Source organism: Anguilla rostrata, chromosome 6 (assembly GCF_018555375.3).
Source record: "Anguilla rostrata isolate EN2019 chromosome 6, ASM1855537v3, whole genome shotgun sequence".
NCBI lineage: Eukaryota > Metazoa > Chordata > Actinopteri > Anguilliformes > Anguillidae > Anguilla > Anguilla rostrata.
Window position 1 is genome coordinate 37,076,873 of NC_057938.1, and position 121,896 is coordinate 37,198,768.

A 121,896-nucleotide genomic window follows, 5' to 3' on the forward strand; every position below is an offset into this window, starting at 1 on the left:
AAAATATTCAGCAAAGAGTTGATTAAAGAGGAGTTACTGATATCAGTTAGCTTGTATGATCATTGTCCAGCTTCTGAGCAAATGTGTGCAGTGGAACAGTATAGCTGATGGATCTGTAACCTTTAATATATAATAACTTTTAATGTATTATTGCTATTTAATACAACAAGACCATTTACTCTAACTATACCTCACTTGAGGCAGTCCAGTTTGGTAGTTTTAATTTGTCTTAAACAGGGGCTTTTTTAGCGAGTGGTGAACAGAACCATGGCCTTGCAGGAGGCTGCAGTGAGCAGGTGAACCTCACTCTCCGGTTGCTCCCATGCCAGATCCACACTGATCCTGCTCTGTTGTTCCAAGGTTAATCGTCACGTTTGACCATTTCAGTGTTGTTTTGACTGCCCTTTCGAGAGCACACAAGTCACATGCAATGGCCCCCCAGATGTGAGGTACCTGACAGGATGCACATTCATCAGAGGGTGGCTCTCCAAGTGACCTGTATGTTTGGCCCCAGCTACAGGCCATGTCTTGGTGCACGGAAGAGCCCAAACAATTGTCAGATGTGGTGGGATTTTTCCACATTTTTTGCATGTCTCTTCTCTTGGGAAGGTGTCATGGGGGCTTGAATGTGACAGTATATTGCTCCTTAGTCAGAGCTGCAGGTTCAAATCCCAGTTAGGGTACAGTGGTACCCTTGAGCACACTATTGAATCTGGGTCGATTCAGCAATTATCCAGCAGTACAAACATGTTAAAGTTCTGATGAGAAAGAGGGCACCAGCTGCACAATGAAATAACATACCTTATGACCTGGTAAGCTAGCACGATCCTTTGATTTTCTCAGATAGATATGGTGACACAAGTCATTCTTTGAGTTCGTGAGCTCAGAGCATTGGGAGAATAAGGTCTGGATATATAATGCCTTGTGGTAAATAGCCATTCAATGTAGTTTTCCAGCATTCTGAAGATGTATACGCTGCATCTTTTTGTTACTGACTGGCAGTAAACAAAACATTGAAGCAATACCACCTGCTCTATGATGCTTTTTTGTTAGTTGTACAGTATGTATCAGTTATGTATTTTTCAGTTTTGCAGTCATGGAACGTTTCATAAGATGTGTACATTTACGTAAGCCCATCTTGAGTTAATGTTATCAAAATGATTGCTTTTTAAGCAGTTGTTATACTGGGAAAAATTTGATAACGTTTGAGCCTTCAACATTTTTCTAATGCATTAATAATGCTGAGCTGTAATCAACTAATTGATTGGGAGACATCCATACACATAATGTGGGTTCCACTGGAACAAGGGAGGGCCTTCGAGTAGAGAAAATGACAGTGTGAGATATTTGAAGGATAAGAGAAAAGATGTGGGTGAATTGTTTTGCATTCCCACAAACAGGGATTACAGTGACTGCTTTCCTCACCTCTTGTTTCAGTTCATGTCAGTCCTTCTGCTCACTTCTCATTGTCAAAAGATTGTTGACTTATAATTGCTGCCTTCAGCATTAATAAATTCAAGTTTAAATTCAAGTTTTAAACAGAATATAATATGTTCTGGCAAAGCAATAAAAGTTAAAGTATTTTTAATAGTATTTTGAATGCCATTTGTATTTAGAATGGGGGAAAATTTAAACAAAAGTGCTGTTGTTTGGTCAGAGTCTGAGGGGAGTGCACCATCAATGTCCATAACATACAAAAGTGCAATGAACTGCAGTTAAGTGGAACATGTTTGTTTACCAATCAGTTAGGTCACCCAAAAGCCCATGTTTTTGTTCCTATCTTATCAAAATATTTATTATTATTATTATTATTATTGATAATAATAATAATAATAATAATAATTAAATTTTATGGCACCTTTCAAGCAATATAAACACTAAGTGCTTCACAGAAAAAGTTAAAAGCATCATACTGGTAGTAAACAAAAATAAGCAGTGGCAAAGTTATAATTAATGTGAGCATAGGGAGCCCATGACAGATGTAAAGGCATAGTTAATACATAATGTAATGTCTGTAGTCTCAGAAAATAAATTATACGTATGTATGTATATATATATACACAGTACACACATGAATAGCTACCTACAGTACGTATCCATCTTCCCCCATATACACAAATAGTCCGAAATTTTCAAATTTTTTTATAGAAGAGTACAAACTACAAAAATAACGGGAGCCAAAAATCTTAAATTATAGTACAGATTATGTTTTTCTAAAGCCATCCTTTCTAATAGTAAAAATTCAGCTATTTGGTTCAAGTTGGGGGGATTCTTCTTTCCAAAATATAAGAATACTTTTTTTGCAAAATATATTATGGTGATTAATTTTCTACATTTGTTAACGTGACAACTTTTAATTCCAACTTTCTTTAGAAACTCCTGGGCCTGATCTGTGCAGTAGATTCCCCTGTTTGAAACATGTGAATGGAGAAGATCAAATAAAGATATAAATTCTTTTGTGGTCCCACCTTCATTATTTAGACGGGAAGTATATCGTAAGCTCACTGTCACAAATTGCAAGGCTTTGAACTGATGACAGAGCATAAAAATTTTGCCATGCTGTGGCCTAGGTAACGGCTGGCTGCAGCAATATTGGCCCATTTTGTCAAGTCTGAAAACTTTGAAAGACTCTCATATGCATTCCAAAAATGCGTACTCTTTTTACTGATGAGGCATTTGTGGTGGTTTGATAACCTCTTGACTGCTTGAAGGAGATCAGATCATGAAAAAAAAATTGTTAATGGAATTCTCTTGTACAGTACACTGGTCTCTCATATCATATAATACAACATGACGTGCAGAGATACTCAGATTATGCTCCCTAATGCTGTCGTCTGATTATTTATTTATCTATTTTACTGCCTGTCTTCCTCTTATAAACCGAGTAGATAATCCTCTTTTATCCAAGGGTGGGTATACCCTGCATGAAATAATATGTATAGCTCTGATTATTTAGCTAAACACCATCTGGGCAAATGATGATGTTCAATATTAATGTGCAGTTTGTTTCTCAGTAACCTTTAAACGCTTGAATATTACGTGGGTGGCAGTGGCAGGAGTGAGTGAATTCACCTCTTTGTTTTACAAACATGATTTCTCCGGACATGGCTCTGTTGAGAATTAACGGGCTACGTCAGGGCATAGAAGACAGGACATGGTAGACAGGAAGTAGTGCTGATTCCACACACACACTCACACACACACATATATATATATATATATATACAGTGCCTTTGGAAAGTATTCAGACCCCTTCACTTTTTCCACATTTTTTTGCGTTACAGCCTTATTATATAATTTATTAAATTCATTTTAATTCTCATCAATCTACACACAATAACCCATAAGGACAAAGTGAAAACAGGATTTTGGAAATTTTTCAAATTAATTAAAAATAAAAAGCTGAAATATCACATTTACGTAAGTATTCAGACCTTTTATTCAGTACTTTGTTGAGACACTTGGCAGTGATTACAGCATTGAGTCTTCTTGGGTACGACACTACAAGCTTGGCGCACCTGTATTTGCGGTATTTCTCCATTCTTCTCTGTTCGATGTTCGACCAGGTTCAAGTCCGGGCTCTGGCTGGGCCACTCAAGGACATTCACAGACTTGTCCCAAAATCACTCCTGCGTAGTCTGGGTTTGTGCTTAGGGTCGTTGTCCTGTTGGAAGGTGAACCTTCACCCCAGTTTGAGGTCCGGAGCGCTCTGGCGCAGGTGTTCATCAAGGATCTCTCCGTACTTTACTCCGTTAATCTTTCCCTTGAACCTAACTTGTCTCCTAGTTCCTGCCGCTGAAAAACATCCTCACAGCATGATGCTGCCACCATCATGCTTCACTGTAGGGATGGTATTGGCCAGGTGATGAGCGGTTCCTGGTTTCCTCCAGATGTGATGTTTGGCATTGTGGCCAAAGAGTTCAATCTTGTTGTCATCAGACCAGAGAATCTTGTTTCTCATAGTCTGAGAGTTCTTTAGGTGCCCTTTGGCAAACTCCAAGCGGGCTGTCATGTGCCTTTTACTGAGGAGTGGCTTCCGTCTGGCCACTCTACCATGAAGGCCTTGTTGGAGTGCTGCAGAGATGGTTGTCCTTCTGGAAGGTTCTCCCATCTCCACAGAGGAACTCTCAAGCTCTGTCAGAGTGGCTATCGTGTTCTTGGTCACCTCCCTGACCAAGGCCCTTCTCCCCCGATTGCTCAGTTTGGTTCCAAAGTTCTTCCATTTAAGAAAGATGGAGGCCACTGTGCTCTTTCAACGCTGCAGAAATTTTTTGTACCCTTCCCCAAACCTGTACCTCGACACAATCCTGTCTAGAGGTCTACGGACAATTCATTTGATTTCATGGCTTCGTTTTTGGTCTGACATGCACTGTCAACTCTGGGACCTTATATAGACAGGTGTATGCCTTTCCAAATCATGTCAAATCAATTGAATTTACCGTAGGTGGACTCCAATCAAGTTGTAGAAACGTCTCAAGTATGATCAATGGAAACATGCAGCTGAGCTCAACTTTGAGTATAATAGCAAAGGGTCTGAATACTCTTTCAGTTTTTAATTTTCAATATTGCAAAAATTTCTAAAAACCTGTTTTCCTTTTGTCATTATGGGGCATTGTGTGTAGAATGATGAGAATAAAAATGAATTTAATCAATTTTAGAATAAGGCTGTAACGTAACAAAATGTAAAAAAAGTGAAGGGGTCTGAATACTTTCTGAAGACACTATATATATATATATATATATATATATATATGTATGTATGTGGTGCTGTACTCCACAACTGGAGTGTGAAATGCCCAAGATCCAAAGCACCTGGTGGTGTCTATGGGTCACAGACATCAAGCAGTCTTTGGCATGCAAAGAATATTGGACAAAGTACTAAACATGACTACTCTCATTTACATAACATTAATGTATTCCAAACATTATGGTGCCCTAAAATAGGGGGCTATATATAAACAGTGTAATTTATACTTGGTGAAACTGAAGTATATAAAAAGACCCAGAAAATGTGTACTTTAATTAATTTGTAATTGCTTGACTATAGATTTAAAATTGTGGAGTACAGAGCCAAAAAAAAAAAAAATTGTTTGTCCAAAACAATTATGGAGCTCAAGGTATTTATATACAGTACAGGCCACCTGTGTCTTTTTTTAACCTTTAGGTAGAGAAGAATTCAGTTAATTTATGAATATCATGTTATTCCAATAACAAACCAAAGTGACAAATGTTTTTAAAATTTCTACCTACAATAACACAAATACAGTTTTACTTAAAAACAATCTTAAATGTGTCTTTTCTCAAAATAGCCACCTTTGGCCTTAATTACAATTTAAAAAAATATTGGAAGTCTATCTAATCACTTTCCAAATTGGGAGGTGGATGGGTGGAAGTTTAGTTACATTGACTGAAATCTTATCTACCCTTAGTTTTTGGCTGTACCGCAACAGCGGGGCCAGCCCTACAAACGCGAATGTCTGTGACTGACTGAGTGACTGAGTGAGTGAGTGATGAAGTTACACCATTGGTCGGCCGAGTTATGACATCACATCATTGGTCGGCCGGTCCAGCCATATACTAGGTTTTGACCTGGTCTTGTTTTTTAAACCACAAGTTCTTCCTAGCGAAAAATTGCAAACAAAGCTTAAGATTTCCAGGTGCAGTGTTCAGTACGCACTCAGAAGGGTCTAGCTGGTGGGCAGTAATGTTAAAAGGAGACCCGGAAGAAGAAGAATAACGTCAGAGACAGAAGACAAATATCTTGTGGTGTCTAGCAAAAGAAACTATATAGTTATAAAACTGTACCACAACTACAGGCACAACATGCAGCTGAATACAGTGAAAGGACAACTACGATCTGCTAGTCTAAAAGGATGTGTGTGGGGCGACATAGCTCAGGAGGTAAGACCGATTGTCTGGCAGTCGGAGGTTGCGGTCAACCGCCTGGGCGTGTCAGTGTCCTTGAGCAAGACACAACCCTAACCCTAACCCCTAACTGCTCTGGCGAATGAGAGGCATCAATTGTAAAGCGCTTTGGATAAAAGCGCTATATAAATGCAGTCCATTTACCATGTGTAGCTGACTTTTCCCAATCCTTCTTGGTCCATATATACAGTATATGGCACAAGCACATCCAGGCCAACTTCCCATACATATTTCAAAATTTGATTTTTTCATATTTTCATTTTACATTAAAGAACACAGTCATATTATGAAATTGAGGAAATATTTCTGGAGATGTGACAGTTTGAAAATTGCATTTTTGTAAAACAGTTTTGAGAAAACTATCTTTAAAAATTTTGTTGGGAATTTTGCCCATATAGTATAATGGCACTACCGTTATTTAGTACATTACTTATTTATGTAATGACACTTACTTCTCTGCCACACTGATGACTTGGCATAATTTCTGCAAATTTCATAAAACCTTTGCAACCTCTGCAATTTCATTATCTTTGCACTTTTGTCAGTTTGTCTGGATACAAGTATCTGCTAAATGCCTGAATGTTGATCCACTGGATTCCCTACACACCTTAATTCCGCAGGTTTTATATGTAAATCATGTATTACAGTAGGTCTCACTCGACCTACCTTGTTATAAAAATGATTATTTTTGTATTAGTAGTCCCACATCACTACAACTAATATTATAGCAACAGTATTTTTATCTACATAATTCCAATTTATGGAAAACAAGCTTTGAAATAGAGCTTAGATGTGAAGAAAGAAATGTTGCTGTGTGGACTGAAATCAGCATGTTGTATTTGCATAATGTTAGTGGGATTAAATCAGGACCAGTTGCATACCATATAATAGGTCCGAACATGCAGTTTATGATGCAACCTTATTGTTAGTCAGTGGTACACAGACTGAACAATGAATAATGAACTGTTTCTGCTGTCATGATACACACCTACATCATATATCAATTCAAGGAATAATTTTATTTTTACAAATCATCATGAGTCTAGACTTGCTTTTTAAGAGATTGTCCATGAAAAGGGGTGATGGATAAAGAGATATGCAAAGATTCTGCTGGTATGAATTTTAATGACACGCTGTCCATCCTCTTTCTCTTCTGGAATTTCCTGAATATTCAGCACTGGCAGGCAGAAATTCCGCTTGGGATTATTATGCCTTATTTAAACAGCATTTTGATAGGAACATCCAGACCACAAATATAAAAAACTATATATGATGTACTATCTTTCAATTGTTAGTAATTCTATAAGTGGGCGTTGTACACAGGCAAAATTACAGCTCACCATTACTCATCCTATACATTCATTGAATTTTTACCAGCTGAACTGGCTTTAACAGGAATCATACAGCACCCAGGATTCTAGACACTCAGCATGTGTTAGTTGCATCATCTGTTTCTGCTCAGGTCACTGACAGACAATGTGATGAATCTGAGAAGATTCAGATTAGCAATGTTCTGAGAAGGGATTTTCTCGGTAATCATGTTAACAGCACACCAAGTTACTAGAAAGAGTTTTCATTTCTCTGAAAAAAGAAATGATAAAACATTCTTTCGATGCCCGAACCATCAAATCCTATAAATCATTTTTTTTCGCACAATAAACCTTATACATAAGGAATGGACTAAAATATCTTTTAAATTGGAAACATATTTTTTATTTGTTTGTGCAGTGCCTTGTGCGAATTTCACAGAAAAAAGTTGCCTTTTCTACGATTTCTGTTACTTCCCTTCATGTGCTGCACCCCTCTGGCGACCTGCCGAATTTCCTGTAATAATCTTCACCAGGCGCCACAGACAATGACCCTGCCCCCCCCAAGATTCCATTAATCTTGTGGCTTGCAGAAACACTGAACATTTAACCAATTTTATTTTATTTTTAGGATCCCTTGTTAATTAGTTCCATGGCCAAAATGGCGCCGCAATAAGAGGAAGGAAAATATTGAGCCATTTTTTTCTCCACCTGATTTACTGGAATGTTCCAATATTGGAAATGACACCAATTCATTTAGTACTATTGTCTTTGTAACACCCGAAATTATGAACTACAGTAAAGGCGCAGTTCACTCAAAAATAAAATGAAGCTATATTTCCACTTTTTTGGTGTGCTATCTGTCCATCCAGATACACTATATGGCCAAAAGTGTTTGGACACCTGACATCCAAAATCTCATTTAAAATTATGGATATTAATATGGAGTTGGTCCACCCTTTTCTGCTGTAACAACCTCCAGTCATCTGGGAAGGCTTTATAATAGATGTTGGGGCATTGCAGGGATTCGCTTCCATTCAGCCAGAAGAGCATTAGTGGGGTCGGTCACTAATTGGACCATTAGGCCTGGCTTGGAGTTGGCTTTCCAACTGATCCCAAAAGTGTTGGTTGGGGTTGAGATCAGGGCTCTGTGCAGGCCAGTCAAGTTCTTCTGGTCTCGACAAAACCATTTATATATGGATCTCGCTGTGTGCCCGGGGCATTGTGTGTTGAAACAGGAAAGGGTCTTCCCGAAACTGTTGAGGAAACACTGAATGTGAACTAGAATGTGAAGGCATGCTGTAGCATTGAGATTAGCCTTTACTGGAACTAAGGGGCCTAGGCAAAACCATGAAAAACAGCCCCCGACCAAGGGGTGTCCAGATACTTTTGATCATGTAGGGTAGTTTTGCTGAGATTTTCTAGACATTAGCTGCAGCTCACCATGATTTGATTTAATTTAATTGATTTATTTGTGCAGGAAAAAGGATTAATAGCAGCATGTGCAGAGGTGTACACAATGTACTAAACCTAAGTTTTCTGTCCTACTGCTTAACCAAAGACAGAAAACATATAGAGAAAGAAAGCAAAGAAAGGGAAAAAAGGTATGAATGAGGGGTGTGTAGGTGGCACTATGTAAGGGTGTGTCATCTATGGAAAGACAACATTTAGCGAGAACAGAAAAGGAAGAATAACATCACAAAAAATGGCAGTAGAATGTTTGATTTTGGGGGGCTGGAGTCAGTGGAGACATGTCTGGTTTGTAATTCGTTGCTGTTTGGATGTGTGCTTGAAAGATGAGGTTGCTGTCATAGTTCTGAGAGATAAGATAAGATAAATAAGATATGCGTTCCAATTTTTTGTGTAGTGATGGTGGGAAGTAGTAGAAGTAGTCATTTTTAAAGTGTGACAGTGTTCTCGGGGTCAGTGGTATGATGTCTGGTACAGTAGTGTTGTAGTGAGGAGCGTTTGGATACGAGGTAACAGATGATTTTTGGTAGTTCATTGTTTTTGAATTACAATAATGCAGTTTTACAGAGGTAAAGATGCAGTAGTTTTCTAAAGTAAGGGCTGTTGCAATTTGAACTGCTGTACAGTGGTGGTTCCAAGAAGGAAGTTGTGAGTGTATTTTATATGCTCTGTTGTACAATCTGGTTCAACAACATTTTTTGGTGTCAGTGAAAGGCAGTAGGATAGAGTAGACAGTATTATGGAATTTAGGTAAGCATAAGATACAGATGTGGACAGATACCGTATGACTGGATTTTGTAGAGAACAAACATCTTTTGATTGAGAAGTTTGTTGAGATTGTGGATGTGTGGCCTTCAGTGTATGTGAGGTGAGAGTCTGGAGTCATGCCCAGGTATTTGTATGTGTCTGTGATGTTGACTGGGCGCTGTGCCAGCGTGATGGGGTTATTTATGGAGAGTTGTTCTTGCGGTGACCAGAACTCTATGCGTTCCGTTTTCTTTGTATTTACGGACAGATGGTTTGAATGTCATCAGTTGCAAAGGGAATGTAAGTCAGCTGTTAGTTTGGAATTCATTTTAGTCATCATTTTATAGAAGACTATTTGCATACAGTGGGTAAATTGTTTATATATAGCAGGAATAACAGGAATGATTGCTATACGGATAATGTATGTTCGGTGAGATGCAGCTGCCAAAGTTTACCTTTGAGGACAGAAACCAATCGGGAAATCATTGAGATAGCTCTTTCTTTCAAAACGTTCCATTAATTAATTTGTTAACTTTATCAAGTGGTTTTGACATTAGAGGTAGAATTGAGCTTGGTTTGTAATTGGCCATAAAGGTGACATCATAAACTTTGTAAATTGGAGTAATTTTAGGTTCCAACATGAAGTAGTTTCCAAACTTTGACCATTCACTTTGATTAATCAATTATTTTGCTCCACCACTAGGCTAAAATTAGCTGCCTTGCTAACTTAGCTAGTTAAAAACAATGTTATTATATATTTTATGTTAGTAAGAAATGATCTCTAATGACCTACTATCTTTTCAACTCACCCCTCACACTCATTATTGACATGGAAATCTGTAAGAAAATAATTTCTTGTTTCGTTGCATTTTTCTTTGGATGATCTGTGTAAGAATTACAGCTCATTTAATACATAGCGCCCCCCCACCTTTAACAAAACATCAGCTAACAAAACATCTGGAGTTAGTTCTAGGTATGCCATTTGCATTTGTGGTCTTTTGCTGCTGTCTTTCAGCATGAGGACCAAGGAAGTGTCAATGACAGAAATTCATTATGTGAAAAATATGAGTAAATCGGACAAACCTAAAAGTGTGATAAAATCAACAGTGCAAAAATACATTGTTAAGAAGCAATAATGCATTGGTGAGCTTAACAAAGTAATACCAAACAATCTGGTAGACCACTACAGATCACTGTAGGGAATGACAGAAGAATACTTTCAGTTGTTAAGAAAAAAACCTTTCAACAGTCAAACAGATTAAGAACATTCTCTAGGATGTAGGTATAGATATGTTGGACTACCATAAGGAGAAGACTACACCAACATAACGTCAGAGGTTTCACTGACTGCTGGTAAGCCTCAAGAAGAGAATGGCCAGATTAGCGTTTACTAAAAAGTACATTTAAAAACTGTAGCCCTGAAAAAAAAAAGTCTTATTGACAGATGAAGTAGTGTTATGGCTTGACATGTATAGCTGCTACTGAAACTGGCTCACTTCTCTTTATTATGATGTGACTGCTGACAGCAGCAGCAGAATTAATTCTGAAGTGTAAACAAACACCTTATCGGCTCAGATCCAACCAAATGGGGGGGGGGCGACATAGCTCAGGAGGTAAGACCGATTGTCTGGCAGTCGGAGGGTTGTCGGTTCAAACCCCGCCCTGGGCGTGTCAAAGTGTCCTTGAGCAAGACACCTAACCCCTAACTGCTCTGGCGAATGAGAGGCATCAATTGTAAAGCGCTTTGGATAAAAGCGCTATATAAATGCAGTTCATTTACCATTTACCAAATGCCTCAAAACTCACAGAAGGATGTAAATATGGATGTAAATACCCTCAAATCACAGGCAACAGTCTGCACTTTAACCACATATTCATTGTTTCATTTCAAATCCAATGTGTTGGAATGCAGAGCCACAACAAAAATGTTGTCCCTGTCCAAATACCTATGGACCACATTTGTACATATAACACATTGTAGCATACGAAAGATGAAAAAAGCCTTTAAACTGTACGGCACACACTGTGACTGGAATAAAAAGCCCCCCCACCCGCCAAAAAAAATAAAATAAAAATTAATAAAAAAATCTGTGACTGCTCCTCAATCAGAGTAGTCTAGAGCTGGGCAGTCCCTTGAGATGTTTAATCTTTTTCCTTATTGCATAAGTGAGAAAATAGTATGATATTTTCATTTGAATTACTCTATAAGTTGGGTATTTGGAGTACATACTCTTATAGGATTATTTGTGTATTCCATGGTTTGTCATGAGGCCTTTATGGGACTTTGATGCAGGTTCATTCAAGTGTAAATTCAAATCACCGAGGTCTATGAAGTTTTGAAGAGTTTTGAAGTGTTTGGAGGTTTGTGATACAACAATTGTTATAGAATTTTCTGGTGCGTTACGTCCATAGACTGTTGATAACGCTGCTACTCCCAATGATTCAAAAGCGGTATTATATGGTTACAATGCATAGATTGCAACTCCACCACCTTGTTTGTTCTGCCTGTTTTTGTGGAATAATTTGTACAAAAAAACCAAGTTACCAACCCATGCGCTCAAAGAAGTTTTTAACAAACTAGCCTATATAACATAGATAATCATAGAAAGGAAAGACGGGAGCCCGCACTCTTAATGAATAGATATAGATTATGAATGTCTACGCAACAAAATCATTTTCATTTTTATTCCTATTTGGACAAAGAGACAGACATGTTTCGGCCTAAGCCGTCCTCAGTGTCTTGAATTCTTCTGACAAACAGGAAATATAAAACCAGAATAAACATGACATCATAATAGCCAATAATTTATGTAAATTATCTTCTAAATGATTGAATAATTATATAATCATATAATCAATAATGACCAAAACCTGTCTTAGGCCAATGTGTATGACAAGAAGGCTAGGCAGGCTAATAAGAAAAAAATAAAATAATAAATAAATAAATAAACAAAAAAAAAAAAACAGGTTGCAGCAACAACCATATTGTTTTGAAAGGGATACACGCATACACTCATATACAAATACATACACATATATATGTATACACATATACTAAGTTAGAGGCATCCACCTCCTAATTCAAAAACAGATACATGGAATAAAGTGTAGGATCCACGAAAACAGTGTTTAATTAATGATGGTTCAGAAGTTGGTTCATGCAAACCCCTGCAGGCCAACGACGACGAGGGGATCTATAAAAAATATCGCATATCCTGCGTATTCTGTACAGTTGGCTGAGGGGCAATCCCTTTTTCAGGTGCATAGGATGAAAACTATTTGCCAGCAACATAGTATTTTTATCTGTCGGTTTTCGATGTAAGGTAGTGCTTAGTTTGTCACCATTCCTATAGAAAGTGACATCCAAAAAGTTGATTCTCTCTTTACTTTTTGTACATGTAAAATCAATGGAAGGAACCCTTGTATTTAAAAAAACTGACAAACTCATTAAGTTGCTCTTCTGACCCCGACCAGATTAACAAAATATCATCAATGTACCTTGCCCAATGTTTAATGTCATGTAAAAATGGGTTGTTGTTATACACAAAGTCTCTCTCGAATTTCCCCATGAATAAATTAGCATAATTTGGCACCATGGTGGAGCCCATTGCAGTACCCTGTGTTTGCAAGAAATAATCAGATTCAAAAAGGAAATAATTTTTCTCCAATATTAATTTAGCCAAATCTTGTAGAATTTCTGTAGAGGGATGATCTTCCTCTCTTTCTCCCAAAAACATTTCAAGAGACCTAGCTGGTCAGGTATATTTGTATAAAGGCTAGATACAGAGTGTTACCAGCCAGTCATTTGGAGCAATGGAAGGTATCACAGCAACCCTTTGCAGTGCATCGGACGTATCCCTCAGGTAGGATGGCAATGTTTTCACTAATGGAGCTATGTGATGATCAACATATTTCGACAAAATTTCAGTAAGAGAACCGATCCCTGCTACGATAGGACGTCCTGGTGGAGATTCTAATGATTTGTGTATTTTTGGGAGAGTATACAACACAGCTCTTATCGGGTTGGGTCTATGAGCAATGTGAAAAGAAGGCAAGTGAACATGGATGGGATGCGAAGACATCACACAAAGAAAGGGTAAGTCATCTATCATCAGGGGAAAAGACGGCCTTGAGCAATATGGCTGGATGTCAGTCAATGTTTCTGCATTCTGAAGTGCAAATATTTTACTGGAATAACTGGATAGTCCCAAATTTAAGAGTATTTTTAAACAAGCATTTAGTACAGTAACAGTAGGGCAATTTCATGAACGAGACAGCTTCAACAGAAGTATGTGCCGAAGACCATTGCTTTGCATAAAATCTAAATGAATAGGACTAATCAAAACAAAACAACTAACAGCAAATCAGACAAATCAACAGATGGGACAAACAATTAAGTTTTACATATTTGATCTGGTCTTCAAGGAAAATCTATCATAAGTAATACAGTATAAAAGTTTTCCACAGTGATACACTGTATCTTGCTGCCATTAATTAAGTCAGTTACAGATGGCAAATGAATGATGTACACAGACTCAGCAGATGCACAGCACAGACAAAATAATGAACACAAATTTATCAAAAAACAATTCAATGAAGTTGCAGAGAAACTCAAAGAATACTGTAATCCTATCAACTCAGAAATAATGCCATGCTTCTGTCAACTACATTACATTACATTACATTATAGGTTCTTAGCAGACGCTCTTATCCAGAGCGACTTACAACAAGTGCATTACAAAACTCAGAGACAAGCGCTTTACAACATTCCTGCAAGAGAGCTACAATAGGTATAACTTTGCTTAGGTATAAGTGTGAATTGTACACCCTATTTTTTTTTTTTTTTTTTTTTTTTAGAAAAAAAAAATGTTAGAGGGTAGTGGGGGGTGATGAGGTGAGATGTAGCTTGAAGAGGTGAGTCTTCAGTCTACGTTTGAAGACGGCCAGGGTCTCTGCTGTTCTGACTTGCACAGGAAGGTCATTCCACCACCGTGGGGCTAGAACAGAACTCAATAATTTATTTGAATTTTTATTCCAAGCAATTGTTCGGACTCAAAGTGGAAACCATTCCGCAAGACTCAATTCCAGGTTTCAATAAAAAGTGCAGATCTAAGCTGGGAAATTACAAATTACTTCCAAAAGAAAACAGCAAAGCAGTATTACTTGATGATTTCTGGGACAGTTGAATAGAAGGCACAATGATACCTACTCGTTGTATCTGACTGTCAAATGCAGGAAGATGTGTCTCTTCATATGGACATTCTTCCACTAAGAATAGTCAATCAATGACATACGAGACTGTTATACAACTGAGCATGATAAAATCTAATCATATAGTGGGGAATCCACAAAAAGATTACAATGCTTTTACACTATAAACCAGAACAATTGATGCATGATTCACAAAGTGCACCAACTGCAATGCCAAAAAAAGAATGACACACTGTCCTGGGTCATTTATATTTAAATTGTGTCATCTACATAAATTTCAGCACCAAAATGACTCATTTTATGCAAATGGTGCTTTACACGGTGCGTCTACTATTCACAGGTGATCACGAATTACCACTTGAAATAAGCATTGATTTGTTCAAGAGGACCGGAAACCTGGCAATAATATGGATCTTCTGTACAAGTGTACCTTTGGTTTTATGGACAGGCATTATTTATCATTACCTGACCAAGACATAGAATACTAGAATTGCTTGAAGCCAAAGATGACATTAAACCTCCTGTAATTTTTCTGTTAAGTAGGCTATTTAATTGTATGGAGACAAACACCTCCAAGTCAAAGTACTTCAGTAAAAATGACTACATTCAAAAGGTCAGTTCAATGAATTCAGATGGTAAGTTGTTCCAAGAAATATTGAACCAAAGTCATTACTCCCTCACCATTATTTGTGAACCAAATAAAAATCTAATCCCTTGTGAAATGACAGGCATTACATTACATTTATTTGGCAGACACTTTCATCCAAAGCAACGTACAAAAAGTACATTTCATGGTCATGGACAATTACTAAACACAGGTTCGATAAGGTACAATACTTATTTTGTACAGCTATTTCTAGTCAAGAACACAGTTTAGTTCACACAGTGAACACTATTCAGGCCTAACCTCTGCAAATCCAACTAGGCAGAAGAATAAGCTACAGTATTAGGACAAATACAAATTACCAAAAAGTGCTAAGATGGGGCAACATGTAACAAGTGTCATGAAAAGGGGGGGGGGGGGATTTAGAGTGAAATATACAGCATGGTGGTAGTTAGTCCAGGTATAGTCTGAAGAGATGAGTCTTCAGGCAATGGCAGAAGATGGGTAGTGAGGGGGAGGTTCGAAGAGGGACGGGGAGTTCGTTCCACCATTGGGGAGCTAAGGTGGAGAAGCTCTGTGATCCCTTTGGTCGGGTGGGAGGGGGTACAAGGCGCCCTGCAGCTGCAGAGCGGAGTGGTCGAACAGGCACATAGGATCGAATCATGTCCTGCAAGTAGATGGGGACTGTCCTGCTGGCTGCAGTGTAGGCAAGGGTCAGGGCTTTGAACCGGATCCTGGCAGCGACTGGTAGCCAGTGGAGCGATCGCAGCAGAGGTGTGATGTGGGAGAATTTTGGTAGGTTGTAGATGAGTCGGGCAGCAGAATTCTGAATCATCTGTAGTGGCTGAATCGCACAAGCTGGCAGGCTTGCAAGGAGAGAGTTGCAGTAATCAAGGCGAGAGGTCACCGTAGCCTGGACGAGCAGCTGGGTAGAGTGTGTCGTCAGGTATGGTTGAATCCTTCTGATGTTGTACAGAAGGAATCTGCAGGACCCTGATGTTGCCTTGATGTGCTCCTTGAGGTCCAGTTGGTCATCCAGGACCACCCCCAAGCTCTTGGCAGAGTGAGAGGCAAGTTACAGGCACGTTTTCACAGGAAGTTGTTGAAAAATCTTTCTCAGTTGTCAGGTTTGGTGTCAGCAAACCCGGCCTTTTACATAATTTTTGCATTTGCAGATAACTTGACACTAAAATATGTTTTGCACTCTAAATAAACTGCTCAGACAACTATAAACTAATGCCGCAGAGAAAATGAGACTTGCCATGACCTTACCCAACCCCCAATTCCTCCGCCCTCCCGGCCCCGCCCCCGACAAAACTTTGAACATTGACTTTGAATAAATTACTTTGATCCACCCCTCAAAAAAATACTACATTTTTTCAAGTTAGTATTTTTCACCTTATTTACTACTCGATCTCTGCTCAGAAAGCTTAGCTAATTATAAAAAGGCTCTTTTAAAAATAAAAAATAAAAATAATTTAACTAGGTGATCTAATTTCTGATTTGTTGGTTGGGCAACACAAAACTTGGAGACAGCCTGGGATCTACTGTTACTCTATATAACCTGTCTCACTTGGTAGAGGCTAATGCTGCTCACAGCAAACACTTTTTATTGGGAGAGCCGAATGGTGTGACTCCTGCATTTGTGCTAGCTGCTTCACTGTTGGTTCTTGCTGTGAGGTTTCCATCTTGGAGTTCTTTTCTTTCCTGGATTTTGGCAGCAATTATGTCATTTACGCTGTGATACAACTGTGGTATGGACAGAAGAGATATGGGAATTGTAGGTTTACACTGGAGCTTTATTTGGAGTGAGGGAGAGAGAGACAGAGAGACATTTTTTTTTTTTACTTCTGGCATCCTTTAATAAGCCAAGTTACCTACAGATAAGAAAATTTGCCAAAGACACATAAAAATGAACTGCACCATACCTACACCCAACCACAATGCAACACATAACCACAACCCTTTTTGACTACCCACAGGTATCATGGGAATATCCCAGGAGACCCAAACCCCACCCACAATACATCCATTACACATGCTCTGCCAAAAATACATGACACTGTTGAAAACCGTTCATACTGATCCCCGAAGCAACCCAGGTTACTCCAATCAAATACAAATTAACAGTTCCCCATTCCTGATCATGCAAACAATCCCATCTATACATCAAACATTCTGAAATTCTACATGTCAAGGTAATTCACAGGACTATAAATTCTTTCTTCACCCTAAGGCATGCAGAGACCAATCCCCTAAACATTAAAACTGGATCCACAGGCCCACAACTCTGTATTTTACTTTGTCTTGTGTGCCATGTGCCCAACTTTGCCTGACTGAAAAGAAAATTGAGCAACACACTTTTTGCCTTTGTACTTACTGAATACATTGCCCCCAGTATGTACAGACCCATTGAAAAACCAACTCCCATCATCACACAGAGCACATTTAGCAAAGCAAGAACAGAAGATAAAAGGCTACATTCCACAAACACATGCACATCCATTTCAGACAGACCACAAAATGGGCACCCCTCCTGCACATTTGAATCCAACTTAGACAGAAAGTTATTTTTGCCTCTTGTATTATCCTCCTCTAAAGATCCCCTGACCTCTTGGGGAGAGGCAGTTTGTAAAGCACCCTCCACCTAAACCTGCCATACTCTGCCCCCTCAGGTAACCATGACTCTGATGCTCTCCAACATCCTGTAGGAACCTGATGTTTCTGATTTTTTACTTTAGGCTTGGAGTGCCAAAAGACAGCAACTTCCCTTCCTTCAACCTGGTGGCTCCTCCCCTCATGGCTTTTCAAAAATATCCTGTACGGGGCTTGGCAGTGAGCCCAGCACCTCACCCCCCAGTCTCTCCAGGAGTCTTAATAATCACTCCAGCCTCCTCCGATAACTACTGAGGTAGCTTCCATCCTGTACTCTGGCTGCCTCAGGTGGCCTAATGTCACAATTCCTGCCCTCACAAAGCATATCCTCATGTTTTCTGAACGGATGCAGTCCAGCTATATCAGTAGGCTATGGAAGATGGGCTCCTACCACACCCATTCCCCGGCTCTACAACCCCCTCATGAATTGGCCGGAGCAGACACCAGACTTTACCATAAAAACGAGGCACCCTTGCGGCGTTACGACCCTCCTTGCTCATCAGGAACAGCTGGCAGTCCAGCACCAGACCACTTCCAAAGCTCTCCATAACACTGCCCTTACCGTGTCCCCCCAGCAGATGTCTGCACACTACAGCAGCCTCGATGCCACCTGAAGTCTGAAAGCTGCCACCCTGCCGTCCTGGTCCACCAACCCCTAATCTCCCTCAACAGTAGGCGTGTTGAGCAAAACCAGCCTCAGTGCCACAATGATAACGCCACCAAGTTATTCATTATCAGGGTCTGCTCCCTGTATGAAACTTGGAAGAAGAGCCACTTCCACATTGCCCCTTTGCACAAAAGGCTTCAAGAACAGAACTACAGAGGCTACACTGCAAGATGCAAACCATTAGTTATCCACAAAAACAGGACGGCAGGTTACAGTTTGCTAAGAAGTACCTAAATAGCCTGAGGAGGATTCTCTGGAAAAGGAAATGGTCTTGTGGGCAGATGAGACCAAGATTCACTTCTATCGTTGATGGCAAGAGCAAAGTGTAGAGGCCAAAGGAAAACCCCCAAAACCCCCCTCATCTGTGAAACGTGGTAGTGGTGTTATGGTTTGGACATGGATGGCTGCCATAGGTTCTGTCTCACTTGTCTTCATTGATGATGTAACTGCTAATGAATTCTGAAGCATCTTATTGGCTGATGGGATGGGATAACCTGTTATCCACAGTAACTGATTTCACACAGTGCATTATCCACTCGTGCAAATAACGTGCCTCCATCTTGCTTGCGTTTTGATTTATGCCTGCTCTTTAGTGGCAGAATAAGTTCAAGCAAAATTCGGGCCTTGTTAATCGCGTGAACGTTAGAAATTTCTAATGGATTTTCCACACTTATAATATCTTTGCCCATTATTTGTGTGATCCTCCCTAAAGTGCATGTGTATTAAGAAGAGAAGCACCTTGTGATGACTCATGTAGATGACAGGCCTACTGTGCTCCCAGCTCCGTGCTCCTGTATGATACATAAGACACATGTTTCTGGGGCAGAATGAGTCATATCTGAAACTAGAAACTAAAACTATTCACAAAAGGCTTAGTAAGTTTGACCCTAAACTGCATAACATTCCATTTTGTGTGTCACATTTTATAACATCAGACTAAACAATGAAATAAATCATTTTAATTTGAAGTGACTGTGAATGTAAGTTTCTGAAAGGCTTCAGACTGCATTGTATGGGGTTACTATGGTATGTATCAAGCATTGGTGACAGTACAAGAAGTCAATTGCATTGCAATATCAAATTATATCAGTCTAAACATTTCCATTAGTTCATTTGCACAGATTGAATGTATTACCCGGCTCTAAGCTATCATATGTCTTGGGCTCACCAATCATGCATATGCTACATTGCCAAAAGTATGTGGACACCTGACATCCAACATCTCATCCAAAATTATGGGCATTAATATGGAGTTGGTCCACCCTTTGCTGCTATAACAATATTTACTCTTCTGAGAAGGCTTTATACTTGATGTTGGAGCATTGCTGCGGGGATTTGCTTCCATTCAGCCAGAAGAGCATTAGTGAGGTCAATCACTGATTGGGCAATTAGGTCTGGCTTGGAGTTGGCTTTCAAATTGATTCCAAAGGTGATGGAGGGGGTTGAGGTCAGGGCTCTGTGCAGGCTAGTAATGTTCTTCCATACTGTTCTCAACAAAACCACTTCTCTGTGGACACCACTGTGTGCCCGGGGGGGGTCTTGAAACAGGAAAGGCCTTCCCCAAACTGTTGGGGAAGCACAGAATCGTCTAGAATGTGATTGTATTCTGTAGCATTAAGATGTCCCATCACTGGAACTAAGGGGCCAAACTCAAACCATTAATAACAGACCCAGACTAAGGGGTGTCCAGATACTTTTGGTCATATGGTGTAGATACTGCAGATTAGATAGATAGACTAGGGTGGTGTTTAACTGGGTGTACCAAACTGTAAAATAAAGTGTTTGATTTGTCACAGAAAAAAAAGGATATTTCTGGAGATTCTACTCCATCTCAATTACTTCCTGTTTCTTCACATATGCTCATGTACTTGGTCCTCCTCACAGTAGACGCATGCTATAGAACAAAGGCACCATCTAGTGGTGAAAGAGGATATAACAAAAGGGCACCACGAACAGGCACAAATCCACTACATTACATTACAGGCATTTAGCAGACGCTCTTATCCAGAGCGACTTACACAACTTTTTTTTTTTTTTTACATAGCACTAATACCATTCCCTTTCGACTGTGGACTGCCTTGATCCTTCAGGGAGCCAAAGGGAACTAAGGCAGCACTAAGACAAAAGGGGATCAATGCGGTTAATGTAAAGCCATCTTTACGACACTGTGTCAGTACTGAACAGCAGATTACAAGAAAACTGTTACTACCACCAGCAGAACCAGTAACCAGAAGTGTGCAAAAAAAATAAAATAAATAATAATAATAATAATTCATCCACCCAACAATCAATTTTCTTAACTGCTTACTCACAGTAAAATGGGGGCTGGAGTCTGTCCCAGCATACATTGGGTGAAAGGCAGGAATACACTCTGGACAGGTAACAAAACCATTGCAGGGCCCACACACCATTCACTCACATTCATAGCACAAGGACAATTTACTTTCCAGTTGACCAAACCTGCATGTCTTTAGAGGCTGAAAAGAAAACAGATGTGCCCACATAGATGCATAATTACTTTCGATCTATTTACTCCCAGATAAATGAATTAGTTTCCAGCATACATTCCCTGTCACTGTTTTTTTTTTTTTGTATTTGTAATTTTATTTACATATTTATTTTTTGTTTTTAAAAATATAAGAGCTTTTCAGCACCATGCTATGACTACAGAATACACATATTCTGCAAACGTGGTCAGATGCAGCACTAACCTCTTATAATAAAAGATTCTGAATTGTGTAAGAAGTTTTTTTGAGACACTTCTTAAGTTTGTTCTGGAAAAAAGAGCTTTTCTGACCACAGAACTCAACAATGATGCACTGCACATTAAGGAGCACAAAAGTGCTTTCAGGAAATACATTTTAAAGTTTAAAGTTCCATGGTCCCAAATTATTCAATACAGGGGGAGCAGATATCAGATATCAAAAGGAAAGAGAGCTTACAGGTCAAAGCTAAGATCCATATAAGCTCTACAGAAACATCAAAATGGAACATTACTGACATTTTCTAAATTAAAATATATGTCTACAACTGAGTAGCACATGGCTTCTTAAGTAGTTTGCAGGGTCCCCCAGCTCTCCTGTTTCCTGCTCACTGTGTAGGAACTTCAAGTAACCAATATCAACCTAGCTAGAGGATTTTTTTAAATGATCACTTGTGCATTCGTTCTTTGGTCTTTGGTATTTTATAAACACATGGATATGTGAAACACCAAATTGTGTAAAAGATTTGGGTAAATGGGTTTAGGTTCCAAGTGTCAGGTGACTGAAAAAGCCATAGATTTCGTCCGAGTGTTGGACCAGGATGTGAAGCAAAATGGTGAAGAGTGTTGTTTATGAAGTCACGTGGAAACACTGAACAGATTTCAGCCAGACACCTTAACCATATGATTCTGCTGTTTGTTAACAGTATGGGTTTAACCCCAGCCCCTATTAAAATTATGCTGCCCGTTCCCATAAACCAAGAAAAGATACGTGCCATGAAGAGACCAATCAAAATAAAAATTAAATGTAGGTGTCATCATTCAGGTGTCATTTAATCATTTCATGAATCAATAATGAAAAGTCCCCTTTTTCTCTCAGATCTGACTAGTTTTAAACTCCAGCATTTTTCTAATCATATTTGCAGTTCAGGGTTTGTAAGTATGATGATGAAAATTCTGGAGTTTAAAACATAATTCTGATAATGCATAAAGGTCCAGAAAAAGAAAAAAAAAAGGTCTGTCACATCCCAACTATTTGCAGTTGCTATTAACCTTTTATTCTGTACATAGGACCATTTTTGTACAAAATATGAAATCTAATGTTTAATAGATACAACACTACATAAAACAAAGTACATTATATGTACAATATCAGATGAAGCCATTTAGTACAGGTTGCAAAGCAAAGGACACTTATGTCGGATTTTGGAAAGCGTGTAAAAATAACAAATCCCTCTAGGGGGCAATGAACTAAAGCAGTTTCATGGAGGAAACATCACTAAAACGCTGCTCTTTATTTTCCCGCCTTTGCATCCAAGCTCAAGTCAACTGTGCCACAGCCGCAATACAAGAAACAGCAGACAGCTTTTCCTGCCACAGAAAACGCACTGGAACCGCATAGTCTTTTTAAATTCATTTCCTGCAGTGAATTTAAGGGGGAAGGGACACGATCGGTGGATATTGCCGATGACACAAAAAACAAAAAAAAAGAACAATAAAATTCCGAAAGTGGTCATATGCAGTTTAATTTACACTGAACACATTCAACCAAACATTGACAACAAGCTCCAAAGAGGAAAAAAAAAAAAAAAAAAAACCTCGCAAGCTTCCAGGAATCACTTAACACAGACACACTGAACACCTGAAGCCGTTCAGCTCTAGAGAAGAAACAAACCAGTTTAACGGAGGTGGAAGTTCAAACAATGGTATCTGCACAGACACATAAATATTAAAAAGAACAGCACCCTTCTCCTCTCTGTGCTGGGACAGCCTCTGGTACATGAAGAAGTACATGGAGCGACCGTGGATGGCAGCAAGACAATTCATTTCAGGCGGGATCCATCACCGAAGGGTGTTATTCAAGTCTGACAGGAAGTGCTCATAGGTAGTTGAATGGACTTTCTCATAATGCCGTCTCTTTAATGCGAGAAATTCATTTGCGTGCACTGACGTGAGATTCAAACCAGGAATGTTCAAAAAGTGCACCCCCAACAGTTCTAGACTGCATGCATGTTCGCTTTCACAACTCGACAATAGGTTATGTGAATAGATTGTTATTGCCTGACACTGAATCTGTTTTTTGACTCATCTCTTAGTAATAGGGCAATTATATTTCATAATATCTTTACAATAAAGGCACTATGAAAAGAAAGGCCGTGCATTTTAACTCATGAAACTGTCCTTCACGACCTGTCAACTTACAGTTGGATGTGAGTGAACTTGCCCCAGCAAACCCCTATGTTAGTTATGAAGTCTTGTTCTGGACAAGGAGTAACGCAAAAGGTAAAAATATTGCGAGAAATCTCCATTTACATTTCCGGGTATTGTCAGTTAGGGTATTCGTTGTTTAAATAGCTAGGGCGTATTCTCCCCACGGGGACAGGAACTCTGCGTAACTTTGCTGACTGTGCCTAAAGCTGGAGGGGTACAGTGAGTCTGGTTGTGAGACCGATCCCCCCCCCCCCCCCACCCTACACTGCATCTCCTCGGGCTGGGTCTTGTAGTCTCTGTCACGGCCAGGATAAGCCCCGCCCTTTCAGTGATGCGGCAGGCGGTGCGTCTACGGACCTGCCTCCAGCAGGAAGGACCGCCTCCTTCCGCAGCCCACAGCGACTACCCACAGTCCTTTTCAGTGGTACAAAAATAAATGAAACTTTTTAACTTACAAAAGAGTCAAGCTTACAAAAGAGAAAACTTAGTTAAATATGTGTTCCAAAACCCATAGAAGAAACATGCCTTTTTTGTATCTTTTATACACTTTGTACAAACCAAAAAAAAAAAAAAAAAAAAAAAACCTTGCCCGAACAAACTCTCAACATGTTGCTCTTAAAAAGAAATCTACCATTGTTTGAACCACCAAATACACTCCATTTTGGACAAACTCATGGCCTAAAGAACCTGCTCAAAAAACAAAAGTTAAAAATGCATGTTTTTTTTTTTCTTTTTTACTTAAGTTACAAGCAATTGGTATGGCACAAAATGACATAGTTCCTACTGATGTTCAGTGGAGGGCAGAAGTCATTCTTCTAGGAAATTCTGTTTGGGGGGGAGGGCCTCATCCGATTCTGTCATCTTTAGCGTGACACGTCAAAATGAATACCTTAATTAAAAAGCCTAGAGCCAAGGAAACGCTCTCTGCTCGCCCCGCCCCCCCCCCCCCCACCACCTCCCATCCTTCCAGTTGGGGAAAAAAAAATCAGAAAACGCTATGGGTGTGATCAAAAACAAACAGTCAGCTATTGGCACTGGCAGCTGTTCCCGGCGTAAAAAAAAAAAAAGGTGAGTGAAAAGTCTGTCCTCCAAAGTGCCCCCCTTTTTTGGGTACTTGGGTGACCACCTCCCACCAGTCTCTGTCCCGTCTGTGGATGCCCCGGCACGGTTTTGATCGCGCTCGGAACCAGAGCCTAGCCGGGAAAACAAAATGCTTCTCTTTTATATTATTAGTTATTGTTATTTTGTATTTTTTTTTTTTACGAAATGACAAGAAAACGTCCAATCCAGGCAACGTAACATTCAGGGTACATGAAATGGAAAAACAAAAGGAGAAATCAAATCAAATGGAACACCTGAGAATGCAGAAATCCTAATGACCAGAGTGAGGGGACGGCGTAGGCATGCGTCCAGTCCACATGAGGAGGAGGGGGGGGTGGGGGAGGTTACGGGAGAGGGGGCCCCGCCCCTTTCCTGCGCCGCCGCTACTTTCAACGCGGTGGATTCTGCGGGATGAGGGGGCGGGGCCTAGCGGCCGAGGAGACGGAGGGGCAGGCCGAGGCGAGCGCGGCGGTCGGTCGAGACTGGGGACGGGGAGAGGACCTGCGGAGAGGGCGGGGCCTAGTGACCGTCGTTGGTGGTGATCATGTCTTCGGCACGGCGATGAGTCTCCAAGGCTTTGACGGTGTAGATATCCTGAGGCAGCTCGGACTTGCGCCGCACCAGGGGCCGCTCCTTCCGCTGGTCCCTGCTCAGCTGCGAGGGGGGGCGGGGGAGGGGGGGGTGGCACATTAGAGGGGGCAATATAACCTACAGCACATTTCATCAACAACAAATAACAGACATTAATATACAACACAGATTTTCTTTCAAAAAGTTCAGAACGCTACGTTAGGTTGGAGACGGAGGTAAACCGAACGGCAAAGAGACGAGTCGCCAGCCCCCGTCTGGCGCACGGGGAGGCGAAGCGGCCCGGGCCAGGCCTTCGTACGACACGCACAGGTTTAAAAAAAAAAAAAAACGAAAAAACGCTGTTTTTTTTTTTACCTGGGTAGCTTCTTCTTCTACGGTCTTCTTTAGCATGGCGACGTCTTCTATCAAAGGCCCGTCCGTCTCCATTTCCACTGGACTGCTGAGGCTGGAGGAATCGACGTACACCAGGAACTGAGGTAAAACGCAGAGATGAAAGAAAAAGAGCACGTAAGCCATTCCAGTGCGGCACAGGCAAAAACAACAACACGTGAGAGGTCTTTAATAATAATAATAATAATAATATAATAATAAATTAAATAATTATGGGAGAGAATAGCTACAATAAATTCTAAATGTACACAGCCAATATATAAAAATTAGGAAAAAAAAGTAAAAATTGGGTAAAATAAAACTGAAAGAATATAAAATCTAAATGACCAGCATTAAAAATTGGAAGGTAAGAGGCGTAGGGCACGTTCACAGGTTTTACACGTTCGCCCAAATTGCAAGGTGGTGTCGATGTTCAGTCCCTGTGTAAGGATCAGGTTTAGACGGGGAAGGACCGGAACTGGATGATTACCAGCGTCGTGCGCACTCTCAAACACTCAGACAAGCGCAAACTAATGAAGTCATGCTATTTTACTCAATCGCTGTAAATTCCCTAGCACAGCGGTGGCCTGGGTGGGTGCCGGTTTTTCTTCTAGCCCACCACTAAAACACCTGATTCTACTTATAAGGGTCTGGACTGAAGACCATGGTTATTCAGTTGGGTGAATTAGTTGTTGTAGTGCTGAACTAAAACAAAAAGCTGCACCTGCAGCGGTCATTTTCGGCTGTGACCAGACATCCTTGTTCTAGCACAGAGATATTCATTCTTGATCCTGGCTGGCTGCAGGATCTCTAGTTTTCTGTTTTTGCCAGCAACCAATTCAGACCCAAGAAACCAGGTGAGGTCAGTTAACTGATCAATTAAAGCAGTCGGGTACACAATTAAGTAACAAAAAAAACTAGCAGACCCTGTGTCCCTCCAGGAACAGGAAAAAACGTCACTGCTCTAGCGTAGAAATCAAAATGGTAGAAAGATCGGAATCCCGTAAAATATGGAGGTCTGTCAAATCGATCCCGGCTGCAGCACACAGACGGTACTCACCTGTGGGTTGGATTTGGCAAGGTTCTCGATTTTCACCCAAGCCTCTTCCCGCTCTTTCCATTTAGCTTTTTCTCTGGAAGGAGAACATGGAAAAGGACCGTCATTCCTTTGCCTCCTCGTTTCAGATGAAATGGGGGCAAGGGCTCGACAACAGAGCCCACAGTTCAATGCTCTGGGCTGAAGTGTTAATCCACGGTTCCTCAAGCACTGTGATTCCAATGGGTTCCTCAAAGAGGAAAATGGGGAGGTAATGAAACTCCCACAGGCCTTCGCAAAAGGTGTCACAGGGAACGATTCTGACCACCTCAAATGCCTGTGGATGCTGGAAAATTCAACTTACGGAATTCTGAAGCCAAAATCTCCTTGGGAATGTGGAAAAAAAAATTTTTTCTCATTTGCTTCGGGTAGCTGAAAAGCTTTTCTTTAAGAGAAGCAATATAATCACACAACAAATTAACGCATGAATCTACTGTAGCATCAAATTTGAACTAATTTGACGTTTACTCGAGAAATCCAATAAAGATGCGAAAGGAGACCTCTGGGAAAGTCCTACTTCAGACAAGCCAATCGTACATGGACACTACAACATTACACAACAGTGCATCTCATCCTTTTCAGGGCTGTGAAGTGCGGCAATACTGTTGCATTGGCCATTAAAAAATGCACTGTGCGTACATAAATACTCTATCTCACCCAAGTTGTTTTGTTCAATAGTTTTATCATTATTGATGTTAAATCTGTAGGACTTTGACGCAATTTCTCTTCTGAGATGGATAATTGCCTGCATTATGGCTGATGTATTTCAAGTTATCAGTATCATTCTGTAGCACGCCCCGAGAATAGCGATACTTCAGAACTATAATTTCTGACGTACAGTACGAGAGAGCAACTGCACCTTTCAACTGCAGGATAACCTCTGTTTTATAATAAAGCATACCATGTAATTTCTCACAACTGTTTAAAGTTTTTGTTTTTTTTAATACAGAAGTCATTCTGCAGGTTTGTGCTACTATTTTTTTTCTCTGTGTTGCAAAGTTTCAGACCTTACTAGCACCAGTGCAAAAAGAAAAGAAAATTACAGCCCTTCTTCTTAATTGGTATGGTACTACTACTCACAACACAATGTTTTTAGCACAGATGCACATTGTCACTGCACCTCAGCCTGAATTTTGAGGGGTTTTTTAATGGTAAACTGTGTAGGTGTTCTTACTTGTTCTTCTCTGCTCTGAACTGCTGGGTGCAGTCATCAAACAGCTTTTGGTTCATCTCCATGAAGAGCTTCAGGGCATTGTAGATCAGACCGTGGATGGTCCTGAAATAATACGTTTTAAAAGTGAGTATGGGTAAGGTCAAGATGTTCATGCTTGTGACACAATCAGGAATTTGGAAATTTGAACAGAATGTGCACAATATAACTCTGGTTTCCTAGGAATTAGGGTTTAATGGTGTTAATATAGCATAGCTTTTTAAAAAATTTTACGCCCCAAACAGGTTGTCACATTTACTCTCAAATGATCAAGATGAAGACATAGACTGGACTGGACTCTTGAGACTCAGCCACACCAGTGAGAACACTATGAATCACAATAATATCTATTCACGGTTTTCTGTCTGTTTGTCGATTCCTTTTATGTACAGTTCTGACCACAGCAGGTATTGGTTTGTAAATAGCACTGGTGGATCAGAAATGTTGTCGTTGGAATACTGTATTATTTGAATTACGAAAAAAGCATCTTTAAAGTGGCTCTCTCAAAGATGGCTACCATCCTTATTTTTATTATGCTAACTACCACGGTGCGTTCCAGCCTGTGGCTGTTCCGTTGCAGTCGCAGTGTGACTGAGGCTTTGCTCTAGGCCCAGAGCGAGATGCTCTTACTTGTTCCAGTGGGTCTTGGAGTTGCGGTAGAGGGCGGGGAACATGATGGGCAGGATCTTGGCCGCGTTGTCGCTGATGAGGCTCATGATGTACTCGTTGTTCCAGTAGTACAGCGCTCTCTCTGCCACCTGCGAGGGAGGGAGCCGTTAGCACGCTAATGAGGACCTCATACAAAACACAAGCGATGCCGATACTCATCTTAAAATAAGAATATTATTTACGTTTTCATTTTCTATTCAATTCAAGCTTCAATTAAGCTTTCTGCGACAGGCATTTCTTGATTTGTTTTTACTTTTACAGTTACAGTTTCAGTTTTTGCTGATGGAAAATAAGTTTGTTTCAATACTACGTGTCCATTACACAGTGTACCATAAACCAATGAAAATCCAAGTTAAAACAGTAATACTTACTTGTTCTCATGTACCTATTCCTCTTAGTTTTTAATTTTTAGGTTATTTATTTATTGTTTTTTTTTTGTAAAGCACCCTGGGATGTACGCATGAAGAGCGCTATATAAAAGCTTATTGTATTGTATTGTATTGTATAGTAATATGATTAAAGCAGTGCAGAGTCCAGGGAGGGGGGGGGTTAGGAGGGGTGGATGAAAATGGCTGACCTGGAAGTGCGGGCTGGAGACGCACTTGGCCAGCTGTCGGAACAGCGGCTCCATGACCTTCACAAACTCCGTGGGCTCGATCACGTCCAGGATCTCCTCCAGCTCGTTCAGGAACATCACCTCCTTCGGGCTGTGTGTCTTTGGCCAGTATTTGAGAAGAGCCATAACCACCTGTGGAACAGATAATCCAACATAGAGGTCAGAGGCATGTGTGCTTCCATATGTGCATGTGAACACGTGCGTGTGCGAAAGACAGAGAGAAATTGTGGTTTTGCTTACAGCTTGGACAGACTCCTTTTTTGAATGCATTTCAAAAAAATTTAATTCCAACCAATTTTAATTAAATACATAGGGACCAACAATGGAAGCTATGTATTTATAAACTTCTACAAGAAGTTAAAGATAACTCCTCTATTTTCCAGATGCCTTGGAAATATTTATGTTCCTGAATCCTGACAGTAGTTTTAGGAGCAAGAAGCAAGAAATCCAGAAAAACTAGCAGGGAATACGTTCCTTCAAAGGATTTCTGCAGCAAACCATAAACTACATTCATACTGCCACTTAACGAAGGTTAAATTTGGCTTACACGGCTGACATGATTTAGCTACATCATGCTTAATATTGCTGTGTATTTCCTGAAGCACTTCAGGTAAAGTACTTTCTTCAAGCGCACAACAGCAGTAGCTGGCAATCAAACCTACATCCTAGGAGTTTGGCTCCTAAACCATTACACTACAGATCCACATATAGACATTAACTCCACTTAACCAAAGGAATCTCATGAATCAATAACACATTCTATATCAATAACACATTGCAACTCAGCATGCAACAATTACTCCACCTGGTTTCCCACAGAATTTCAGAATTCCGGACAGTATCTAAGGCATTTCAAATTTTTCAAAAATGTAAAATGGTGGAAGATGAAAGTGACTTACTGGTTCTGTGAGAGTGCTGTCCTTTTCTAGGAACTGGACCACACAGTACGCCAACTGTAGGAAAGGTGTGTTTATTAGGCAAGACTGAATCTTTACTGAAAATTACTCTAAAAATATATGCATCATATGAGGGAACCTCATACTGAAAGGGGAGCAGCGGTCTGCTGACTGGGCAGTAGGGTCTGACTGCCAAGCTCAACTTAAACAGCTTGTAGCCATAGTAATAAACAAATGCATCCTTCACTACGTCAAACAACTTGTGGCATTCGGTCTGGTGGTGACCCAGATTGGTCTCGGCTGCGCCGGCTGGTGGGGAGAGTGAACAAACCTGGGTTGCGTTAACTAATTGGCCCAGGTGCCACAGTCCTCCCCATAGTTTGGGCCAGTGGATCCCAGCGGCGAGCTGAAAAGCTGTCGCTAGATTTTACTTTCTTTTGTCTTTATTATTTTACATTACATTACATTACAGGCATTTAGCAGACGCTCTTATCCAGAGCGACTTACACAGCTTTTACATAGCATTTTACATTGTATCCATTTATACAGCTGGATATATACTGAAGCAATTTTGGTTAAGTACCTTGCTTAAGGGTACAGCGGCAGTGTCCTACCCAGGAATCGAACCAGCGACCTTTCGGTTACAAGCCCAGTTCCTTACCCACTGTGCTACACTCCGTACCATTTTAGTTCGTTGTTTTAGTTTATCGTAACCCGTGAGGGGGGCGGGCGAAGGTGTTTGATTCATTTCATTTTGTGTACGCTCCCCCTCTCTCTCTCCATGAGGCAAACAACGGTCCACTGCTGGACCTGCCGCCTATCTCCCACCCCGGTGTGTCACCCCGGAGTGTGACTCACTGACTGTGTGCTCCATTCTACATAGTTCAGTATCGTTTTTTGTGTTTAATTTATTCAGAAACTTGTTCCCCTCAGAAACTTGGAGGGGGAAGTGTATTTTCGGTTTCTTAGCAATAGAAAGAGTGACTCATTTTTAATGTGCAAAATTTTGCAGTAGTGATAATAAACAGAATCTAATGAAAAGCCATCATTTCTTATCCTGCTTCGTGGTTCATACCCTGTTCGGCTGACCAGTCTGGACATCTGAGAGGTTTGGACCTCTCAGGCTGTACTGTAGCATATTTGCAGAGCTACTTCACACCACCCCGGGCCATGGGGCCTGTCACTACACTGAGGGCCGGCGCTTTAGCTGGGCAGTCCTTCAGCACTGCCCTTTCCCATCATGCCTCAGGCTAGAGGCAGCATGACTCCCGGAGCCTTGGCGCCCTCTGACCTTATGACCAGAGAGCCAGAAGGCGCCCCTGCGGTAACCAGGCACCGACGGTGACATTTTACAGGGGGAACTCGAGTCAGAGGCTTCGGTTCGGCTCAGCGAGAGAGCCCACGCTTTCTCCGGTCGATGTGAAAAGCCTTTAAACGCGCACCTGCGGATGGTAGACGCTCAGCGACTTGACCTTGTGTAAAGGCAGCAAAACCTTCAGCAGGAAAATCTTGTGTTCCTCTTTCAGCGGTAAGGCAAACCCATTGATTATGCTGTTGAAAAAAAAAAAAGATAAGACGCAATGAGACACACTCGCAGGGTTGTTTTTTTTGTTGTTGATAGGATAAGAAGAGAGGCTAAGCAGGGGTGAGGCATCAGATTTCCGCCCTGACAGAGGAAAATATGACTGCAGGTTTCATCTACGTCGGGAGAAAAACAATGTCATTTTGATAGGAAAACGGAAACCGCAATCAGATAGACAAAACAAAAAAATGGTCACCCTGCAGCCACACAAAGTTCTAACAACTGCCAACAATGAACAGTGGGGCCTTGAACATACTTTACATCACGGCATCAGCTGAGCGAGTTCTTTATCTCACACGGTTTCCGTCATGGGACAAGGGCCCAGCAGTCTCGAGGAGGGTAATGAAACGTTTGTCTGTTCTGCCTTACTTTGAATTCACAATGACCGTAGTCCCAGGCAGGAGCGGTCTAAAACGATTTTTAAGTAAAAGGTTTCCAACCTTATGACACAAACTGATGAAGACAATCAGCTCCCTCTGGCTCAGCCAGGTCAATACATGCAATTATACTCCCATGGACCCAAAACTACCACTGTCCCTTATAGCATTATCAGGTTATAAATTCAGTGTCAATAAAAAATAATGACATACCTTCCTAATATCTCCAGCAATTCTGCTATTCCATTATGGTGCTCTGTTTCATAAATGAACCTAAGAGAGGGTTAAGAAAACAACACATTTGAAGGCAATTCACAACCCCAGAGATGCTACTATCCTAACATCTGCAACGAAATGCCAGACCCATCAACCAACAGCCACATGCATGACTGCAAAAAAACTAACATAATAAATGTCAAACAAAGGTTGAACAGAATGTTCAATTAATGCTGAATATTGCACAAACCTGCTGAACCTGACAGTAAGGACTCTTCTATGGAAGAGAAGGCCACACTAGCTGGGCCTGCCCTTTGTCCACTCACCTATAGAATATGTTATTGATCTGTTTCCTGATGTAGGCCCGCAGGCCCAGAAACTTTCCGTAAATCCGGTGCAGAGTGGTTTTCAGGAAGTCTCTCTCCCGAGGGTCCTCGCTGTCAAACAGTTCTAAAAGCTGGAATCAGAAACAAGGTGGCTTGACTCCATCCGCGTTCAACGTGACGCAGTTGACGAGGAGGTCGTTTACGAGCGCGGTTCGACGGGACCTTTACCTGCATCACAAACTTCTGGTCGATGTACTTCTTCGCTATATTTGGCTGAAAGTCGGGAGACTCTAAAAACCTCAGGAAGAATTCATAGACGAGCTGGAAGGAAGGAAAAAAACAAAGCACAAAAACTGCAATGAGAAGCTGGAAAATCAGAGTAATGGCTTCTGTTCGGTGAAGGAAACGGAATGAAATTTGTGGGGAAAGATTAATGCAGTTCTCAAAGAAAATTTACTACCTCAAAATGTCAAATTACATGCTCAGGGAAGGCAATTTAATAAAGGATTACTAAGAGTGAAGCTCACATTTTTCCCCACAGTAAAGTCTTAAGAGGTTCTTAAAATATCAACGGAAGGTAAAGAGTGTTTTAAACATACAGTGGGGTCCAAAAGTCTGAGACCACATTGAGAATCTGTAATATTTTCACGTAAACCTGGAAATAATCAGAAAGTTTGAGGATTCAGAAACATTTAAAAACACAAGAAGTTATTACATGTAAAATGAAGAAGAAATATTTAAGATTATGCACTATTTCTAGGTCAGCAATCAAATTTAAGCAAATTTATACTTATACTATTATACTACTATTTATACAAATACTTTGTACAAAAGGTCAGATTTCCTTGAGTTGTATCCCTTCCATTGAAGCATGCGTTCAGATGACAGGTGGATTTGATCTACTCATCAGAGGCTCGTTCAAGTAACTCAACTTGCAGCCAGTGTTCACCTGTTATAAATATGGCTGTGCCTCAAGTTTCCAGCAAATCATTGCTTACTGAGTAGCATTGTGATAGTGGGAAACATGAAAGTGTCAGAAGTCAAATTGTTATTCTAAGCAAAGAGGGGCTTTCTCAGCGTCAAATCATGACTAGACTAAATGTTTCTAAGAGGGCAGTGCATGGAACTCTAAAACGCTTTGCAGAAACTGGATCAGTTGTATCCAAAAAACGACCAGGAAGACCAAAAATGACCACACCATCAGAAGATCAATACATCAAGCTTAGTTCCCTGAGAGATAGAAAAGCAACTTCATCACAGATACAAAATTTGCTAAATAAAGAACGCAAGACTCCAATCAGCAAAAGTACTGTCAAAAGAAGGCTGTCTTGTAGTGGTCTCAGAGGACGAGTAGCAGTTTCTAAACCACTTCTCAGGAGGGGAAACAGGGCCAAACGCTTGGGGTGGGCTAATAAATACCAGCATTTCACAGTGGATGACTGGAAAAAAGTCCTATTTACTGATGAATCCAAGTTTGAGATTTATGGAAGTAACAGAAGGGTGTATGTAAGGAGACGAACAGGAGAGAGAATGATACCGCAGTGTATCAAACTCACAGTGAAACATGGTGGTGGGAATATTCAAGTCTGGGGGTGTTTTGCCTACTCTGGGGTTGGACACCTGCACCGAATTGACTACACCCTGACCAAGGAGAAGTACCACTCCATTCTTCAGAGACATGCTATACCCTCTGGTTTGCATCTTTGTGGAGAAGGATTCATACTGCAGCAGGATAATGACCCCAAACACCTCAAAGCTTTGCAAGAACTACTTGAAGACCAAAGAAGTCCAAGGAGTCCTGACTGTCATGGACTTTCCTCCACAGACACCTGACCTCAACCCCATTGAACATTTATGGGGGCACTTGAAGACTGAGAAAGCCACGCATTCTGTGACATCACAAGAAGCTCTTTGGAACATTGTCAAATCATGCTGGGATAACATGGGTCATCAGGTTATGCACAAACATGTGGAGTCCATGCCAGCTCGAGTGCATGCTGTCATTAAAGCAAAAGGGGGACATACCAAATACGAAGATATTCTGAAGTTCATGTACATTTTTCAAAAATTCAACTTTTCACTCAAATTGTTAAGCTGATATTATCATTTGTAATGAAATAATTAGTATTACATTCAAAACAAATGCAAAATAGAAATATCTTGACTAGTGGTCTCAGACTTTTGGACCCCACTGTACATGTTCCCATATTTTCAGTGTTGTGTAAGACACTGGTGCATACACACACGTCCAGTAGTACCTAACAGGTGCTGGGTGTCAAATTTCAACGTAGGAAGAAAAGTATACGTTCACCCTTTGCTGCTCCCAAAAGACTTGTGTTTAAAAACAACATTTTGACAAAGACCAAAACATGTTTTTGCTCACTGAGGTCTCTTGGGTGCACCAAGCGATGCAAAAACGCATGCATTTCTCTTCTGTTTTTTTTTTTTTTTTGTTCCTAGCTCTGGTTCTGCCTTCACTGGAGACCATTTGACTTCATCCCTGTGAAACGAAGCTCTGAGCCAACCGCGTGGCAGACAGCGACTTGAATGACAGACTCTCGTTCATGTGCTGCGGTTGGTATAAATGATCCAGTGTTGGTCGAAGGCATCTTACGCATTTAGGGGTGTGTGTGTGGCAGACAGTCTTCAAGTTACATTCACTGCATTCATTTGCTTTGCGGACACCCACATGCAGGGCGGCTCGCATAGCTCGCGTTTCCGCGCGCTATCGCTTTCCGCAGCTCGGCCCCGCGTGGAATCCAAACCCGCGGGCGGACGGACCGTACGCACCTGGAGATGCGGCCAGGCGGCCTCCAGCGTGGGCTCGTCCTCCTCGGGGTCAAACTCCGCCCCCGTGGGGTTGGAGGACGGCGGCAGCGTCCGGAACATGTTCACTGCGAACTGAATCGGAGAGGGCGATGAGCAAACTGAACAGATTCTAGGCAGGCGTTTCAGTCATCGCCTGGTTTTAACCGTGAGACGATGAACTTTTAAATCTACGTAAGCTGCAATAAACTGCAAACTGGGAAATCTGCAACAGACCCCCACTTGTCACCTGTATTTCTGGTGATAACTGCACCTTAACCTGAGAAACTGCAAACAAAGTCTGTGCATTTAAAAACACTGGGTGATTTCACCTGCTATATAAGGTCACAGTCTGGGTTTCTCTTTAAAATTCAATGTTTGTTTGGGTAATTTAAAGACGTTGATAAAACACAACACTCCTCTGTGAATTTCTAGGCATACTTGGCTATATTTATTTAAGCACATAGTCATCACAGATGCATGTAAGGCTAGTTAACCAAGGCATGCCAAACACAATGTAGGCTATGTGCAACCAGTTTGTGTGTTTCATTTGCAGGAAAGGAGAGATCTTTAAGACAGCGCTACATTTAGACAATCAGAATTATTTTACATTAATTTAAAATAAAACTTAAATACTATTCAAGTGGCAAAAAGTAGACTCTTCTATTTAAAAAAAACAAAAAAAAAACAGACAAGCTGCTTTCAAAAGAGGTCAGTTCAATCCACCCCTTTTCCAATGTATTCACAATATACTGTAAATGTTCCCTTGTCTTCTCCATCTCCTTTAAATCCCTTCCCCCCATCTGACCGCTCAATGTGTTCAAATACAGTAATGCAATAATAATAATAATAATAATAATAAAACTTCTGCAGTGACATGTCTTGTAGTGAGTAACACAAAATTGAACAGCGATTAATTAACTATTAACAATTAAAAAGCAGTTGATTGAAGAGGTGGAGAGGCCATCCTTCCTGAATACTAAGCAGCTGCCTATAAACATTTGTTCACCATGGTCATGCTTTTGGCCATTTGGAAAATGAAAGTCGACTGCATTTTTGCAAGCGTGCTTTCCTGGAAACATCACTGCTGAGGTGGTTATGCACCAACCACAGGCACACACCTCACAAGCTTCCTGGGTAATGCAGCTAAATGTCAACCAATGAGCACACTTATCTGTTATCTTATCTGATATATCACCTGAGCAGTGCTGTCTGTCAAGTTCATGTCCTAAAAGTTGCCGTGCAAGAAAATCATGATGCCACAGGAACCATTTTGCTCCCTCGAGAAATGCTCACTGGAATTTGGAAATTAAAGTTTGGGTAGAAGGGTAGGATTCCATGATATCAGAGAAGCTGGAAACACCATAGTGCCACTTTGCAAATCAGAGTGTGATTTAAGAACGTTCCTCTTTTTGCGCTTTGACTGATCCGACCCTGTGATTCATTTTGGCGTGGATTTTGCTGATACCAAACTCGGAAATCACCTTAAGGCTTTCTGGCCCAGTATTGGGCCAGCGACATTCTGATAAAAATGATTGCAGAACGGTTATTGCAAGATCTGACCCACTTTCCAAAGTCCCTTCCCCCCACCCAAAATCTTCCTGAAACTGTGCACATTCACTTCTGTCGTATTTGCTCTTCTGACCGAATCAGGCAGTCATCTTTAACAATTTTTATGCGACTGAAGTTTCCCTTAGGGCTCAAAAGTTCCATCCATGGGTTTCACACTTCAGCTCTTTTGTGTTTACCACTGTACTGCTTTCAGTGTACAGTGGTATCGTTTAAAGATCTTAAGACAGTCATGCCAAAACTAGCCTCAAAGACCTCAAAGACACTGACCTTTGCAAAGAAACTACTCAAGCGCTGAACCTTGGACTGAACGAACACAGGAAATCATGGATCCTGACAAAGACGCCACCGTATCATCAGTTCAAAACAAAATCATGGTTCCTTTCAACATTTTATCCAGTTGGGTACAAATCTCTCAGTTCACCCAGTGGCTACTTTGTGTAATAATGAGACAAATAAACTTTGACAGAAACTCTAGCTATTTTTGACCAAGAACAGCTGCATCGTCGGTCGCCAGACTGCTCTGGTGATTGCTGGCGCATTTGCGCCTGGCAAAGATTCATGCGCAAGAACACATTTAAACCCAAACGGCTTTGAAGAAATAATAATGCACTTTTCGAGAGGGCCTTTCAACACGGCGGCTGAGCAAAATAAACATGATAATAGACTCATTAGCATTTGCGCCCGGTCGGTGCCTTTGATGATGAAAGCGAAGGACTTCAAAGTCAGACGACGCGCCGAACGGGCTGAAAGGAAGGTGAAGCGACGGGCAGAGTTCTCGCGCGCTTATCTCTTATCTGCTTTCTTATTTAAAAACACGAAAATTAAGCGCGAGCCGTCTGCGAAGAACGCCTGCGTTTGCGCCTCGAATGTTCTCGGTTTCCTGCTTTGCATAAAGGATCGAGCTTTGATTCGTAAAAGCAGCGACCCACCCAACACGCACACACACATACTAATGTAAAAGTAGAAACCTGAGGTTTGCTTTGGCATGGCTGAAAACGGAGGCACCTCAGTTAAACGCCCAGTACCGTTAATGAAACATGAGCCCTCGTGCCGAGGGTCTGGCCACATAATCACAATGAGAGTTGAATCGGGAAAGCGTTGAGAAATTGAACTGCCGAGATGTGACCGGCTGTTATGATGTCTTAAATAATCCCCCATAATGGGCGTGCCCGTACATCTGGCCCCGACCACACATAAACCCAGAACCCTTCCTCAGCTGCAGAATCCCACGGGGGGGGGAGGGCGTTTGGGGTGGGGGGTGGGGGGGGGAGGATTGTACGGAATCCCGTGACCTTTTTGGCGACTCACCATGTGGACCACCTCGGGGTAGATGGGCTCGGTGATGACGCTGCGGTTGTGCGTGATGTACTCCACCATCTCGCTCAGCGCCGCCCTCTTCACCTCCTTCCATTTCAGGTCGCTCAGCGGGTCCGAAACGAAGTCGAAGAGCACGCAGCACTGCCGCAGCTTCTGGACGAAGAGCTTCTCCTGCTCCGCGGGCGGGACATCTGGGAAAGAAGGAAGAGTCACGTCTCAATCCGGAACCTTTCCCGGCACACTCGCAGGCCGCTGCCCCCCGGTATCCACTTTAACTTCCGGCAAGGCAACCCGCCAAACGCGCACGCCGACGCGGCTCGCTGTCGGCAAAGTGGAGATAAGGTTACCTCCGATTGGCTGCTTGCGCTAGTGACATCACAAATAAAGCACCGTTGGCAGCAACATGAAGCCTCTGCAATTGAAACCTCAACATTGACAGTTGGGTAATATCACCAATGTAAATTCGCCTTCTAAAAAAATGGTTGAAAATTGGTCATGTATTATATCACTGTTCAACCAATCCAGAACATTGCGGTTACATGTGTTGCCATGATGTCCGAGATAAATCAGTGAGGTAATCCAACCAGATAAACCTGCCAGTGCAGTGCACAATCAGTGCTGTGGAGACAGGTTCACAAAGACCCTGCTTTGCATATAATATGGAAATATCAGCCTCTCATAAGAGCCTCTCCATTTTACAGAATGCACTGAGCCACGCTGTTTCTGTCAAACGGAAAAAAAGAAAACCTAACAGCGGCAACGGCAGTTATAAATCGGATCAAGGAATCCACCACAAAACAAAGGGGCTGATGGGACCTGTAGTCTGGCGCTAGCACCCGATTGCACTCCACTCTGTTGTCTTATCGAGTAGTGCTTTCCGAACGCACTTTGGAAACCTCACACTCTAGATCCTGTAACATTCCAAATGTTTTGTGGTGGCCTGACCTTTGGAAACCAGAGGAGACCTTTTCAGCTGACAGGGCCCATTGGCACATATGAATCTATTCAGAGCTGAAGCAGTTTAAAAATTAATAAAAATAAACATCTGACCAATTTCAATTTAAAGTGGAACACAGGCATTGTGTGCCGATGTCTTTGTAAGGCTGTCATAACACGGTCACATGTTGGGCTGAATATTTTGTTACCTGGCAACTGGCTTGTATAAAGCCCAAAAAGACTCATGGTCAAAGTAAACAATCACAGATGACTAGTCCTTTACATTATTCTGCCTTACACAGCAAAAACATATACAAGCAAGAACACATAATAAACAAGATCCCACTGCATTTCCCCTTTTCAAACTTTCTACTTTACAAAAGCCATTTGGAGCTGTTGGAGGGAAACAGTTCAACTGAAATAAATACAGGAAAATAAACTCTGGCCCATGAGATTCATCCAGTAATTTGTGAAATTTTACTTGGAACAAAAGAAAGGCAAATGAAGGACAAGGCATGAAAGAAGATCTGTAGAACATTCTCAAACCCAGACCACGTCAGTGCCTGCTGTGTCACCGAGTCTCATTGTCTGACATGTGATTGGCCACGGAGTCACACAGGGAGGGCCTGATTGGGTCATTAGCGAGTCCCCCAGGCTCCTCACCCAATGGCAGCTTCCATCGAGGGCCTGTTATCAGCCTGCCCCAGCTGCGCAGTCCTGGCAGGGTGGACAGAGCGGTCTCTGTGGCTGGCAACGCGCAGGCAAACATGCAGTTTGCTTTGATGAGGCGCTCGTATCATTACCCGTTTTATCCCTTATTCATAATTTGCCAAGTCAATAACCACGGAAGAATCGCACATGGCTGCTAGGAAGCAAGGGAGGGAGAGAGCGCTATAAATACCCAGTCAGGATATAAGCCGAAGGATGTGATGTTGCTGGAATAAGCTACCGCGGAAACATTTTATTGCGAGTAAGCCTCCTACATACGCTACAAATATAATACGCCCAACCAAAACTGCAGGTGGGCCAAGAGATGACGGCTACCCCTGTTAGCGCTCGACATGATTGACATGTGTCCTACTCCATCTGCAGGGCTGAGCTGCTGCTTCTCCAAACTGAGAAATGTTGTTTTTGTCATAAATCGGTCGCACCGACTGACTGAAGCTGGCTTGGCTCATTAGGTGAGGAGATGTAATGTGTATTCCACACTCCCGTGGCAGCGGTGCATTAGCGTGACATGGGTAAAGGACTGGGCTTCTGAACACAAGGTTGCAGACAGGTCGCACCACAGGGCTGTACCACTAAAAGGTACTTATCCATGTCTACTGAGGCTCAAGAATGGATATTCATGCAAAAGGTCAACTGTGGAATTTGCCTCGGAAAAAGGTGTCAAGAGCAGGATGCACTCCAGCTCAAGACATTTTGTAAGCATTCAGATTTTACTGCTGTAACACATTTGTTCCAAAAGCAGCAATTAAAGTTAAACTGTGTGGAGCCGATAGTTTAAACTGATGAAGCCCAATGTAATGTATGTGCATTCACCATGAATGAAGGTCAAAAGGACTTCAGTCTCAGTGGACATGCCATTCTAGAAAAAAAGACTAAAATAGTTTATCCACATAATATCAATGATGGCAACCCTCTTTCAGAGCCAATAGAGTGACATTGCAATACCGTAATAATCATTTAATGAATAACACTAAATTACCCCCCAAAATATATTCAGAAAGGAGAGGAGGATTTGATCTGAAGCGTCCTATCTGTGGCTATCAACTCACAGACAAAACCATGTCAGGGGGTGACAACATTCTGTCCTTTCACTTAGTTCCACCGCCATGTATTTGCATAAATAACAAATCACCTCACAATGACCCTAATGAGAAGTGACACCCACCTGCTCCTGTCGTTGAAGGTGGTGGTGTGTGGGGGGGGATCATACATCTGGCATTAGGTGAACTGAACTCAGTAAATCACTTTTGGGCTGGCTCTCATTACATCCTCTATCGACTTTTCTAAGGTATCCAAAAAAATTACCGAAATAAAATATAGCCTATAAGCCTTATGTCAACTCCTGATATTATCTAGTATATACGCACAACTCATCATCATTATCTTGGTCAGGACTTTTTATCCAGGGAAAGGAAGATCCCATTATAGAAAGTTTGCATTCTAATAATTTTGTTGCATATCTAGTTAACTTTGTTCAATGACCCAGCAGTAGTGCCCAACCTGGGAATGAACAGCAAGTTGTTGGCAGTTGTTAAAATAGATGGGGGAGAAAACTTCCCTTTAAACTGATCATTGGTTTTGACCAAATCGTTTTCCTTGATTAACAATACAGAAATGAATTCACCAAATACTCAACATCATCAGATACAGCAATTTCTCCTCAATGAGGCTATATATGTGAGTAATAAAATGTTTTTCATTTGCATCACAGAACTGTGCACATTATAATGAACATAATTTAAAACTGTCAATGTATGTGCTCTTTATTCTCTGAACCTACACTCAAGAGAAAATTCATGGCAAAGATCAATGCGCAAGTAATTAAACGATCTTGAAGCACAGGTTTTGTCATTGTGGGTTGTGCAGAAAGCTAATGTGGTAGTAAACAGTGATGAATCTTTTTTCATTAAGTGTATACTTAACAATTAACAGATTTTTCTAACGCTAAATTTATCATGTAATGTCCCTAACAAGGTGTGAAGAAATGCCCACCTGCCATTTGGCTAGTGAACATTTCTTCACACCACGTTAGGAAGATAAAAGAATAAATTTTGCACAGAAAAATCTGTTTTAATTGTCAAGTGTACGGATCATTGGCTCACTAGTTAATCAAGGAACATGAAGGAAAACAGGTTGAGACCAATGATTGGTTTAAAGAGGTCTTTTATGCCCTGTCGATTTCCAGCGTAACATCCAAACAACCGCTGCAGGAAATGGAGCCTTGCAGAGCACGTATGTGTGAAAGTGCGCATACATAAAGCGTGTATGTATTTACGTAGTATTTAATGTACATACTATGTGTGTGTGTGTGTGTGTGTGTGTGTGAGTGTGTGTCTGTCTCCAGAGGAGCAGAGTGGTAGCTGTGAACGCGTTTGCAGAACTGATTCATTACCGCACCCTCCTCTCTTGCAGATTTAAGGAACAACCCAACCCCCCACCCCACCCCCCACCCCCACCCCCATTAACCCGCGCAGGAGGGCAAAGGTGGAAAGTACAGGGGTTAGAACGTAAAACTCCTACCATGTGTTTCTTCCACCCATGAACTCAGCCGACTGAGTTGTACCTTTTGGCTGCAGAATTGTGCTCATTAGCAAATTTAGGTGATTGTGCCTAAATACTGGGGAGGGCTTTTAATTTGTGAACCTGGATTTTCCTCCTCTGCTGGAAGGAGGCCGCTCCGTTGCACGATTGTTGGGAGTGTGTACAGGAAGTGCAGTGGGAGTAAGAGGAAGTGCGAGGGCAAAATGTTCCTTTCCCTTTCCCTTACAGCTCTCACCCAGTGTCGTGGAGAGAGCATTCTGATCCTGGATGACTAAATTAATTCATAATTGTACCCTTCCTTATACACTAGCAGCCACAGCGCTGGGACACTTCCTGTGCAGGACAAAGGGGAGCCTTTAAAAATTCATGCCACAGAGAGGAAGAGAGCAACCCTCCTCACCAGGAACCGCATCTGTTTTAGCAATAAGCAGGAGCGGTGCTGGGTGCGGAGGAGCACCGATTCAAAGGCTAACTCACGGAGCGCTAGCGTTGGAACGAGAGCCAACGTGCACGCAGCGTGTCAGCGAGACCGAAGCTGAACCAAACGAGGGTGGGTGGCGGGGGGGGGGGGGGGGGGGGGTGGAGTCAGGCGCAGCCAGGGCAGGTGGGACACGTGCGCAAGGACCGGCCGCGAACGCCGAAGGAGCGTTCCGAGGAAACGTAATCCGCGGCGGGATATTCGCAGCGCCGCGGGCCGGGCTGGAAACGCGAAGCCCTTCAGCTCTAAAATAAACCTGCTCGCCCTCCCGATCTCGCGCCGCGGAACGGAACGCCGTCGAAACGCCCGAGCATCGTCGGGAGGCGCGGGAAACGCCCCGCGGTTCGGGAAGCGCGTTTGAAAGGGGCGTGCCGCGGACCGTGGCGTCCTTGGGGGGCGGGAGAGCCGGCGGCGCTGAAGGCAACGGCGGGGGAACGCGCTCTCTGCGTCACGGATTCGTGCGTCAGCGTCAGAATCGTGAGTCATCGGCTAATGCGTTAGTGATGGCTGACGCCGCGATCGCTCCGGAGCGCTGAAAGGGCTCCACTGCTGGATACAGAAGCTGCGTCGTGCATCAGGCGAGGGCTATAAAGACTCACAGACCCTGAGAGAGAGAGAGAGAGAGAGACAAAGAACAAGAGACAGGGAGAGACACAGAGAGCGAAAGAGAGTGTGATACAGAGTTAGAAAGAATTAGAATGTGATCGAAAGAGAAAGAGAGAGAGAAAGAGCGAGAGAAAGAGATATGCCCTAGGATCCCCTATTAATACCTGACTGAGGACGACCATCCCATCATAAAGATAGTCCAGGTTCAAAGGGTCCACGTGGTACTCAAAAGGGGTGGCAGTGGAGGTAGACCTGTGCACTGCGCTGTGCCTTCAAGCTTCTTTACATACAACAGGAACGGTTGCGTTTGCTTATGCGTATTAAGTGCTATATGCTAGCTGCATCAATAGGGGTATCCGTCCAAAGAATGCATAGTAAGATGTATACTAAATGCCCCCCCCCCCCCAGTACAAGGGGGGATGGGTCACATGTCATCCCGCAATAGTGCTGAAACAACATGCCCGCGTGGGGCTCGGGGTACCGGGGGCCCGTGTCCTTTTCGCGCACGTCCCGCCACCCAACTCGCCGTGCCTCGAAAAGCTATCCGATTACACGACGCCGGTAAGGTTTCGGCTCGGGCCTGAAATATTCAGGGAAGGGTTTCGCGAGCACGCTAAGGCTACGCGTTTCCGTGGCATTTCCCCCCGATGAGCCCTCCGCGCCGCCAGCCACTTCCAGACTACAGTTCCACACGACGGCGGGCACGACGGGCGAAGCGCCAAAGAACTTTCCGTGCTGGGCTGGACTTATCCGACTCTAATCGGCTTCACCGTCCGCGGTACCCGCATAACCGGAGAGATATGGGCAGGTGTGGCCATTTTACTCCGTGAAGAGCACTGCCCAAAAATGCAGAAAACGGCTGGGCACCTCTAGCCCGTCGTAGCTACTACTATTATTCTCAAGCAAAATGCGCTAACGTTCACGGCCGCTCACAGCGCACCGTTTCTCACACGCGCTCACATCTGCTTTCTCACACGCGCTCACATCTGCTTTCTCACACGCGCTCACATCTGCTTTCTCACACGCGCTCACATCTGCTTTCTCACACGCGCTCACATCTGCTTTCTCACACGCGCTCACGTCTGCTTTCTCACACGCGCTCACATCTGCTTTCTCACACACGTGCTCACATCTGCTTTCTCACACGCGCTCACATCTGCTTTCTCACACGCGCTCACATCTGCTTTCTCACACGCGCTCACGTCTGCTTTCTCGCGCGCGCTCACATCTGCTTTCTCACACGCGCTCACATCTGCTTTCTCACACGCGCTCACATCTGCTTTCTCACACGCGCTCACATCTGCTTTCTCACACGCGCTCACATCTGCTTTCTCACGCACGCTCGTACGCATGTTAGCGCACACGCCCTAGCCCTGCCGTGTCTTTATTGTGTGGTGCGCGGTGTGTTAGAAATGCCACAGCAGCTCCCCAACAGAGAGGAGGGCGTTCACAGCTACCACTCTGCTCCTCTGGAGACAGACACACACTCACACACACATAGTATGTACATTAAATACTAGATAAATACATACACACTTTTATGTATGCACACTTTCACACATATGTGCTCGCACAGATATGGGCACACACACATGCACAGACAAACACACATACACACACACACAGTACACTACAGGCTACATATACACTGTACACACACGCTGCAGCGACTCCCCGCTTCCTCTGTGTGATACGCGCTGAGATGCGGGAGGACCACAGTGAGACAAAAATCAGAGATAATGGCAGTGTTCCCCACTACACAACCACACACATACACACGCACATGTGCGCACACACGTATATGCCCGCAAGCACGCGCACTAATAATCATATGCACATGCACACACAAATGCAAACACATACACACACACACACACACGCACGCACGCACAAATGCAGAAATACACATACACACGCACACAATGCAGAAATACACATACACACGCACACACACACACACCCTTTCCCAGGGTCATGACTTCACTTCCTTTGACATCAGCAGGCTTTGTTGGGGGAAGGGATTCTTAGGGGAATACAAGCGATAATTACCCCCCTTCTCACCCCCCCCCCACCCCCCACAAAAAAAAACAAAAACTTCAAACCATGCAATGCTTTTTAGCACAGCGCAGATTCCCTCTCTCCTTCGGAAAAACACGAACATCCCAGCCCTGACCATCTCCCCCAGAAAACAACACATACATAGCCATCGTTCTCCCCCCCCGTCCCCCGTCCCCCATCCCCCGTCCCCCTCCCTCCCTCCCTCCCTCCCTTCTCCAGCAGACAGCCAGACGAACGAGCGCAGCTCACCTCTGAAGTGCATGAGAGCCACGGGCTGAAAGGGACCGTTAGAGCTGGGCGCGTCGACCACCATTTCGCCTCCCGTCGCGTTACATGTCAGCATGGGCGCTCCGGCGGGCGGGCGCGCGCGGGGGGGAGGCGGGGGAGAGAGAGAGAGGAGCGACGGTCCGCTCTAGGGCCAGGCGTCGGCCTCCATTTTAGCGCGAGCGGGGCTCAGAAAATGAAGCTCTCCTTTGCTCGCTGGAGGGAAACTGGCTGCTCGGGGTGATGTCATCGGCCGGGGAAAGGGAGCCAATTGGCCGGCCGCGGCCACATGAGAGAGCTCCGTCAGGCTGCGAGCGCAGGGGGAAGGGGAAGGGCGAGGCAGGCGATTGGACGGGAGAGGGAGGCGGGGGGGAGGGACCTCGGGTCGGGTTACGGCTCCTCCTCCGTAGTGCTGTGCCTCGCAGTGATTGGCTGCTCTGAATGTAGGGACCGGGTGAATCCAGGCATCTTTTTCTCTGGGTAGGAAACACTGAACTGCTCTCACTGAAACCCCATTCTACTCTATAGTAAATTTCTACCGAGAGAAAAGGGCAATACGTAAAAATGTAAGCTCTGTAATTTACATTTGCTAACACCTCCAAAGCAACTATAAACATATAAACATAATCAATAATAATATAAATCTACTATTATCATAAAAGAACTAACCACATTTGTAATTATTTGGGATATCTTACTAGTGATAAAGTGAGTTCATGGAATCATTTCATTTCAGGTAGTCTCATCCAGTGTTAATTACAAACTTTCATTCGATACAATTAAAATACAAAGCCAGAAATGGCAAAAGCAGGAATATAAAACTGACAACGCCACTGAAACATCCAAAGCATGCTGGCCCATTAAATGGCATTCAAGCAGCACTTCAGTGAGGAGGTTTCCTGTTTCTATGACCTCTGAATGCGTTTTTATAAAAGATGGCAGCTGCACCAGGTCATTATGAGCAGTCTCACCACAGTGACCCAACCTACAGCCACAACCCAAACGTTGCTCAACCCCCCACCCCACCACCTTACACTGCGCTGCGGTGGCCACCCGTAGCTGTGGGGGGACAGCCCGCGGCCCAAACTCGGGACGGCGTTAACCTCTGACAGACAGAGGAAACGCGTCACAGCCAACGCCCCCTGTAGCGATGCCAGTGGAGGTGGCAAACTACTAAAGACCTTCCCGAGGTCTTCTAACATATGTGCTGGGGGTCGTTTTCGTCCTAAATGCTATGAGTTGCCACCCCTGCAGGCCTGAATTAATGTCAGAATGCAGAAAGTAAAAACGACATCCAGTGTCACTGCCTGGCACGCAGGATGAACAGATGGATTGTGGGTAATAGCCCTGGCTTACAGCTGTGCATCCAGTCACTTCACATTACATCCGAGGAGCTGATTAGCTCAAAGAGGATACTTGCTGTTGGAGTTTATAGACTGTTCCAAAGACTAAAACAATAACATTACACCTGCGCATGTGCAGCTTATTTGGTAATAAACTTTGGTAATAAACTAATAAACTTCCGGGGAGAAGCCTAGGACCAGTATATAATCATATACATGCTAACCAGTTCACTTTATTTTGTGACAGTAAGTTAGTTCCAGGTCACAGAAGCATGCTAACACTGAACAGCATGGCCCCAATGCTGCTTAAGACATTTTTATAAATAACACTGCCTCCTGAAAATTCTCCACAAGGTACCTGGCATCAGCTAGCTAGCTAGCTAACAGGTAAACAAAACACTCAGCCCGCTGGATGTTTTCTAGGAACCGTGATGTCACTACCGCTATTCATTAAAACCACACTGTAATGGTCTATAAATGTACAGCTATCATGCACACACAAAAAGTATATATAGCTCCATAACATTTGGGATAAAGGCATTTTTTCTGGATTTGGCTCTGTACTCGACAATTTTAGACATGCAGTCAAACAGTTCACATGTGGGTATAGAGTTATACACCATGTAGAGATGGGGGGGTTTGTGTGTTTTTTTTACACAAACCCCCCCATTTCAAGGCACCATAATGTTTGGGAAATAATCATGTTATGTTAATGAAAGCAGTCATGTTTAGTACTTTTGCATGTAATGACTGCTTGAATTCTGTGACCCATGAAAATCACCAGGTGCTGAGCACCTTCTTTGGTCATGTTCTGCCAGGCGTGTATTGCAGCCATCTTCAGCTTCTGCTTGTTTTGGGGGCTGGTTACCGTAGGTTTTCTCTTCAGCATATGAAATGCATGTTCAATTGAATTCACATTGGGTGAATGCCATGCCAAGGCCAGTTAAGAATTTTTCCAGTTTTGGGCTTTGAAAAAACTTCTTTGTTGCTATAGCGATATGTTTGGGATCATTGTCTTGCTGCAGGATGACTCACCATCCAATGAGTTTGGAAGAACTTGCTTGAGCTTGAGCAGAAAAGATGCTTCTGTACACTTCAGAATTCATTCCGCTGCTACTATCAGCAGTTATATCGTCAGAGTAAGCAGTTACATATTAAACAAGTGAGCCAGCATCTGTGGCAGCCATACATGCTGAAATCATAAATCTCCTTGCACATGATTCAATTCCTATGGAGGGAGGATTTACGCAGCAACGATGAGCCTGACGTAGGCAACAGCTGAAAATAAATGCTGAGTTACGACCCTCAAAGTTGTTGATATCTGAGATTGTTTGAACTTTGTTTGCAGCTGACCCTTCATAGCACGTCCAAGCACATCACAGCATTGTATGGAGCAGGCAGATGTAAACAGCTGATTCTATATGTCCTCTAAAGATTTGGGGAAGAGGAGTGTTAGAGGCAGATACGCAGTTGGCTGGGGCTACCAGGTGATGTAGCTACTATAGATTTCTACTCTGTATTATCGTTAGAGCCGTTTCATGTATATGTCTCAGTTAGGCCGATTAGTTTGTTGATATTTTGGGATAAACCGACGATTTTTTCACAAGGCGAGTACACAATTTATCTAATACTGCAGACAACCTACTAATATCACCGCTTGTAACAGCCTGTTAACAGTTTTAAATCTGATAAATATATTTTACATGTTAGATAAGTGAGGTGTTTCAACTGTTGATGCACTTGTGTTCGGTATTCAGAGTGCCGGACATTAAAGAAGGGTGTTATCGGTTAAAACAGCTGGGTTCAGAAAATTAAACATATTTCACATAATCCTCACTTCCCTGACACCTTTAATAAAAGTTGAGAATCTCACATGCAAATTGTTTGATTACAAATCTAAAATTGTGGAATATAGAACCAAATCAAGAAAAACTATGTTGTCCCAAACATTATGGAGCTCACTACGTTACCAAAATTGACTTAGAAGTAGATGTGACATCGAGCTGTTAATAAAGGGTTGATTTCAAATTGGTAATGGTAAATGGTAAATGGACTCATATGATATAGTTTTATCAAAACCCTTAAATTGATGCCTCTATTCGCAAGCATTAGGGTTAGGTTAGGTGCTTGCTCAAGGACACTTCGAATGCCAGGCGTGGTTGAACCAGCAACCCTGAATTTGCAAACAGATCGTCTACCTCTGAGCTATAGTGCCAGTAAAAAGTAGAACAGTAAATATTTGTCAAAAGTATTTCGAAGACTTCTGGAGTACTTATAAAAGGAAAATAAATGCCTAGCTACCAAAAGAAAATAGAGCCAAGTAGCAAAGGGCACTCCGGTCCACTGCGGTGCTCGTGGCTGTGTGCGAGTGGGCCGGCCTCTGGCAGGTCCATGCAGCCATTCGCCGGGACCGATACAGGAAAGCGCTGTTACCGCGAAAGATCGCGGACTCGACGGGGGAACGGGCGCACCATCTGGCGTCAGCAGAAATAGCCGCGTATAGCGACTGGCTCAAGAATGCGTGCAGGAAAACAAATAAAGGGCTATTCAAAGCCTTATTCCCTCCCCCTTCTCGCTTTATTTTGCTGCTTCGTAGATACCTCCCATCTATGGTGAATTGTGTGACTTGTGATTTGCTTACTAGCCACTTGCATTTTTTTTTTTATTGAAGGCGTTCAGCTTCAGCACCTCACTCTTGGGTACAGCGTGATAATTTGAACCTGCAACCTACTGGTTATGACCCTAACCAACCCCTTCCACCCGCTGCTATTCTGCTGGTCTGAAGTCACAAACTATTCATATTATTCATATGTAGGAGATTCCACACAGCAGACAGGTATGTGTATTTTTGTTTACATAAAACCTTCTTTTTTTGGGGCACCTGAGCAGTACCAAAATCGGGTGAAATGGGCCTGCGTTTCACGTCCTGCGCCCACAGGTCATGTGACCTACTTCCCTAAAACTATTATCAGCCATTTCTCCCCAATGACTGGTTTTGCCAATTAGCATACCACTGGAACATTTTGTGCTTACATACTGTACGAGTGCCCTTTCAGACGATGAACGGAGCGTGTACCAAAATTAAAACATTTTAAAATCCGGACTACTACGGCCAAGCATTTACCATTAATACAGGCGTAGTGCACCGCTCCCAATGTGTCTCACCCAGGTCCTTCCCGAGACAGCAATTACATTGCGTATCTATGGATACCATAGAGCCACGTCAGTGGGAGATTGCCAGGGTTGCAGACTGTGCCAATAGCCCTCCTGTGGGGGGGGGGGGGGGGGGGATTAGGGTTCTTCCTCATTTTGGCACAGACGGAAAGCTCCGCTTCGCACCGCCGTCCACAGCTTCCACGTTTCCTGAAGGTCGAAGTCCGCCCTGCGGTAAGCGGCACAGCAAACATTTACACAGGACCGAGATGCAGGCGAAGACACGAGGGTTACCCTAACACGGCGCGATGGCAGAGGACCGTCCTCCAAGCTAACGCTAAATGCCTGATAACATGGGCTTTATCTTCTGACGGTTCACCATAATATCAAGAGCTCTACCAAGCCAGGACACCAAAACACATTTCAGGTTTGGCTTTTCTGCGAACTGTTCATCTGCATCTTCTCATGGGTGGAGCTTCAAGCGCGCATATACACAGACACTCACACACACACGCACACACACACATGCTCACACATACACACTCATACACAAAGGTACACATACACCCTAAGTCACCAAGCAACCATACAGAAGATCACAAAGTTAATTTAGGCCCAAATATATAAGGTTTATGGGATGACTCTAACTGATCTTTCATTAGATCTGAATACAAATAAAAAATATTATGTTTTCACTGAACATACTATTAAATATAAACTCTAAGCTAACCTAGTCTTCTGCTAAGACAAACACTCAATAACCTGTCAGGAAATAGCAACAGAAACATAAATTATTATAAAAGGCTCACCACTCCTCCTGAGAGGATTGTGCGTAATATGGTAAGAGCAACACATTACTTGAGACCACAATTCCGCTCAAAACATTACAGAGAAACAAAGAAGTCTCATTTCCTTTAACATTTCCTTTCATTACACACGTCACTGTTCGGTGAAGTACATTTTCCAGACACAATTCAAGAGAAGAGCGAGAGGAGACACATAAACTAAATAAACGAACAAATTAGATGTATCTTTCTGGATCTCCTGCAGTGGCCTGAGAATGTTGTTTGTGAAAACCAGCCATACCAAAAAAAAAAAAAGAGTTAATTTATCAATGGAGCTGCCTTTTATGGAGGCCAACAGTCAGTGTGTCCTCGGAAGGAGGCAGTTCACATATGCACCAACAGATGGCAGTACAGCTGCAAGGAAAACATGACGGTGCCATTATTTCATCAGTGAGGAAGGTCATAACATAAACGAAAAATAATGATTCACACCTGTCCTGGCTTTTCATGTTTTAATTTCAGTTCATAAAGGCCAATCACAACTGGAAGACATGTCCCAAGGCCATTTGGAATGGTACAGACATGCTGTAACAATCTTCATTATAAATGTTCATTAAATATCAAATTAAATATTTCCTTATGCTTGCATTCTTTTGGCACCCGATGGTTCTATCTGCCTTACTTGTCCATCATCCTGAAATTAATACAGGCAATTATTTTAATTGCAAATGTTTATGAGTATGTGTCATACAAACATCTACTCAGGCTATGGCTCGATATAGGCCTATATTATTACACAATCATGCAAATAAATAATGTACCTCAATGCACTCTTTCTAAATTATTGAAAGTGAGAGCATCTCTTGTTCTTTGAAAACAGCTTTTACTGAATATCTAATCAGATCCATTTACATCCCCTTTGCATATTTAAGACCAAAGCGTATTTCAAAAGCAACCTTCTAAACCCTTCTAAATACTATACTATTATCCAGATTGCCGACAGCCTTACAAACAGACGGTGATCATGCAGTATTATGGAACAATAAACACAGGTGCATTGCAGACCACAGAATTAGCACAAAGGGGGAATTGTTCAACAGTAACATAAAAAGATAAAAAAGTTCCTCTATTTTGTTGAAACCAGATCCACAGTTTCAGTGTTAAGATCTTCATTTAAGACATTTCAGAATTTGTGAAAACGAATAGGCCTAAGTTTTTTTTTTTTTTTTTTTGCTTACAGCAGCACCTCTGATCCTTCCCTAGATTACCATATTACACAGACCCACCAGATATTAAGCTTAGTGTTCTTGACATCGTCAATTCTCCCTCTGGTTTGATTTTTAAAATTTCAGAATTTTGGGGAAATGTATTATGGGATGGCATCACATATAATACTGTGACAATGGACGTTTGGTGGTGTAATACAGAAAAGCAAACTCAGGCAACTGTCGCCAACCAGAACCTCCTGAAGTTAAGCTGAAGGGGGGGGGGGGGGGCACTAGTAGAGAGGACAGAGTATCTGGTGGGAGTATATAATCTGTGCTTCCACCTTGGGTCCACAAAGAGAAGCAACTCCAGGCTGTGTGAACCATCATAACTGTGTGCTCCAGTGACATCACTCAGCCCACATGACAGGACAGCCTCTTCTGTAGGTAGGCTGTTAGATGAAATCGCATTCATAGGAATTCCACTCAAAGGAGGAAAACGATATACGCGCCAGACGGAACGGAGACGACACGTCTGTGGTCACCCGTTTGCGGTCACCAAAGTGGGAAGGTGAGTGGTTTCAGACCGTTTCAGAGCTCAAATAAACAAGTGTCAAGAGCATGTAATCATCACTGTGGGTTGAGCAATATATGAACACATTATGACAAGCATTATGACACGTTGCGCATAAGTCCATGGGTTGCAAACCAGCCACTCAACTCCAGTAAAAGCACTTTGCCTGAATGACCTCTGAAGGATCTATTCTGGGCAAGAAGATTTTAAGCCCTGCGGGTCACTTTACGAGACAATGCAGCGCAAGACACTAAAAGCATGAGGAGGCTTTACTGGAGGATCAAAACTGTAATCAAAAACCATCTAACAATCCTGCCGACATGAAACAGGCATAAAAGCCTTAAAGCCTCACTGCCTGCTGTACCTTTGTTATGGTTTTGAATACGACTCCAAATGATGATGAGAGACGCTGAATATCAAAAGGCCCTTCCACCTTGCCGTTTTAGCTTAATGTGAGGATAATCAGCACAACAAGAATTTGCTGGACATTATTTGTCTGGGATATGAACTGGACATAATTAGCACTAGCATCTGCTAATCAAAGCGCAGCAGCCAAGTCATCTGCATGCTTTTGTTGTCGAGGAGGAGTTCACTGAGGCACAGGGTGAGTCGTGAGCTTATGGGCGAGTCATTCAAGGACAGAGGCGAAGGGGGAGCGCAGGAGAGGAGAGGGAGAGGGTTCGTGCGAGAGACAGAGAGACCACGGCTAGCAAGTAGGGCTAGGTAAAAAATATCAATTTTCCAATTAACTGATTTCTGTTTGGATAAATTAATATCGACCCTTAAAAATCCACAGATCAATCTTTGCGTCTATGCATTTTTTCATAATTATCTAATTTTATTTAGAAGATAGTCCAAGCAGTTAACAACAATTCTCAGAGAATCTCTTTAATATCAAAGTGATACTTGTATTGTAACTGAAGTATCCAGAATTGAAATCAAATCAAAATTTAATTGAGACCTAGTGACCCGAAATGATATTAAATAAAGAGATCATCACCAATACCTAGCCCTACCAGCGAGCTAAATGGACTGACCACTCTGTCATAGTTTCATTCTGATTTATTTAAAAAGCTATAGTTATCAAGATAACAAGATAACTATATTCACTAATATCAGACCAAACATTTGATTTCAATAAATAAGCTAGCAATATGTCATGATTTACAGGCTGATGGTTTATGCAAACAGTTTTAACAAATGTTTGGTCTGATATTATAAAATTACTGCAAGCTAGCCATTTAGCTAGCTATGCGAGTAACGTGATCGACCGGTATTAAAGGTGTGGTATGTAAGTTTGTTTTAGAGCACTTTTGTTCATATTCGGTCAAATTTCCTTCACATATTGACAGATATCAATAAATGAAAAGGTCTAAGGAAAAAAGCTGGTCTCTCTGACTGCCCCAGGCTCGGAAATCAGCCACCCCAAATTTAAATTTCACCTGAATCTTAACAACCAATCAGGACGGCTCTCTGCAAGGAGGCTTCCCTACCTGCCTATCAACCCTGTTGCACATTCACAGCACTTCCAGAGCGGGGAGGGCGGAGCTACACAGATAAGAGCAAAGCAGAGATACTACCTCCAAACAACATGAAACTCCTTTACTAGCTTGTCATCTTACCTTTAAAACCTTTAAAATGATATTTTTATCTGCTTTCATTATTTGTATGTCTTAATGTCAAATTCAAACTTTTTTGAGTTAAAATCGGAATAAATCCAATACATTAGCTCGTAGCCACGAAAGCACCTGATGTGATGTGACTGGTGACAAGCTGGCTGGCCTCAAAATGACACAAAATGACACAGTGCTCTCTTGTCATCTTACATTTAAAACCTTTAAAACTATATTTAAAACTTAATTTGACATGAACACATTGTGATGCAGGGCTGGGGATGTCCACTGGCTGTCAACAGACAGGACAAAATCAACAGAAACGTCTGACTTACCGCCTTTTATTACACCAACACTCTACTGCAACAGAAATCCTGAAGAAAACAAGGAAAACCAAACCAAAGACTCCAATACACAGAGACCAAAGGCAAAGAGGCATCAAATGAAGGACTGTCCAGGAACCAGCCACACAACCCAAAAACTGTCCTTTTAGGCCTGAAACCCAGGCCTCTAATAATGCCAAATAATTAGGAAATTGGGCCGCACCTGATGTGGCCCTACCTGTAAGTAGGGTCGGTGCTGCCCCCTGGTGGACAGCACTCCAATTCCCTTCCTGGCGTCATAACGCACAGATTATGAAAGAAAAAACATTTTTTTGAGTAAAATCAGATGAAACCCATTAGCAAGTAGCCATAAAAGCAGCTGAGGTGATTGTGTGACTGATGACAATAAGCTGGCCAACTTCCAAAGGATGCAAAACTCCAGTGCTGTCATCTTTTCACATAAAAACTCCAAATCTATACTTTTACTTTGAATTTGGCTTCAAGACACACTCATTATGAAAGCCAAGATATTGTTTTACTAAAAAAAGATGAATATATTTGAGATAAATTGGATATTTTGACAGATTATGAAAGAACAGGTCACACTATGTCCCCTCTCTCCAGTACTCAGATGTCATGCAGCGTACGCACATGTGTTTGGAGGGAGGACTTTGGAGGAAGAGCTGAAGGGAGGGGGTGAAACGGTTTTTTCAAAATCTTTCCCTCTTGCTTGTTTCTCCAAACTTACATACTGCACCTTTAAGTAAGTTTAGTCATATACATAGAGCCAAACATACTTCTAATAGGTTTGATTAATGATGATACTGCTAGTCATTGCTATCTGTTTTACTGCACCTTGGTGTATTAATTCTATTTAAATAACTGGCTATTTAACATCGTCAAACGGACTATCTTGGCCGTGAGCTAAGCTTACAACATCACGCTAAATGATCGCTATCAAGCTAACAGTATGTTAACAATAAATGCAAATTTGGACATTGGTTGACATTGTTCCATTGACAATGGCATTCCATGAGGGAGAAAAAAAATCTGCCTCCACAGACCACATAGTGTACTTAGCCAGCTATTGTGCTGCATGGTCTGGTCTGGTGATTAAAGCATGTGAGAGTGTGAAAGACAGACATAAATCTCTGTTCATTGGGTCAACCTTGCAAGTCTGTGAGCCTGTGCCATACAGCCACAACAACATAACCAGAATGCTGCTGCCCAACTGTCTTTCAACCTTACCAAGTTCTCACATGTCACCCCCCCGCTGAGGTCACTCCACTGGCTACCGGTCGCCAGCAGGATCAGGCTCAATGTCCTGACCCTGGCCTACACTGCAACCAACAGTACAGCCCCCGCCTACCAATAGAACACAATTCAACCCTACAAGCCAGCTCTGCTCTGCTGCAGTGGAGTGACTTGCCCTTACAGCAATGTCGGTGAATGGTTCTCGCTCCTACCCAACTACGGAGCTTCTCCACCCTAGCTCCTCCTTCCTTTACAAACAACTCCCCTTCCCTTCCCATTTTCTGCTGTGGTCTGAAGACGCATCTCTTCAAACTGTACCGTGACTAACTATCACTACCCCCCAGGGCACGTCATGTTATTCTTGTATCGCCATCCAGCTCTCATATTGGACTTATATCGTTACCTTGACGTAGCTCGTCGTCATGCCTCCTAGTTTGACTTACCACAACTTTCCGACCGAGCCTATGCTTACAGTGTGAACTGAACTTGACGTTCATGGTTATGGATAATAGTTACATAAAGCGTACTGTACCTGAGTTTTGCAGTTGTTTTCATTTCCACTGCTTGCATAAGAGCATGTGAAATGAGAGCTAAATACTATGTACCTTAAGACTCAAAACAACTAAGTATAGTGTACCCCAATACTAGTTCTACATAGGAGCTGAACATGGGGTACCTAAACATTCTCAATAGCTGCCCAACAGGAGTCTACATCATGATCTTCTATCGTATCTGGGGTTGGACCAAGAAAATGTTACGTCAAAGCATTCAATCATCATTTGATACAAAACTGCTTGAAACACGTTGGGCTTATATTGTAACTGATGAATAAACCATGGGAAAGCGTGGTTGGACACAGCACGCCTACTACCTTCCCAGGCCGACTTAAAGAAGCTCTGTGTGACCGGTCAAAACCGTTTCCCATGGCTCTGTGAAGCTGGCAGGCTGAAAGCGAGAACGTCCATTCTCTAGTTTGTCACATCTAACGGTTATTGCATTCTTTATTTCACATTATAAGAAGCGCTTTCCATCTTAAAAGCACCATCAGGGGCTAATCCCCTGCTTAATCCATCAAGGTGAGTCAGACTGCTGAGGAGACAGGGCCAGAGAAACACCTCAGTTCTTGGGGAGACGAGCACAAGTTGCCTCTTGAGGGCGGTCCCCAGTTCCTCCTTTGCCTGGAGTTTCCTCTTTTCCCGCCGTGAAGCCCTGTCTTCAGAGAGCACGTGTGGCTGCAGAAGGCTGGGAGACCGTTCCCAGGCACAAGCGTTGCTGAGAAGCCGCTCTCCTGTAAATTATGTAGCAGAGGTGCCTACTGAGCTTTAAAGGGCTGGTTGTTAGGATCGACCCGGACCATAAAACTTTAATTACCGACCGCTAAGGGGAGGCGCAAGCACTTAGTGCGCATGGAGAGGAGCTTACGCCAGGCTCTGCTCCCAATTAAGCAAGACCTTTTAGCTTCTTTTTTATCTTTACATTTCTGAATCGGGAAGTATTGATTCTTCCAAATAAGACAACACACAGGACAAAGCCTGCTTTTGACATTGTAGACAATAATGCACAGATTCATATATTAACAACCCACAGAAATGTTAAGGAATACTTTGCTTTACTTTAAAGGTCAATCTACACCAAAAGACTGAAGCCAACTCTAGTAAAATGGAGGGCTAATACTATCATTCCTGTATTTTGAAGGAGAGTGGTGGTGGCGGCGAGGGCGGGTGGGCAGCAATGGGAGGTGTTGGTCATCTTCCAACCTAACACAATAATGACACAAGCCTAACGTTCACTACAGCTCTGGAACATTGCCAGACATCAGTTCTTGCATACTGTTACAGTGAGCCTATTGCCTGCTAATACACACATGGCTGTGCATTTTTGCAACATTGTCAAAATAACCTTGAGGTAAGACTTAGATTGTTTTGTTTTTAACGTGATTATTCACATGTAATACACACATTTGACATCCAAATAAAAATATTGGTGATAATTTACTCATGTCAAGTGGTGGAAAATACAAATGTTATAAGAGACTAAGTGGTTCTGCTTGAGGAGCCTATGTTGTGACACTCTCTGTCCAACAACCATGTTGCTATAAATATGTTCTAAACTGATATTTGGGGAAAAAAAACTGTGCCTTTGGGGTACCTAAAACTAAATGCTGAAAGGGGTCTCACAGGGTTAAATTGCATGGCAATGAGGAAAGGATAATGCTAGAGGCAAAATAATGCAGGCTAAGATTAACACAAGTGGGTTGCATGCAGGGTAAAACTTAACTGACTTCTATTTGGGCCTCCACAGCAGAGAGAGACAACTTAAAATCAGAACCAAGGTAATCTGTCACTTACTAACAGTCACACAGTCACACTGTGAAGGACAAAGTGACTGTGATGTCACCCATTGACTTTACATGGGCTTGTGAAAAGCGTATTGAAGCCACAGAAGTTCAGTTTTGCGCCAAAACGTTGTACAAACTGAAGCCAACAACTGCACAGTAGGGAAAAGGGGGGACCCTTATATGGTCATGAACTCCAGGCCAGTTCTGGATACAGTGTGACTGACAGTTTGGGGTGGAAAAACCCATGACCTTGACATCTACTTATCCCTCATCATTACCACTTACCCCTTTCTTTTTGCAAAACAAACCCACAACTCACTCCGAATTGTTTCATTCTTTACTGTTCATATTTCATTTTTTAAAACTTATTAGTATTTGTTAATTGGCACACAGAATGACTTCATCCATTACAGATAAATTATCTTGGCACTGAGGAATGTGGTTTGAAATGAGAGATCAGGATAATGGCCAGAATTTAAAACAAATTTAAAACAAATGCTGTATAAAATCTCATAATCTGCTATAATTCAAGAGCCATGGGAAAATGTCAGACTGCCTAATAGACTTGCAGTCAAGTGTGGTGGCAGACGGCAAACGTGAGAAAACTGAAAAAGCGAGAAGCGACTGAAACAAACATGACGAACGACAGCTATGACGTGCTTCCATTCCCCAGAGGCTCAACCTGCACAACCTAAAATGCAGACCTCAAATAAAAAAAACACCACAGGCCTGTTTGACTAACGCACATGTCAAAATGCACTCTACATACTATGCACTTAGTAGAACTAATTACAATTTAAATTCCCGCAAGATGTCACAAAGCGGTTATAAATTCAATAATGTATTGTGGCATAAACGTTCAAATGCACGTCAGTTTACAAAAAAGCTCATCAGGAATGTACACAACTGACAAGCCACAAACCACTTATCATAGGTTTTACATTTGCTGTAAAACTAGCATTAGCCAAATGGCTAAATCTATTAGCATATTGAACAAGCTACAGCAAATGAGTGTTAGGCAGCGACGTTAGATCACAGTAGGCAGGCTACATTCGCCTAAGTACATAAAGAAAAGTCAAGAAAATAGTTAGAATGGCTTACTGACAGAACCGGACAGACATATTTTTAAAGTGTCGATTACCACAGTTGTAAGTAGGGTTGGGCGATACAGCCAAAATATCATCACGATTTTTTTGTTGTTGATATATATGATTCACAATATGGATCACAATTCTTCTCATGTTCCTTTTCTAAGACTATTTTGCATGTTTCTGAACAGTACAACTAAACTGGTAACTATATAATATTTTTTTAAGAAAATATAGACCTAAAAGAAAAAAAAAACACTGTGATAGAATAATGCAAGGACCACTCAGACCAAAGTACTCTTTCAAACATATTTTAATAAATACCACACCTGTTTCAAAATGTAAACAGCACTCAAAGTGCATTTCTGCAAAACAATAACAGCCAAAAAATTCTGAAATGGTAAAAAAAAGATGGAGGTTTTATTAAATAAACTAAAAAGTTTCAAAAAGTGCAGCTTCCAGTCAAGAATGAAATGAGCAGTGAGACTCAACTACGACTAGACCATAAATTGCTTGTCGTGGCAAAAAATAATGAATGGTTGATGAATTTTCCATTCTATCTCTTCGCAACATTCCAAGTACAGACGTGGCATATTGTAGCACAGATCAACTAAGTAGTCTTCTGAAACCCTTTTATTGTATGGGTGCCAGTACACTCAAAATGAGACAGAACATTCTGTCCGAAACGACCTGTTTCGAACACGAGACAAACAAAAAGACGAGCCGGATCCACGTATGCTAAAGTCTCTTCGAGCTCTTTGGGGTGCTTCCTTTTCAGGTGGTTAAAAAGGTTTGTTGCATTGCCCTCTGATGTACAAAACTTGTCTCTATGATCTTTGCAAATGACTGTGCTTTGGGCAATGAGCTAGAACTTCATTTTATGGAAACTTAACTCTTCATCAGGGCCAGCCACACAGCGGTATGTTTTCAAGTTAGAGGGTAATTAGAAAAGAATGCCAATCAGGTAAACAGGTATCCAATCCAGTATGACATTTTTGAAGGTACCGCCCAAAATGTACGATGCTATTAGATGGTATGTCCTTCTTAGTGATGGGGAGGGTCAGGCTAGTACAGAGTCTAGAAGCAGTGTTAGCGAGGGCTATCAGTGCAACTGTTATGGTAGAATGTACAGGAGTTCTTAAGCATGATACTTTCAATCTCTCTGTAAAGGCAGATTGTAGAGAAATTTTAATTGGCCACCATTCAAGATAGTCATTTCGCACACCTCTAGCTGTAAGCAGAACTGGCCATAACAAATTCAATGCGAATGACTTGGTGCTGGCGACATGACATGCAATTGTGTGCGATGGTAGTGTGTGTGAATTTGCCAACACCACACAGATGAAAGAAGGAGCATGGACCGAAGAAATGTCAAGGTCATTACTAGCATGTGAGAGGCCAAGGCTAATATTCCAACCTGATACAAAGTCATTTACTTTTGCACAGTTGATCTGACTCCAGCATATCAGTGCAGCTAGGCTAAAAAAAATACCAACTGTGCCAACCAGCTTCAATAATCATTGGATCCACGTGACTGGGACTAAATATACACAATCAACTGCTCTGACATTGTGCTGCGAAAGGGAATGTAACCAATGGCATTTGAATCCCAAGCCTGTGCTATAGACAGTGCTCACTAGTGTCATTCAAATGTCTAACAACTGGCAGATCTTAAGAGACTGAGGGCTCCAACGGCAGAGCAACGGGTCCCGTGTCCACTGTGGCAAGAGCGGCCAGTTTGCAAAAAGGTCAACCGCATCACTCAAAACCCATCCGTCTCACCTGACAAGGCCCAGCCGGACCTCCCATATGCACAACCATCCAAAAAAAGAAGGAGCCGTTAAGGTTTTACACACAAGACAAGACAATGAAGATGACGCATCACCCTAGATGAATGGGCATTCTCAAACCAGCTTAGCAGAATGTAGCATTGGCTCTTATGTCATGTGGTTTCCAGAGATGCATTGTAATGAGATATAAAATCATGGGGTTGGCATGACATGTCATGTGACGTCACGTTCTGTCAATCAATCAACCAATCTTTGTATTAAAAAAAGTAGAGAAACAGGGCGCAACACTTCGTATTAAGAGTTTGTGGATTTTGAGACAGAAAATGGTCCTGTAATCTGATGCCATGAGAGGTCCTGATGTGTACCTTGTAAGGCGGGCAGCTTCTGCAGCTCTCGGTTGTTGCTGAGGCTGAAGCGGGAGGAGCTTTGCCTCTTCTCCTTCTTCGTGGGCGTCTGGGGGCCGAGCTGTTTCCCCTTCAGCAGCTGCGTGGTGGGTGGGGCACTGGTGGTATTGTTCTTCCTGTTGGAGCCCTGCGGGGATGGAAGCAGGGAGAGACCGAGCTCTGGTCAGTGCTCGTCACCGGACAGCCACTGCATTAGGCCCAGCCTCCAGAGAGGAGAGCACATCTCCTCTTCTGAGCCACACTGAACCTGGGGCAGCACTTCCTGTGCTGTCTTGTGTACTAAGGGAACAGCGTTCAAGGCAATTGTTTGTGTAATGGCCAAGAAATTCAGCTACACTGGTCAAAAGAAGTGTTTGAAACAGCCAAACCAATGCAAAAAGAGCCCAGACACTAGCCATACAGTACACCGTGTGTTCATCAAACGGCAGGAATGATCCCCATTCCAAAGGATTAAGGGAAGTCCTCTTTTTTATCATCCTTAATTCTCTTTCATCAACATGCCTATATATAGAAGTGTCAACAAACATCCAGTACTGACCAAATTTCCAGACCATTTGTTGTGTTGGGGGAAAATGACTAATTTTCTAGCGTCCTTCTATTCTGCCAGTTAACTAAATATGGAGTCTCCGATTTGGTAGGGGCCAGCTGATGGAGTTCTCCGACTAATTAGTGTGGTTGCTTCAGTAACCCACTGCCTGTTCTCCTACATACTTATTCTTACTGTCTTTCCGCCTAAATTTCTGCACACTTCTCCTCTTACGGCTAATAAGCTAGATATGTCATTTCAACTTTATAATATTCAGCTTGGCTCAGAGAAGTGTATTTGTACAAAGTTTCTTGAAATTTTTGAAATATTTAAAGGTTTTTTGGGAATTAAAAATAAAATGCAATGAATGAAGACCGCTGAGCCTTGTGAAGACTTGGTGCATGTGATGCTATTTCAGCCAATAGGGACACAGAGAGAAAACCAAAACTATGCCATTCTGTGCGAAGCGAGCTAAAAAGCAGATTAATAACCGAATATTTATAATAGTGGTAATTCAACAATAACATCATAACAGACATGCATCATACATTAATAAACAGATTTTAAATTGCAAATTGGCATATCGGAATGAAGTGGATTTAGCTAGCGGTATCGTGAAGCCGGTCAATGGTGTCATTCATTCTAATCTATATAACTACGCTATGTTAATATTTCTAAACTTAATAAATACTGCACCCCTAACCACACAGATACCTAGCCATATGTGTAGCAACTAAGATATTCGAAAGATAAAAACATTTTTTATCTGCATATTTAACATTTTTTTGCCCTTTTATGCATTTTTTTATGCACTAGACTATTTGTAGGCACCTGGCTCCCTCTTGAGGTTAACTTTAGTATATTTAGAATGTATATTCTATCTACCAAATCGTTATGCAGTGAGTTCTGCTAAGGTTACGAAATGACTTGATAAGAACGTTACATACTTTCATCGTTGCTTAGTTTATTAAAAGATGCTTTGTGATGAGATTGTTAAATAGTTTCATTGTTATTAAGATGTTATTGATGTTAATCTCAGCTTTTCCTTCTTCATTAGCCTTGAAAGATATAAGTAGTAGGCCTTAAGTAGTGATTGCTAAACGTAACAAAATAGTTACCTACTGTTTAATGGGTATTACTGCAAAGTAAGAAATTATAGCTAAGATGTATCATACAGACTCCTGAATGCTGGTAATCTTTATGAATATTAGTGGAGGTCAACAATATGCTAAGTCAGATTTATTTTTGTCAGCCTAAACATTAAAAAAAAAAAACAAACAAACAAGTTTGTAAAAAAAATGTTTGTTATTTATGGGCAGTTTTACAAGAAATGATCCTGCCAGTAAAGTACCTGTAACTTCAATTTATAAGTCTGGAACCTCACTGGAGCTGTTCACTATCGGCTAACTCAACAAATGAACGAGTGGCAAGAGCAGAATTGGACCTGTGGCGTCCGCGTCGACAAGTTTCTCTTTGTTTTGCAGCCTAATTGGCCAAGCAAGTCCCAGCATTCTGCAGAAGTGAAAGTCGTAGTATGTTAGGTGATACTCCGGCAAATGTTGCTGTTTAGCTCGCTCCCGATAATAAATTATATATTTATCTTAGCCTTTAAACTGCTATTAGTTGATGAGAGAGAATGGACACCTCAATAGTCCAAACGGGAGCAAGCCTAATTAATAAAACGGTAATAAAAAGGAGGCGGACTTGTGTTGAGGAAAAGAGAGCAGACAGAAAGCAGTTTATGGTGTAAAAAAACTAAAGGAACCTGGTGCCTGGGCTCGTGTTTCCACATTAGTGGAGCATGACCTTCACGACTGCAGAACCTTTGGCGAATTTAAGAACACTTCTGAGGACAACCATGCACTTGCACAATTGGCTGTGTCCAACGCACAACCATCATGTGTGCACACATGGCATCACCCGACACGTGAAAGCTTTATTTTAAGTGGACTGCCATTTCTGTACACCAATCAATAGCTGAGACATTCAACGTTTAATTTGGGTGCTTTATTCTGGAGGTTTGGAAGTGGTAAAAAGGTACAATTTGGGGACATAGTTCAACTATTTGAGTGGTACATAGTCTTCAAAATCCAATTAGGTTGTAATGGCCATAAAGCTGGACAGATAAAGCTTTAAGATGCTACAGCTCTCTAACATTTGGCAACAGCTAAAAAAAACTGCTGAAGCAACCACACTAAGATTTATTCATAAACTTTACACTCCAGTTTATGCTCGCAAAACATTGCAGGCTTTGCATAAAATTGAAACAAAAGCACTCCTAAAACCCAAACCACTCCCAGGACAATTTGTTCCTTGAGGATTTCAAAAAGGCATGCATGGACACCAGATCACTGGGAGTGAAGCATTTATCCACCACCAGAAAAGATTACAGCCACCTCAAGGGCCGGAGGGGGTAATTACCTTGTTGCTGAACTGAAAACGGGAATTAAGCAGAGCTCGTGAAAACAGGAAGGCCTCCCAGGCCTACTCTTACTCCGTAGGCCTCGACTAATAGATCGCAATGATGGAACTGGCCGGAAGTTGGACAGTCCGAACGCCTCAGATGCACTGAACTGATCCAGCCTCACAGGCCGCCACTATCGATCAGGCCTTTCCAGAGGCAAGCACATGGTCACCGCAGCGGGGAGCTCAGGGCAGCTGGCACGGGAGAGAACGAGAGCGAAAGAAAAAAACTTGCCATAATTGCCCTGTAGGGCGTTCTGACATCGCCTGTGATTAAAGGCGGTGGCGCAAAGTGCTTCTGTTTAGTTAAGCCTCCGCGTAAGCCTCCCTGCGTTTCTGCATTGCGTGTACTGCATGGCGTTTCATGCGGCCGCGGTCACCCCCCACCCCCACCCCACTGGGCTAGAGGCGCTCTCACCTTAAACCACACATGCGGAAGTTGCTCGCTTCTTCATTTTCCTTCCCTGAGAAAGATCTGCTTTGTTCGTGATCGTGGATTTAGTGCAGACGTGCGGAGTTATTTTTTGTAATACTGATGAGGTCATCTGGTCAATTACATTTACAAATGATATTGCAATAATGTGTATCTCGGTTTTTTTTTCTTTCTGACACTACTCACAGATGGCCCACTTGGCTGGAGTGTGGAGCCAGCCACACTGGGGCAGTTGGCGCCGCGGGACAGGGGCAGGCATAAAAAAAGCACTCGGAATCCAGCGCGAAACAAGTGTAGCACTGCACACGTCTCCCTCTGTTCCACAGCTTGAGCTGGATCCTGGGTTTCAGCAGGGGCTCCGCACATACCTGAGTCTTTTCCAAGGGCGGCCAAAGTTTGACCATCCGTTCCCGCAGCAGCGAGGGACAGCAGCTGAGCTCCGTTCAGAGGATTACCTCTTCACCCCAAAGAGGAGAAAAGCTGCTCCTGATCATTCACACCCAAAAGAAACAGCAGTGCCCTTTCCTGACACGTCGGGTTTGGTTTAAATTTGGCCGAGTTGGTTTGAGACAACTCGGCAGAATATCAACTTCCCTCATAGATGGTTTGGGTGTGTCCAGGTCAATTCAACACCACATCATCGCAGATTTTAATGAGATTTGGCGTGCTTATTTTGGTCTTATAAGGAACCACTGGAACCAAAAGGAAACTTTCGTCTAATCGTTATTAAGGAAGATATGGGCTAACCAAATGTGGGGACATTAGCATGATGCATTACTATGACATTACTAATGTCATATCTACATTATAATACCCCCTACCTATCAGTTTAATTATTCACCCACCTCCCTCCCACCCCCTATTTGCAAAATAATTGAATAGACTTCCAATAGTTTGTTTAATTGCAATTAAACTTGAAGGAGGGTATTTTGAGGAAAGCTGTGTCCATTATTTTAAAGTAAGACTCATCTTTTTGTGTTATTACAGGTAGAAAAAAAATGATACTTTGGTGCGTTATTCAATAATGTGCATATATTCACTGAATTCTTCTCTGCCTAAGGTTTATTTTTTTAACCCACAGGTGACCTAATACTCTTGGCCTGTGCAGATGGTCTAGTAATGCAAATTACTATAGTGTGTTGAATAAATTGCATTTTCCCAAGAAGGGGTGGCTGTATTCAAGTACTGTAACTGTTGAGTGAGCTCAAAATAAAAACATAATTATAATAAAGGAAAACTAATTAATTTGAATTGCAATGCTGACCACAAGTTTTCCTTAACTTTTGTTAATCATTCAGGATTACCTGGAATCTTGAGCACTTTGGTGAAAACAGGGAGGCAACCTTTAACTAGTGACCTCTGAAAACAAAACAGTCCTTATTCTCAGAAGGTGGCGTATATGTTCATTTTCCTTCTAATAAAGCCCAAGGTAGCAGACTAAGTAGTCCAGTTAGTTAATAAGCCTGTGATGGGAATGGCCACCCATCCAGGAAGTGACAAAAAGATCAACAGGTGACTGGCAGGCATTATACTCCCCTCTTTAGGATGGGAGAATAGAAGAATACGGAAAATAAGAAAGAAAAGGTTCAAAAACATATTAACTGAATATAATCCCGCAATCCAAGAGCGGGTAACTGCTAACAGCCACATATCGCTTTAAAATCTATCCCAACCTCCTGGGGGTAGCACATCCATTCATATTAATAACAACACTTCATTTCCATTAAGACTCAACTCAGAATTGCACATATGAAATACATATTAAATAGAAACACCACAAGGAAAAACATCCTTAAATACAGAAAGCTTTTGATGTTTAATTTCTTTCGAAAGTAGGAAATGAAAGGCACAGATGAAGCATCACAGAATGAAGGGCTCCTCTGAATGATTTCAGCTTGATGGCCTTATGTGTCTTTTCTGCACAAGTGTGCACAGTAGCAAGTCACTGAGGAGAAGACTAGGGATCCAGTTTTTCACAGCAGAGCTGGAGTCAGGCTGGCCTCTTTTCCTTCTGTCCTACTGCAGAACCAGAACCAGGCTGAACCAGGGTTGCCACGACTCCCTCATAAACGGGTCCGTATAGTCCTCAAGTAGGACTTTGCAGACACTTTCCACAGCTAGCTTGTGATTTCTGATCCCAAGGCCATCCCAAGGCCACACTCCGGTTGGTTTGCCAACAACACCAAATGGCTTCCTTTTTGAGCGATCAGTTATGAGCACCAATGATGTAAAAAGCAACAGCTATTAAATATTGCTAAAAACGCCCCCAAAAAATGCAATTTAACATGATCTCACCCAGGACAGAACGCAGGGAAATGGTTTTGGATAGGGTGGGGCTTGGATGGTGTCGGAGGAAGTCTATGTAATATCGCAACAGTTCGCTGGCCAATGACTGGAATTGTGGCGTTCCAGTCATTGGCCAGGCTTACTGGATGCCCACTCATACAAATCATGACAAAAGTAGGGGAGCTACATAAGTTTGCCCAGATCAGCTGACTCTACCCACCAAAGACCAATCGCATAACAGATGCAGCTGCACAAGGGGCACCATGGTTCCCAGTACTGGTCAGCAGAGGCATCTCTCATGTTGTACTAGCAATGACAACCAGGGTATGGGGGCTTTAGTACCCCAACATCCTGTGATCCCCCTTGTCTTCTTCATACCCCCAATGGCACAACAACAATAACAAAACTTCAGCTATACAAGAAAACAAAGCATACAAGCATGATAGCTCCACATCTTCAAATGCCCAACAATGCAGGGGAGCATAACGCACAACAAGAACAATTCGAGCATCATTGAAAGATACACATGCCACATGCGTGCTAAAATTATTGTTGTTGCCAACCAAAGCCAAGCAGAAGCTCAACATATTCCACATAAATCACACTGGCCACAACAGGATGCATCATTCAGCATGCATCAAACCATTACACCACCAGAAACCCTTACACCACAAGAACACACAATTTCACTTCATTTCCAGTGCGTTTACTCAAGATGGAGACATCAAGTGCAGCGATTAAGAAAATACAGAGTGTTCCTTTAAGCAGTAGCACAGCTATATAGTCAGCATAACATAGAATGGAACAATTAATGTTGAATGAATACACCTACAGCCAACTACAGCCGTAATTTATGGAAACAGCCAAACAAAATATGGGGTAAAGTTGTTATTGTAAATAGAATCCTTGAAGGTACCATTATTTAGAAAATCTAAGTTTACCGAGTTTTGGTATTGATTGTGCAGTGTGGCATGATAGATATGTACTGGTAAGATGCAAACTAAGGTAAAATATAAAATTAACGTTTGGAAAAGAAGGTGACAATATTCTGGTGATGTTCAACATAAAGACAGAAAATCATGTAAACAAATTACCACATAATTTGTGACATTGCAGAAAGAGTTGGCTACTTCTTCCGTGGACACTTTCTCCAGAGTTAAGTGTCACAGTCATCAACAGATGCACAGTAGATACCTGGCTCAACAGAGCAGTGTCACAGCATCTAGTCAGAGAAGTCACTTACTTCATGTTCAGTATAATTTTCTTGTCCATCTTTTCCTCCTGGTTTGTTAGCTTTTACAGGCTTCGGAGATTCCTAAAAATAATTAAGTTTTTTTTAGTGTCAACTTAGTGAAAACACTTGACTCTTATATAACACAGAGACATCCAGATTGACAATCAACATGTAGATATGACATGTAATGATATTATATATATATATATACGCATTTTGACTTATGTCGTCCTCAAAGCATTAGGCTCTGAGAATAACATTCTAATCATCTGAATTATAGATCCTTTTTGTGAGAGTTGCAGACCATGTTTTGTGTGTGTGTATATACTGTATATATATATATATATATATATATATATACACACACATATATATATACACATACATACACACACACATACATACATGTGTGTGTGTGTGATTATATACAATGAGCTCCATAATTGACATAAAGGCATTTTCTTGATATGTCTCCACAATTTGACTCTACCATTTTAGATGTGTAAACAATGCACACGTGGTTAAAGAGCAAATGTACTGCCCTTTTAAAGGAATTTTAAAAAATACATTTTGGTTTTACTATGTCAAAATTACAGCACTATCTATACAAAGTCTCCCCATTTATTTGGGAAGCAGAGAAAGGCTAAATCTAATTGAGATAATTTGATAAAATGGAAGCAATGGTTAATCAAAGCCTTTCAGGTTCTAGGCACTGTGCTGTTTCAGCAAAACAGGATGCCATCAGGAGGCTAGGATGTAAATTTAGGGAAGGTATACGAAGGTATACTTATCTAATACATTAATTAGACTAAACTTAGAGTATTGTGTGCAGTTCTGGGAGCCGTACTACAAGAAAGACATACAGGCTCTGGAAAAGGTTCAAAGAAGGGCAACCAAACTGATTCCTGGTATGAAAAATAAAAGCTATGAGGAAAGACTAACGATACTAAATCTCTTCGAGTTTAGTAAAAAGGAAACTTAGGGGTGATTTGATTGAGGCTTTCAAATACATAAATGAAAATAAAGTGAGCTACAAGATATTCTTCAGGTTGAATACTGTTAGTAGAACGAGGGGACATAAATGGAAATTAGAAAAAGGTAGCCTAAATTCCACACAGACATTAGGGAGAATTTTTTCATAAAAAAGAGTAGTCAGTGTATGGAATAGCCCACCAGGTCACATAGTAGAGGCAAAAACTCTTAATACAGTGTTACATACTGTCTAGTCTGTAGGTAACCAGAGCACTAGGTACAATTTAATTCGAAAAATGGCGAGCATTGTTGGGCTGAATGGCCTGTTCTCTTCATTATGTTATGTCATGTTATGTAATGTACAATATGCATTAAATTATCCTGGACTGTTTAAACGAAACACATGAAACAGGGCCCAATTTGTCTCCACTTGTTTTCCTATGTGGTACAAGTCACAATAGCCTCTTTTTTTGATGCAACTTTTCAAACGATTATGCCATTTGCACCACCACAGTGTGTTGAGTTGCTAAAGTAGGCTAATTGCCACTATTTAAGCACAGTCGATGATTGACAGCAATGATTATAAGCAACAGTCATGTGTTAAATTCAGTTTGATAACTTAACTACTGTGGACATGCGACAATATTTTAAAGGTTTTGTTAGAAGCAGTGGCAAATTAAAAAAGAGAGCAGTCATATAGCATTTTTTTTTAATGTATTCATGATTCAACGGATTGACTAATAATGGTCTTCATTCAAGATGTTAAGTACAATCAGGTGTTATTGTGCTAAAACAAAAACAAGCTTTATATGGATGCATTTTCTTTCTTTTTTTACAGCAGTAATGCTCAACCCTGGTCCTGGAGAGCCACAGAGGTAATGCTGGTTTTGGTTTTTTCCTTAAGATGAGCATGCTTTTCACAGCATTTAGACTACCATCCATGTTCACTTTCTGAACTGTTTGGACCTGAGTCTCCCCATATTAGATCAACTCATTGTTCTTGTAAGTGCCTCAATTAGAAACTCAATTGTATGATTAGTCATTTGACTGTGCTGTTGGAGTGTCAATGGGGACCCCTGGATGATAACTATTAAAATACAAGTTTAAATTCCTGCAGGTCATATGATTGCAACAAATTGGTGGCCCTATGCATGATGTCTTCAATCAAAACCAAATCGCCAACTCCAGATGTTGTTATGCAACCCCAAACTTGCACTGATCCACCACCATGCTTGACTGATAGTTGTAGAAATAGGCTAGTTCCAAAAGTCCTTCATTGCTTTGGCAGTGCAAGTACCGCCTTCTCTTTCCAAAAATCAAAAAATTAGACCCATGGTCCATAAAACCTTACTCCACATCTAAATTGTCCAGTTTCAGTGTACTACTGTACATTTTCTACTGTTGTATTTCCCTTTTCTCAATAGTGGCTTTTTGACAGCTATACACCCTTCAGACCCATAGCATTAAAGAAGTCCAACTGTCTTAAGTTTTTCTGCAACTATTCACAGCTGGGACCTCTTCACCACCAACAGCCTTTCAAGTTTCATACTGTAGGGACCACCAAGGCAGCCCCGCCCACTTTCCAAGATCCCTAGGCCGTGTGGCAAGATGTTGCAGACTAAATGCTGTTAGTTTCTAAAAATGTCCACGTATAATAGCAGTAAAGTATGCTTAGCAGTAGTTTATGTGTAGTCAATGAACTAATGATGAATTCACACCATGTGAGAATTCGCTGTGTGTGGGAAAGACCCCCTTGCACTGTGCTGAATAAAGACGCTCATCTCGCGGCTAAAAGAGCACACATCTTTTGAAACATGCATGGTATAAATGTGAGAAGAGAAACATAGTCCCCCAAATGTTACAATACATTATATCAAGCACATACGTCTTGCTTGAGTTGCGAGTGAGTCGAGCGCGAGCCAGACAGGCAAAAAATAAAAAGTGAATAGTTTCGTCGACAATGAGTGTTTTTAACGGTTAAGTCTGAGAAAATAATTCGTCTAGAACGACTCGATAACTCGATTCAATTTGTTGTACTGACTCGAACGTACATATTCATCTTGAAAAATCTTATTTCCCAATACCAGCTTTAAAACGAAACGCAAGCAAGACGAAAAACACAAAACCCGCCAAACTTTATAACGGTATTAGACTACAGCAAGGAGTATAGATAGTAAGACCTATCAAACATCATTGGTTGCTTAACGTAAATGAAGGAATAGGGAAACTGATCTGACTAGAGATAAGTTTGCTAAACTATTCACTGTCCATAAATTCTACAATAAATGATTGATAGCAGTGCGAGGTGCAATTATGCAGCCGTGAACTAACGTAACTGTCCCAGCGCCCACGTTGTGTCTGACAACATACATACCTAGCAAATGTATCTAATAAACAAGCCTGAGTACACGTTTCACGTACAGAAACATTTACAGAAACATTGTGTGCTGTCTGGCTACATGCAGCCATCAATGAGCAAGAATGCCGGGAACTTTCAGAAAACAACCCCATAGTATAATCAACTTCGTAGGCTAAATACAGTTACTATCTATACTACATGTAACCGCTACGGTGTAATAACCCAAAGCCCCCAATAGCATTACCCAAATTGATTCACCAGCAAGCAAGCTACACAGAACGCTGCTAGCTCTAGCTCATTCAACTAACTACATGAATTGACTACACGTTGCTGTTGAGAAGCATCACAGATAATTGCCGTCTAGGCCTGTGAGTCAAATTAATTTTCTATCGTTAAACCAATACGATATAGATCCCTTAACACTCTTGAGGATCCATCAACCTGTTCTCACAAAAGAAAAACTCACCTTCTCCTTTTTCACTTTATTTGGCATTGCGGAGATACGCCCTCCACGGTCTCCCTACCAACACACTCCAGCTACTGTCACTGCTTGGAATCTGAGTTGACAGGCTGTCGCTGCAGCTGTTTTCCTCGTCTCAGTCGAATTTGATAGGCTGCTGTCGGTCATGTGACGGCAACGTAAGCCAGCCACACACACGAGCTTTCGCGCGCTCACACATTTACTATCAAATCCCAAATCAGATGAATCAATATTGCCGGTAGTTGCTATTTATCGAGTCTACTGTGAAAATGATACTGTACGGCCTAGAAGTTGTGGAACTATGGCTAGCAAAAAAGGTAACAAGTACATTTTGTTCTGTAATTACAAACGGTAATTTTCTATTTACTTCTTAAATGTGTATTATAATTTTAACATTGATCACGCGCTTACTATTCTCTTAACACGGATCCGTTTTTAATTTGAATACAGTGACCACTGATCACCTTTAAACAGTTGAACTGTTGACTGCCTGCGTTCATTAAGTGATCAAACCATATAAACACAGAACACTGAGGTTTTCACAAAGAATGTAACTGAGTTGGCTTGATTTGACAGCTAATTTATTGTGAGAGGTATGCTATGCAGACAGCACGTTTACATTCCCAGTTTTATTAGTAAACAGCCAACAATTAGTCCGCATACATCTTGCAAGCTAATAGCTAATTCAGCGATAAATCAACATAAAGCAAACGTTTACAGACCTCGCCAAGGAACATGCTTTACAAATTATTCTAAAGAAAGCGATAAGCTAATCGGTATTTCTAAAACATATTTAACAGAGTTATTGTCACGGCTTATGAAGCTACAACAATAAACAACTTAAAAGATTACCAATATCCGAAAACTAGCTTCCAGCTGTTTTGCGATGACATCACGATTCCATGTTTTCAAGAGACCAGGGGTTAGCTTCATGGAATCAACTACAACAGGAAGGATGCACAAATATGTTCCTCAATGGCGGTAAAAAATTTAAAACATGTTTAAATAATGTTACTTTGAAGGTAGTCCGTATCAAATCCTGGTTGAGTGCAATGTTCTTACCGACGTACGTTGTACCACATATTAGTGACATTTCAAGGGTTTAAGTAAGGCGAAGTCATAAAAGGTTGCTCATTTTTATAGTACTGAACACTGACAGCCGTTTTAAAATAAGTAATTGCGGTTTACTGAGCAGTAACGCCACCTGTCGACCGTAACACACATTTCTGAAGGATGTTTTGTGGCCAGGCCATTTCAGATCTTTGTCAAGTGTTCTGGAGTGAAGCTTATGCCTAAACCGCATTATCACCCATGTTGTCAAATTGTCCTTCTTCGATCGGAAGTTTCCGTTTTTTTGGGATCTAGGAACCATCGCGTTGACCATTACACATTTGGTCATGTGCTTACATTTATCTGACTTAATCAACACGTAAACATTGATCCTGTTGGACCATGAAGTGTGTACATTAAGATTCAATTACCAGCTAACTATTGATCAAGCCACAGATGGGGTAATCATAACAAATTGATTTTTCTTCTAGTTTCCTTAATTAAAGTTACCATCAGATCTGTTTGGACCCATTGTCAGTATAAGCCTGAAATGACAATTACTGACTGCAATTCAAGAAAAGTATGATATGAATAATTTGAATGAATCATTATAATCACATTTTAACCAAGAAGAAGAAATAACACTTTGTAGGCTGAAAGGGTAAACTTTTATTTTATTACCACATTTTAAATCAATATATACAGTGTTTAAACTATGACATGGAATGACAAATACAAAAGGGAAGAGCAGAACATAAAATATAAATACAAAAATAAAAAAGAATGGAATGCTGTTTGGGCACACTCACACCCACAGCCAAGGAATGGGTGAATTAGTCCACCTTCAGAACCGTTGATAACAGGGATCACAAGGAAAACGTGCATTCCAGGCTCATTAACAATACTCAGAGTCAACCCTGCAAGTATTTACAGAACCAGTCTGAATTCTGCCTTTTATGTTTACACCATACAGCTTTTAGTCTACTTTTTAGTCTACTTCCTCCATCCTGGATGTATCGTCATCCCCCTCCAGTGGGGGCATTTCCTCGATGGGTGCCGTTGTGGTCTCCTCTGTGGATAGATCATCCTCATCAATACCTGGGGGGAGAAAGGAAATAAATAAATAAGTCAGATTCAACATTGAGCTACTTTCACACAGAGGGCCCTTGGGTATCCGTCACCTACAGTGCGACAATGAAATTTAGTGGTTCGTTTAAAATTAAATCGGCTGCTGTCACTTTTTGCTTGACAATTATTGGTTGCTTTATTTTATTTTTTAATTATTTACTTTTTTTATATGAATGCCTTAAATATAAACTCACCGAGGCCAAGCTTGATCATTCTGTAGATGCGATTTGAGTGTGTCTGGGGGTCATCCAGCGTGAAGCCAGAGGAAAGCAGGGCGGTCTCGAAGAGCAGGATGACCAGGTCTTTCACAGACTTGTCATTTTTATCCACCTCAGCTTTTTGCCTGAGCGTCTCCACAATGGGGTGGTCTGGGTTGATCTCCAGGTGCTTCTTGGCAGCCATGTAACCCATGGTGGAGTTGTCTCTGAGTGCCTGGGCCTTCATGATCCTCTCCATGTTTGCAGTCCAGCCATACGTGCTGGTGACAATGCAGCAGGGGGAGGACACCAGGCGGTTGGACACTGTGACCTGGAAACAAAAAGAACACATTATAGGCATACATTCAGTCAACACCCTCAAAACATAACGAATACACTGGCTGGTTTGAAACAATAAGATTTTGTGAAATCTCCGTAAAATGACAAATTTAAAAGGCCAGGTATAACTCCACTCATTTAGATTATTAAGGACTACTTTTTCCCCATAGCTAGTTGTGGGGTCTGCTCGAGGCACGGGTAATACGGAAAGAAAGAACTTACCTTCTCAACCTTCTTCTCCAGGATGTCTTTCATGATCTTGCAGAGGTTCTCAAATTGGGCCTTCTTCTCCTCCTGCTTCTTTTTCTCCTCCTCATCCTCAGGCAGCTCCAGGCCTTCTTTGGTCACTGACACCAGGTTCTTTCCGTCAAACTCCTTCAACTGCTGGACGCAGTACTCATCGATGGGCTCGATCATGTAGATCACCTCCAGGCCAGCCTTACGCAGGCGCTCCACGAAGGCCGAGTTTGCCACTTGGTCCTTTGTCTCACCTGCAAGAAGAGCGGGTGGAAATTTGAACAAAGCAGCTTTCAAAATTAGCTGCGTCAAAACACATCAGTCACAGTGGACAGAGAAGATTCCATCCATTCCAGGAGTTCATGGCAACGTCTCCTTTTTAATTCTATAGATAATTTATGTGAGCTGGAATTTGTCGGATTTCTTCATGAGCTCATGAATGACAGCTGAAGGCTTGTGTCCCTACATTAAAACTTTCACTTGCAATCTAATCTCCCAGAGTACAGCTGTATTATACTGCTAATTAACTAATTGAACCAGTCAGACTGGCAGAAAAATCCTGCATAGACATTGGCCCTCCAGCAACAGAACTGCCCATCCCAGTCTCGGTTTACGAGACCATTTCTCACCTGTGATGTAGTAGATGTGCTTCTGGGTGTCCTTCATACGGGTGACGTAGTCCTTGAGAGAGACCATCTCGTCCCCAGAGGCAGAGGTGTAGTATCTTAGGAGCTCAGACAGCTTCTTGCGATTCTGTGAGTCCTCATGGATCCCAAGCTGTAGAAGGTGTTTAACATAAGAACAATAAACATTTTTCAACTTTTTCCTCACAAATTTAAATGCCTAGTAGTATTTTTGTTGGTGCTCAGTTACAACCTGTGCTATCGAGTTGGGGAAACACAGACAGGCATGTGCTCTCCTCCAAAGAAAATAGTCAGCCCAGACATCATGAGTCAAAGGAAGACTATTTATAGGCAGCTTAGCATAAGGTCTTGCTGACACCCAGTTGCCCAGTGGGGGTTGCTGGAGCATGAGGAGACACCATCATCCCCACTGACGGAAACCCCCATTCTTAGGTAATGCTAGAGCCAACTGTGTATCGACTTAGGGGTTGCCGGCCAGTCAGCACGAGCATGATCTGGATTTCATACCAGAGCCATCAATGCAGCAGAACAATGCCTTATTAGGCCCACCCACCCAGCAACCCCAGACATTGAAATCTTTGCACAAGCAACAGCTTTCAAATGGTAAGCTTCTTTCATGAAACACCCCTTCCTGTAATAGGCAGACCATAGCCATACATTGGAGAATTACCTTTAAGCTGCTTAGCTCAGGTTTTAGAGAGCAAAATGGCGATACCTCGGCGGATTAGACAGGGTAGCAGATGGCCTGCCGTCTGTAGGAATGCTTACCTTGATGTTCTTGGAGAACTGCTCGTAGTACTTCTTGTAGTTGTCCTTGTCCTCTGACAGCTCTGTGAAGAGCTCCAGGCACTTCTTCACCAGGTTTTTACGGATCACCTTCAGGATCTTGCTCTGCTGCAGCATCTCTCGGGAGATATTCAGGGGAAGGTCCTCAGAGTCCACCACACCCTTGATGAAGTCTGTCAGGGGGAAGCAATTGTGGATATTAACAATATTGATTCGGGCTAGTCACCTCAAGTAGACCAATTACTTTTGGATCATTGTCTGAAACAAAGTAAACTTTGCATTAAGATAACTCTTTTCAGAGATTTTCACTCAATGTTCACTTTTATATGCTTTTATATATTATGCTTTGATGTCACTAATGATTTCCGCCTTATACCATTTTAATATCCACCAAATAACAGTACACCACTGATGCCTATTTCTTAGCAGGTACAGACTACCATTTCATACACAGTAACATTGACCTCTAACCCACACATTATCAAAGTCCAAGACACTCACTGAGGTATTCTGGGATGAGCTCATCGCAGTTGTCCATAATGAAGACTCTGCGCACATACAACTTGATGTTGTTCTTTTTCTTCTTATTCTCAAAGAGATCGAAGGGAGCACGCCGTGGTACAAAGAGCAGGGCCCTGAACTCCAGCTGACCTTCCACCGAGAAATGCTATGGAAGAAACCACATTATTAAATATGTAACTTTCTACTAATGTTAGAACAGTCCTGCCACTCCATCACAGCCTGAAATATTAGAGGATGCAATACACAACATAATTTCTCGCTCCCTTGTGATATTTACCCGAACATGTGAAACTTCAAAGTAGAAATACTACAATAGAAGTAGGCCAAATGCCCTCCAAAAGTATCTTCAGAAGTATGGAATGCATATGGAATGGAAGTTAAAACTCACCTTCACAGCCAGGTGGTCCTCCCAGTCATTGGTCAAACTCTTGTAAAACTCTCCATATTCCTCATTGGTGATGTCATCAGGGTTGCGTGTCCAAAGGGGCTTGGTCTTGTTCAGCTCCTCCATGTCAATATACTTCTCCTTGATCTTTTTCTTCTTCTTTTTCTTGTCATCCCCACTCTTTTCTTGGTCTTCGTCATCATCAGAACCCACATCCTCAATCTCTGGCTTGTCATCCTCATTCTTGTCATCCTCTGCTTTCTCCTCTTTTTCCTTGTCCTCCTCTTCAGCCTCATCATCACTCACCTCTTTGTCACGTTCCTTCTCCACCTGCATTGAGAATTTTCCATATGAGGAACCACTGAATTTGTAATAAATTCTCTGTACCTCCCAAAAATGTGATACTAGCAACAGTACTCACATAGAGAGTGATGGGGTAGCCAATAAACTGGGAATGCTTCTTCACAATCTCTTTCACCCTGCGCTCTTCGATGTACTCTGTTTGGTCCTCCTTAAGGTGCAGGATCACCTTAGTTCCACGGCCAATTGGCTCAGCTGTGGGACAACACAATGGGAAAGATGAGTGCGTGTGAACAACTACATCACCATTTGATAAACTATGCACATTACCAGGGAGTACACTGCATCACTGTGATATTCATGTATACTGCCACTCTATCAAATGTGTGAATAATCAAAGCCTCCAGAAAAATTTTAGGTAGGAAAACTGATACCATCGGTAACAGCTGAATGTAGAACCAAATTATACTTGTCATCCGACTAGTTCCAACATGAACTTTGAAAATCTCATCCCTACTTCCTAGGTATACGTAGAAAAAGGGATGTCCTTACATGAGTCCACTTTGACGGTGAAGGAGCCCCCAGCAGATGACTCCCACGCATACTGCTCGTCGTCATTGTGCTTGGTGATGACGGTAACCTTCTCGGCCACCAGGTAGGCAGAGTAGAAGCCCACACCGAACTGACCGATCATGGAGATGTCAGCACCAGCCTGCAGGGCCTCCATGAAGGCCTTGGTGCCTGACTTAGCAATGGTGCCCAGGTTGTTGATCAGGTCAGCCTTGGTCATCCCAATACCAGTATCAGTGAGAGTCAGGGTGCGCTCCTCTTTGTTTGGAATAATCTCAATCTTCAGATCTTTCCCTGAGTCCAACTTGGATGGGTCTGTGAGACTCTCATAGCGAATTTTATCCAGAGCCTAAAAAATAAAAATTATTTTTAAAAAGTAAACAACTGTTGGGAAATGCTTTTAATATATATCTTAGCACTGACCATGCAGTGGGAGAAAACCTTATGGCTACAATTACATCCAGGTGCTAAATTACCATTGGATCAATCGTTACACTAAACTAATGCAACCAAGGTACTTTGCCTCTTAGTCATTCAAAATTCAATATCATTGATTTTGTATGTGAAGACTGTTCTGACCGTGCCAACAACAAAGAGTGTACTCACATCTGAGGAATTCGAGATGAGCTCTCGCAGGAAGATCTCTTTGTTTGAATAGAAGGTGTTGATGATCAGAGACATCAACTGGGCGATCTCTGCCTGGAAGGCAAAGGTCTCCACCTCCTCCTCCATGGGCTGATCATGTGCTTCAGGCATCTGGAAGGAAGGTGCACACAAGACCCCTCAGGACTTCTGAAGAGACTCATTTCAAATGCAGATATATTCAAATTTCTAAAAACAGATTATTTGCACACCATTGCCAGACTTCTGTGACCCTATTTTGAATGACACCTTACTAAGAAGTCAAACCAGAGATCACACATGTCTATGAAGCTCAGAACATGATATTAATTATATTATATATATATATATGTATATGTTATACACATTATATAATATCATAATATATTATATATATATATATATATATATATATATATATAAGAGCTCAAGTAATTCTAATCTGTTGATTTCTACCTGTGGTTAGTATTATTTACATCCACATAAGGTTTATAGCAAGGAAGCACATTTGATGATAATTTTTACTACTCCCTAAAAGAAAAACAAAATATAAGAATATAATATGAAATCCAGTAGTTGTGCATCATTAACATTAAATAAATTACTAGCATTCCTCCAGCATATTACAAAAAGCCAAGCATGATCCTTGGGAAAAGCTTGTTAATTAATCAGTTCTGTGGAACACTATGCGCATAACATTTTTTTGTGTAGGTCAGCAGCCACACAGCTGCATTATTCTGAGGCTAATGTGCTATGCATTTGGGTGCACAAAGTACACAGAAGCAGCATCTAAACAGTTATCCTAGCCTCGGGTTCTCTCTGCATCATGTACAGTCCTTTCATGAAAGTTAACACATCTTGTAAGCATTCATAAAAATGACAGCTATGATATGTTGGAAATATGCTTACATTCTGTCAGTCCAGATGTATATTCACCTGCAATACCTTTCTATATGAGGATATTACTTGGGGGCAACTTGGACAATAACCTTATAGGGACATTGCTTTCGCTCAGGTTTTACAAAGATTATGATCATAGTGCATTATTATTTGTAGTAAGCATATCACTGGGCTATTTTTTAAAAAAAAAAAGATGAACTCAACATATAAAAAACAAAAAGCCACAATGTTTCCATTCATGTAGCTTGAAAGATTGAAAGTCATGGCGATGCTTGTTTGCAGGTGAAACCATTTTAGTTTCCTTCACGTCGATAAATACTTAGGAAGAGGCAAAGAATTTCCACCCAGTGAGATCAAAATTAATTTGGTAATGTACTGACCACAACCTGATAATGCTACCATAAACGGTTTTTTTCTTAGCCACTCATATCATCATAGCGTGTATATTTATTATTATTATTATTATTATTATTATTTAAATCGCTGGTAATCATTCTGGAGATTTCAATAGTACTGAACACGCGACTGAAGCATATAAAAAAGTAGAATACGAAGGGGAAATTGTAATTACGCGCCTTACCTTTATTACAAAAGAAACTACCTAATTATTTTCCGACGTCGCATAGTGTTCTTTTACTTAACTGTGTTAAAGAATTTCATTCTTGGATGCTATGCACGTGCACGGATTTTTCTGGAAATTCGGTTGTGCTAAAAAGAAGAGCAGCCACACGTCTGCAGGCTGATGCCACCTACCGAAGCACATGAATCATAACAAGCTTCTAGAAACTACTAGCTAATGTTTGCTAGCTAGTCTCCCAATATGGGTGTCCTTTTAACAGTTAACACGACAATGTTCCGTGTTTTAGACTTAGGTTTTAGCCAGGTGAGAAAGTGGCTCTATAGTTACTAGCTGACAATCTGACGTTGTTGACGACGTGCAGTCGGCTAATATCACGTATCTCAGAAGAGACAAGCAAGCATGCAAACTGAATCTAAAATCTAATGTCGAATTCAGGCATCTGGGAAATAATTCTGTTCAATAATATTTATTAGTTATGAAATATTAGCTACATACCATTTAGCTATCCACATTTATTATACAGGCGAACGCTAGCAATATGACACTGACAGTTTCTGACTGTAGCAGATCGGAATTACAGGAATTCCAAGAAAAAGATCTACAGTAGCTCTTAACGTTACACAATTCCATAAAAAAAACTGTTACATTTAATGCTGGCTAATTTCGAGAGAATTGACATGTGACTCAGACAAATATATATCATAAAAGTAATTAGGTATACATTTTTTAATTTAATTAATTGTATCTATCGAATCAGCAATCTTAAGGTTTGGTTTAGCTATGTAATGTAAAATGATATTAGTTCGGCCACCGTGTGCATTTGGCACTACTGGCTGATAGTTAAAAATAACTTAAATAATTTAATGGATTTCACTTAAGAAGCTTGCAAACTACTTACCTCGTAGTTACTCTTTGAGGTTTGCTATATAATACACAATGTTCCGAAACGGTGATACTGCCTGTATGATGCTGTCTTCCACAGGGAACGTTACCAGCTTTCTGGTGAATGCAGTGATGACAGTCCGAACGCCTCGTGGCTGCTTTTATAATGCTTCTGATGGTTCGAGAAACATCCCCATTCCCCACAGCTTCTAGAAACGTCTCGAAGCTTCCTAGTTCTACGTTACACACGGAGGTTGGGATGTCAATCATGGTGCGTCCGTAGCTGAACGGATTTTTTCAGTTCACGCCTCTTAGCGTTCAGGACTTATGGGGAAGGCGGGGTCAGGGGAGGGATTACAACTGGATGCAGATAAACGTAAAACGTCGGCCACTCCCATTTAAAGAAAGGAAATTTATGGAAATTACGAGAACTGCTTGTTCATGTAAATCGAAATCAACTATTCAAGATTCTTGAATCTTCTATGTACACGCTGCCTCCTGTAAAAGTTCAATTAGCATTTCAGAACTGCTTCGAAGTATTTTAGCAGACTTTAAGCGCAAGATGCTTTAATCGTTTATACACCTGTGTTTGTGTGTTTCTCAAATGAAATCTGAAGCAATTCAGATCAACACATTTTAAAACACTTACTCATCTTAAATAAATAAAAAGCATACAATTATTACACATACAACATGCAATATTTTAAAACTATTTTATTAGAAATATGTATAACATGTTTATAAAATGCTTTACAATTTATAAAAGTCTTGTAAAACAAGTCAGTTCCCTATCAAAGTTCTAATTTATTGCTTCTAGCATTTGACTTGTGTCGAGTCACATGTTGCAAAGTTGAGGAGGTGTAAAACACAAAGCAACACATTTTAACACAGGTGCAAAGGCAACAAACATGATAATACAATTAATTATCTACACATTATCTGTATTTGTCATTTGGGGTTTATTGATATAAAATAAAAAAAGATGTCCTAAAAAATAAAAAAAAATAAAAATAATTCATGTGTGCTTTCAATCAACTTCTTCCATTCGTGATGTGTCATCATCACCCTCCAGAACAGGCATCTCATCTTCACTGGGTTGGATAATGTCTTCCACAACTGCTTCATCATCATCAATTCCTAAGCAGAAAAAAGTAAAGACAATTTAATTAGAACCAAGTGTTCTCACATTTTTCAAGTCCATGCAGGTTTTCTGTCTTCATTCAGCTGTTACATCAATAATATTCTCTCAAAATAACATTGGCAATAAAATCACTGGAAACTATTGGAAGTTTTTTTTTTTTTTGTTAAAATGTCTTTCATCCCATACCAGTCCCTTCCTGTGTTTCCCTGTTCTAAATGAACCACAGCTTATGAGAATGCAGATAACTGTATTTTTACACAGAATATAATGTTGATTGTGAATAAATCTTGAATAAAATGATTTTTTTTATTTTAAAATGTTTTATTCATATGATGGATATGAGGAGACTTACCCAGGCCAAGTTTGATCATCCTGTATATGCGGTTAGCATGTGTCTGAGGGTCTTCCAGCGTGAAACCAGAGGAAAGCAGGGCAGTTTCGAAGAGGAGGATGACCAGGTCCTTAACTGCTTTATCATTCTTGTCAGCTTCTGCCTTTACCCTGAGCGTCTCCACGATGGGGTGTTGGGGGTTGATCTCCAAGTGCTTCTTGGCAGTCATATAGCCCATGGTGGAATTATCTCTGAGAGCTTGAGACTTCATAATCCTCTCCATGTTGGCAGTCCAGCCATACGTGCTGGTCACAATACAGCAGGGGGAGGACACCAGGCGGTTGGAGACCGTGACCTGGCATCAGTAAAAGAAAACAAGAGAAAAACAAATGTGATCAAATATGATGATTGTCACCTTCTACACTGACAGGGTGGTTTTCACTGGGTTTGAGAAAAAACACAATGCCATTCTGTTGGGTGTCCTTCTCATATCAAATTTCCTATATAAAATTCCACATATCCACCCACAGCGATTTTTGGAGTAGAAAGGTTAGCACTTGTACCTTCTCAATCTTCTTGTCCAGAATATCCTTCATGATCTTGCAGAGGTTCTCAAACTTAGTCTTGAGCTCCTCTTGCCTTTTCTTCTCTTCATCATCCTCAGGAAGTTCCAAGCCTTCCTTAGTCACGGAGACCAGGTTCTTCCCATCAAACTCCTTCAGTTGTTGGACGCAGTATTCATCGATAGGCTCAATCATGTATATCACCTCCAAGCCTGCCTTCCTCAGACGCTCCACAAAGGCTGAGTTGGCCACCTGCTCCTTTGTCTCTCCTGTGGGTGGAAAAAGAATCCACAGGGTTAGATTATACGAGTTGCAAGCCTTTCTCAATTTATAATTGAAAATACAAATTGATAATATTACAGAAAGGATGACCGTTCCCCAAAAGCGCTCACCAGTTATGTAGTAGATGTGTTTCTGGTTGTCCTTCATGCGAGAAACATAGTCCTTCAGGGACACCATTTCATCTGAAGAAGTGGAAGTGTAGTAGCGGAGAAGTTCTGATAGCTTTTTACGGTTCTGAGAGTCCTCGTGAATGCCCAGCTGAAGGAAACCATGAAATCATTATCAGATATATTGAAACATTCAGATTATTATTGGGGAAAAGAAAGTACTGGCAGTAAATTGATACGGAAGTATGTGACTGAATGGATTGCTCACCTTGATGTTCTTGGAGAACTGCTCGTAGTACTTCTTGTAGTTCTCCTTGTCCTCAGACAGCTCAGTGAAGAGCTCCATGCACTTCTTCACCAGGTTTTTACGGATCACCTTCAGGATCTTGCTCTGCTGCAGCATCTCTCGGGAGATATTCAGGGGAAGGTCCTCAGAGTCCACCACACCCTTGATAAAGTCTGTTGAAAGACATTAAAAATTGTTTTGAAGGTTATGGCCTGGGCATAAACAACTGTAAAAAAAAAAAGGTAGAAAACAAGATGAGGTACGCACTCAAATATTCAGGCATCAGCTCCTCGCAGTTGTCCATAATGAAGACCCTGCGCACATAGAGCTTTATGTTGTTCCTTCTTTTCTTGCTCTCAAACAGGTCAAAGGAGGCTCTCCGGGGAACAAAGAGCAAAGCACGGAACTCCAGCTGGCCCTCCACAGAGAAGTGCTGTAGGTGGGAGAGGTATTTACGTTACAACTACTCAGAAGCCATGCGACATAATGACATTTTGTATACCACAGCCTGGTTGTTGTAATTTGTAGACCACAGTGGTATCCAATGCCCCTTGTTTTCTGCCCCAGAACTGAAACACGGCTATGATTCAAATTTTGGAATGGGCAACACATAAATATCAAATTAGTGGAGAAGTAAGTTTGTGTTTTGGTTCAAGGTACCCAACTTTTCCTCCCTTAATGTTGCTCCAAAAAAGACTAATATGGAAGATAAGGATATAAGAGCAAGCTTTGCTAATGAGCATTGTTTTGAGTTCAAGGACTCTAAAGGGTGAATATAAAGGGTGAAATGGCAGAAGATTTCTGATATCACCCATCGTATGACACATTGCTAAGAGACGGAGATACAACCTTACTCAAATTGATATGAAAAGAGAGGAAGAGGCGACTCATCCACTACCTCTAGGAGCTGTAAATTGGCAGGGGGTGCACTGACAACCTGGTGGAAATTCCTTGGTGGTTGCAGCCTGATTTTAAGCTGGTCCAGCTTGATTTAAGATGGTCCAGCTGGGTTGAAGCTGATTTGGAGATGGTCAAACTGGAAACAAGATTATTGAGATAGCTGGCAAGACCAAGTCCAGCTGGCACAGACAGCAGACCAGCATCAAATTCCTGATGGCATCCAGCTGGAGCAGAAGGTGGTTCCAGCTAGATTCCATCTTAGGCTGGTACCTGGAATTTCCACCAGGGGAGTGAACCCTCCCACCCACCGTCTTTTTTATCTGGGATGGTGAGGATGGTAATGCTTACGTTACATAACAGTCCTTGCTAGGCTGGCCTAACAGTCAATGCTAGGTGACACGTGTAAACGGAGAATCTCTGGAGTCAACTTGAGACCACAATGCGACCACAACAGCTTGTTAATCTGTGTCTAGGTCATAGGTGAAAACAGTACATTAGCCTAATAGCCTTATAAATAGCCCAATAAAAAATTGCAATGAACTTATCAACATAATGTGCATCAAGTTATCCTTGTCCCTTTTAACTAAAAGTTTTGTAGTAAGTTTTCTAGTAGCCAACTGCAGTGGCGCTAGAAACTAACATCTCTCACCATGAAGGAAGTGAGTTTCAAAAGCAAAGCCCCATCTTGGCCCCTTGGGGCAGACAGAGGGCACGAAAGTCCACATAAGAGCACTCACAAAAATGCTGTTTTGACAATAGGATAGCCCTAAGCCCTCATGGACGTGACGGGAATGTTTTATTCTTCATATTGCTCCAGCTGAACTTATGCTTAGCTAGCCTCACATGTGGGTATTTCATTTGTTTCTGCCACTGTTGCAATAGCAGCAGATGAAGGGAGCAATAGTAGAGAAGGCAGTATTCTTGCTCATACTCAAAGAGATAGATTTTTGCATGCCTTGAATTTATAACAAGGTGTGGCTACTCCATGGTTGGAGGCAATGTCTCTAGCTGCACACTCTAGAACAGTTAATGGAATTTGAATTTCCATCAAACATTCTAGTTTTCCTAAATTTCCCTGGAGCCAATTATTTGACTCTCAGTGTTCATGCCCAAATTTATCCTACTTCCACTAACCTCTGGATTTTTATTATGATTACAGTATATAAAATTGTAGCCCGGGTTTAGTCAGTTTTTGACTGGTGTGACCCTTCAGATAAAATAATTTCACATGCAATAAAGGAATGATATTTCGGGCTATGAAATCATTTTTGAATATGGTCAATCATGAAGTGCTGGAACCCTCACTTTAATCACAATACGGGATGCATCTTAAAGTTTAACCTCACCTTCACAGCCAGATGGTCCTCCCAGTCGTTGGTGAGACTCTTGTAGAACTCGCCATACTCCTCGTTGGTGATGTCATCAGGGTTGCGAGTCCAGATAGGCTTGGTCTTGTTCAGCTCCTGGGCGTCAATGTACTTCTCCTTGATCTTCTTCTTCCTTTTGTTCTTTCCCTCTTTTGTGTCCTCATCCTCGTCAGATCCCACATCCTCAATCTGGGGCTTGTCCTTGTCTGCGGCCGCTGCATCCTTCTCCACCTCCTCTTCTTTCTCCCCTTCCTCGAGGTCAACCTCCTTCTCCCGCTGTTTCTCCACCTGCCAAGTGACAGAGAGGGAACTGTTTCATAACTGCTCAGTTTGAGACCCACTCACAAGCTATCAACTGCCAATGAGAGAATTCTCTCAGAACTTACAAAGAGGGTGATGGGGTAGCCAATAAACTGCGAGTGCTTCTTCACAACCTCCTTGATACGTTTCTCCTCCACATATTCTGACTGATCCTCCTTGAGGTGCAGGATGACTTTTGTGCCACGACCAATAGATTCACCTTCAAAAAAGCACAGCCAAGGCAGGGCATTACTGTACCTGATTGCAGAATGTTTCAATAACAGACCCAGTAGTCATAGCTATACAACTGTGTGAATGCATTGAGCTGGTCGAGAATATATAGCACATCATTTCTTGTTAATTTCTGTGAAGTTTTAGCGTTTATGAGCAGGCGCCCTCATTGTGCATTAAGGCACATATTTACACCCATTCAGCTTAGCATTTTACATTAAATATCTTTTTGGTTGCTTACCAGTGTCAATTTTAACAGTGAAAGAGCCACCAGCTGCAGACTCCCACACGTACTGCTCGTCGTCATTGTGCTTGGTGATGACAGTCACCTTCTCGGCCACCAGGTAGGCAGAGTAGAAGCCCACACCAAACTGACCGATCATGGAGATGTCAGCACCAGCCTGCAGGGCCTCCATGAAGGCCTTGGTGCCTGACTTAGCAATGGTGCCCAGGTTGTTGATCAGGTCAGCCTTAGTCATCCCAATACCAGTATCAATGATAGTCACTTTGCGAGTGACCAGGTCAGGAATTACATCAATCTTCAGCTGCTTACAAGACTCAAGCTTGCTGGGATCAGTCAGGCTCTCATATCTTATCTTGTCCAGAGCCTGTCAAGGGAGGAGAAAACAAGTACATATGTTATTATACCCCTGTATTTTCTCTACATAGTTGTCCGTTTACTACAATATCTGTCATTCAGATTCTATTTAATCCCTAATTATAGAATATATTGTTTTATGTATATTTCTTATGACCAGTTTCATGAAATATTAAATTGGTGCTTTTTTGTGTGCCGACATGTTATATTGTTTGAAAAGTTGATAGTCCGATCCATTGTTTAAGGAAGGTGGACTACCTAAAGCCCTGTTATCACAGTCCTCAAAAAACTGCTGGTTTTCCACCCTCCCTTTGCCTGGGAATCAAGTGTGAAACAGTCAGTAGCACTCATTTTTCAGTTAATTACCTGGGAGAAAAGAAAACCAGGGCCAGACTTTGGTCTGAGGGCCAGATTTGAGTATTCATGACCGAAAGAAAACTCACATCTGAGGAATTTGAGATGAGCTCTCGCAGGAAGATCTCTTTGTTGGAATAGAAGGTGTTGATGATCAGAGACATCAACTGGGCGATCTCTGCCTGGAAGGCAAAGGTCTCCACCTCCTCCTCCATGTGCTGGCCAACTTTCTCTGGCATCTGGAATTAAAAGTGACAGGTATTAGTTCCACACTGCTCCATGCTAATATATGTTTTCCCATTGATTCTTTTATCACCAAAATGCATATTTTTGCCTGCATTTGTGACCCTGCATTTGTGTTTTAAGCCATACAGTAAATAAATTAGCTAGTGATAAACGTAATAATACCGATAAAAGTAATAATAGTAATTTGTTATGTAAGAGTGTACTTGTAAGTCGCTCTGGATAAGAGTGTCTGCTAAATGCCTGTAATGTAATGTAATAATGGCGCTGTGAACCATAGTGCAGAAACTGCAGATGTCACTGCTGTCAATCAGAGTCAGGGGTCTGGGGGTGTTACTTTCAGTCGTCTTTCAGTTTGAACAGCTGCACCAACGTCATAGCACCTCCCCACCCCCAACCCACCACCCATCCTCTGGTCTGTCCATGCTTCTAGCCTGATATTTTTTTCATTAAAGAAAAAATATGGCTCTTTCCTAAATTTAAGAAGGGGATTTTGACGTTGTTCCCTTATTGGCCGGAGAGGTACCGCACTTCATATTTACTTGTAATAAAATAAACGGTTTATTTAAACAATTTTTTATTGCTTTTTATAATGACAAATAATTGTTCAATGGCAGAACATAAAATATGTAGTAGAGATCACAGAAAGCAATTTCTTGCTATATAGGTTGAAATTTACCAATTTGCTTTTTGTATTTTTTTGCTTTAAATAAAACTCTTCCTTATTATCTCAAAATATATGTCTGCTTTACAGTGTCGATTTCTTGTTAACAAAGCCTTTTCCACTGCTGAATTTTGGATCATTTATCATATACTTTATCTCTGATACTACAGCCATGATATTCCTTGAAGCTCTGTTTCTGCTGATTACATGTGCTGCTCAGAGGGAAAGGTTGAGAGAAGCATGCTCTGTCTGTGCATTTCTGCCTTGCAGTAGAGCCTCAGTCTGCTACCAAACTCACTCTTATTAAGAGAACAACAAAATGATCACCAACTCACCAAAATCAACATTAAATTACTTAAATCATTTGAACTCAGCATCTCACGTGTCTGAAATACTTAATTTTAAGTAAAACAAAATGCCACAGATATAGTATAAGTACGTGTAAAATAGTAATTTATAACTGATACAAAGGTTTGTATTCTGTAATTAACAAACAGGCAAAGGATTTGGGCATGAATGACAGCCAATGTGACTGTGTCCATATCTTAATTATTCCCATGACTGTTAGCCTGAGCTAGCAACCAAATTAGCTGTGAGCAAACCACGTTTAGCAGCCATGCGGTGTCACGCTCACCTTGCTGAAAGCGCTGAAATGCGTTCCCCTGTTTTGTAGCTCGCTCTACAATGATTCTTCTCCTGGTGCAGTTCAAGGTTCCTTTAGTTCTATGAGGGCACCCACTCTGGATCCTGTCTTTTTATAGCTGGGTGGGCTTTCAGGAATAATTCATTGAGAAAGTTCCAGAAGGTATGCTCTCTGTAGAGGGGGAGGCCTAAAGAAAGAAACTGAAGCCGGGGCTGCGTTCGCAGCTGCCAGAGTTGGTCTTTTTAGGGCAGTGGAGTCACAGGCCGGGCTGCCAATCACCGTTGGACCCCCCCACCCCTCCCACACCCCCATCTATCTGTGCTGTCTTTCGCTCTGACAACCTCATGGCTGTCTGTGAGGACTCACGCCACATGGCCCTACAACCCTATCAACCACACTTAAGTGTGACAGGCCTCTTACAGATAAGTCCATGTGGATTTTCTTTCGCTGTGAGACTACATGCACGAAAAGGACATATGTGCATATATCTTGGCACCTAGATTCATACTTATTTGGTCTAATTAAATCTTTCATAGTACTTTCTGCAACTTTAATATAGTTCATGCTATACATGTTAGACCAGACTTCTGAGAATGATACAGAACAAGTCTCCAAACTATGCCCATGAGCCAAATCTATCCCTTTTTATTTTGACTATACTGATGCTAGCAATGGAAAAATCTATAATATTATTTTCCTAACCGAACACAGAAAATTAGTCAAATCAAGTCCAATTTTACACACTGCTTAACGTGTGAGACTTCTGAGGAGATGGCTGTAACTTAATGTGGAGGACTTGAAAAGGTGTCTTCACCTACTGAAGTTAACAGGGCCTCACTTGAGAGGTCTTCATTTGCGAAAATGTGCTTGAGGAGGTGACATTTCTCTCACAATTGTGACAATTGTCTCATTCTTACCACACGAGGGCGCCAATTCCAGAAAGCAAATCAGTAAATCTCAACTCTAGAAAGGCATTATCTTCTCCAGTGTCCTCCCTTCCTAAAATGAGACAGCAAGAATGTAATTCTACTACTGACAACTTATCTGGCTTTTTAAAATGTTTTTTCTTTTTTAAATAGAGCTTATTTGCTTGGAAATAATAACTCTGTCTCATGTGGATACAGTGATAGCCGTTGTTATGTGGCCTACACTTCTAGTGTTTCTCCCATCACGTTCACCTTTCCGATATACTACTGTGGATTTGAATTCTTCATGGCTTGGCACTGTAAATTTGTCCCTACATGCAGCATGCCCTCATTTAGGCCATGGAAGGGGCCTGTGATGATACTGATGATCAGTCCTACTGGGCACACATCTGGCACACAAGGTATGACTTTATGTGCCTCTCGGCCAATTTTTCTTTTTTATGATGTGGATTAAATTTTTTGGGCAGATCTAAATAACCAAAGAGATGATGATCAGGATACCCATTGTTAACTTATATATTTTTCATGTTTTTCCTCCATTTTCTCTCAATTTCCAATGCCAAAATGTGCTCACCGCAACTGCTGTTGCTAATTTTGGAGGGCCAAAAAAACAAGCATATTGCCGCTGCTTCTTTTCTCATGGGCAATCAATAAGTCAGGCTCGCACAGACATGAGCCAGAGGAAGACACTACATGTGCAGCGCAACAGGTGAACCGCAAAAGCACCCAATCAACCCAATCACTGATGTAGGATGAAACACCACCATTCTGGCCAGCAGCAACCCTCCCTCCCTCAATGACAAAAATTCAAATTATGCATCTGTCTGTGGGACTGCTAGCTGTAGCTGGAATTGGCATAGTCCAGATTCAGAATCAGACCACGGGGCCAATCCATGCCCTGAACCAGTGCCTTTCAAGTCCCAGCAACCCCTTCCTTTGCTACCTTTAACTGAATTAATTTTATTTCCAAAAAAAAAAAAAAATGAATGACTGCAAATGTGTACTCTTTGTGCATTTGCAGTCAGCTATTACAGTATTACAATATTGGATAGTCCTTTTTGGTGTTTCCCTGGTACGCAACATTTTTTACTCTTCAAGACCATATCACGGACCACCTGTTTTTCTTCTTGATTTTCAGCTGAGTTGATGTGTGGTGGTGATTTGCATGTTTGTATTAACTTTTACATAGGCAGTACATTTATTTTTAAAATTAACATTGTTGAAAAAACAAGTGAGAAAAAATTGTTAAAACTGAAATTAGTGATGGCTGTCATAATCTGCTGACCTGATTTTTGGGATTAAGTTTCAAAATTAAGGCATTGGTATGTATCTAGTGTACAAAGCACTCGTGGTGAACTGTGTCATAGTGGAGTTACTCAATTTCCATTATTACAAGTTTATCTCATTTTTTTGATAACATTTATTTGTTTATTTGTTTGTTTATTGTAGTTTTGTTTAATCATTTCGTTTGGACAAGGACATTGTTTAAAGCTTTTACACTACTCACAGAGCCACTATTATGTATCTAATTTGTCAATGACAACATATAAATCAACTCTGCATGCAGCGAGTAGACAAAATATATGCTAGGACGGATACACACGCTAGTAAACAAATTTCGCAATAAGAAAGTCATGAACCTATTGTTAATCATAATCATCAATAAAAAAAATGCAATACTACAGTAATCCACTAAGCGGGGCTATTGTTCATTAAATACCGCAAGTATAGTAAACAGAATCAGTTACAACATTATGCTTGAGAATAATCCTGAAAATACTTTTCATAAAGGACGTGTTTAAGAATATTTTCAGATGATGTTCAAAAAAACTAGCCATTTTACGGTACAGCAGCCTGATGGTTTAAGAAGTAATTGGCACAATGTCATGTGGCTGACACGGATTGTAGTTAAAAAAAAAAAAGTTTTCTACTAACGTCATGTGGCGCTACAACGCTTCTCTTGTTGACCGTTCGGACCCATTATAATTGGATAAAAAGTGCTGGAAATTTAGTTCGAAAAGTGTGCTAAAATTGATGCACGTCTTGAGGTAATAGTGTAACTTTCACTAGCCGTGCCAACTGAACTACATTGCCCTACCCGCTGTGCTCAAGAAATAGCACGTGACTTTCAGCATCATTTGACGTAGGGGTGAGGATGTCGGGTCCTTCATCTGAACTGCGCATGCCCTGTGAGTAAGATCCGGGCTCAGGGCAGGATGAATGCTAATTTCCAAGATGGCGGCGGAGGGAGGAGGGAAGGAGATGAACGAAATTAAAACTCAGTTCACCACTCGGGAAGGCGTCTATAAACTCCTCACTCACTCCGAATACAGCCGCCCCAACAGGGTGCCTTTCAATTCCCAGGGCTCCAACCCGGTCAAAGTTTCCTTCGTCAACGTCAACGACCAGTCTGGCAACGGCGACAGAATTTGTTTCAATGTGGGCCGGGAGCTATACTTTTATATCTACAAAGGCGTCAGAAAGGTAAACAGGACCTTACGTTTTTCAAGCAGTGGGTACCATGTCGGTAATAATTGGGTTAAAGCCAAGAAAGAGTGCTGTCCACTTTGGCGGTGTTGTGACTGACGCAGCTGATAGCTAGCTGGCTGGCTAACTAGCTAGCCAACCGCCCCTAGTTTGTTGTGTGCGTCCCTTGTGGAAATGTTGTGGTATGCACAACTAGAACAGGAGTGTAAGGGCCTTACTTCACCTGCAGTTCACTCAACCCACCAAACTGCTGTGGAATTCCTCTAGTTCTCCATAAACATGCACGCGTGAACATTGGAATGTGTATGTGGTTCTGATTCAATTGACCGCTCAGGACGTGACAGCGTGGAGGTGGTTGTCACATTGTGACCGATATTTGTTATGCGTGGTTTTGGTCCCTCAGAGAGATGTTTTGACCCCAGCGTTGCACTTTCGGTCACTTGTCACCACGTCTGTTTTTAGCTTAATAAGTTCAATATACATGCACTTAACTCCGTATGCATGTGTGTTTAATAACTGCCATTGCGTTGGATTACGCACCACTTAACCGGCAACTTAGCTACGCATAACTTCCCCGTTGTTGAGTTGTAAAGTGCGACGTATTCGCCAGTGCAATATGGTAAGATGCGAGAGAATGATCTTTGTACTCCGATGAATGAATAGCTAGTTAGCTAACTTACACATGGTCACTGGAGAAGTGGCCGGGACTGACTGTGTCGCCTTATCTTTACAAGCCAACTTGAGCAAAGTACAGAAATAATGATAATTAACAGCACTTAAATTGCCCAGAGGAACTTTGAATTAATTTAAGATAACTACTAGGTTGTGTTTTGTAATCATGGGACTGAAGGCACAGAGACAAGTGTATCTTTGATCAACATTTTCACAACAGGACACTGAATGTATTTCTGAGACTGTGGGCCTTAATGCAGGGTCATTGCACAGGTTGACAATGTCTTTTTCACCAGCAACTTAACCTGCATCAATTGGATCCTTGAAATAAATATTATTTTGCCTGTGTGGTCAGGGAACATTATCCAGCAACCCGGAGTTTGAACTACAAATTTAAAGTCTCTACATAAAGGAAGGTTTTATGGAGATAAAGGACCATAATTCATGAAGACTGATATAGAGCAGGTATTTCATTCTAATCTGGTTAGAGCTAAGTTGGCAGCTTTTTTCTGTGAATATTGTAGGAAAAGCTATGTTATTGGAACTGTAATAACATTACTAAAATTGTTCTGGCAGTGTTGGGTGTAAGCTGAGCTTTAATGGAATTTACCCTGGTCCTTAGGCACTGTGGAAACTGATCTCTCTCAATCTGGTTGTCAGATATGTAACAACCTGTCAGCTTCCTGGTGGCGATGACCACATTCCGAGTGAGTTTGTCACACAGGCTTCTAAGGCCCGGGGCAAGGCCGAAATCTGTCTTTTGGACTGTCTGCAGTGAATAAGCCACCCAGCTAAATGTTTGCACAATAATACTGGGATGTTTTGTCTGTGTTATAACATTGCCACTACACTAGCTTTGAGTGGGAGTATTTATTCATGTTTACCACTTACCATATGGTGGTTTTGTGTGTGTATTCTTAGAGAATTTGTGCTTAAAGAGATTCTATGAAATGCTGTCCTGTCCATTCATTAGTATGTTACAATGCTGCTTTCCTAGAAAATTAGGGGAATCCTGTCATGTCATGATATCATTCTCTTTGTTTCACAGCTGAGCATTCTGGCACTTTGTCCCTATATTGTTGCTAGCTGTCAGGTACTCTGAACCCGGTGGAAAGGGCTTCCCTAGACTCACAGCGCTTGGTGACTGGCTTTGTGTGATTGGTCAAACTCTAGTCCTACAGATTTGCTGGCTTTGAAGCCCTGGTCTGATTTTCAGAAAGGTGACCAATGCCATGTACCTGGTGAGAACTGTAACTGGAGCCATTGGAAGGATTTATTTTCTTAGTGTCAATCATCTGTTGCCCTTCCATGCTCAGGCACTGCATTCAGTGACTGTCACAAGTTGAGTAGTATCAATTATCAGCTTCACGGAGACCACTCATTCAAAGATATTCACCGTTTTGTACATGTCTTTGGAAATTTATCCATCCATTATCTAACCCGCTTTTTCCTGGTCAGGGTCATGGGGATGTCTTTGAACAAAAGTCTCAAAATTACTGTGAAGAGATCTCACTTTTTTGTATTTTGAATCCTGGAGTGCTTTTATCCTTTGCCCTCTTTTCTCTATTTGAATAAGGTATTTAAATAATTTCTGTAAGCACTGCATCAACACTGAAGTTTATTCAATCAAGTATTCAGTCCATTTCAGTGCAAAGTAGCTAACCTCATTGAAAGCGTGAACTTAAGTCTGTAAGTGGCCCAGTTCTGTTCTTTCCATCTGCAAAGGTCACACACTTCCACCCATTGGACAGTGAGAGGGAGCGTTTCGCGAGAGAGGTACAGTTTGTACAAAAGTCCTGCCTCACTACACAGTGCCATCCTGACTTCACTGTCAGACATAATTGATTTTGGGTGAAAGGGGTTTCGTATTCTCTCAGTGCTCTCCTCAATGTTTGTCTTTCAATGGACAAAGAGTCTTATTCCTTCCTTATTGCCCTCACATATACTCCCATGCGAGAAGAAGCATGACATTTGTGTATTTGTATAACCTACATAGACTTGGGCTATTTTTGGTCTAGTACAGTAGCTGCAGGTGGTCTTTCAGGTGGAAATTGCATATTTGTGAATGAGTTGTCTTAACACCTAGTAGCCTAGTTCTAATACCCAGAATTTTTTTTTCAGAACTGGCTTTCATTAGAGCATTGGTTTCCAGTTGTAAATTTTTTTTTTTTTAAAGTTAAACTTGGAAAGCTTACAGTATCGTGAATATAAATTCCTCATTCCTCTTTAAAATAGTGGGGTTTTTCCTGGAAAATCATATGGCCTTTCAACAGGTTGTCTAACTGCAGCGTTGGGCACCCAAATGGTAAATTCAGATAGCGGTGCTGAAAACAAAAGCTCATGAATCTGCTCTGTCTCTATGTCTGTAATGAAATGCATAATTCCTGGGATCCTGTTTATTTCTGCTCTGCTCTGAGCACTAATCGCTCCATCCAGCATATGAATCCGAACTTCCACTCTCCCTCTGAGTTTGGCACAGTCGTGAGGATGTCTTTGTTCTTAACAGATTTTTTATTTTTTGTGCTGCGGGGAAGGGGGGCTTGGGGTGCTTCTGGATAAGCTGCATTATGCTAAGTCAAACCCTCCGATAGATAGAGCCTGCTGATGCAAGTTGTTTTCCGAAATGTGAAAGCGTTCCCTCTGAATGAATGAAGCTTTCTTTGTATTGCAGAGAATCACGCAGGCCACAAACAAAATGACACTGACTGCAGACAAAATTCGCCAGTCGTTAACTAAACTTTTTCCGCGGAATTTTTTTTCAAAGCTCTTTGTCCTCCTTTTAAGAATACCTGTCTTTTTGGGACCGCACTTGCACTCCGTAGAATTACTGACATATGCTGAGGTTCTGGCATGTGCTTGCATCTGCAAAGAAGATACATTTAGCGTAGCTCTGAGAGAAACTAATCACATTTGCACATTAATAATAAGATTTTCATGCAACTTTGACAAAATTACAACTGAGGTAGATGTTTTGACTGCGGCAACTGGCTTCTGGCCGGGCTGTGTACCTCTGCCACTCGACCCCAGCAGGTTGACTGGTGTTCGGGCCACCCCAGGTTCTTGCATGTAACACCTGTCCACAGGACCCTCGACTGACTACCGAGTTGTGACTCGCTTTAGATCCAACACTAGTGCTGACCTACAGGGTCAGGAGCGGATCTGCTCCCAGTTCCCTCCAGACTGCAGTCAAGCCCTATGCCCAAGCTCCGCCACTCTGCTCACCAGCACAGGCCGCCTCGCAACACCATCTCCGAGGATCCAGTAGGTAGGCTACTCGCTACTCTTTTCTGTCCTAGTGGTGAGCCTGTCTTAATTACAAAGTTTCGGTTAATGAATGATCGCGAGCCAAGTCATTACGGTGGACAATGTTACTGTTGTTGCAAAAACAATGTTTTGCTAATTAATGTGGCAGCCTTTTCAAACCACAACTTTCTTGTAATTGTTTTCTGTGCCATTACATGCGAAAACAGTAGGTGGGGCTCCCTCGGTGTGTCTTATTATACATTTTTTGGGGTATGTGGCCTAGTAGCTTCAGGCCATTTGAAAAATGGTATTACCTTTGGTATTGTTCATTAGGTTAGTGCTCAAGCATATATTTCCACTGTTAAAGTGACATCATTTTCTTAAAGTTAAGAGTTTAAAAAAATCATACTTTCTGTCTACAACCTTTGTAAAATTACGATGATTCCATTTGTGTAACAAAAATAATTAGGCATACAGACCTAAATATTGAGCAAAAAGAAAGGCATGCTATTGTGTTGTAGGCTGTGGGCTATTAGTACACTGTTTTAGGCGTCGTCCTTGAGGTTCTGTGCAGGGAAGACTTGCACTTTGTCGGGTTTCAGGGAATGGCAAACAGGTGTGACTACATTTCCTGCTTTACTGAATACCCGCTCTGATGGTCTGCTTGCTGCATAAATGTACAATATTTCCTTGCTTTTCCATTTTTCCAGTAATGGAAAGTGAGAATTGTCCCACCACATAGGCCTAATCTAAACAAGTTGACTGAGTGTTTTGATTATTTTTGGACAAACAACGCCAAAGCAACTAGCTGAATCTGTCTCGTAACCTGTTTTTATTTTGACATTTGTTGTCTTTGTACCACCCTAAAAAAATTAGTAGAGTACACTCAGTTTTAAAACTGTTGGCTCATGTTCAGAACTGATTTACCCTCTCTCCTACTAGCGTCGACTTGTCAGCTAAGTTCAAAGCGTCAGTTACACTTCTCCCCTACTTGACAGGAGTTGTATGTGGACGAGAGCGCATTTTAGATACATAGACTGAAGCAGAAGGCATTACAGTTGCTCTTTGTTGCGAGATTAAAAGTGTACACAGATGCTTCATAATAGGCCACATTTACATAAAACAAAGATGAAAAATGGTTTAAATACTTATCATCATCACAGTTATGAAAATGTGAACGTTATGCAGTGATCGCCACAGCCCTCCTGCTTTTGTGGTGGAATGCCTTCCCCACCTCTACCAAAATGGCAAAGTCATTAACCATCTTCTGCCGCAGAATGAAGACCCTTCTCTTCAGAGAATACCCACACTAAGCACTTACCTACCCCAGACTTACTCTCAATAATATTAAAACCCAAGTTAGATTTTTTTTTTTTTAAACAAAAACAACCAAAAAAACCCTTGGTACTAATTGTGTGGACTGTAGTTTGCTTGGTTTTTGGTGATACTTTATTATAACATTTAGGGAAATTAATTTTGTTGCCATTTCCGTGTCTTAAAACCTTGTCACAATATACAAAATGTAAAACATAAAAATACGACAGCAACATTAATCATTGTGGAATGTTATGGCTGCAGGAATAAGATTCTCTGTTTCTCTTTGTGCATATTTTGGGCTGCATGAGTCTGCCACTACCTGGTCCATTGCATAATTATGGCATGGAAGGTTGCTAACATCACCAAGGGAGCACAATGTGCTTCTCATCATCAGAGATTGGAATGCTAAGATTGGTAGTGACGACTCCCACTGCGCAAGGGCTGTTTGGGTGCATGGTTGTTGTGAGCTGAATTACAATGGAGAACGTATTCATGACTTCTGCAGGAATAGCAACATTGTGAATGGTTGTTCTTTTCCCACACAAAAATATCCATAAACGTACTTGGATGTCATCTGATGACAAGCCGTCAAATTGACCATATTATTATCAGTGGGAAATGGTGCAAGATGTTGGGGAATACTGTACAATTTATGGATAGAAAATAAATGAATGAATAAATAATAAAGTCACCACCTACTAGTAGCTACAACCATCAAGCTCAGGCTGCATAAGTCAGCTCTACAGGGTCAAGAGTTTTTCTTAAAAGTGTGAAATTGCTTTAATGTCCTTACATCCTCTACAGCCAAGGATAATAATCAAGATATAGAAAGCGAATGGAACGCCGTCAAGACTGCCTACAGGGAAAGGACTGAAAAGACCCCGTGGGTGCATCAGAAGGTATATGAATAAAAATGATTGCCATCTGGAACCTGGAAGAATATTAATGAAACAGCTCGGCTAAAAAGGATGCTGCTGAACACCAAGTTACACGGGCTTCATGAAGATGCCCAGCAAATCCTCAGAACTAAGGATATGGAGGTCAGGAGGGCTGCAAGGAGAGATAAGAGATCCTTTGTTGAGGAGCTTGCTGAGGAAGCTGAAAACGCTGCTGCACTGGGAGACATGAGTGTAGTATATAAGACTGTAACACATTTCTGGAAACAAAAACTGATCAGGACCTGCACAGAGCGTGGACAAGCAGCCGTGTGGGTCCAGCACTTCCAGGAAGTGCTCAACCGCCCAGTACCAGCAAACCCGCAAAACCTGTTCCAGCTGAGTACCTCCTTGACATTGATACGAGCCTCCTGAGAGAAGTGGAAGTCAGATGTGCCAATCAGGCAATAAAGAATGGCAAAGCCCCTGGCATTGATGCTATCCACGCAATTGCAACGATTGGAGAGGTATTATCCTTCTATCCATCCTAAGCAAGGTTTTCTGCTGGGTCGTTATGAATAGAATGGAACTGGCTGTTTACAGCAAGATGAGGGAAGAGCAGGCAAGATTCAGAAAGGGGGAGAGGCGATATCGATCAGATTTTTCGCAGTGCATAATATCATTATATGTTTATTTTTTAACATTTTTCTCCTTCTGTTAGCCTAAATGTGAAGTGAAGTTTGTCGCTTGCACCTCTATAAGCAAATGGCACAGGAGCAGCATCCTTGTTCAGTTTGTGTTCGCATAAAGTATGTTTTTGGCTTTAGTACCATTGGTCCTTCCCTCAAACATTACGTTTCGAAGTGTATCATTCCTGTGCTGTCAAGTACGTCTGTTTTAATTTGCTTTTTGAGCATAATGGAACTCTACAAAAGCTGGAAGCTTTGTGCCATTGTTGTCAGTCATTGTTAACAGCTGGCACAAATGTTTCTATGCTATTATTTGTAACCTTCCGGGCTGACAACGAGCCTGTACCCGATCTGACCCGACGTCGGACAGCTAAAAATATGCTCGATACCCAGCCTGATCACGGCTTACCGTTGGTCCATGCCAGGTTTAGTTCAGGATGCAGACCTCAAATGTTCATTAATAACACCTCCACTATTGCACCGATCATTGTTGTTGGTAAACCTCTTGATGTTATTGAGGATTTCACATATCTAGGCAGTGTCATCATTAAAGACAATGGGGCACAAAAATACATCAAAGCAAAGCTTGGGGTGCCTTTTCTAGGCTTCTGCCTATCTTGAAGCCTAACCTCTTTAAGTTCTCCATAAGGACTAAGATCGGACTGCATACGAGCACTGTCAAATCTGTCCTCTCATATGGCTCGGAGTGTTGGCGTGTCATTAAGACCGACATGGTGAACCTTTCCATTACTGATTTTTCAGGTTCATTTGCCATATCTTCTTGCCCAACAGAATGTCAAATAATAATGTTTACATGAAAACTGGATGCTGAAGTGTAATTAGTGAGTTCAAGTGTCAACGGATTTACTGGCAGGGACATATTCTAAGGATGGGGCCAAAATTGCCATCCCAGTGGGACACCACTTTGAAGGAGGAAACCTGGAATACCAAAGACAACAGGAAGAACAGTTTAAACCATACTGGCTTAGATGGGTCTTGTGGGGCGAGGCACAACCCACTGGTAAAGATGAGAACAAGTGGAAAAGACTTATGTCGCAGTCTTATGTGCTGCTCGGGATGAAGATAAATAAATATAATGGTAACTAATGTAAACTATGAAATTTGATATAAGATTATCAGTGGTCGCACTAGCCCATGGAATGCTGCCTCTTTGAAATGCAGGACATTTCAAAATCTGCATTTTACAGTCATTCACTTGCGCTCTGATAAACAATAAACTAATGATAGACCGTAGGAGCGTTGTTCCATTTACTCATGTTGTGCCAGCTACAGTGGCGTAGGCAGAAATAATTTTTCGGGCAGGCCTGTGAAAAAGTGGGTTGGCCGACCTATGTAGATTTTTTCCGAATACATTTTCCACACGTGCTATTCCCAGTTCCAGTGCTACTTGGAGCAATCCTGTGACACAATTGTATTCCTAAAGGTATTGCAGTCATCATCCTTACATCTCTACCCCCTTACAGTGGTACAAAAAAGTAGTACATTTTTCTTTTGTAAATAAATATTTCTGAGAATAGGCTATATAAGACTGAGTACACAAGGAGAGTACAGGCTTCACTTAAACCAAGAGCAACTATGCAACTCCCCTCTCTGTAAATCACACATCTGCTTGTGACAGGCACAACCTATTAGACCCAATTAAGAGGACATAACTGAATTATTGTCTGACGGCTGAGACATACACAATAAATTCCATGGAAAAACAAGACCACACCTACAATATGCGCTCGCAGGTAGACATTCATCATCTATACAACTTTTTGTAAATAAACTTGATTTTTAAAAAACTTTTTAAAAAATCTCTAGGGACAAGCATTGACAAGCTGGTAACATAAAAGACAGCACCTTTAGTGACCAGATTATAGTAACATTGCCACGGCAGGCATGTAAAATGTAGCTATGTAATTCTAGTTTACCATTGACAGCTTGCTGCTGAGGAGGTAACATATCACAAACTAAACTTTATATAGACAAAAACCTTACCTCTGTACTACTAGCCTCCTTTTTTATCATGTACATTTAATTTTAATTGCTTTATTTTTTTTTATTTTTGGACGTCCCAGAGTTTTAATTGGCCACAATACTGTGATGGTACGCAGCAAACCAATAAAAGCCATTACCTTTAAAAAGCTAGCTAGGGCACGTGACATCTCACGCTCAACGTCTCATTCAAATTAAGCACTTTTTCTTTGAATCTGTCAGTGCTGCCAACAGCTATGTAAATGTTGTGATCAGTAAGCAACACAAATGTCCAGTCTCTGAAACTGCCTTTAGGTCACATGAACCTTAATGCAATTGTGAGTGCAAATCAGAGGCCTTCACAGTAGGGCTGGGTGATATGGCCTAAAATTTGTATCACAATCTATTTAGAATTCTGGACGGTAACGATATAGCTACGTCATGGTATGTATTTTATATTTTAAATTTCAACCGAACATGCTTTAAAAGAAATACAAGACTCAAGGCTAACCGGGAGTTAACCATAAGTTTATTAGTAACTAACCATTATTGTTTTCATGTAAAGGGGAAGCACACACACACGTTTTTATTGGTCTATCAGTAATGATGCCTGAACGGTCGCAGGAGTTAGCAAGCATCTATGCAATCGGTGTGAACAATATCTTTTCTAGGGCTCCACATTAACGATTTTTTCAGCCAGTGTTCTACTTGCCCCAGGTACATTTCCCCTAGCCTAGCAGCCAAAATAAATATAACCACTTTTTCATGGGGATTATGCATGGTTTGCATTAAAAAGTGTCAAAATGCCAATCTGCAGCACTGATGTAAAAATGTACTTCTTTGTTAAATACAAATCTGCCAGTTTCTGACGCCAAATTATGGACAAGCTTCATCTTTCAAAGCGGTTTTGACCAATCGCAGCTACCAAATGTTGGAAATCCTGGGGACTTTTTTTTTCCTGGAAATTCTGAATTTTGGGGCGAGATGCTTGCAATTTTACTGAGGAGAAAACAATTACGGTAGTAGTATAGTCAGCTAGGACGTTGTAGGACGTCTGTAGGACGTTTCAAAATCTGCGTTTCCTTTTACATTATTTCACTTGCGTTCTGATAAAAATAGCTATTTTTTCATAATGTACCGACTCAGTAATGGCACAATAAAATAGCCCCAACCCCAATAAGTGTATACCGTTCATAATTTTATTGTGGCGCTCGTAACAGATGCAGGATGGAACAGCGGGATGAAATGAGATGCAAATAATGTATTGGTGTTCTGTTAAAAAAGAATTCTTGCCTCGCAGATACGAAGAGATGAGGTAACAGGTGAAGTTAGGGTAGAATTCCTGTAATTGCACATCGTCTATCGTCTTTGCCTCTGCGTGTTGGTAGACATTCCAATCTGTTTCTTCCTGTGGTTACCGTTAATAACAGGCAGGAAGAAATTATTCCTGTGGTTACCGTTAATTCAGTGTCAACCGTTTTGTACGAAATGACACTTCTTAATCCAGCTGATCCTGTGCTGTAAGGAGGGCAGTAAATGCAAATTTGGATATTAGTCGCAGTCGATTTTATAGGCCTACCCTGAGGAGTTCATACAGCCTGCTGTTGTGGGTATGGATATATGAGCCATTTAGATATGCAAATTAGTCCAGAGGCTCCTCAGGTTTGTAGCCACATATTCAAATAGTAAACATCTGCATGAAGGGTCCGTTGACCATCCTACACTTCTGTCTTCCCTGACAAAATTGGGAATTTGCGGACCAGCCCTCAACTGGATTGCGTCCTATCTCTCCGGCCGCTCCTTCCAGGTTGCCTGGGCCGGTGCAGTATCAGCTCCTCGTCCCCTCACAACTGGGGTCCCTCAGGGCTCTGTCCTTGGTCCCCTCCTCTTTTCTCTATATACTAGGTCCCTTGGCCCTGTTATTGCCGCCCATGGCATGTCATATCATCTCTATGCAGATGATATTCAACTTTTCTACTCTTTCTCTCCCACAGACACTCAGGTCTCCGATCGCATATCCGCCTGCCTGAGTGACATCCAGAGCTGGATGACCAAACACCAGCTCAAGCTCAACACAAACAAAACGGAACTTCTCCATATTCCTTCTCTTACCTCTCCCACTTCTCATCTCCCCATTTCTTTAGGAGACACTCCCCTACACCCTTCACAGAGTGCCCGAAATCTTGGAGTTGTGCTCGACAACAGGCTGTCACTCTCTGAGAATATCGCGGCAACCACCCGGTCGTGCAGGTTCATCCTGTACAATATCCGCAGAATAAGACCACTCCTCACCAATTATTCCACACAGCTCCTGGTCCAGGCCATGATACTGTCACGTCTGGACTACTGCAACTCCCTCCTGGCTGGCCTCCCAGCATCAGCCACCAGACCCCTTCAGCTCATCCAGAATGCAGCAGCACGTCTGGTTTACAACCTCCCTCGTGACTCCCACGTCACTCCCCTCCTCATCTCCCTCCACTGGCTACCAGTGCAAGCTCGCATCCGGTTTAAGACACTGGTGCTTGCTTTCCAAGCAGTCAAGGGGTCAGCTCCTGGTTATCTGCAGAAGATGATCAGACCCTACAAGCCGGCCAGATCGCTCCGATCGGCTACTACAGGGCGGCTGATTCCTCCCCCTACACGAGCAGCAACAAGGTCTCGACTCTTTGCAGTTCTGGCCCCACGATGGTGGAACGATCTTCCAGTGGAGGTCAGAACAGCAGAGTGTCTGAGCACCTTCAAACGGAAACTCAAGACGCACCTCTTCTCTGTGTACCTCTCTCCTCTTCCCTAAACCCCCTCCCATAACTATATATAAAAAAAAAAAAAAAAAAAAAAAAAAAAAAAAAATTTTGTTCAGACTATCTTGTTTTTCCTTATTGTATGCATCATAGTAAAGGCTTTTTACCTACATGTTGTTCAATGGACTTAAGCGGACTTGATCCTGAGTTTGGTTACTCTGTTGTAAGTCGCTCTGGATAAGAGCGTCAGCTAAATACCTATAATGTAATGTAATGTAATGTACTGCCCTTTGCATTCTGACCCCTATTTAATCTTGTCCAGAGCACCGCCGTTGCTAGATTGATAGATATTTAGCAGCAGATAGGGAATGGACAGCTTAATGTGAAGGCCTAGTTAAGTTCAGAGGTTTAGTTTGTATATTTCCACCAGCCGTTCCTGCTTTTATTCTCAGTTTAATTGTCAATTCTTGATATTTGCTTACTCACATTGCAAAGGTACAATCTCATTTTGCTATTCAAAATTAGGGGGCCCAGCTGAATGTTTAGCTTGTAGTGATTTGCCCTGACTGTGGCATTAAAACTGTGGCTACTGTTGCTCTAAAGCAATGTACAATCGTCCATTATATATAACACTTCTTTTTGGTTCTGGCTCTCATTCTGGCACTTTGCTTTGTTCTCAGGCTTGTTGGGTGAATTTTGAGATACATTGAAACTGACAAGCCTTGATTTGATGTTGTTTTGCATTAGCCTAATCTCTTTCACGATTTTGTCTTTAGATCTCATTTTCGTTACGATGGATAACCTACATTTTATATGAGGTGTGATCATTTTTCTTTATCTTGGTACTGTAACTGGTAACTTGTCACCGCTGGTTTGTAATTTTGCTTCATCGATGAAACTCAGAATATAGTTTGAAATAGGCCTAAGTGACGAGAATGATGTTTGCTGATCACAGAACAAGTTGCTCGTGTTTTCGTCAATCAGTTGGAAGCTGCGAGGCCTTGCTGCTGATTGGCTGTGCTATGGTCACCCAATAGATAACTGTGGTGACGTTTTATCCAGAAGCATTCCTCCCAGCCTCTGAAGTGTGGTTGTTTACGAACGCGTCAGGTATAATTAAAGAGAAAAAGATGAAACACGGTGGAACGTCTGTTATTGCAGTCGATAATTATCTTTGGGGTGTATCGCTCAGCCCTAGATTCCATGGGAATTTGTTCACTGAACACTCCAAACACAAACTATGGTGAAGGCGTTTATGAAGCTGATTCATGAACTAGGCTAGATGTTTGGTTAGTCACTCTTTTAGCCTGGTGATATTTTCACTATGAAATTACAATAACTGGTATGCCCATGTCAATTTTATAGTTTTTAGCCTATAGCATATCTGAATGCAAAACACCTAGCTTGCACAAAAAAGTTTTTAAGCAAGTACAGATTTTGTTGGAATGAACATTTTTTTAAGTAGTTGAATAGTTTCGGTTAAACACTTCAAAACGAATTAAAGCACGTTAAATGTGTTCAGTTTAAGGCCAAAGTTCATTGCTGTTTCATACTGAATCATTTTAAACAAGAAGTCTACTGAAAGGGATGCGTCATCTAATTTGTATCATTCATCCTCGCTGGTGTCATCTCCTCATCTCTAGGCTTTGAACTGAAATGTGAAAAGTGTGTAGCAGTTTAAAAGTAAATGCCTTCAGTACTGATATCCGCAAATTGATGATTTGCTATTGGTAAAATTCCTTGTCTTTAGAATTTTGGAGCTGGTAATGAAAAATTTCCTCTGCAGCATATGAGGTCGTCTGTAGCAGATGTTTATGTGATGCTCTGTAAGCTGTCACTGTCAACACGATTCCTGCCGGTTCTCATCCTTTTCCGCCCTTTTATCCGCATTTAATTGAAATTGGCGTTTTTTTAATTTTTTTCGAAGGCTCCAGAGTGCAGCTTAGTTCACGTGCAGACGGTCTCCTGTACTGCCTCATTCTGAATTGGTAGCCTGGCACCTGACGTTGTGCATGTCCGTATCTGTTTTTGTTTTATGACCGCTTCCATTGATGTCCTTTGGGCTAGCGCAGGTCTGTTGAGAACAGCATTAGGCAAGCGTGACCCACTTAGTCTGGCCTGAAGCGTGACCGCAACGGATCAATGAATAAAGATGTCTGCCCGACTCGTCCGCTGGAATTTGTTTATTGCTTCGGCGCCGGTTCACCTCGGACACACATAAACATTTTTGCGGTGTAGCAGCGCGAAGGCCGCGTCTTTTCCATCGAGATTGCGGCGAAGCCGAGCGTTAATTACGACGCGCGCGAGAGAGCTCTGTTCGATTCAGGGAGCATATGTCAGTCGGCGCGCGTTTCTGTCCCGGGCGAGTGGCTGTCATTACGCCGTATTAAATGGGAATATTGCCGCAGCTGCTCCCATTCAAGAAGCGCTGTGATAGACCGGGCTCTCCGGCTGGAGAGCTGGAGCCGGGATGGGTCCTAGTGCACAGCCACGCCAGTGCACATTAACCTTGCGCCGTCCCAGCCGAGAGCCACCGGATCAATGTTAAATGCATGTGGTGTGTGGATTTACAAGTTTCGTGCTGTACTCTCCATGAACATTGATTGGTTGATGTGCCATTCAAATTGATTGGGTAAATTGAGAAGTACATTTTTTTTTTCATATTTTCCCCTCTGTGTTAATGTAGTTTTGTGTGGCAAGTTCTTTCATAGCTTTAGGAACCCTGGTAAATTGCACTAAACAGAAGGAACAGCCCTTTGCAATTCAGGTGAGCTTAGGGGGGATTTTATTGATGAAAATGAATAGCATAGCCTGTATGGCAGAGCTGTCCCGTGCTTGCTAATGGTGGGCAAAGCCTAGTACAGTTGCTCACGGAGGTCTGTGGTAAACATGAATGAGTTTTCAGGCCTTGCACATGCAGTAACCTCAGCTGGGAGGGTGCAAATAGAGAAGGTTAAATGCAGCTGCAGAATGAAGTCATAATTTGGAGCATTTTCACACACGCCCACAGCTTTTTAGCACTCAGTTTTGGGCTCTGAATGCATGAATGAGGACGCTGGGGCTGATGTGGAACTGGAGGTCGCCCCTGGACCCAAATGCTACAGTTAAAATGTTGTATATGTGGGTGTGTAGGAGTTCTTGCTAATTCACAGTGGATTTTTCTTAACACTGTTCAACGATTTATGTCCAACTGACCAGGACTTCTCTAATTGCACACTGTTAAATTGTACTGTAATCTCCTCCCAGGTCTTCTCAGCTGTATAAAAGTGAAAAAAAACAGAACAAAAAGTAAATTAATAGTCCTCTATTCTTGCAGTTCCTCTTTTTTGGGGTGGGGGGTGGGGTAGGCTTTAACAGTCATTATTCAGCAAATAACGTCAGCCTTCTCAGTGACACGTTCTCAGTGAGCTGAAGCACATCTGTGGCCGTAGTGCAGTGCAGTCGAACTATGTAGCGTTGATAGTGAGCTGGAGCAGGGCTCAACAGTAAGGAACGGGCACTGGCTCCGGGCCACTATGAGATTCGTTCGGGATTCGTTCATTGATCTATCACTTGCCCAGTCGGGCCAGTGCCCTAAATAGACTATGTCTTATCCAGGTCGAAGACAAAGAGATGTTTTTACCGTCCTGGGAGTTACTCTACAACTTGATCATTTCTAACTTAGCTTATCAATAACGAATGTTACAGCTTGATCGCTCGTTAATATTTGTACCAACACTTTCTTATAAAATAACTAAATTTACAGCCGTTCTTTCTCTACTGAAGGCCTCCATTCACAGTGATTTTGACCTTAGCTTGGCCTGCTGGAGGGCTCATTCGGTTAATGCACCGCGCTGTGGCGAAAGGATGAGCCCCATTATCTGGATCGAACACGGACCGCGCCAGTGCCGAACTGACCAGCAGCTCCATAGGGCGACGCGCGATTGGCGACTTTGTCGCCCGGGGTATGGGAGGGTTCAGTCAGTTGGTCAGTCGGGCGCATGCTAAAATCGCTCTACGGGAGCTTACCTTTAGTCTGAGGTGTGAAAAGAAGTGTCATGCAACATCACCTGTTTTGTAGGATCGCTATGAATATCTAAACTGTCCCAAATCAGCGGGGGGTTTGTGCATGACCACATAATTCCAATTTGGGTGGGTATTGGACATGTACAGCCCACATTGAGTGCCAAATTTATTTATTAAAAATGTTACGTTATTTATTTAATGTTACGTCCTTTTCTTTTCTGCACATTGTCCATTGCAGCTCAGCTGTTTTATTGTATCAGAGTATTATATCAGATATGAGGAATGTACTCATAGTGCACCACGCCAATGACTACATGCTGTACAAGACTGTGGTGGGGAGACTACTTGATTAATTATAGTAGTCGGTTGATCATGGGACACATCAGTTGAGATCCAATGTGTAGAATTATCTCATTGGGAATCCTATATTTAGGCTAATTAGTGGTGAAAAGTTAATGCACCAGTGGTATATATTGGGATGGTGAGAAGTAAAACTTTAGCTTACTCTTCCCCACAATGAGAAGTGAATGTGCAGCGCTAGGACTCTAGAAAACTGCTGTGGTTATTCATTTCCTTTACAACTGGTTCCCTGCAACTTCAAGTGATTAGTCACCGCAGAACACTTAAGTTTATTCTAACAGTTGCAAAGACTACAGTTAATGAACCCCTCTGCTCAAAAACATGTGTTTTTATGGTAAGCTCTTCTTGGAAACATTACTTTTTGTGCCGAACTTTTTACCAGAGCGGGTTTTTCACATTCTTCCACTGTAGACAGAGGGCTTCCTGAAATCTGAGTTGGAAACATGCACGCGCGAGCAAAATTTGAGGCGCCGCAAATAGCTATGTCGACGCTGTCACTGTCTACAATGCGAAGATATGCAAAAAAGGCACGGAAAGCTAACTAGTTAGTGACGTTGTTATTATAGCCGTATTGCGCATGGCACACCAGGCAGTTCGCAATCCTGAGGTCGGAGCGTTCCAGTCTTTACCAAGAAGCCCGTTCTGAAACAAAAATGGGAGGAATTTATGTATAAAAATCGCTTGGATGTACCAGACAGCACAGAGGGAATCTGTGTTTGTAGCATGCATTTTACAGATGACTGCTTCCTGAACCTCATGCAGAAGTCGATGGGTTTCGCAAAGAAATTGATTTTGAATCCAGATGCCATGCCTACTCAGAGTATCCCAGGACCACAGTGGCAAGCAGTTGCCAATTTGCATATTTATAGATTCTGCCATTCTCACTGATAAGCCATTTTCAGTAGTTTATTGAGCAAATTTCTGGTGGATAAACCATATTAAACAAATCATTATTCAATGTAGAATATGTTTCAAGGTTTTAAAATACATCTGGAGAGGGGCACCTTGAGTTTTCATGTAACTTTTTATTGGCGCTCAAATTTTATTCCTCTTTGAATAGCCAACGAACATATTTAGTCGTTTTTTTTTAAAAGGTCATTCCCCCCTGTTCTGGAGAATTGTTTCAGTTCTTCTTGGACTCAGTGGGAGGATCCGTTGGGACTGTGGTGGTAGAGGTTGTATGTCAGTCTTGATGCTCAAACGCTCGTTTGCCCTCCCATTGGTCAGCGCATGAAGTCATCAGTTTTGATGTACAACTGGCCTTGCACTGCGAGACAATTAAAGACCAAGTGAAGTGGGCTTAGATTGATCGTGAGCGCAGGTTCCCTCGTGAATCGTTGACCACAATAGTTGAAAGATGGGGTCATCGTGGCTCGTAGCTCTCAGTATTGATACAGCCGGTCTCTGACAGGCAGAAATGTCGGGAGGCTTAAACCGGTCATTATTCCCCTCATTGTTTGAACCTTGCCGTTTGTGTAACGGTGACAGTTCTTGACATCATCGCGTGAGGTCGTTCAAAGGCCTGCAGTTGGACTAACTTGAATTTTGAACGTAATGCCTTTTTTCTGATGGTGACGGCACTGATCGGGCGTCGACTGAGAGAGCTCGGCCGAAAATGTAGGCTAGTGTTCAGGTTACTTCTCCTTTTTTTTCTCCAAGCGGCAAGACTTTGAAGAAAGACGGAAACAGTTTAACCTCTTTGATCTGCAGTTTGTCAACCTAGGCTATTTGTGTATTTGTTCTGGGTGGTGGTGGGGGGGTGGGCAAGAGAAAAAAGTCTAGAAACCTGCAGACAAGCTCCTAATGAAAAGCTCCTGAGGACAATGCTCGCTGCACAGTGCCCCCTTCTGTCTTCTCAGAGTATTGCTTGGTGCCGGCACAACAAACCCTGTTGTCTGCTTTGTTTCCGTTAGTATCCAGACCGCCATATATGTTGCCATGGGAGCAGAAGACCAGTGAAAGCGCTTTACTTTGATGCTGCTTTCCCCAGCCTTGTGAGCGTTCCAGTGTTTGTCTGGGTTACCCTTAGCTTTGAAAAGAGAATTATACACATCCTATTTTCCCTAATTTTTCCCAGAGGTTTTTTCTTTTTCTGGGAAGTTTTCATTTTTTCCCATCGCAAATGATGAATAGACACGTCTTGAAATTGTGTTTTCCTTTTTTTTTTTTTTTGTGCGGCCTGTTCACGAGGGCAGACGTTTAATGTTAAACATCTGTGCCATTTCTGATTTGAAACCTGCTTTCTTCAAAAAGGTTTTGAGAGTGAGAATTTCTCATTTACTCAAAGATTGAAATTTGGCAAGGGGATTGGAAGTTACGCAGCATAAAAATCCCTGGGAATGTCTCTTCAGTATAGTACAGTATGAGCTTGTGTGCGTGTGTTCCTGGATGTTGACGCCTGTTTCCCCAGCCCAATTTATTTTGGACCATTTTGTTGCAATTAAGGTGAGTTCTTTTAAATCCGCTTCTGGCAGTCCTGATGTCATGAAGTTACATTACATTACATTACAGGCATTTGGCAGACGCTCTTATCCAGAGCAACGTACAACAAAGTGTATAACCATAACCAGGAACAAGTATGATGAAACCCCTAGAGAGAAGTACCAGTCCAAGTGCAGGGAACAACTGCATAGTTCAACTTGGACCCTGAAGGTTAAACTGATTAACACTAACACAACGAGAACGGCAACAACGCAATCTATGGAAAAAATACAAGCAGTAGTTAAGACAGTTAATGCACCTAAGTCACCTACGAAACAGCTGCCTAGTTACAACCCTAAGCTTACAGTCATTTACAGGGGGGTAGGGAGGGATGGGGAGAGGTGCAGCCTGAAGAGGTGAGTCTTCAGTCGTCGTTTGAAATGGGTCAGTGTCTCAGCTATTCTGACAGTTGAGACACTGATGTTGATGGGTACGAACTGAACTTTCTGGCCAATTAAATAAACCTCCATGTTATAATTGGTTAATTTGGTTCTTTTTCCATGGCTGATAGCAGGTGTGTTCTCTTTGAATATTTTTCATGAGAGCCAATGCAAACAGTTAATTGAAAGATAGACGGCTTTGAGGAGATTCAGGCACTCTATGCTGTTTTGCACACTGTAATGTCTTTGAACACGCCCCCTCATGAATATTTGTAATGAGTTAAAGGATTGGAACCCTTAACCACAACAGTCGGTATTTTTAGTAGCCTGCGGTAATATCGCTGCCGTCTGTTGGCTGTTACTGAAGCGCACGGCAGTTCGGCTCTGATGCGTGTTAGTGCTGCTCTGATGCGTGTTAGTGCTGCTCTGATGCGTGTGGCTCTGATCCGTGTTAGTGCTGCTCTGATCCGTGTTAGTGCTGCTCTGATGCATGTTAGTGCTGCTCTGATGCGTGTTAGTGCTGCTCTGATGCGTGTTGGTGCGGCTCTGATGCGTGTTAGTGCTGCTCTGATGCGTGTCTCGCTGCCGCATTCAGTCTCCGTTTGCCACCCACGCGCTGCCGACAAGAGGATCGATACCGCCGCAGCCACCAAACACATTAGCACAGCGGAGCCGCGACACTCAAATACCAGGTGGCCTGATCAAACCCGCGCAGAATAACACAAGTTATTTATTTGGCAGAGGTCAGTTTCCCTCGCCCTGGCATTTGTATGAGTGTCTTTGCTGTGAAATGAGTCTTTCGTTCGATTATTTTTATGCCGGACGGAGTACTCAAACCTTAGACCCCCCTCAAGCTGCTCTGTCTGATCATGCTGCAAATTTTTAAAAAATTACCATGTAAAAACAAAGTTGTGAAGTATTCCCTGGCTAAGCAGCACCTTGTGTTTATCGTGTATCAAAATGAACAGGTACTCGGGGAAAGTGGCACCCTGGTGCGGTTCATAGATTTTTATCTCCTGCTTGTGATATCATAGGTGCTAAGTTTCCAGGGCACCAAGAGCCTCACAATGAGAGCGGGGTGGGGTGGGGCATGGTCCTGATTAGTTTTTGTGAGTTTGCTGGGTAGTCCTCATTCAAAACCAGTCATCCACTGGCGATTGTGTGGAGACTAGGGACGTGATAGTTTATGTAAAAAAAGAAAAGGTTTGGTCCGCCCCCATTTGTTCAGTTTGCGTGTTTGGTTCAGTTCCCTTGCTTCAAAAATCCTCTCATGACTAGCTGTTTTTGCACACGCTAAAAATGTTTTTTCTCCTTTTTCTAAATTTGTCATTTAAAGGTTACATAGGCCATTTCTGCTTGCTGTTGTACAACACAAGGCTCTGCGCTAGCATTTGTTTCCAAGGTGCACGTGTGTTCCCGATTTGAAATATTTAGGGGCATTTGCTCCTGAAATAGGTGTGTGCTAACTGGAACAGTAACGTAGGAGCACATCTATTTACTGGGATCCATTAGTTGTACTTCTGAATATTTCAGCACACTTGCAATGCAGTGAATGCACACAGGTGCTGTTTTATACCCTGACCTTTTTTCCTCTTCACTATCCTTCACACTAAATCCATAATGCTCCCGAACACCAGACCTAAGCGATGCCCAAGCATCCGCCGACTGGTTTTTCTTGCGTACACCTGATGGTTCGTTTCTTTGATTCGCCAAGAACGTGCAGAACCATACTGAGGTGGCAAAACCGCGACCCGAACTGAGCGAACCCGCAAATTGTTGCTGCCCTAGTGGAGAACTTCCCTAGTGGGGAAACACGAGAGGAATCCTAGGGATAGTTGGCGGGAATCCCCAGGAATGCCTGAAACGATGGGTATTTCAGGATCCAAAGCCAGTGATTGGAGAGGCCTGTTCTGGCTCTGAGTGCTTTCATCCTTCAAGCTCTTCAAGCCCCCCCCCCCCCCCCTGTGTTTCTGATTGTGTTGTGCTGTTTAGTTTAAATCAGGAGTCTCCCTTTCACAGTGCTTCAAGGTGTACAACAATTCAAGCCATTCGCATCCAGCCAGCTTTCCCAGAATAAAACTTGTATTGAAACCCCTTTTCTCAAAGGAAATTCTGTCACATCTTATTCAAGCGTTGGCTGATTGACCCAGAACTGTTCCAGCCCAGGAGGATTCGAGCTGTTTGCACACCTTGTCTGACTGTCACAAACAGTAATGTCATTTGGGGGTAATTTTGTGCTTTTTTCCATTTTGTGATGGAAATAGTGTGACTAGCCCTATATAAAGGCAAAAGGTTCATATGCAGGTCAGGCTTCACAAACACAATTCACACGTTTTGTTTGGGGACGGAGTGTAGCAGAGTGGGTAAGGAACTAGACTTGTAACCGAAAGGTCGCAGGTTCGATTCCCGGGTAAGTACACTGCCGTGTACCCTTAGCAGGTACTTAACCTGCATGCTTAGTATTATCCAGCTGTATAATGGATACAATGTAAAATGCTATGTAAAAGTGTGTAAGTCGCTTGGATAGAGCGCTCTAAATGCTGAGTAGTTGCGTGTGGGAATTAGCCTATGTAGTTTAGAATCTAAAAGGTTCCTGTCCTCTGGGAAAGCGGTTTCAGTGAAGGGCAACGTAGCAAGCGCCTTTCCTTTCCCTCAGCGTGCCCCTGTGTGTGTACTGCAAGTGACCAAAAACCAGGCTGCATTTTTGCAGCTTGCGTCCTTTGTCTTGTTGAGAGACGATGCTCACCAGCGCCAGTGCGGTTGGCTCCGGTATAGGCTAGGTGTTTCGGGCCACCCGTTTTAATGGAAGTCAGTGGTAACAGTACGGTGAAAATACGTCAATCTTTTTTTGTCCACGTGAAAAACTAGTCGCAATAGGTGTCGTTTCTTTGTCTCCCCATACGCTGATTTGTTAAGTTTATTGCACTGTTTGGTCAAGACGGTAATATTTTGTGGAAGAATCAGGGACTGTTTGCGTCACTACCAAGTCACTGTATCTCAGTGGACTACTGTGCAGTGTCTGGCTCCAGTTTGTACAACATGGCAGTTTGTACAACTACACTTCCTGGTCTTCAAAACACTAGCCCATGGAGAGTCAGTGGATGACGTCACAGTGACTTTGTCCATATTTTTCTACAGTCGATGGTGTACCGTAGAATAAGAGTCACAGTAAGTCAGACTTATTCTGTTTCGTAGGTATAGCTTTGGCTTGTTTCGACCACAGCAGGTTTTCCCGCTCATCCGGGGAGCTCAAACCGGTGGGTGGTAAAAAGCTGTGGATTTTTCACTCCCTCTTCCCTCCCAGGCTGCCGACCTGAGCAAGCCCATCGACAAGCGGATATACAAGGGAACGCAGCCCACCTGCCACGACTTCAACCACCTGACGGCCACGGCCGAGAGCGTGTCCCTGCTGGTGGGCTTCTCCGCCGGCCAGGTGCAGCTCATCGACCCCATCAAGAAGGAGACCAGCAAGCTCTTCAATGAAGAGGTACGCCGGGCCCCGCCCCCCCTCGTTTAACTCGCAGCTGTCACGTAAAGCCCCGCCCCCCCCGTTTAACTCGTAGCTGTCACGTAAAGCCCCGCCCCCCCTCGTTTAACTCGCAGCTGTCACGTAAAGCCCCGCCCCCCCCTCGTTTAACTCGCAGCTGTGCGTCAAGCCCCGCCCCCCCCCCCCCCTTGTTTAACTGGCAGCTGTCACTTAAGAAGCACCCACGTGTCTCGTCCCATTGCGTAGGCTAATGAATGTTTAAAATACAACCGTGGAGGGAGCAGTCGATACGTTTTTTGAAAAACGGACTCCTGGGAAAGCGTTTTTAACGGAAGCGTCGAGTCGATACGGAAGCTGACCGAAGCCTGCGGGTTTTATGGTCTCGTAAAACCACCCGACGCGCTTGTTCAATGGCGTAACGACCGTCGCGTGTGTTGTTTCTGCACAGGATAAATGACCCGGAATGCTGTAATAAGGGCCTTTCGGTCTGGTTACTCTGCAGAGAGTGTGTATAACGCATGTAGAGAAGCACAGCGGAAAGCCTTTGGCCGGGGAACGATTCGTAGCACGTTTCTTAACTGCCAGAACGATCTGAGAGCGGTCGGGGGGAACACTTCTCTCAGACACAGACAGACAGACAGACGGACAGCGTTCAGACCTGAAGAGGCGATCGATCCGAAAGCGAAACGCCACCGTTTAGTTTCAATTCGACCGGCGACGGTTCCTTTACAAAATGCGATTAACAAAAAGGCTTGTGAAGTGTCCTTAAGGCCTGCTTTTTTTTCTTTCCTTCCTTTCTTTCTTTTGTTTCCCCCCCTCAGAGGCTAATAGACAAGTCGCGGGTCACCTGCGTGAAGTGGGTGCCGGGCTCGGAGAGCCTCTTCCTGGTGGCGCACTCGAGCGGGAGCATGTACCTGTACAACGTGGAGCACGCCTGCGGCGCCGCCGCGCCGCACTACCAGCTGCTCAAGCAGGGCGAGGGCTACGCCGTGCACACGTGCAAGAGCAAGTCGGCGCGCAACCCGCTCCTCCGGTGGACGGTGGGCGAGGGGGCGCTCCACGAGTTCGCCTTCTCGCCCGACGGCAAGTTCCTGGCCTGCGCCAGCCAGGACGGCTTCCTGCGCGTCTTCAACTTCGACGCCGTGGAGCTCCACGGGACCATGAAGAGCTACTTCGGCGGGCTGCTGTGCGCCTGCTGGAGCCCCGACGGGCGCTACATCGTGGCGGGCGGCGAGGACGACCTGGTGACGGTCTGGTCCTTCTCGGACTGCCGGGTGATCGCGCGCGGCCACGGCCACAAGTCCTGGGTGAGCGTGGTGGCCTTCGACCACTACACCACCAGCGTGGAGGAGAGCGAGCCGGCCGAGTTCAGCGGCAGCGACGAGGACTTCCAGGAGCAGGGCCAGGGCCAGGGCCAGGGCCAGGGCCAGGGCCAGGCGGGCCGCGAGCGGGCCAACAGCACGCAGTCGCGGCTCTCCAAGCGCAACTCCACCGACAGCCGGCCGGTGAGCGTCACGTACCGCTTCGGCTCGGTGGGCCAGGACACGCAGCTGTGCCTCTGGGACCTGACCGAGGACATCCTGTTCCCCCACCTCCCGCTCTCGCGCACGCGCACGCACACCAACGTCATGAACGCCACCACCAGCCCCGGCGCCAACGGCAACCCCGTTGCCGGCACGGGCGTGGGGGGCGTGGTTGTGGGCGTGGGCGCGGGCACGGGCGTGGCCCCCGCCAACTCCCTCCCGACGCCGCTGCCCCGCTCCAACAGCCTGCCGCACTCGGCGCCCGCCGCCGCCGTCGTCGGCGCCAACAGCAAGGCGGGCGGCGGCGGCGGCGTCGTCGTCGACGGCGCCGTCGCCACCGGCGTCAGCAAGTTCGCCACGCTCTCGCTGCACGACCGCAAGGAGCGGCACCACGAGAAGGACCACAAGCGCAACCACAGCATGGGCCACATCAGCAGCAAGAGCAGCGACAAGCTCAACCTGCTGGCCAAGGGCAAAACGGACCCCGCCAAGACGCTGGGCACCGCGCTCTGCCCCCGCATGGAGGACGTGCCCTTGCTGGAGCCGCTCATATGTAAAAAGATTGCGCACGAGAGACTCACTGTGTTGATCTTCCTGGAGGACTGCATAGTCACAGCCTGCCAGGAGGGCTTTATTTGCACATGGGCGAGGCCTGGCAAAGTGGTAAGTTTGTTCCAATAGAAAGTGAGGGCGAGAGCGAGAGAGAGAGAGAGAGAGCAAGAGATTGTGTGTGTGAGAGAGCAAGAGAGTGTGTGAGAGAGAGAGAGCAAGAGAGTGTGAGTGAGAGAGCAAGAGAGTGTGTGAGAGAGAGAGAGCAAGAGAGTGTGAGTGAGAGAGCAAGAGAGTGTGTGAGAGAGAGAGCAAGAGAGTGTGAGTGAGAGAGCAAGAGAGTGTGTGAGAGAGAGAGAGCAAGAGATTGTGTGAGTGAGAGAGCAAGAGAGTGTGAGAGAGAGAGCAAGAGATTGTGTGAGTGAGAGAGCAAGAGAGTGTGTGAGAGAGAGAGAGAGAGAGAGACAAGAGAGAGAGAGAGCACAAGTGATTGTGTGTGAGAGAGAGAGAGCAAGGCAGTGTGTGTGTGTGTGAGAGAGAGAGAGAGAGAGAGACTGTGCGTTACTTTGATTGTGGCTGGCATGGTATGCATTTTCTGCAAAATTGCCTAAGATTGCATTACAATCACCGAGAGGTCCGTCTCATCTAGAATGACTGAGCAAAGTGGCGGACATCATTGCTAGTCTCAGGAATACGAAAAGCGCAGTGTCACCAAGACGACGCAGAGGTCTATAATCATCGTCACCTATAATCAACAGGTGTAGAGATAACTCAACAAACCGAGAGAACAAAGCATACAGCCAACCTGTCTTTACACAGCTGCCTATAGCCTCGTCTCATTACATTACATTACATTACAGGCATTTAGCAGACGCTCTTATCCAGAGCGACTTAACCAACTTTTACATAGCATTTTTACATTGTATCCATTTATATCCATTTATACAGCTGGATATATACTGAAGCAATTTCGGTTAAGTACCTTGCTCAAGGGTACAACGGCAGTGTCCTTACCCGGGAAGCGAACCTGTGACCTTTCGGTTACAAGCCGAGTTCCTTACCCACTGTGCTACACTGCCGCCCTCAGAAGGAAATTCTGAAGGAAAGAGTATGAGTATACTTAAAGGGGGTCAGTTTGAAAATGTAGGTCTTCCGTCTGCAGTGGAAGATGGGAGAGGTTTCTGATCTCCTGACGGCAAACGGGTGTTGTGACTGGGAGCGGCAGTGTAGCGTAATGGCTAAGGAGCTGGTCTTGTGACCTAAAGGTCGCAGGTTCGATTCCCGGGTAAGGACACTGCCGTTGTACCCTTGAGCAAGGAACTTAACCTGTGTTGCTCCAGTATATATCCAGCTGTATAATTGGATACAATGTAAATCGCTCTGGATAAGAGCGTCTGCTAAATGCCTGTAATGTAATGTAAAGTGCAGGGGGAGGGGTCAGGCGTTCAGAGGTACCTGAATGGAGAGGTCTGGCTGGTGTATAGGCTGTGACAACACAGCATACAGAACAGTGACACCTAGTGGTTTTGAGGAGTGAGTTCAGAGGGAAATTCAGGCACTGCTTTTGTCCTCTCATTGCTACAGCAGTCAGTTCTATCTGCCATGGCACAGTGCATTGGGCTATATGACTTACAGCATCTCTCTCCCTCTCTATCTGTCTCTCTCAATCTCTTTCTTTTGCTCTCTTTCCTCTCACTCGTGCTTTCTATTCTCTCTTTCTTCCTCTTTTCTCTCTTCACACTCTTTATCTTTCTCTCTCTTTCTGTTGCTGTCTCTCTTTCTCTCGTCTCTTTCTCTCTTTCCTTCTCTCTTCTCTCACAGCTGTGATTTTGCATCCTGTCCAGCCGAAACCCCAGGAGCAGAGAGCTGCCCCCTGGTGGTCTCATTAGGCGAAAGGCAAAGCCGTAGAAGCGTCTGGTTTATTGATTGTTGTGTATGCCTCTGACAGCTCAGTTCAGTTTACTGGCAGGAGATCCCGATAAAGCGCCCTTCGCCGCTGCTTGGCGGATCGGAGCATGCTCAGTAAGGTGCAAGGCGTGCGGGCTCACATCAATGCCACCGCACCCACACACTGGGAACAGCCCCCAGATAAGAAAGGGTTGGGCAGTAGCCTCGTTTGCCAGCCTTTCTCCTCTTTCAGTCAGCCTTATACATGTATGTTGGGATGGAAGGTCTGTATATGTATATGTGTAAGGATGGAAGGCCCATCTGTAATGGCAGGTTATGCATATTGCCCATGTATTGCATGCTATTGGGGCCGGTGGAGCACTGCCCTCTTGCTCGGCCTTTGAATATGCTGTCATTTAAAAAGCTTGTGTCTGTCGACAGATGCCTTTAAGGCTGCCCGTAGCAGGAGATCCTCACATGACCGGTGAGCGAGGTTGCAGCAGGGCAGCTGGCTGTAATCTGTCAGTGTTCAGAAAATACAAAAAAAAGACATCCCCAACTATAGCTGTGCTTCTTCTGTTTTTTTTTTGCAGGGTTTGCTGTCATCCCAAAACCAAGCCAACTCTCCCAGCGGGACTGTAGTATAGCCACCGTACTTCTGCTGCTAAGCGAAACCCCCCCCCCCCCCACCAACGGTCACGGAGACGCAGCGACGTCGCCGGAGCCCCGGCTCCCCTCCGCCGCACCCGCGCCGCGACACCCTTTTTTTCTTTTCTTCCTTTTGCGTTCTGTAGTTCTGACCCCGACCCCCGACCAGCCCTGCCCAGGCTCCGCCCCCCCACACACAAACGCCTCCTTACGCGTGCTGACACTAGCAGATGCAAAAACAAATGGGTGAGGTGCAATTGTGTAATGACTGCTGTGTGGGTTTCAAGGTGGGGGGTAGGGTGAGGGGGGGGGTAGGGGGATGGGGGAGTGTTTGGTGGGAGATTTGGGGGGGGGGGGGTGATGGGTTAGGATTTTATATTTGTTTTTCCATCACCCCAGGCCCTTCCTTTTCTCAGACACTTCCACATTTGTGTACCCCCCCCCCCTCCCAAAACAATAACAAAAGAACTTTGGTCTGAGTGAGCAGTCAAGGATCAATCCAGCCCAACAGCTTTCCCCATCTGCATTTGCCATCTCAATAGGTGGTATGAACCAGCCAGGCCACCATAGTAAAGAGAGGTGGAAAACAAACATTCTGCTGTCATAGAAAAAAAAACTTTCCTAGGTTGAACCTTTTTTTTAATTTAAATTAGAATATCACAGTTGAGTATTTTGCACTGATTTTGTTTTTGTTTTTTTTTCTTTTTGTTATTGCTGTTCGTTTTGTTTTATAATTAAGATGGAACAACTTGGGTTACGGCAAGTCATGTGTTGGCTTGGAATTTTGAATCTGAGAGCTGGAAGCTGCAATCATGGTTTTATAAAGAAAAAGAGAAAAAATTGTTTGCACTTAATAGTTTGTTAGAACAGAATGGCTTTACAATTTTTTGGGTGAGCAAAGACTCCAGACAGCTATAAGGTGGATAAAATATTAAAGAATTAAAACCTTTGTATCTATTGAACATTTATTTTAATATTGTTTCAGATTAAAATTGGCTCTGTATATTATGTATAAATATTGTAATTCAAGTGATTGATGGGGCAGAAATGATCATTACACTAGTGGAAGTTCATCTTCATTAAAGAAAAAAAAATAGTGATATTTCTAATGCAGACAAATATATACATATTAATAATATTAAAACGAATCTTGAATATGCAGGTTTTTGTTTTTTCTTTTCTGTTGTATAAAAGAGATCATTCAAATGTATTTTCTTAAATGTTGGTATAGGAGACATCTTTGTATCAAACGCTCTTATCTCCAAAAATGAAGCTGAAACGCTTACTTTATTGTTACAGATTCATTAAATGTATAGAAGGCCAGCGGAGGGCGACAGGCGAACTCAGCATTTATTCGAAGCTCAGGAAGTCTACGGCAGACTACGAAAAAAAAAAAACAAAGGAAAAAATATGAAACTAAAAAAAAAAAAAAAAAAAAAAATTAAGATCTTGCTTAACATCAGCAATGCTATTCTATGTAACGTTAAGTAGCAGCCGCAAGGAACAAATAGGTCCAAGGTCCCGCGAAGGGGCCTTCTTCCGTATGACACTATTAAAACAGTTTTCATGTACATCCTCTTTTGTCACTTCCAGTCTTTGTTCGCAGCGTCATCAGACCAAGGGCCCCGCCCCCCTTCCAGGAAGAGACCGAGGACAGCAAAGGGCCCGCGGTTCCTTTGTGCATTTTACATTTTCTCGTGTCATTGAAAACAGTCGATCGGTGTGAATCACAAGAAGCCCGTTTCTGAAGCTGATTGTTTGATGATGACCTTCGGTTGCAGCCTCCATACCCAGATCAACTTGTATTGTCCACTTAGTTAAAACATTCATTTTTTTTTATGGGTCTGTGACATTTTAACCCTTTAAGGTGTAAGATCGCAAATATGTGATTGGAACGTTCTTAACGGAGCGTTCTAACGCTGATGTGACAATCGCTGCTTGAAATGGAAGGCAACGGAGTTCTAGAACACTGACTTAGAATTTAGAGAAAACATTCCAAAATGCCTCCTCTTGAAAGG

General features: G+C 42.5%; 4 protein-coding genes across 5 annotated transcripts; 1 reads left to right on the top strand and 3 right to left on the bottom strand.

The window, feature by feature from the left end:
- Positions 1–22,322: 22,322 nt before the first annotated feature.
- On the bottom strand, positions 22,323–72,577 carry LOC135257055 (serine/threonine-protein phosphatase 2A 56 kDa regulatory subunit gamma isoform-like). Of its 2 annotated transcripts, XM_064339458.1 has the most exons (16): positions 72,463–72,577; positions 68,675–68,746; positions 61,685–61,850; positions 38,233–38,432; positions 35,338–35,448; positions 32,776–32,868; positions 32,548–32,678; positions 32,219–32,278; positions 31,489–31,597; positions 30,050–30,103; positions 29,112–29,282; positions 28,496–28,623; positions 27,830–27,931; positions 26,620–26,692; positions 25,545–25,661; positions 22,323–25,253 (listed from the first exon to the last, which is right to left on the bottom strand). In XM_064339458.1, the coding sequence occupies exons 1-16, from the start codon at positions 72,487–72,489 to the stop codon at positions 25,119–25,121; spliced, it is 1,749 nt and encodes a 582-aa protein (XP_064195528.1). In that variant the 5' UTR covers positions 72,490–72,577; the 3' UTR covers positions 22,323–25,118. The 2 variants fall into 2 exon arrangements, with proteins under 2 accessions (XP_064195528.1, XP_064195529.1); XM_064339459.1 differs by lacking the exons at positions 61,685–61,850; positions 68,675–68,746; positions 72,463–72,577 and adding an exon at positions 45,839–46,097.
- Positions 72,578–74,172: 1,595 nt separating this feature from the next.
- On the bottom strand, positions 74,173–81,865 carry LOC135257056 (heat shock protein HSP 90-alpha). Its single transcript, XM_064339460.1, has 11 exons — positions 81,635–81,865; positions 79,242–79,391; positions 78,618–78,984; positions 78,187–78,320; positions 77,769–78,095; positions 77,360–77,525; positions 76,841–77,031; positions 76,058–76,205; positions 75,414–75,682; positions 74,850–75,183; positions 74,173–74,625 (listed from the first exon to the last, which is right to left on the bottom strand). Exons 2-11 carry the CDS (start codon positions 79,389–79,391, stop codon positions 74,516–74,518), a joined length of 2,196 nt encoding a protein of 731 aa, XP_064195530.1. The 5' UTR covers positions 81,635–81,865; the 3' UTR covers positions 74,173–74,515.
- A 452-nt stretch (positions 81,866–82,317) lies between these two features.
- On the bottom strand, positions 82,318–89,823 carry LOC135257057 (heat shock protein HSP 90-alpha 1-like). The gene is made up of 11 exons (XM_064339461.1): positions 89,620–89,823; positions 88,168–88,317; positions 87,368–87,734; positions 86,982–87,115; positions 86,575–86,883; positions 84,596–84,761; positions 84,311–84,501; positions 84,046–84,193; positions 83,654–83,922; positions 83,112–83,445; positions 82,318–82,755 (listed from the first exon to the last, which is right to left on the bottom strand). Exons 2-11 carry the CDS (start codon positions 88,315–88,317, stop codon positions 82,646–82,648), a joined length of 2,178 nt encoding a protein of 725 aa, XP_064195531.1. The 5' UTR covers positions 89,620–89,823; the 3' UTR covers positions 82,318–82,645.
- Positions 89,824–92,738: 2,915 nt separating this feature from the next.
- On the top strand, positions 92,739–121,449 carry LOC135257058 (WD repeat-containing protein 20-like). The gene is made up of 4 exons (XM_064339462.1): positions 92,739–93,038; positions 115,089–115,271; positions 116,093–117,457; positions 119,824–121,449. Exons 1-4 carry the CDS (start codon positions 92,775–92,777, stop codon positions 119,875–119,877), a joined length of 1,866 nt encoding a protein of 621 aa, XP_064195532.1. The 5' UTR covers positions 92,739–92,774; the 3' UTR covers positions 119,878–121,449.
- The last annotated feature ends 447 nt before the right edge of the window (positions 121,450–121,896 follow it).

Excerpts from the sequence above, each read along its gene's own strand:
- LOC135257057 (XM_064339461.1), bottom strand. The coding sequence starts at position 88,317 with ATGCCAGAGAAAGTTGGCCAGCACATGGAGGAGGAGGTGGAGACCTTT. Across the intron at positions 84,194-84,310 it reads AGTTCTCCAAGAACATCAAG|CTGGGCATTCACGAGGACTC; the intron begins GTGAGCAATCCA and ends GGTTTCCTTCAG. Across the intron at positions 83,446-83,653 it reads TGGACAAGAAGATTGAGAAG|GTCACGGTCTCCAACCGCCT; the intron begins GTACAAGTGCTA and ends TACTGATGCCAG.
- LOC135257055 (XM_064339458.1), bottom strand. The coding sequence starts at position 72,489 with ATGCCAAATAAAGTGAAAAAGGAGAAG. Across the intron at positions 68,747-72,462 it reads ATAAAGTGAAAAAGGAGAAG|GAATCTCCGAAGCCTGTAAA; the intron begins GTGAGTTTTTCT and ends AATTATTTTTAG. Across the intron at positions 35,449-38,232 it reads ACCCCGAGGTGGTCCACATG|TTCGCAGTGAACATGTTCCG; the intron begins GTGAGTCGCCAA and ends TCTCCGATTCAG.
- LOC135257056 (XM_064339460.1), bottom strand. The coding sequence starts at position 79,391 with ATGCCTGAAGCACATGATCAGCCCATGGAGGAGGAGGTGGAGACCTTT. Across the intron at positions 78,985-79,241 it reads TCATCTCGAATTCCTCAGAT|GCTCTGGATAAAATTCGCTA; the intron begins GTGAGTACACTC and ends TTTATTTTTTAG. Across the intron at positions 75,683-76,057 it reads GCACATCTACTACATCACAG|GTGAGACAAAGGACCAAGTG; the intron begins GTGAGAAATGGT and ends CTCTTCTTGCAG.
- LOC135257058 (XM_064339462.1), top strand. The coding sequence starts at position 92,775 with ATGCTAATTTCCAAGATGGCGGCGGAGGGAGGAGGGAAGGAGATGAAC. Across the intron at positions 115,272-116,092 it reads GCAAGCTCTTCAATGAAGAG|AGGCTAATAGACAAGTCGCG; the intron begins GTACGCCGGGCC and ends TCCCCCCCTCAG. Across the intron at positions 117,458-119,823 it reads GGGCGAGGCCTGGCAAAGTG|GGTTTGCTGTCATCCCAAAA; the intron begins GTAAGTTTGTTC and ends TTTTTTTTGCAG.